The sequence below is a fragment of the Pinus tabuliformis genome, chromosome Q, assembly GCF_031772625.1.
Source record: "Pinus tabuliformis cultivar Carrire ecotype Pingquan chromosome Q, CPIR1, whole genome shotgun sequence".
NCBI lineage: Eukaryota > Viridiplantae > Streptophyta > Pinopsida > Pinales > Pinaceae > Pinus > Pinus tabuliformis.
Window position 1 is genome coordinate 262348069 of NC_142296.1, and position 144179 is coordinate 262492247.

The following is a 144179-nucleotide window of genomic DNA, read 5'->3' on the forward strand; positions in this document are numbered from 1 at the left end:
ACATATGCTCTCAACAAATGGGCAAGGGGACATATGACTAGTTCAAAGAGCAAAGATCAAATGACACAATACATCGACTACATCGGTGGCTGTCAAGGTTTGCTGGCTGTCGACTGAAGAGATGTCTAAGAGAAAAAATTCTTATATGGGGTCACCCAAATTTCATGGGTAACATCTAGCTCCGACTGTGACATGAGCTCTGTGTAGAGTGCACAATCAATGTACTCGAACACGGAGGTCATGAGAACTCCAATAATCCCCTGGGACTGCAAACCTGTATCCTGCACATCACAAACAATGTTGGAAGCATGTGTTCAGGGCATACTTTTTTGCCCATGTTTTCATCAAATAATAAACCATATAGAAAAGAAAATATATTCTATGATGCAACTCTAATCTAAGTGCATCTATTATAGCATGAGAACATGGTATGATGATTAGCAAAATAAACATGCAATGCATCCTACTCTAATATATATAGTATACAATGTCAAGTATCCAAGAAAGGGGTGAGGTGAATGGCCTTAACTAGGAAAACTGAACTAGTTTAATTTTCACCAAGATGCATAATGTCTTAACAACTTATAAGCAACAAAATAGACACTCAGAGATAAAAATACAACACACAAATTTACACAATTATTTTTTTCAAGAAACCAAACAGGAAAAACCTGTCTCCTTGATGTGGTCTTTTATTGATGTTGAACAATTGAATAAAAGATAAGGCAATCTGTTCAACTGAGAACACACTTATTCTCTGTTATACTAGCCCGAACCACCTTGCAATTACGCTGACCCTTCTCTTGCTTCCTTGTACTCTGTAACACAATCCTTTACTAATCTAATCAAAGTGAGGTGGTTACTAGGTTTCTAACTCTCATGTTACGGTTACAAGAATGGGGAAATTATTTATTTATTTATTTTTGTTTTTGCTCTATCAATGGCATGATTTAGTGCAGAGTTTGTTACCATTGTATGTTTGACCTTCTAACACATACAAGTTAACATTGGATCATCATATGATATATTATTCATCGACTACTCCATGAACATTCCAATTACTGTAATTCTCTTGTCCTTGTCTTTCCAAGCCATTACATCAAGGGCAGTAGTGTCTACTTCTATTCAAACTTTCAGAGTTTGAAACATCACAATCTGAAAAGTAAAGCTCATGTTGACCAATAGACTGTTAATGAAAGCACTTTTTTTTAGCTGGGTTATTCCTAGCAAATATTGCTCTTTCCACAACATCTTGAGAAAAGGTAATTTCTCCTTTGTAATGGTTTCAAGCAAGTCTCCGTGAACGATTTCTCTGTGTATGATGCATCTCTTTGTTCAATGAAGGCTGCATGTGGCGTTTCTACTTTGATAAGGTTTATTTTGACAACCCTCTAACCATGGAATCAATAAAAAAGAGTGTCATCCACATTTCTTACTAAGAAGCAACTACCACTAGCCATTAGAAGAAGAAAATCCCACTGGCTGAACATACTCCCTCAACTCATACACAAATAGCAAGTTGGTGAGATTCAGATTGCTAAATGGTCTCTTTGACACCAGTGATGGGTGCAACACATTGAGATGGTACATACACATACATGCAAATATAGATATTAGGGTCTTAATAGTAGAGACATGTGGAGCCAGAATATTGAGCCCCCTCTGATGAAGAGTTTACCATTTTGAGGGCTCATGTTTACCATGCCTTATCCTTAAATAGTTTCCTTAATAAATACTAAGCAGTGACAATAACATGCTCCATCGATGGTATCACTAAAGGCGTAAGACTGCAGGTACTTTCTTCCTGGACCAAGAATGGCTATAGGTTATGTATCAAAGTCCTTCCTATTTGTCATGTACAATCATGAGAAAGAACCCAAGATGGGTGTTGAAAGTTTCCATGCATATCCTCCTTAGACATCAGTAACACGGGGGAGATAGCCATAATTTGATGAGAGAAGGTAAGAATAGGTCTCTTCTACTGAGCATGCATTTGCTCTTGAAAATAGAACAAAATCATGCCCGAAATACCAAAATATCTTGGATAAGCAAGCTGAAAAACTCTATGGAAAGTGCCATATCCTAGCCATTTAATATGCTATAATCATTTATCAAAACAACCCTTGAAATCTTGGAAAAGTAAACCAGAAAACAACTTTACAAAAGTTATGATAGATATAAACATTTTTGGTAGTAATGACATAGGAAAAAGCTTTGCCGGCGCGTTTCGAACCATCTAGTGTGGTTCATTATCTAGACAAGTTGGATGGTTTGAAACGCGTCGGCAAAAATTTTTACTATGTGATTACTACTGAAAGTATTTTCTTAATTATTCAATATGGATCACATAACCGTGAATTCAGATATAAACATGTAAAGTGTTTAAAAAAAACCACATGTAAAGTGAGACTTGAAGGGTGATCATCAAACATGTAAAGTGTTAAAAAAAACCACATGTAAAGTGAGACTTGAAGGGTGATCATCATCGACCACTGAATCCATGACTTTATACAAGACTAACAAACAATAATTTTCATGAAAAAGTTTGTTCTTATATAATATGCATTGCATTTAGAAAAATGATGTCTATAATATAATGTAATGGTAATAAATTAAAATAAAATAAAAATTACAAAGATTAAAAAGAAACCATAATAATAATAATATATAAAATAGAAAAATAAACCAATATAACTCTATTTTAATTTATATTTTTTTTTAATCATTTAAAATTTATTCCTTAATTACTAAACCCTAAACAAATTTCATTTAAGAAAAAATAATAAACCCTAAAGAAATCTTAAATGAAATTAAATTTAAGAAAAAGCTATAATAGTAAGAAATATGTAAAATGAGATTTGAAAAGAAATCAACATGGACAATTATAAACCAACGAATCCTTAATTTTTTTTAATTAAATTATATTGAATATAATTTTTTTTACAATAAAAAAATAAATAAATTAACATATATCATTTAAGAAAAAATAATAAATCCTAAAGAAATCTTAAATGAAATTAAATTTAAGAAAAAGCTATAATAGTAAGAAATATGTAAAATGAGATTTGAAAAGAAATCAACATGGACAATTATAAACCAACGAATCCTTAATTTTTTTTAATTAAATTATATTGAATATAATTTTTTTTACAATAAAAAAATAAATAAATTAACATATACCATTAAATCTAGTACTTTATTGGAGATCAATGAACATAAATTTTCATAATATTTTTTTTATATAATATACTTTACATTTAAAGAAATGATATCTAATATATATTAATAATAAACTAATAATAAATCTTAAATCAAAATAGATAATTTGTTTTTTTAGGTCAGATACCATTATTTGATCTCAACGTTAACCATCATCATCATCATCATAAAACAAAATAAAAAATAAACATTATAATATAATTTAGAAAAAAATATTAAAAAAAATAAACTAACACAACTATATTGATATCATAATTTTATAATCATTTTAGTTTTTTACACTAATACATTCACACACAATGAACTACCACCAAAACGTCTTAACAACACTGTATTCATCATTGATTTAAAATTGTATTTAATTCTCTTTTAAAATTAATTCAATAAATAAGTAATTTCAATTTTAAAATATTATTTGTTTATTTTTACTTTATTTTTTTAAAAATATTTAATAATATAATTTTCATTTTAATATAAAGTTATAAAAGTAATATTTTATAAATTACTTTAAAAATTTTAACACATTTTTATTAATTTTATTTAATAAATAATTAAATTATTTAAAGTTAACTAATAACTAATTTATGTAAAATTAATATTTTATAAATAATTTAAAGTTTTATATCATTTAACAAATCTATATTAAATTTAAAAAATACTTTGCAATTATAAAATAAAATTTTTAAGTTTTTCGTTAATTTAGGAAACTGTGTTCAACAGAATCCAATTAATTAAAAAAAATTCATTCATCATCACATTTCAAATTTGTTTGTTATCAGTCATTTTCACATTTCAAATTTGTTCGTTAGCCGTCATTTTCATTCTGTTATCAGTCGTTTTCATTCATTTAATTTAAAAATATTATAATAAGATCGTAGGGGCGCGGCTGATTCAGTTGCCATGGGCGCGTCCCGATTCAGTATCGGGATTTAAAAATCGAGGCAACGATTCCACTTATGGCAGAGAGTGGACTGTCTAATAATTTTTTTTTTTTTTTTGAAATATTAAAAACTTCGGTGCCTGGATTTAAAAATCGAGGCAACGATTCCACATATGGCAGAGAGTGGGCTGTCTAATAATTTGATTTTTTTTTGAAATATTAAAAACTTCAAAAAAATCTTATCAAACTATAATGCGACTCCAGAAAAATTCGATAGGGGCGCGACTGATTCGGTATTGGATGTCGGGCTTTAAAGATCGAGCCACGTTTCCACTTATGGCAGAGAGTGGGCTGTTGTGGCAGCCAAAGATACTATTTCTGACAGGGTGGGCCGATTAGAGGTGCCAGCCAACTCGTCCATTTATGGGAGAGGGTTTTTCGGGGTTTTTAGACGGTTTTCAACACATGCAGGTGCTTGCTGTCTGAAGTACCAGTTTGCACAGGAGCTTCCACGAAAGAACACAACTGCATTTGGTCATTGACGATTTTCGACGTATGCAGGTGCTTGCTGTCTGAAGAACCAGTTTGCACAGGAGCTTTCACAAAAGAACATAACGGCAAGGGAGGATTGACGATTTTCGCCATTCTTGCTTGCTTTGTGGTGCCTAATAGCCGATCGGTCCTATCTCACCTGCGACCATCTCCACTGCTTGTTCTGCTTTGAATTTAATCTATTTCAGTCGTCTGCGTCAAGGATAAGATTCTGTGTAAAAAGCGCAGGAGCTTCCACGAAAGAACACAACGGCATTTGGAGGATTGACGATTTTCGCCCTATGGAGGTGCTTGCTGTCTGAAGTACCAGTTTGCCCAGGAGCTTTCACAAAAGAACATAACGGCAAGGGAGGATTGATGATTTTCGCCCTATTCAGGTGCTTGCTGTGTGAAGTACCAGTTTGCACAGGAGCTTTCACAAAAGAACATAACGGCAAGGGAGGATTGACGATTTTCGCCCTTCTTGCTTGCCTTCTGTTGTCTTCTAGCCTTGTGGTGCCTTCTAGCCGATCGGTCCTATCTCACCTGCGACCATCTCCACTGCTTGTTCTGCTTTGAATTCAATCTATTTCAGTCGTCTGCGTCAAGGATGCGTCAAGGATTCTGTGTAAAAAGCCTTTAGGCCTCATTGGTATTCACTTGGAGCGCTTTTCTTCAACTTTCAATTGGCAATCAAAGTGAGCGGACCATGAAAGAGAGCGGACCATGAAGGTGACGGTCTTTTGTCTCCGGAAGGAGGGTACATAGCAGGGTATTTGGTATTTTTTTTTGGGGTGTTTTGTGCGTTTTGGGAACATGATTTGGAATGAATGTTGAGTATGCCTGTTTTTGGCTGGTTGTTCATTGCAGGCTTTGTGAGTGTTGCAGCTGGTTGCAAATATGTAACACAAGGGATTGTAGGCTTTGTGAGAGTTGCAGCTGGTTGCAGATATGTAACACAAGGGAAGAAAATATCTGCAACACAACGGAAAAATTCCGTAGAACATTGTTAGCTGGGAACGTCTCCTTTCTTTTCTTTTTCTTGTACACGTGGGCACGGATGGAACCGAAAGCGTGTATGCGGGCGGTAAAGAAAAGCGGGTATGCTGCGGGCGTGCAACTAATTAACCATTGCCTGTTCTACGGAGGCCAAAGTAATAATAACGTAGATAATATAAATTGCTCTGTGTGGGGAATATAGGTAATCAAATATGTGTTATTTTAGCGGCTCTATGTGACCTACCTAACTACTTATCTGTGTCTCGTTGCAGTGCAATCTGTGTGATGGCGGGAATTAGATATCGTTCCTTCCAAATGGCTTGGTGTAAATAGAGTAGTCGCACAGCTGGGGTTTTATACATCCTTCCTGAAGTGTTTGAGTACCAACGCGGCCAATGTATCACCTAACAAGACCTACCAGCGATTTTTTTTTTTGGTTTATTTGTTCTTTCTTCTTTGCAGCCTTATCAGCTATTAAATTGACTAGCTAGCAAAGGTAACAGGAGAGAATGATGAGAGCCATAATATCTATTTTGGACTATTTGGAGATGTGCTGAGGTCAACCCAGGTATAATCAGACTTTTTCCACTGTTTAAAATGCCTGCAACATTATTGCAATTACTGGATCAGCTGATTTCAAAATTAGTGTGTTGTCATAAAATGTGTGCTTATTTATTCGGTTCTCATGACAATATGATATGTGTTTCAGGAGGCCTTCATTCGTCCACCATGGGTTGTTATTGCGGTGCGGCCAAGGCCAAGTGTGTGGGGATATTGTGGGGATATGTTCGCTTAGATGTTGATGAACTTGCTGTTGGACCGCCCTCTGTAGCTGAATGACCTTATGAATGGAGGTACTAATTTACACGGTGGAACCATCAAATTTAGATGTAGATATTAAAATTCTGATGATATGATGGACAACCAATGCAGAAGACTATATACCTTAGTGAGTTTCCATAAATTGGTTTAAATTTATTTAGCTCAGTTATAAAATGCGTGCTTATTTATTTGGTTCTCATGACAATATGATGTGTTTCAGGAGGCCTTCATACGTCCACCATGGGTTGTTCTTGCGGTGCGGCCAAGGCCTGGTGTGTGGGGATATGTTCGCTTAGATGTTGATGAACTTGCTGTTGCACAACTCTCTGTAGCTGAATGACCTTATAAATGGAGGTACTAATTTACACATTGGACCCATCAAATTTAGATGTAGATGTTAAAATTCTAATTATAGATGATGAACAACCAATGCAGAAGACTATATACCTTACTGCCTTTCCATAAATTGGTATAAATTTATTTACCTTAGTCATAGGATTTGCGCAATGAGGATAGTTACCAGTTACCATGGAAACAAACATCAACAATCCCCAACCATTTTCATGAAATTCTTCTTATATCTTCTCCAACTATTCTCATGAAATTCTTCTTATATGTTTGCTTTCGCTTTCTTTCATATACGACATTAGTTATGATCGCCAACTAATGCTATTATGGTTTGAAGTTGTGTTGAATATTCAGAACCACACTAAGTACCAACCAGAACGAGTATAATATAAACTAGTTTGTAGTGACCTCTGATTATTTAGTCCTTAGCTCTTAATTTGTTGGTCTGTCTAATTCATTTTGTAGGAAATTTAAGGCAAGGTGATAAAACAAATTGGTCTATTTTGCAGGAAATTTAAGGCAAGGTGATAAAACAAATTGGTCTCTGTTCAATAAACAGACTCTGCTAGCTTTCTCTTTCTCTCTCAGGCAGTCTCCTCTTTCTCTCTTAGGTAGTCTGTGTAAAGTTTTGTGGTGGAGCGCTCCATCAATGTGCTGTGTGCTACATAGTGTTGTGTGTTTGTCTGCGTTGTTTTATGCTTGTCATGTGTGCTCCGTCGTTATGTGTGTATATGTTTCTGTTATGTGTCTGTGGATCTGTATTAACTGAGATTGAGAGAGAGAGCAATGCCACAAAGGAGAAAGTTGCAGAGGAGAATATGGAGCAGAATATGGAGCGGTGGTTGGTGGCCAACTTTATCAACAAACAATGCTTTCACAGTGAGTTGGTATTTTTGTCAGTCCTGTCTTTAGTTATTTTTAAATTCATTACCCTTTTTCTGATTGGTTGGATTTTTATATACAGGAGTTACCAGAGTTTCCAGCTCTTTTGCAGCCACGAATGAGGAGTTTCCAGCGCTTTTGCAGCCACCATTTTCCAGAATTTCCGCATCTAAACATTCCTGTGTAGCAAGGTTAGTATTCCAGATTTTGTAAGCTATTTTACAATTTAAGAGAATGTGGTCATATAGTTGGACTTCTTATTAGTCATCAACGACACGTATATATTATGTTGATTGAAATTGATGGTTGGGTGCTTTTCGACTTGTTTTCCATGATCTAGACTCATTACCTTTTGTTGATTGTCGTTAAACAATCCTTAATGCAAATTCTCCCAATACTATTAGGGCAGGGCAAAATTATAAGGCTTGCCTCATTCACTGCCTTAGTCTACAATAGGAGATTCACAATCAATTTACATTTCCCCTCATAAAGTCTCAAATCATATTTTGTGACTTATCAGATCGATTTAGATTTCTCCTTATAAACTCTCCAATATACTGTTCCTTTACTTATAACAGAAATTGAGATTCCCCTAACTCTGAGAGCATATAAATCCTCTCATAAAGGCTCCTAGTGTCCGTGATCCCTTCAAGGCTCTGAGTGTTCGTGATCCCTTTCATGGGAGAATAACTACTGGGAAGGTCACTGTCCTAATCCTATTCTTTTACTTATAACAGAAATTGAGATTCCCCTAGATTCGAGAGAATGTGAATTCCTCTCATACAGGCTCAAGTGTTTGTGATCCCTTCCATGGGAGAATAACTCATGGCTATCCAAGGGTTGCTTGTAAGGTAAGGGGATTTGAACTGTTATTCCTTTAAATGTCCTTTTTTTGTCTCCCCCTAAAATAAGAAAATCTCTTTAATCATTTCCTGATCCCCTAATTTATCCTAGAATAAATAATAAAATAAGTTAACAAGGCCACAACTCTTCCTCTAGGCTGGGAGCTTTTCTCTTTGGGATCTTCCATGAACTTGAATGATGTGCTAGCTGTCTCCTTGACATAGCTACCTTCTTGGAATCGTGGATCTCATATGGATTAGTGCAAAGATAGGTCAAGGGTTGTTAAAACAACATTATCAAACTAGGGTGCTTCCCCAACAAGGCAACCTGATGACAAATTTTAAAGACATAGCTCAGGCGCATGAAATCGGATGAGTGCCCTTGTAATGTGTGGTAACAACAATAGCTACTTTCTAACTGCTCCAGCAGAGTTAGTAGGTGCTTCATCTATGTTGTGCGCTTCAATGGTCTTTGGAGAGTGGGTTGGCTGGTCGGTCTTCAAAATAACACCCTCCATTAATAATGGTTCTGACTTTAAAGATGTGCAATTTAACAACCCCACAACCATACTCATAGAGGCGTGTTTCTCTTTTAAGGTGGTTTGACCATGTCAACTGTATCTTTGGACAATGTTTCCCCCCTTCTTTAAGAGTGTCACCATCCTTATCCATAAAAAACTTCATGAAAGTGGTAAGTTGGCTTATCTTTAATTGTGTCAAGGGGTTCAAACAAAAGGTAATAGAGCATCCTAATAGACAATGACTTGGCTTCTTCTTTAACTACCTTTTACCAACAACTGTCGAAAATTAGCATTAAAATGATGAGGTCCACTTGTGATTTTGAAATCATCCCTTAAACATCTTCATTTATCCTTTATCATGCTGGGCGTTTATATATGTTCAAGTTCCTATATCATCCTTTTTGGAGCGCTCTTCAGATTTGGCTTTAGTTCTTCAATCTACCAAGCATTTCAAACTTGTTGGAGATACCCCTCTATCATATCTACAAAGTCTGTCTGGTGCATGCTGCGATTTGAGAGTTTTATTGCTGTGTGAGTGCGTTTTTGGACTGTATATTAGCACCATAGCTGCTAGAGAATGCTCCCATTGTTGAGAATCAGAAACCAATGAATGTGATCTGAGACCTTTCCATTATAATCATAGATCAGGGAAAGCAAATTTCTTTCAAAGACTGCATCTCCACGCCAAAAACATTCTTTCCAGAAATAAGAAGAGCTCACTCTTACAAATAATTACAATCAGTTGCTTCCTTTTAAGCTTGGAATATGGCTCCTCTTTGAATTGTTGACTGTTACAAACCTCCACGTCATGCTATACAAGATACTCTCAAAGAGTCATTTACTTCCAATGTATCCCTTCTTTATCAAATCTGGAAGTATACACTTTTATTGTTGTATGGTAATGAAACATTCTGAAGAAATTCATCTTCCTCCGTACAAGCTTACATTGTATGTGACTGGCTGCAAATTGGAAGTGTATGCATTAATTTAAGCTAAACAACATCTTCCTAAAGGAGTTATCCTTTTCCATGGCTTTGCTTGGACTAAAATTATTGACTGCTGAAATCCTTATATTTTTCCTTGTGGCTAAAACCTTCTCAAATATGAACTGGTGTTGACCACGGTTCCACCAAAAGCCCCAAAACAAAGTTTACTGCTATTGGTAATTCTGTCTCAAGTCTGTTACAGAATTTATTTATTGCTGCTACAAGTACGCCTTGAAATAGGGTCAAATATAGTTTCCAATCTTTCTTTTTTCACATGATGCCTCGTAAAGTCCAATAATTACTAAACAAGGAACACCCTTTCTGCTGCTAACAAGACTGAATATAAGTTTTCGATGTGTGCCACCCCCACATTCTAGAGAACACGTGCAAGATGAGATTAGCAATATGAGCAATAGGGGAAGTGGTTAGCATGCCAAGTGAAAATAATGCCTTAGTGTAGGGGATATGCTTCATTCTGATCTGATTTAAGCAACACATGCATTGATTTTGTTTCCTGAAAACAAGGCCATTCATTACTGATGCAAACAACAACAGAGTACTCTACTTATCTGGGTAATCAGCTCATACTTTTTGCCATTACCAATGTATTCACCAGACCACACATAGACTTAGTCAATTGATCCATTTCCTCTTACTTCACATATCTATGTGTAGGTCAAATTAACCCTTGAAACTGTATAGTGTTGATCTGACCTCAGAAACATAAAACTAAAGCACATTACCTATGGTTGTGGGTTCTCCTACATCTATTGTTCATGAGAACAACATGCTGTGCATCACATCAATCATCTTTGCTTAGTTGTTAGAGCTTTCTCACATTGACCTTTTAATGATGGGAGTTATTTGCCCTTCTATTGTTGAGCAAGAAATCCTTCCTTCTTTGAATGAATCTTTTGAAATTTCTCTCAATAGGAATGACCAATCAGATCTGTAATACTACCTCCTAAAAGAATCATTTTTTTTTTTGTCTAAAGCTAGATATTGACAAGATCAAAGATCTTGTGTTTGATGGCATTGTTGAGTTGGAGTTTTATATATGTGAATACAATGTAGTATACATTTTCACTAGATGTTTTACAAAGGCAAAGTTTGTGAAGTTGAGATCTATGCTTGGGATGAAGGAAGTTTACGTAAAGTCAGGATTTGATGTGATGTTATGTCACCTTCTTCATCTTCTACTTGATACACATATATGTATTTTGCAAGGTGCTCCTAGTCAATATTGATGAGGGGATATTAGTATGTGAAATATTGCCTAATGGCAATTTAGGTGGTGTAATTTTGGATCTAAGCTTTAATGGCACCTTTTGGGACTTGTTTAAGTAACTACCCCCATAGTGGTTGCATGTTAAGGAGTTAGATAAGTTGGTCCAAGATATTTTATTATATTTCAAGGTGGGCCCATTAGTTTTATTGATATTTAGTTGATGCTTTTAGAAGGCTAGAAGGCTAGTTAGGTATAAAATTGAAATAAATGGCTCATATTTTGGATATATAAAGTGAGTGCACCTGGGGGTTATGACTTACCAACATAGTGTTGGAGCTTGATTTTAAGTCTTGGAGCATGTGTTGGAGCTTGATTTTAAATCTTGGAGCATAGGCTCCATTGTGAATCCCTTGTGTCAATTACGGTAGCTTATAAGGTAAGGGGATTGAATTGTTATTCTCGATAAGGTTATGAATTGAATTTTTGTGTTAAAGCTAAGGTGGATGACATCACAATGGTGGAATGCCTCATGAGTTGTTGTGTGAAAGCTAAGGTAGATAATCATGGGCCAAGCATGAATAATGATTTCCATTTCAATTACACTCATAAAGGTTACAATAGAATGTAAATTCCCCTCATAAAGGATCTGATAACTATTTATTAGCAATTGCAATTACCCTAATAAAGGTTCCTAGATCCTATGCGCATTGTGTCAAAATGAATACGATATTACTAACCAAATGCATAAAGAACACTACAATCAAATTTTGGAATTAATTTAGTAGCATTTACTATAAAGGGATTGTTGTAGTAGCTACAACAACCCCAAATTTTTGATATTTCTAAAATTTGGAGTCCCCCCTTGTATTTTCAAGAAATGAGCATCCCTATTTCTCTAAGTCAACAAAGTCAGATAACTGCACTGACACATTTTGGAAAAAGAGCTTAGTGCCCCTCACCTCCCTAGCACAACACTTGTCTTACTAGTAGCCTAGTGCAATCTATTATCTTAGCATTGTACAATGCTATTTGACAACGCATCACAATGCTATTCCTTAGCGTGGCACATCGCAAAGCAATTCTCTAGCATGGCGCATCACAAAGCAATTCTTTAGCGCACCACCTTAAGTCTTAGTGCACATCTCTTACCTAATCAATCATGGAGTTAGTGGAAATATATTCGTTAAGGAGGATCTCCCATCACAAACTGGACTTGAAAATGAAATTCCAAAGAGATCGAGTAACAAGTGACTGTCCAAAAAGATGGGCATTCTTTAGGCCCCATCCTACCCATTCTTTTGGAAGGCCAATCCTTTTCGAGCTGGCCAAATGCAACCCTCTATACTCCCCACTACCTCTCCAAATATAATTAAAACATAACTTCCTTCTCTATACTCCCCACTACCTCTCCAAATATAATTAAAACATAACTTCCTTCTCTATACTCCCCACTACCTCTCCAAATATAATTAAAACATAACTTCCTTATCTTTTCTAAGATAACTCTTGGTATGTACACTAGGAGGTGCTAAGGGTGCAATGAAGGTTCCCATGGCATGAAGTGATGCTCTAATACATGATGGAGTCCCATGGCTCTTAACGCTTCCTCTGGGGTGTCAATATGATTCTCTGGTGGGCTTGGGCCCTAATTAAGTTGCCCAACCCATGATGAAACCACTTGCAGTTACATATAAGATCCAATGTGCTTCCACACCATCAGGTATAATATTTCATTAGTGAATCTACGTGAACCAAGCTTGTTAATCAAGGGCACATTGTGATTTCTTAGTGGGCTTCTCTTCCAAATTTGTGGCTTGAAGCTCGTAATAGTGTTACCTCCCTAGGAAGTGGCTAATAAACAACCCTATTAGGTGTTCCCAACCCCTAAGGGGAAAGACATGACCCTTACACCCTTCAATTGATAGGTTCCATGTGAATGATGATGAATGGATGGAGACACGCGAGTCTGAAGGCCAAATGCCATGGGTTCAAGGATGGTAATGATGAGTGATGTCCACATATTTGGGTGTATAGATGTAGGAGGGAGCAATCATGGATACATGAGTTACCTTGACCTTTGTTATTTTCCACCCTTCTTCATTAGCCTTTTGCCTTTTCTTGATTTTTCTTTGTATTATTGCTCGTGGCTCCAAGAGATGAGAGCACACTGTGTATGATGTAAGCAATTATTACCCCCTTAGGGTGGGGCAGTTCATCGCCCACTAGGGGTTGGGACATGCATGGGTTCCTTAATGATGTGGGGGCACTCATGGGGCCCTAGGAACCAGGGTGATGGCCATAATGATAAGGGGTAGAGCTCATGTTTGGCTTTTGCCCATGTGTTATTTTCATGTCTCGACCATCTTTTGCATTTTATAATATTATTTTCTTTTGTTTCTTGCTTGTGGCCATGATATGCTTTTAACGTTCTTTTAGTTGCATCAATCTACAGGGCAACATTTCCAGGCCCGACCCAAAAATGTGGACAAGGGGAAGGGGGTGTACTAGTGTTGCGTGGACCCAGTGGTCATGTGGAGCCAGAGAGGGAAGATGATGAAATAGGGCTTGTAATGTATGGAAGGGAGTGAAAATTGTGGAACGAGAAAACAAGACCGTGCTACCAAAATTAGGGTTTCCCAAGTATTGCTCTTCCTAAATCTATAGGCCAATAGGGGAGACCCCACATGACTAGGATTGAGGATTAACCCCCCATTTAAGGTGAGGGAACAAAGTTACAAAACGACTGTCAAAACCCTTTCTTCTTCCAAGTCACCCAATAATCCATGCCCAAGATGCCCAAGGAAAAACAAGCATAAGCAACCGTTTGCACAATGAAAAACATACCTTTAGGATTGGATTGCTCACCTTCAAACATATGCTTTCGACAAATGGGCAAGGAGACATATGACTAGTTCAAGGAGCGGAGATCAAATGGCACAATACATTGACTACATCGGTGGCTTTTAGGGCTTGTTGGTTGTCGGCTGAAGAGATGTCTAAGAGAAAAATTCTTCTATGGGGTCACCCAGTTTTGGTGGGTAACATCTGGCTCCGACTGGGACATGAGCTTTGTGTAGAGTGCACGATTAGTGTACTCGAATGGGGAGGTCATGAGAACACCAACAATCCCCTAGGACTGCAAACCTGTATCCTGCACATCACAAACAATGTTGGAAGCATGTGTTATGGGCATACTTTTATCGCCCATGTTTTCATCAAATAATAAACCATATAGAAAAGAAAATCTATTCTATGATGCAACTCTAATCTAAGTGCATCTATTCTAGCATGAAAACATGATATGATGATAGTAGCTATGCAAAATAAACATGCAATGCATCCTACTCTAATATGCATAGTATACAGTGTCAAGTATCCAAGAAAGGGGTGAGGTGACTGGCGGGGAAAACTGAACTAGTTTACTTTTCACCAAGATACATAATTTCTTAACAACTTATAAGCAACGGATTAGGCACACAGATATAAAAGCACAACACACAAATTTACACAATTATTTTTCTCAAGAAACCCAACAGGGAAAAACCTGTTTCCTTGATGTGGTCTTTTATTGATCTTGAACTATTGAATCAAATATAAGGCAATCTGTTCAACTGAGAACACACTTGTTCTCTGCTATACTAGCCCGAACCACCCTGCAATTACGCTGACCCAGCTGCTGCTTCCTTGCGCTCTGTAACACAACCCTTTACCAATCTAATCAAAGGGAGGTGGTTACTAGGTTTCCGACTCTCATGTTACGGTTACAAGAATGGGGAAATTAGTTATTTATTTATTATTATTTTTGCTCTATCTATGGCATGATTTAGTGCAAAGTTGGTTACCATCGTATGTTTGACTTTCTACCACATACAAGTCAACATTGGATCATCATATGATATATTATTCATCGACTACTCCATGGACATTTCCATTACTGTAATCCTCTTGTCCTGGTCTGTCCCAAGCCATTACATCAAGGGCACTAGTGTCTACTTCTATGAAATAGATGAACTATTCTCAGCATTTGAAACATCACAATCTGAAAAGTAAAGCTCATGTTGGTCAGTAGACTGTCAATGAAAGCACATAAAATTTTGAGTTGGGTTATTCCTAGCAAATATTGGTCTTTCCATAACATCTTGAGAAAAGGTAATTTCTCCTTTGTAATGGTTTCAAGCAAGTCAGTTGTTCTTATGGTCTCCATGAATGATTTCTGTGTGTATGATACATCTCTTTGTTCAATGAAGGCTGCATGTGGCGTTTCTACTTTGTTATGATAAGGTTTATTTTGGCAACCCTCTGACCATGGAATCAATCAAAAGGAGTGTCATCCACATTTCTTACTAAGAAGCAACTACCACTGGTTATTAGAAGAAGACAGTCCCACTGGCTGAACATACTCCCTCAACTCATACACAGATAGCAAGTTGGTGAGAGTCAGATTGCTGAATGGTCTCTTTGACACCAGTCATGGGTGCAACACATTGAGGTGCTACATACACATACATGCAGATATAGATATCAGGGTCTTAATAGTGGAGACGTGGAGCAGAATACTGAGCCCCCTCTGATGAAGAGTTTACCATTTTGAGGGCTCATGTTTACATGCCTTATCCTTCAGTAGTTTCCTTAGTAGATACTGAGCAGTGACAATAACATGCTCCATCGATGGTATCACTAAAAGCAAAAGACTGCGGGTACTTTCTTCCTGGACCAAGAATAGCTATAGGTTATGTATCAAAGTCCTTGCTATTTGTCAGGTACAATCATGAGAAAGAACCCAAGATGGGTGTTGAAAGTTTCCATGTATATCCTCCTCAGACATCAGTAACATGGGAGAGATAGCCATAATTTGATGAGAGAAGGTAAGAATAGGTCTCTTATACTGAGCATGCATTTGCTCTCGAAAACAGAACAAAATCATGCCTGAAATACCAAAATATATTGGATAAGCAAGCTGAAAAACTCTATGGAAAGTGCCATATCCTAGCCATTTAATATGCTATAATCATTCATCAAAACATCCCTTCAAATCTTGGAAATGTAAACTGAAATCAACTCTAAAGAAGGTACCATTTCCCAGCCATGCAATCATTCATCATGATTACACTTGAATGAGGTTAGCGTTAGATTCTCTAATTGGTAAAATATCCCTCAAGAAAGCACTTAGCACGAGGCCAAGTTCTATGTATATGTGTAACCATATATCATAGTCAGATTTCAGGTGTACCTTACATTACAGAGCAGAAATAGCAACTCTGCCATTACAACCAGCTATTTGAAGTAACATATCATACTCAGATTTGAGGTAAAACCCGTGTAAAGATGCATGACAGGGTAGCACAGAGTAGGGAATAATTCTAATCAAAGTAAACATCCCCATTGTCATCCAATAAACTGGTATGTTGCCAATACTATGCACAATTCTCTTTAGTACAAGCATGGTGAGGTAAATGCAGAAAACAAGTGAGAACAATCAGATTGCCATGGGGCAGGCTTGCATGCTACCCCTAGCATACAGAATACATGCAACATCCTCTATACCAGGTATATGAGAACTTTAAGAATGACTAAGTAGAAAACAACTGAAATCACTCCAGATTCCCACTGCCAAATGCATTGGAATGAGGTGCCTACATTAACTGTACTTATGCATGGAAAAGTACTCATAATAGACAAAGGATCATGGGATTGCTATGCTGAGCTCTGTATGAACCCTACAAATTTGGCATTATCTTTTATTTTTTTCTACAATTGAGAATCTTGGGCATTCCAAAGAGGATAAGTAGGAATTATCGAATTTAGAAATAGTCCATAAATACAACCATGAAGGCCATTATTAAAATAAGGACAATTAAGAATTGTTTGCATCGCTCCTTTTTAAAAGGAAGCAGCGGCAGTTGCTAAGAAGTGGGTATGATTGATAAAACACATACGCCCAGACTGAAGCAGGGGCCTTTTGTAATTTATCAAATAAAGGTACATGAATAAAGCCTTCACTCACACTTGGAAGAGTGTGACCCTAGTATTGTTTAACGCTGTTAGCAATCTAGAAAAACTTGTACGCAATTATGTCAACAACACCTACTAATAGAACTAACAATTGCGCAGTCATTAGCAAGGCACACATTACCGAACTGATCCAAAGTAAATACAAAAGACAGAGTTACAGTAAGCCACAGTCAACATGCTAAGTTTGTCAATGTCACTCCAGATGTCATCGAAAGGGAAGTTCCACCCTTGAAGTTCCATGCTATGTTTGTCAATGTCACTCCAGATGTCACCAGCTTGAAGTGAGTAACCAAGGATGCCATGAGGTCCTTTAAGTATGAGACCTTCATAGAGCTTGCATCACAACAAGGAGATCTGTATGCTGTTTGACTGGGGCATGCATAGCTATCAACTCGTGGAGTACATTTATTTAACGTGAGTGTCTAACATACAACATTCTATTTTGAATTTTAGTGTAATATCCCTTATGCCACCCCTTCTACCACGCAGATTAGTAACTATTCATAACACTAAAATATTGTAACTGTGCACAGACAAGCATGTGGTGTATAGGGAAAACACACCGTGTGCTGTAATCTTGCAATGTAAAAATGGTTTCATCCTTTCTCGTGACAGAATCAGACTTGGCAAGGTGTGAAAATCATTGATTGACAAACCTGTAAGAAGTTCCTGCTGAAATGACACGAATGAGGTTTTGGAGGGATGGAAATCTCTCCAATGAACAAGCCAAATGCTGCCCAGAGAAGGGAATTCGACTTTTGGATGAGAGAGGACACAACCAGCAAGTTAATTTAGTTGTGGGAGTGAGACAGACCAGCATTCGAGCAACATTTATACCCAAGTGCAGAGCAAGGTCCCAACGCTGTGTCTACAGGCTGAGAGTGTTGTTGCTCTTGTGCAACGTTCCATCATGCCCAACACAATCAAGAATGTTTAGATAATCTTCGGCAAAATCACATAAACCATCTTTTGTCGACGCGTTTCGAACCAACTAGTGTGGTTCATCGTCAGGACAAGTTGAACCACACTGGTTGGTTCGAAATGCGTCGACAAAAGATGGTTTATGTGATTTTGCCGAAGATTATCTAAACAATGTTATGGATCACAGAAGTCTAAATTCCTTAACAATCAAGAATTGCAACATCCATGGCGCAGAGAGCTGGAGTACATCAGAATTTAATGAGCCCACACAAGAGCTGCAGAAATTGAAACAATTGCACATAGATTTCAAGTGTAAAAGATATGACTCCAGAAAATCAACACAAGTACGCAGATACAATGCCACCAGCACGCACAAAACCAATCTTTGACTTCCCAAGCTTGAAACTAAATGTTGCTGAACTAAAAATGCATAATTGGAAAAGGGATCAACATGGCTACACATAAATCAACGTTCCTATCATCTATACCTATAACTTCAGTATACACATCGTACTCCTGCAGGTTTGCTAGTGATCCACACATAATGTGGTTAAATCTTGTAGAGTCTTACTGCACATAGGCTTCATCTGCTTTAAATGCAGCAGGGAAATCAAGTTTGGGACAATACTAACCTCCCAACCTTAGACAAGTTGCCATTGACTCCTTATGCAGCTGTCACCCCGGAGCTGACTTCCAAGACTTGAGAAGACAGGACTCTAAGGAGCAACCTCGACCCTGGCAGCTAAGGGACTCCAGAGGTTTGCCATCCTCACTTGAAGGAATTTCCACCAATCTCCAGTGCTCAACCATGATACGCTTCTCCCCTGAATACTTGCTTCAGTGATTATATACGCACTTCCAGATTTGTGACTAGCAACGAAAAAAAAATATCACATCCTCTCCCAAGCATTACACTGATTCTTGCTAATGGCTCCCTTCCAGCGATAGATCCCAACTTCCCGAGAAAGAAACTCGAAGCACCCACCCAAGAGAACTCTGCTCTCCCCCTTATCCCTGTTTGAACTATGTTTCCTGGTTTTTATTGTCCAGCCTGGTCCAAATTCTCTGGACCAATAAAAAATCTTTCACCTATCCTTGTACTCAGATTTTTGTGATGGCGGGCCCTGTCATTACTTGGTCAGTCTTTGCAGGCCAAACACCGTTGTGCCATTTGGCCTTTTGTCCCTTTGTCTGCCATTTGTCAGCCTCCAGGCCTATTCTAAACAACAAAATCTGTTTATGTAGAAATATCCTCTCAAGTCTTGGAATCACTGACCCTTTTGCCCTTGGCCCATGTGCCTATAAGATTGTGATATTTATAAAGGTGAACAATGACCGCAGTGTTACACGCTCTGCTTGGCCCTATTTTTGTGTGCACTAGGCCTCCTATTTCCTAGCGCACAAGACCTCCTATTCTTTAGGACACAACTCCTAAATCCTAGAGCAATTCTGCTATAAGGCAGTCTCCTCACTACTGCGCATTAGCTCCTCCGAGATACAAACTCTAGAACCAAAGAGATCTCACTCAAACTTGTGCACTCAATAATGATTAATCTTTGTGCCTTCGTCCTTCCTTTATAGATTCGGTCCATGTTAAAATTGGCAAGTACAAACTTATAACTTGTGGTTGACAAGTTAATTGAGTTCGAACTAGTTCTCTCTCCAATTATAATTGGAGTCACAACTTGTCTTTGCTTCAATCAATGGCTGAAGCTCCAACTCATTCTATTTGCACTCATAACTACTAGTTGATCTTGTAGTCAAACTAAAGAAGGATCCACTTAACTGATTCGCCAACTCTACACATGAACTTGTGAGTATTATTCTTGCAATTTGGAAATAAACTCGACATGTCCATGAACTTGCTCCATGGTCAAAGGAAAGACAAATCGTGGTATTTCTGGCTACGACACAAGCCAGAGAAGTCCTTCCACTCACTACACTTTTCAACACTCCCTCTTAGCAAGGAAGGGATTTTTTACAACTCCCAACTTGTCTCTGAAATAGATTGGTTCTTGCCAATGCCTTGGTCAAGATATCTGTTGTTTGCTCTTCTGTTGGAATGTACGATAGCTTCATTATCCCTCTTTGCACACAATATTTGAGATGATGATACCTAATCTTGATATGCTTGGAGCGATCATGAAACATTAGATTCTCAAAGAGCTTAATGTAACTCTCATTGTCACAATGTATCAGAATGGGTTCCATCCCCTATCTAAAAAGTCCCACAAGCAGCTTCCTCATCCAGATAACTTCGTACACTGCCAAACCGGCAGACATGTACTCAACCTCTGCTGAACTAAGTGCATCTGATCTCTGCTTCCTGTAAAACCAGGAAACAACTACTGACCAAATGCTGAAGACGCAACTTGACGTACTCTTTCGATCTGTGGAGCACCCTACCCAATTGCATATGTGAAGCCCTCAAGCCTCACTCCATCAACCCGTCTGTACCACAATCCATAATCTGTTGTGCCTTCGAGATTCCTCAAAACATGCTTCACAGCAACCCGGTGAACTTTGGTCAGTTCCATAATGCACTGACTCAACTAGTTTACTGAAAAACAAATATTAGGCTATGTGTTGACCAAATACATCAACGACCTGATGAGCTTTTTGTATAATGTAGCGTCTACTTGCTCTGCTTTGCTAGCATCCACCTTCCTCCAATTTGTGACTAGAGGTGTGGTCGTGGGCCTGCAATCCTGCATATGAAACCTCCTGAGAATCTCCTGCGTGTACTTGCCCTGCCCCAAGGAGATGTCACCATCACCTTGCCAAACCTCCAACCCAAGGAAATAGTGCATAAGCCCTATATCCTTAATCTCAAACTCCCTTGCAAGGTCTACCTTGCAATCATGAATCAGGCTGCTCCAGTCAGTATAAGATTGTCAATGTAGAGTGCTAGAATGAGCGGAAGCACTCCAGCCATGATGTAGTATAGGTTGGGATCCGCCTCCCTCTTAGTGAAGCCCAATCCTTGAAGGTAGCTGTCAATATTAGTGTACCATGCTCTCAGAGTCTGCTTGAGCCCATAAAGAGCTCTCTTAAGCTTGTACACGAGTGTGTCTATGCCGAACTGCTCAAAACCCTCTGGCTGCTCTATATAGATCTCCTCCTCAAGCACTTCATTGAGGAATGTTGTCTTCACGTCCATTTGGTTAATCTTCCACCCCATTTGTGCTGTAAGTGCCAGAATCGTCCTAATGGATGAATGCCGTGCTACTGGGGCAAACATCTCATCATAGTCTATGCCCTCAATTTTTGAGAAGCCCTTGGCCACAAACCTGTCCTTGTACTTCATACTCCCATTTGCTCCATGCTTCACCTTGTACACCCAAACACGAGCCTGCTGTTCATTTTCCCTATGGTCGTGGCAGAATCTCCCAAACATCGTTCTTCATGATGGAGGGATATTCCTCCATCATGGCATCTTGCTAAACCTACTAAAAGGATGCCTCATAACCAAAAGGCGCTGCGGCCAACAACTCTATCATCAGTTCCATATAAACGATGTACCTCTGTGGCTGCTTGCTTTGCCTAAACATAGAGCTAGGAGCTTCAACATGCTCCTAGCCTCTTGAATCAACATGTCAACCCACTTGGCTCTCTTCCTCCCCATGCCAGGAGTCTTTAACTAAGTAGCTGTTTGCTCTCATCCTAGTCTCTCCTCCTCATCATTTTGCCGTGCGACCCCTTGTCACCTGGCTGAGACTCAATCTGTGATCCTGGCTAAGGCTCCTCCTCAGGTACTCCAACCTGCTCTCGCTCTAAGGACTCCCTCAGAGCTCTATCCTCCTTAATCGTCATGTCCCGCCTGATAACTGTCTTTGTGAGTGATGGAATATACACCATGTATGCCTAAGATGTCTCATTGTAACCCATGAAAATACCCTTTTTTGTTGTGGGCTCCAACTTCTTCTAGCTATCTTTGGACATATGGTAGTAAAATTTTGTGCCAAAGATACGAAAGTGTGGAACATCAAGCTTCTTGCTTGTGAAAGCCTCCTCTAGTGTAACTCGTCCAAGCACCCTATGTGGACTCTTGTTCTGCAGAAATACTATAGCGTTTCATGCCTCTGCCCACAATAGCATAGGCGGTCCTTGATCATGCAACATGACCTTGGCCGCTCCAACTATGTTGCAGTTCTTCCTCTTGGCGGCTCCAACTATGTTGCAGTTCTTCCTCTTAGCCACCCTATTTTGTTGAGGGGTATGGGGTGCTGTCAGCTCTCTCATAATGCCCTCCTCCGCACACAAGTCCTTGAAGGCATTGGAGATATATTCCCCACCATTGTCACTCCTCATTGCTTTGATCTTCTTCCCGGTCTGGTTTTCTACCAAGGCCTTGAACTCCATGAACTTGGTTAAGACCTCATCCTTCATAAAAAATATCCAAGTTTTCTGAGAATAATTATCTATGAAAGTAGCATAATACTTATCTCTCATAAGTGACGGAGAAGAGAAGGGCTCACACACATCTGAATGCACCAGTTCCAAAATCCCTTTGGCTCAGCGGTCTCGACCTAGAAAGATGACTTGGGATACTTGCCAAGCGTGCATCCCCTGCACACTCCAATCTTGTCAAGGCTGTATTGTGATAGCCCTATGGTTATCTGCTGTAGGATCTTTAGCGCCTCATGATGCAAGTGTTCCATGCGTATGTGCCAAAGTTCTCCTACATCTTTGCTCTGCCCACTTGTTGCCTTGTTGCTCAAAGTTGCACATGTCTCAACCTGCAACTTGTAGAGATTCTTCATCATTAGAGCATTGTTGAGGTAAAAAATGGGCCTTGAAACAAAAATGTGCAACCAAAATCAACTTTATAAGAACCAATAGGATTCAATATGATGATGTCAACCATGGGGGATGATTCACCATTTTTTGAGTAAAAACGTAAAAAAGATAAAAAATAAAAAAAATAGAAAAACTACTTTTTCAACTTGTATTTTCAATTTATCTCCCTACGATTTTACTCAAATTTCAAGCGGGAGCATTCGTTGGATGTGGAATTTAATTTTGCATCCAAGGAGTACCCATGTTGCATACTTTCGATGGACCCTACTACACGAAAAATGTGAAACACATGAAAAAATGTGATTATATGTGGTGCATACACTGATTGTGTGGTTGACAAGTTAGCTGAGTTAGAATTTTTGAGGTAAAAAATGGGCCTCGAAACGAAAATGTGCAACAAAAATCAACTTTATAAGAACCAGTAGGATTCAATATGATGATGTCAACCATGGGGGATGATTCACCATTTTTTGAGTAAAAAGGTAAAAAAGATAATTTAAAAAAAAGAAGATAGAAAAACTACTTTTTCAACTCATATTTTCAACTTATCTCCCTACGATTTTACTTAAATTTAGAGCGGGAGCACTCGTTGGATGCGGAATTTAATTTTTCATCCAAGGAGTACCCATGTTTCATACTTTCGATGGACCCTATTACACAAAAAATGTGAAACACATGAAAAAACGTGATTATATGTGATGCATGCATTGATTGTGTGGTTGACAAGTTAAGTGAGTTAGAATTGGTTCTCTTTCCAATCATAATTGGAGTCACAACTTGCCCTTACTTCAACCAATGATTGAAGCTCCAACTCGTTCTATCTGCACTCATAACTGCCACTCGATCCTCTAGTCAAACTAAAGAAAGATCCACTTAACTGATCCTCCAACACTATGCATGAACTTGTGAGTATTATTCCCACGAACTGGAAATAGACTCACCATCTCCATGAACTCGCTCTATGGTCAAAGGAAAGACAAATCATGGGCTTTCTTGCTAAGGGACGAACTAGACAAGACCTTCCACTCGCTACACTTTTCAACAAAACACATACATGCGAGCACACCGTTCCCAACACATAGACACAAATACACACGGGTGCACTGCCCCAGAAACAACTCTTGGTTCACTTGCCTAATTAATTATGTCCTGGCTCATCAGCCTAATAATCATGGTCCTCAGACCCATTACATAGGTACACCGACCTTAATCATATTCATAACTTGGCCCACGGGCCTAACATGTACATACACATAGAGGCATACCAGCCTCATGAGTCCTATGTTCACCAACCAACACATATTATACATGGTTATTGCATTAATCATTTAGGGGTGGAACTAGGGGTGTTGCATTCGCTTCCCCCTTAGAATAACACTGTCGCCGATGTTCCTTTGTCTTTAGCAATAAACACATACTACTAGGTCACTGGTCTTCACTGCATCCACAATTTAATTCTCTTCATGTCCCATATTATTCCTTCAGCTTCCTTGAGTTGCACTTAAGGTCTTCATTGTTCAATATACGCTTACAACATTCAACAAATAAACAGGCATGTTATAATCATGTCTATACAACAAGTAATATATCCATAAGAATTTCAATTCATAATTGAAGCACATATATTCATAACACAAGAGAAGGCAACCAAATACTTATTGTATAAGTATTTTTCCTATTCCCAGTACCCTCAACCAGCCAAGGGATCAACCCCAACAGCCTCCAACCTACGGACTCACACCCCCCATCAGCCTGCGTTCAAGTGGTGCAGTCCTTCTCTGCACCTAGCAGTCCCTTAGGTCTTGTGCCACAACCTCCAGGATGGCTTATTGCCGGACAGGGATGTTCCTAGAGTTTGTGGATCCAGGAGTTCCTGCTACTCTTTTGGGGCATCTAGGTACCCTTTGAGCCCTCGAGCGATTCATCTTGCCTTCTTTCTTCCTCTGTTCTCTGTGTGTTGATGGTCTTGGGTAGTTGCATCATCAGAAAAATAACAACCATGATTAGTCCTCATGTTAGACACAATACCTATACCACAACATATCACTATCAGTCTGCATGCACATCACACACATGCTCCAAGTACACTTAAACTTTATGCATACACATTACATATTTTCCAATATGCCTACTAGTGCATGCATCACATATAACATTTCATAACAGTTAGGAAGGGAAGGTTTTAAGATGTTCTCCTATTCATGCCCTCGCATATCACAAAATTTAACAGTATGGCTATCGTGTTTCACGACATTTCCCTTACTCAGACCTGAGCATTAATCAGCTACCACTTTAAATCTTGTACGTGCTGGTATACATCTAATGTTGTTGTTGGAAGCAGTGATTTTCATACCTTATTCTCCACACCATATACCTGTTGTCGTCAACCTTTTGTAACCTTTTGTAATGTCCCCTAGGAATTAATTAACCCAAAGGACAAAGTAGCTTATAGATTCTCATATGCTATAGTCCTCGATAAAAAGGGAAAACTCCAAAATACCTAAGGTTGGTCAAGTTTTGGGGTAGTTGGGGCAAAAAAGCCCAAAGTTGAGGTTTGGTATGAACATAACTCAATTAATTAAAGAGAAACCCGCTCTCATGAAAATCTATAAATACAAGAGGCTTAGAAGCATTTGAGGCAAGACTTGGATTGATTTATTTCATCTCTGTTTTGTTGAGCCTGAGGCTTCGAGGGTTTAAGACCTCATTTTTCTCTTTTGGACTAGTTTCATTGGAGGTGATCCCACCCTACCTAGTCGCTCTCCCTTGTTCTGGCACAAGAATCATCTATCTGAGGAGGCAGCAGAATCTTTCTACTTTTTGGTCTTTGTTTCTTGTTCTAGCCACAGGAAATTATACATCTAAGGAAGCAGTGAGACCTTGTGGGAATCCTAAGGTAGATTGACCTAATTTTGTAGCTCTGTTAGTCTGTTTGAAAACTAATAGGAACAGATTACTAAACTTCTGAAGCAAGACAGTCATTTTTGGAGGTTTGTAATAGGGTTTTCTACAACCATGGGCTAAGGCAAAGTTTTGAAGATAAGATAAGTTAATTAAGGTGGAATAGAGGAAGAATCTAGAAGCAAAACAAATTCATTTGAGTTTAGGATTCATGCAGGTTTCATCCCTGAGGTAGCTGTAGTGGTACCTATTACTGCTCAAACTAGCAGGAGTCCTAAGAATGGTTCTTATAGAGCAACTACTAGGTCAAGTGGCAACAATGGAGCAATAACCCACTGTCACCTTGGTTAAATATCCATGCTCTTTCCGGACTTTCACCGATGGGAAGGAGTCCCAATATTGGGGAAATCACTAGGAGAAATATATCAATGATGTGTAGGTAGTGATTCCAAGAGCCTATTCAAAGGAGAGACTCTAATGATAGGGATTGCTTGCTTTAGAAGCAAGATGAATGGCTCTCCAAGAAGGGCTAGAAGGAGACCTAGACCTAGGGTTGAGGAGTATTTCTCCATTTGAAGTGCCCTAGACCAAAGAATCCTAGAAGAATAGGGTTTCCAAGCAATCCTTGTAAAATTGGAGTGACAAGGTTGCGGGACCATAAAGAAGCCCTAGTAGACCCAAACGAGGTTAAGGATTAAGAGTGAAGCTTCAAATAAAGGGTCTTTCGAGTTAAGGAGAAGGAAAGGATCAAAGAGATAAGATTTGATTTTAATGTTTAATGTAATGATCCTTGAAGGAGCCACTAACAAAGTGAGACCTAGGGAGAATGGCCTTTGAACTAGGGCTTGGCAAAACTTGAGATTCAATTGTCGGAAGGGCTTCAAATTTGGACGACTTTTCAAGGACACACCAGTGTAGTTCTAGACCGAGTTTCATCAATTTTGGATGGCTAAAATTGATTTTATGTGATGCCCTAGGAGACACTAGGGTTAAGGCTCTTTGAAAAAGGAAAAAGAGGTACGAAAGATTTTCGTTTTGGTGATCACCTAGGACTAGACTAGTGACTAGCCTGTTGGAAGAATGGAGTCAAGAATGAGATTGATTCAAGGTCTTGGCTCTATCAAGGAGCCTAATCGCAGCTTCGCATGCCCTAATGAAGCAACTACCCAACTACAACTAGGATTTATACTTCGACTTGCCAAGAGAATGGAGTTTCAGGGTTAGGTTTCAAAGACAACTCCTAGGAACATTCGCTTTTCCTTGCCCAATGAGAAACACATGCAATAGATCGAGACTACAAAGTGATTTAAGAATTTCCCATAATTTAGAGCACAAGTAGCTTCATGATGTAATATTCCATACATTAAACATTTAATGAAAATTTCACATAAAAGAGAAACTTACATGGCAGTAAAAGTATATCCATTCATTACATTTGTGAAGAGAAGCTCCAAAATATGATAGCATCAACCGAAACATCAAAATGCATTAAAGAATCTCTAATTCATCCTCCAAGAACTATAATGAAAATTTCACGAAGAGATACGAATCCAAATCCTAGTGATGACCAATTGAAATGATCATCACATCAATATATATCCTTCTTAAGGGTTTCCATTTGCCTAATAAGGCCTAATAATGCCCCAAATAGGTGACAAGCCCACCAAGATAGCTTCATAATACAAAAAGAAGCCTCTCAAGAGGGAAAAATAATAGATACAATAGGTCGAAAGGCCATTAAGGAGGCCCAGTGGAGTCCAATGTGTGCCAAGATGAAGGAATGAACTCCAAACATAGTGATAAAGGGGGTGGCTCCTTGATATCCAAGCAAACAACTTGCAGTGTCCCCAAGTGGCTATGGGGGCACAAAGCATCTTCATGGGTCTGCAAATGGATCGAACAAGCCTGTATCCCATCTGTAAGGGTCGAAAGAACGATGCAAGCCCTCCCATTGTCTCCCATGATGAGACACATCCTCATCTAGGCCCTGGATCAGCTGCCAAGTGTGTGGTGCAGGAGTGGAGCTGATTGGGCAAGGTGGCCTAGGTGCATCATCATCGTCCAATAGGTGGAACACGAGCAAGCCATGAGTGAAATTGAAGGAACCCATGGAGTGCAATCTGCTCTTTACTATAGTGGAGACCCGTGGCTCTCAACTCTCACACTGCAAATGCCAAGATGACCCTTTGGAGGGCTTGGACCCCATATAAGGAAGACCAAACCCCAAACGAAGACCCACCTACAATCATGCATAAGATCCAATACGTCCCCTCACCTTTCAATACAACCAAACATTAGTGCATTTGAGCTTACAAATCATGGAACCAAGTGGACACTTCATAGTGGCATGCCCTTCCACAACGGGCTTCAGAATGTACAAGTGTCTCCAAGTTCAAGAAGAAGGTTAACCAAGGACCCTATTAGGTGGTTTCAGCCTCTATGGGGGTGACATGTCCATGCCACATGGTACATCCATCAAATGGCAGGGGGCATGTGAAATAATGATGGAATGGAGTGGGGCATTAGGGGAAGGCTCCAAGCCAGATGCCATAGTACAAGGGTAACTAAAATAAGGGAAGCCCACACTTGGGTACATGAGTGTAGGAGGGAGTAATCATGGTACATGATTTACCTCAGCCATTGTTTTTCCACCCTTTTTCATATGCCTTTTTCTTTTTATAAATGTTTCTTTGTAACTGCTCGGGGCTCCAGGGGATGAGAGCATGATATGTAGGGTATAATAGTGAATACCCCCTTAAGGTGGGGTAGTTCATCGCCCACTAGGGGTTGGGACAATCATGGGTTCCCTAATGATGTAAGGGGCCAATATGAGGGGTCATAGGTACCAAGATGATGGCCATGATGATAGGGGTAGAGCCCATGTTTGTATTTTGTGCATGTGCTAAACTTGTATGTCCCGACCATCTTTTGCATTTTATGGTACATTTCCTGTTGAGAGTGGCCAAATTATGCTTTTCCTTTTCTTTTATTTGTATCAACCTTCGAGGCATTGTTCCAGGCCGAATCCAAAGTGTTGACAAGGGGAAGGGGAGGCTAACTCCTTGTGGACCCAATGGACAAATGTGGGCCCGCATGGGGAATATGGTGAATGGGGTTATAATGAGCGGATGGGAGTGATGTGTATGGTGTCGAGCAACGGGACCACACAACCACAATCGAGGTTTCCCATGTAGTGCCACCCCTAAAGCTAGTAGCCAATAAAGGAGATCCCTCTGGACTAAGATACAATGTTAACCATCAAATCAGACAGACTCTTTCTGCCGAATGCCCCCACTAATCCATGCCCAAAAGTGTCCATGGTAAGTAAGCAAAATTACTCAACTACACAATGAAAACCCATACCTTCGGAGTTGGAAGGCCCACCTTCAAACATGTGATCATAACAGATAGGCGAGGGAGCATATGGCTAGCTTAGCTGGCAGAGATAGTGGCACATCGAGCTATTTGGTGGTTGGAAAGGGTTGTCGGCTGAGGACCATATAGGAGAAATATTTTCTCCTATGGATACTACACATGGGTGGTGGGTGAAATCTGGCTCCAACTAGGACATGATCTCTTAGAAGAGGGCATGAACATACTTGAACGGGGAGGTCATGAGAATACCGACAATCTCTTGGGAACACAGACCTGTTACTTGCACATATCAAAGACCAAGCACACAGGGCAACTTGTTTTTGTGGTGTCTTATGATCACCCATGTTCAATATTAGGCCATAAAAATCAACAAGAAACAAAATTTATTCTAATCTAAATTTCCATACTCTATCATGATAAAAGAATATGATGTTAGTTCTAATGTGAAAATCAACATGCGATGCATCCTACTCTAACATGCATGTTACATCATACAAGTATTAAGTGTAATTATCTAGCCAGTGCAACCAGGACATCACCAAATCAATATAAAAATAGTTTTCCTAATGATTACTTATGCAACAAATCCTAGAGCAAGGATAGGATCAATCATATGGATGGTCACCAAGGCGAGAGGTGGGAAAATAGAATGTCCACACATGGAGCATCACGGTGAAGAGGGAACAAAGGAATGCAATCTACTCCACGAGATCCTTTCTTCTAACCAAAAGATAGAGATGTCAACAATCAAGCTTATAAACCTTCGATGGATGGCAACCTCAGGCATATCATCCCCATCATGGTCTTTATCATTTGTATCGTGCTTTATGGCCACCATAGGGTCATGATTAGAAGGAAAGTGAGATTGACGACATGGGGAGACACAAGTAGGTTGCTCATGATGATCATACCCAGGTGAGAAAAGATTCATTATTACAAGAAGGGTTGAGGAAAGGGTCCACGCGCAACTCAAATACAACCCTAGGATTGTGAGGAGGGACAAGGGTCCTATCGATATCATCGTCATCGGTGTCATAGATAGGGTCCTCTTCAAAACTATTCCCATGAACCTCCCATTTTCGTTCTTCAATATGCAAGTAATCACTGATATCAAAGTTTAAAGGGGTTATAGGGTCACCTTTTCCAAGGTCTTCAAAGAGTGGATTATCGGGAATGTTAACCTCAACTTCACTTTCCATAGACTCATCCTCCCTATCACACATGTTCTTAAAATTATCTTCATCACCTTTTTCGTCATGTGGATCCAGGGAAGACCCTCCTTCCTCACATCATCTAGATTCCCAAGGTCACGATGATGCTCAATGAAGGCTTCCTCTTGAATGTTTAATGTAAGGCATACTTGAAAATGTCTAAGAAATCCATCAAAAAAACCCATCAATAGATGAGATGCTCCTAGGTTTGTGACCATGGAGAGATCTCATGAACAACTGTATAAGGACATCTTGGTGGACCACTTTCTCCTTTGAAGTATGTGAAATAAATTTTAGTGGATCACCATAAAACATGGGCACCCCACGTACCATCCTCCTTGACATGATTTGGGTGCCCAGGGATGCTAGTGATGTTCAAAGTGGGAAAATCATCAAAGAAAGACATCTTATTGAGATATACATGTAAATTATGTAGAAGTCGCCATAGTGTATTTAAAGATGCCTAGAGAAATGCTTGCTCCACCCTACAAGCATTGACCTTAAAATTCAATGAAGAAGCAGGGTTTCGTTCTTCCAATGGAGTCACTAGAATGAGATATCAATATTGTCATATGGGGAATAAGACACACGTCTTGTGTCCCTGACAACGGTGCCAAAAATGTTACCACTCAAACTAGCAAGGGTCCTAGGAGGGGTTCCTATAGAGCAACTACTAGGCCAAGTGGCAACAATGGAGCAATAGCCCACTGTCACCAAGAATGATATATCAATATTGTCATATCGGGAATAAGACACATGTCTCGTGTCCCCAACAACGGTGCCAAAAATGTTACCACTCAAACTAGCAGGGGTCTAAGAGGGGTTCCTATAGAGAAACTACTAGGTCAAGTGGCAACAATGGAGCATTAGTCCGCTGTCACCTCAGTGAAAGCTCCGTGCTCTTTACAGAGTTTCATCGATGGGAGGAGTCCTGATATTGGGGAAATCACTAGGAGAAATATATCGATGATGTGTAGGTAGTGATTCCAAGAGCCTATTCAAAGGAGAGACTCTAATGATAGGGATTGTTTGCTTTAGAAGCAAGATGAATGGCTCTCCAAGAAGGGTTAGAAGGAGACATATTCCTAGAGTTGAGGAGTATTTCTTGATTTGAAGTGTCCTAGACCAAAGAATCCTAGAAGAACAGGGTTTCCAAGCAATCCTTGTGAAATTGGAGTGACAAGGTTGCAGGGCCACAAAGAAGCCCTAGTGAACCCAAACAAGGTCTAGGATCCAGAGTGAAGCTTCAAACAAAGGATCTTGACCGAGTTAGGGAGAAAGAAAGGATCAAAGAGAAAAGATTTGATTTTAATGCTTAACGCATTGATCCTTGAAGAAGCCACTAACAAAGTGAGACCTAGGGAGAATGGCCATTGAACTAGGGCTTGGCAAAACTTGAGATTCAATTGTCGGAATGGCTTCAAATTTGGAGGACTTCTCAAGGAAACACCAGTGCATTTCTAGACAAGTTTCATCGATTTTGGATGGCTACAATTGATTTTATGTGATGCCCTCTGAGACACTAGGGTTAGGGCTCTTTGAGAAAGGAAAAAGAGGTGAGAAAGATTTTTGTTTTAGTGATCACCTAGGACTAGACCAATGCCTAGCCTATTGGGAGAAGACCAGTGCCTAGCCTGTTGGGAGAATAGAGTCAAGAATGAGATTGATTTAAGGTCTTCGCTCTATCAAGGAGCCTAATCGTAGCTTCGCATGCCTTAATGAAGCAACTACCCAACTACAACTAGGATTTATACATCAACTTGCCAAGAGAATGGAGTTTCAGGGTTAGGTTTCAAGGACGACCCCAAGGAACATTTGCTTTTCCTTGCCCAATGAGAAACACATGCAATAGATAAAGGCTACAAAGTGATTTAAGAGTTTCTCATAATTTAGAGCACAAGCAACTTCATGATATAATATTCCATACATTAAACATTTAATGAAAATTTCGCATAAAAGAGAAGCTTACATGGTAGAAAAAGTATATCCATCCATTACATTTGGAAGAGAAAAGGTCCAAAATAGGATAGCATCAACCTAAACATCAAAATGCATTCAAGAATTTCCAATTTTTCCACCAAGAGCTATAGCGAAAATATCAATAAGAGATACCAGTCCAAATCCTAGTGATGATGATTAAATGAAATGATCATCACATTAATATATATCCTCCCTGAGGGTTTCGATTTGCCTAATAAGGCCTAATAATGCCTCAACTAATAAAATCATGTGCCAAAATAACATTCCTTGGTGACAAGCCCACCAAGATAGCTCCATAATACAAAAATAAGCCTTTCAAGAGGGAAACATAATAGATACAATAGGTTGAAAGACTATTGAGGAGGCCTAGTGGAGTCCAATGTGTGCTAAGATGAATGAATGATCTCCAAATATAGTGATAAAGGGGGTGGCCCCTTGATATCCATGTAAACAACCTGTGGTGTCCCCAAGTGGCTATGGGGGCAAAAATCACCTTCATGGGTCTCCAAATGGATCGAACAAGCTTGTATCCCACCTGTAAGGAGTGAAAGAACAATGCAAGCCCTCCCATTGTCTCCCATGACGAGACACTCCTCATCTGGGCCCTGGATCAACTGTCAAGTGTGTGGTGCAGGAGTGGAGCCGATTGGGCAAGGTGGTCCAGGTGCATCATCATCGTCCAGTTGGTGGAACCCGAGCAAGCCATGAGTGAAATTGAAGGATCCCACTCCAATTTGCTCTCTGCTATGGTGGAGATCAATGGCTCCCAAATCTCACCCTACAAATGCCAATATGACACTCGAGAGGTCTTGTACCCCATGTAGGGCGACCGACCAAAAACCCCAAATGAAGACCCACATGCAATCTTGTATAAGAGCCAATACGTCCCCTCACCTTCCAGTACAAACAAACATTAGTGCAATTGAGTAAATAAGCTTACAAATCATGGAACCAAGTGGACACTTCATAGTGACATGCCCTTCCATAATGGGCTTTAGAATGTACAAGTGTCTCCAAGTTCAAGAAGAAGGTTAACTAAGGACCCTATTAGGTGGTTTGAAACTTTAAAGGGGTGACATATCTATGTTACATCCATGAAATGGCAAGTGGCATGTGAAATAATAATGGAATGGAGTGGAGCATTAGGGGACGGCTCCAAGTCACATACCATAGTACAAGGGTAGCTAAAATAAGGGAAGCCCACACTTGGGTACATGAGTGTAGGAGGGAGTAATCGTGGTACATGAGTTACCTCGACCATTATTTTTCCATCCTTATTCATATGCCTTTCACCTTTTTTAGATTTTTCTTTGTAACTGCTTGGGGCTCTAGGGGATGAGAGCATGATATGTAGGATATAATAGTGAATACCCCCTTAATATGGGGCAGTTATTTGCCCACCAAGGGTTGGGACAATCATGTGTTCCCTAATGATGTAAGTGGCCAATATGAGGGGCCCTATGAACCAGGGTGATGGCCATGATGATAGGGGTAGAGCTCAAGTTTGGCTTTTTTCCATGTGCTAAATTTGTATGTCCCAACCATCTTTTGCATTTTATGGTACATTTCCTGTTCAAAGTGGCCAAATTATGCTTTTTATTTTATTTTCCTACATCAACCTCCGGGGCATCATTCCAGGCCCAACTCAAAGTGTGGACAAGGGGAAGGGGAGGCTAACTCCTTGTGGACCCAATGGACAAATGTGGACCCCGATGGAAATATGGTGAATGGGGTTATAATGAGTAGAGGGGAGTGATGTGTATGGTGTCGGGAAGTGGGACCACACAATCACAATCGGGGTTTCCCATGTAGTGCCACCCCTAAAGCTAGTAGCCAATAAAGGAGATCCCACAGGAATAAGATACAATGTTAAACATCAAATTGAACAGAGGAGACAAGAGTACAAACCAAACTTACTCTTTCCGCTGAATCCCCCCACTAATCCATGCCCAAAAGTGTCCATGATAAGTAAACAAAAATACCCAACTACGCAATGAAAAGTCATACCTTCGGGGTTGGAAGGCCCACCTTTAAACATACGATCATAACAAATGGGCGAGGGAGCATATGGCTAGCTCACGTGGCGGAGATAGTGGCACATCGAGCTATCTAGTGGATACTGCTGGCTGCCGGCTGAGGACCATATAGTAGAAAGATTTTCTCCTATGGATACTACCCACGCGTGGTGGGTAACAATACCTAATGCCAGTAGTGATTGGGAACGCGTGAGATCACCTAGGGAAAGCCAACATGAGGCTTTGTCGCAGATTAACGAAGTATAGCATACTAGTGTTTTAAGATTCGGTCGGCTCGGAATTGACTCGGCCGAGTTGGTCCGAGTCAAGGCCTCACAGGGTCGACTAGGCTTGTGAATTAGTTAGGCCGGCCGGGTTATTACCGAGCCTACTCGGCCGGGTTGGAGACAGCAGTATAAAAGTGATATTTAAATTTTATGTTTATGACAATATGGCTTGACATCAATATAAAAGTGATGCATGGTTATGATGCAGGGTCTGTGATCCATAGAAGTGATGCTTGGGCAGTGACTGTAATGCAAATGTTGAGGTATGACAGTCATGTTTCTCTTTTGAGGTATGATACAAATTGATATGGCATTGACCTTGTTGACATATCAATGACCTTGACACATGATTGAGTGTCCTTGAAAGTTGAAACTTAGTAGTAGGTCAGTCATCCATGACTTGGCCTGACAATGATACATAGGGCAGTAATCTTGTATGTAACAGAAATCTTGTGATATAGCAATGATACATAGGGCAGTAATCTTGTATGTAACAGAAATCTTGTGATATAGCAGCAACCTTGTGATATAGCAGTAATCTTGGCAGTAATTTGTATGATATGTAATGATAAGTATGACAGGATTGTGTGATTAGACTTGACAATGAAATGTAATGGCAGTCACCTTGATATATGACAGTGCCCTTTATATTTGATAGCGCTCTTGATATGACAGTGCCCTAGACATATAGCAGTGACCTAGTATATGACAGTCATCTCTATGTAACCTTGAAATGATATGACAGCAATGAATGGCTTGTCCCTTTGACTTGATAGTGATAACAGTAACCCCATATATGATGGTCACCTTGTTATACGACAGTCACCTTAGTGTATCTAATTAGACTGTTGAAATTTTCTGACTATAGCAACTTGGTAGCTGATTGCACATTTAGGGATACATCAACAATGGTTGGATACTTAGATTGTCTTGAAGTTTGCTGCTTTCATTGAAGGATATGCCAGTGAAGGTGTATTATATTTATGCTACGGCTAGGGTTTGAGTATGGTTTGTTCTACAGGTTGAGATGATTAGGCAAAACAGCAGAATTGTTGAAACTTGAAACTTGATACTTGATAGCAGTATTTGAGCATTGATAACAAGATGCCAGGGTTCACATGTTGATCCAATGATAACAAGATGCCAGGGTTCACATGTTGATCCAAGCTAATGCTGTGTGTTTGGAAACATGAATGAAAATCTTTAGAATTATGTTTTTTAATAAAATAAATAAATATTAAATGTATTTTTTACAATGATCAAGTCATTGAAATCGAGCTGGCCGAGTCGATACTGAGTCGGAGTCGGAGTGAGTTTTAAAACATTGTAGCATACTCCTGGTCGGATCAAAGTTTGCTATGAATTTAATCCATGCAAAGTCACCTTAGTGCAGAGAAGAAGCCCTTATGAGGAGGAACAAATTATTTTGGTTGAATTACATGGCTGAGATTGCGGGCAGATCCAGTGAAGTTATACCACTAAGAAGCGAGGCCCTTCAAGCCAGATCGACCATCATAGAGTGTTGAAGTTTTTGTGGAAAAGTTCTGAACTGAGACCAGACGTTGATTATCCTTCTATCTCACTACCCACCTGAGGTATCACACATCCCTTTCCGGAGTTAGGAAAGCATTGTGGACAGTTACCAGTAGTAGGTCGATGGTTATGTCCTGAAGCATCTTTGACCATAATCACATAAGCACAGAATAGTGTAATTGGGGTCAGTTAATAGGGCTCTGTGTTTAGAAGTCAAGCTCTATCAAACTCTGTATTACATTTGTTTGGAATTACAGGGACCAGTGGAATTGATCTGAACGGTTGGATCCTGTTTATGATTTTATGGTTGAATTATTGAATGGTTAAATTTGCACTATATTGTTTGGTCATATCAACATTATATATTAAAGGCTGTGCATTGCTGAATTATATGGATGCCTAGGTTGATAGGAGAATAGTATCAAGTTCTGAAGGATATATTTGCTCTGGGACAAATCTGTGTTTTTTCCTCTAAACAGAAAGGGCTCCAAAGAAAGCCTAGGCAGAAAATTACCCTAGTATAATACACCTTTGCACAAACTCACATTCGAAACTCAGTCTGTTGCCATTCCCAACTCATAACAATAACCTTTGCTTTATTCTTTTTTGACTATTTTCATCTGTGACCATTCCCTGCCAATTAAATAGCTTGGCAGTGATTACTCCATTGAAGTGAATGTTTCAAGGGGAAGTAACACCATCTATCTAAATCATTTGCAACCTTTTACCAAACCAATCCTGCAACAAGAGCAGGCCTTGCTCGATAATGTATATACTAATATGGCAACATGTAAAATTGGGTTTTAATATGTAACAAGTTATTTGTTGCTAAAGCTGCATGCTTATCACTATGAGGCATTCCCAACAAATGCACATTTATATTCTGGACAGGTCGAGGTACCTTTATGAGCACTTTTCTCCATGTGAATGTCAAGATGCAAGGGATTTTCTACTCAACCAAATTAGCATAGGAATCTTGATTCAAGGAAATCTTGACATGGACAATAAGTCAGCTCGGGTTTTGGCCTTATACTAATAGAGGAGAAGGGCATATTAGTTCCTTTTTGGGCTTGATACCATCTCATCTGGAAATAACAAGGTTGTCTACATTTAAATCATTGTTTAATCAGTTCTCCAAAATGACTCTTCTAACTTTCTCCATCCCATGCTAAAATTTTGCATATTTCCAAAATCCTTTCCTGAAATTGTTGTTGGAATTGATACTCTATAATTTGCTGATGTCTAACATGCGATTACTTGTTTGCTAGGATATAAGCTCAGAATATACACATGAATTCTCCCTAAGCAATGAATTCAAATGGATGTTGAAAATAATACCTCTTACAAATCTTGTTGCCAAAGTTGTTGGTTGCTGTTGAAAAAAGATTATGTTTCTAAAAATAGAAATTGTGGAAAATAGCGAATCAGTATTCAGAAGTGCCTATCTGACTGACTTCAACCTTCCACACATCCTCAAAATTGTGAATGTCAATCCAATGCATGGGGAAATCCTTCTAAAAGTAGACTTAGAAACCTGCAAAATATAGCACATGCTGCCCATGTACTGTTGAGTGGACCATTCAAGCAGATGTCTGAGAAGTGATTGAACTTAATAGTAGAATCTAGCATTCCTTTGGTATGCCTCAGAATCCATTTTGCAATATTCTAGTGAACAATTCTTGGTGAAGTATGAACTTGGATGCAAGACTTACTGTGAAATTGATTTATGGCCCTGTGAAAGTTAATTAAATTTCCTAGCAGTTGTCAGCACAAGATTTCATCTACATTGCTGGAAATGCTGCTGAATGCTTGAACACTGTTTCAACTGATATAGTGATTGTCCTACAGTTAATACTTTATCATTCTTAATATATATATATATATATATATATATATAGCAATTCTTTCACATACTTTGCTTGCAAGATGAAAATGGTTTCCTTATCCTGCCGTACTTCCAAACTTTGACAATAATGAACAAAAGCTAAATTTATCATCTTTCATTTTATCTTCGAAATATAAAATTTCAGACCTTTCTCAATTGTTATGTTACTTAAAAGTCTGATCCTTATTTTGCCCAGACAAGATCTCTGCAATCATATTTCCAAGGAGGTCAACAACCCACTCACATCTTTTGCTCACTTGAATATCTTGATGTAATTTCAACCTAATAGTTTTGAGAATACCGATGCCACTTTAAACTTGTTGTATGGGCTCTTGTCCATGAGAAATTCCCTAGGGAGATATAGCCTTTGGCATGATACATGAAAATAGTGAACAGTCCTCAAACCCCCACTTCCTTTGTAGAGACATCAAAAGAATAATATAGCGCTTCCAGCTATGCTTATTTTACTTAGACCTCAGTGTAAATCCATTAAAAAGTATAGTTGAGGAAATAATGAAGTGGATAAAATCACTCAGTAGGGTTTCCTGCATAGTGACCTCATTTATGAACTTGGCAGAATTGTGGCAATTACAACACATGCACTTCTTGTGCTTTTGATGCTTCAGTGGTCTTTAAAACTCACTGACAAGCACAGAAAAAATGTATGCTTCTTCCTCTTCTAAAATAATGCAGATTCCCACCACTCCTACCGCACATCATGTGATGATCACTTCCACTTGCTCCTGTTTCTTATCATGCAGCATAAAGTGCGCATCAGGTACATGCCCTGCTTCCTTCATCAACCCTGTCAGTCACAGCAATTCTGCATAGATCTCCTCTGTCTGTGGGTGTGATCTATTTCCTACCACAAATGTATGCACTTTGTTCTTAACCTCAATTGAACTATACCAAAGCTTCTTTTTCAACCCCACATCTTTCATCGTTCTCTTCATTTTGTTTACATCATCCCACCTGTCAGATGCATCATAAATGTTTGACAGTTAAAAATATGTTGTGACATCTTGTGGTTCCAATGCAAGAATGTAGTTTGCAGCTTGTTCTGCTAACTCTATATTGCCATATCACTGCACTAAGTTTTAAAGACTTTTCATGGATATAGTTATGTGCCTCATTTAGGTGCCCTGCACGACCTAGAAGGTCAACAATACATGAATGGAGCTACACTCTTGGTATAATGCCATAAGCATGACTAATTAAGTCAAGTATTTGAAAGCTTCATCCAATAGGCTTGCGTGGCCACATGCAAAGAGAAGGGCAATGAAGGTAATATGGTTCAGTTGCATGCCAACATTCTCCATCTGTTGGAATAATTGGAAAACATTCTTCACAAGCCCATGGTTGGCATATCGTTTGATCATTGCATTCAATAAGATCAGGTATCTATTAATCATTTTGTTAAAAACTTTTTTGGCATCCTCTATGCACCCACATTTCGGATACATGTCAAGCAATGCACTTCCCAAAATTACATCTGACTCAAATCCTGTTTTGATGATCTGACAATGGAAATATTTGCCCTGTTCCATTGCTGCTAGACCTGTACATACTGTGGTAACATTGTCAAAGGTGGACTGGTTTTGATTTTATACCTGCCCATAGCATATCAATAGAGGGTTCTAGTGCCCCCTAACAACCTTTACAGTGACAAAACCCCCCCATCATTGCATTCCATGAAACCAGATCATGTTTAGGCATTATTTCAAATAGCTTGATCACATCTTCAGTGTTATTGCATTTAGCATACATATCAACAAGGGCACTACCCACGAAAATATTTATTTCCAAACCCATTTTAATAATGTATACATGGACCTTCTTACCATTTTCCTTTGGCTGCAGTCTGGCATATGCCTTATGAATACTGGTGAGAGTCACCTGGTTTGGATTTATGCCAAACCAAAGCGTTTCTGCCACAAGTTGGAAAACATCCACGCCACAGCTATTGCCAGCATATCTTGCTATCATTGAGTTCCATGAGACCATGTCTAGTTCAGGCATATTGCCAAACAATGAGTTTGCATCTGCCATGCCAACCAATGTTGCATACATATCAGCAAGAGCATTCCCCACAAAAAGATATGAATTAAAGCCAATTTTGATTATCTATCCATGAACATGCTTGCCTTGTTCTAAAGAATCTAGCATTGAACCCACACTAAGAATGTTGGAAAAAGTGAAGCGGTTTGGCTTCACTCTTGCAAGGAGAAATACTTCAAATAATTTGAAGACCTCTTCCCCATATCCATGCTTAGCATATTTTGAAATTATCACAATCCATGAGAACACGTTTTCCTTAGGTATTTTGTGAAACTCTTGGCATGCATCTTCGCTGGCCCCAATTTTAGCGTACATATCAACAAGGGTTTGACTGAAAGTTAGTTTTTATTACATTGGCATGAACAACATACCTTCTTCTTGTTTCATTTGGGAAAAGAGTTTAGGGCTTCTTCATAATACCCTTGGTGAACATATTAACTGATCATTTAGTGTCCTAGAATAGACATTTCGCTCATGCATTTTATCGAACACTTTGCGTGCACTCTCAACACTGCCACCTTTGCCTTACATGTGAATAGGATATCATTTTGGAAAAAACACGTCTTCTTCAAAATAGCTTTTGACAATGTGGGAATGAACCCTCATGCCCTGAGAGATAGATTTCTTGATGATGCACTCTTAGAGGAAAAAGTTACATAAATGAAAGCCATATGATTCCTCGTTGGTTTTCTTGTTACCTTCTGGTTTTGATATTGACTTTCCTCGTGAGGATCGGCTTTAAGGGTTATTTGATGTCGAAACAAGAAATGAAAAAATAGCTTGCAACTTTGTTACCCCGCTGTAACAAAATGGTTTTGTTATAGGTTTCAAATGCCTTAGGGACTGTGAAGGGATGCATGTATCTGTATTGTTGGCCTGTGCAATAGAATGGGAAGAGGCGTTGAACTTGAACAATTGAATCCAAAGCGTGGGATTGTTGCTTTGAATATGAGGTAGAAATGAAATGAAATTTTATTAATGCCTCGGGTGACCACAAAAGTAGGTCAATGGGACTAAAGGATATATCTAGTGTAAATACAAGACATGTGGGAGTGCAAATGCAACTCCATTCTAACTCCAAACCTAATAGGACTAAGATATGACTAAAATAGGGCTAACATGAATCAAAGGTACAAATAGAGAATGTATCAAATCATATGAGATGATCAAAAAAGAGAATTGCGAAGTATGTTTGCTGCCAGACTATGCAACATCAAAGAAGGGAGGGGGGAGTTGAAGATGAAGCCAATTGGGTTAGCTTCTCCGGAGGTTGATGGCCAATGGCGAGGGAGGCGAGTAGGGTAATCTCTCCATGTCTGGGTCCTCCAGAACCATCAGGGAATCCAGCTGCATCATCCTAGGGGGAGTAGATGAATGCGTGCTACTCCTAATATTTGAGGGCGAAAGGAAGATGTTGCCGATCATTCTCTGTCTATTGTGTTGTGTTTAGGAGGAGGTTTGGCGGGTAGGAGGCGCCCTGCACTGTCTTTGCCTCGGGCCATTCCCTTTGACTCTCTGAGGGTAGGTCAACTGAAGCATGGAATTGCATCTGCGGGTCAGTCTCAAATGTACATGTCTATCTCGAATCAGGGTGAGGGGGTTACAAAAAACCTCGAGGTCTCACCATTCTCCCATCTGCTACAAATTGAGACTCTACCTGTCGTTTGTTGTTTCAACCAGACGAAGCATCCTGGAAGTGCGAGGTAATAGTTCTAGAAACCTCAGAATGAGTCGAAGTGTGCAAGAGTTGAGATTTGTATGTAAAGATCTCCTTACTAAAAAGGGCTAGGCATCTCTGGTTTCGACATCGGAAAAATGTAGAGAGGGAAGTTGGATAAGTTTGTCATTGATGTCAAGTTCTAGCATTGTTGAAGCAAGACCTAATTGAAGCAAGCTCTAATATGCTCTAAGTGAGAAAGTATATGCTTATGGTGATGAAACCCTAGGTGCATGGAAAAAGCCCTATGCATCAAGCCCTATCAATTAGTGGCATGATCATAAGGTTTTCATGGTGAAAATGGAAAAGGGATCTATGCTATGATCAAGGATGAAGCTTTAGGGCTAATCACCCTGTATGTTGAACCAAATTTGGTTCATCTCACCAAAGACAACAAAAAGTGCAAAGGAAATTTTGTATACCTTCAAGACACACTTTGGGCTTGTGTTTTTGATATTCATCCCACGCTTCTATAGTTCATTAGGTCCTCTATGCTTATTGTATATGATGTTTTAGAACGAATTGAATGGGATTTGTCTACGCAATTTACCTTGGTCTACACATGTAGGAATTTCTATGGTGTCATTAATTCTACGCAAGCAGGTTTGTGGCAGAAAAAATCTGATTATTGTAGAGAAAGGGAAAATCAAGGAAGATCAAAGGATACAAGTTGGAAACGACATTATAGATGTTAATCTGAAGGTGAAACTAAGGCAGGGTGGTGAGCATGACAATGGGATGATTACTATCAAGTTAAAAAGAGAAAAGACCCGCCTTTGTTGTTTATAAGGGTAGCCTATACTACATCAAAAATTGTTCTCTGTAGGCTTATGGATTTACAACTCAAAATAGAAATGATCGACTTGTACCAATAAGAAGATCTAGGTCCCTATAAATGAATCAAGGACCAATATCAGTGTCTTATTGTTAAATTTAGGTATGTTCTATGCTAGAGCAATTTATTTCAATTTTCACAGTTAGCTCAATATCTTTTCCAGATTAGAAATCACATTAAAGTAAACTGCAGATAGAACATACATATAAATCGCAGAAGACAAGCCAAGACAAGAGGACACAAGATGTGGTGCTAGCGAGGGACAAACCCCAATGTGGGGAAACCCTTCGTCAATTCTTCTTATATGATCTTCAATAGTTCAGCAGAGAGAGAGAGATATAGAGATAGTACATTTAAAACATAAGTCAACACTTTGACTTATCTAGATAAGAGCATAGATCATCTCCTAGGATGATGATACATGAGATCAGTTGAAGACATGCTGCTTCAATTGATTCTCCAAGGTGACTCCTTCACCTATCATAGTGTTGCATCTCGTCATCATGCTACACCTCACTGTGCTGCACCATGCTGCACCCATCGTCACAATGCTGGACCTCATGCTGCTGCTGTCCCAATGTTTAGCATTGCTGTACATAGTGCCACTACTGGACCATGCTTATTGCTGTCCCAATGTACTTGCTGCTGTCCATGCTTTACCATGTTGCTGCTGTCCATGATTCTTCATGCTTGTAGCTGTCCCATGTGTCACCAAGCTTGCAGCTGTCCCACTTGTAGCTGTCCTAGTGCCATTGCAACTGACCCATGTATAAGCTTGTTGTATTTAACTGCTGCATGAAGACATGTAGCATCCAACCATGCAGCTGCATCATACATAGTGCTGTACTATGCATCATACCATGCTGCACCCTTTTTACATTATGCTGCATTGCTACCCATCACTGTATGTTGATAACACTATGCTGTACTATGTATATAGCTGTCATATACTATGCTGTCTATGTCACAACATTCATCACATCAGGCTGCACTCCTTTGGGGTATTCAACACTCCATGTTGACCCAACATGTGGCTCCCATAGGCTGTTCCAAGTCTGATCCAAATCTGGTCAATATCCTTGACCCAATGCACCTCTAACACTGCTTCAAATCTGCTTGACACTTTGTTGTTCCTGACTGTTCTGTTTAGGGCACTTGGGCATACTGTTGCAGCCCTAAGTTCCTCTCAACATTCCTCGAACAACCCTTCAAAAACTGCGGACTAGGCAAGGAGAGATGCTCCTCCTCCACGCTGAAGGTAAGGGCTCAAGATAGCCCTCAAATTTGCCCACGCTAGGTTTGCTGTAGTGGTATGGCATGTGGCCTACCACACAACACTACTGCTGCTCACGACACCCTCCAACAATGATACAAACCATCTGTTAGCCTTTAAACAAGCTAGCGTTCAGCTCCCAAGGCCTTGACCTAGCACAACAAGCATCACGGCTTCCTACAACAAACTTCAGACTTTGTTCAATCCATGAAACAGTCCTCCAACCCATGCTGCCCTACCCTCTCATGCTGTGGCCTCAAAACAGAGATCTCCCTTTAGACCTGCGGCTAGGGCTAGGGCTTGAACGCATAGCAGTTTAGGGCATATAGTAAACCCTTATAGGACAACGAGGGAGCCTACTTCAATCTCCTTCATGACAACGGTGAGTGTCTCCCTTTGACTGCGTAGAGCCTTCTTTGATTAACTGTGTTAGGGATTTTTCATTAGGGCAACGTAGAGCCTTTCTCCATTAGGGCAGCATTATCCCTTAGGATCTCTTCTCCTACCTACTAAAACCCAAAGACAAGTAGAGAGGAAGAGATCCCAAGTGTGTGTAGAAATGATTTGAATGCCACCTATATTTATACTAAAACGTTGAATACAAGTGGGGTTTACTTGGTTGCTGGCCGACCTTGACGAATTGTCCCATAACACTAATAAATTCATATCTCCATGAATACTTATCGGAATTGGATGATCTTTAGATCAATCCTACACCTCTCGATGAGAGGGATCCAAGAAAAATATCAGCTGCCATTAATAAGATGACCCACATGGAGTTTGGCCCTAGTTGCCAATTTTAACACTTATATTCCTTTGAAGAATGTTGTCTCGGAATGATCAGATGTCGACAAAGGATAGTATTAGCAGAAGTATTGCTACAAAGGAAACAAAGAGGGGATTTGGAGGATCTATTGTCTTTGCAATATTTAATTAAAATTTATAAACCTGGTTAGGTCGGCTCAAATGGTCATGTCATCCCCTTAAACCAAGAGACGTGTCTCTTCATATAGGGAAAATCAACTATAAATATAAATTGGACTTCTTCATTTTAGCCATTGAACTTCTCTGAGAAGATAAGAAGCAACTTGCATCGGAGGATAAGATTCACAACTCAAAGAAGTTAAGGAGCTAAATCACGAGCTTCAGAGTAGAAGATCTCTCAGTTTTCATGTTTTTTTTGGAACAAAAATTATGTATTTTTCAGATTTCGTCCCTGTAGCATTTGTTGCATAACTCAGACCCTCATATAGCAGCTCAGACCCACTTGTACCTACTTGGATCAACCCTGTAACATCACAGAACAGAGCCTCGACCTTGAAGCATTTGAACTTGTTAGTTAGTCATCTTGGGCAATCTTTAGTCATCCTTGGAGCAGCATTTGAAGGAAATCCTATAACAATACTTGCGAAGTAAAATTGGAGCAATTAGTAAGCATTTGTATTGAGAGTTGTTGAAAGCATTCTTTGAAGATCTACTGGCTTGTTGGGACATTCATTGAAGAGCTTTTGCAATTGAGAGCAGTTTTTGAAGCATTGTTCAAGTTTTGTTTGGAGCATCTTGAAGACCTTTTGAAAACAGATCTTGTAACCTCCTTAAAGTTGGTTTCCAAGGCTTTCCTTGGAGTTGTTTGAAAGATTGATTGGAGAAGATTTTTTTAAACGTGAATCTTATTGTGATTATTGCAGAGTTTGGGATTCGTTCTTGAGTTGAAGTTGAGGACAATAATTGGAACATATTTAAGCCTTGGAAGCATATTTGAGACTCTTGTTGAAGACTATCGAAAACATTCCTTGGGGCAACTTTTGTTGAAGCATTCTTGAAAACTTATTGAGACAACTTGCAAAATATTCTTTTGTAGCATTTTTGAAGCTTGTTGAGAACATATTTGGAGCAACTTTGTTGTAGCAATCATTGAGGATTTTTTTGAAGTATTTCTTGTAAAGTCATGAAGAGCCTTGGAGATACTTTCTATGAACCATGAAGGCTTGCAAGAGTTGACCTTCATCTTTGGAGCAAAATTGGAGGGGATGTTGAAGATCCTTTGAAGCAGCAATTGGAGATTTGAAATATTGTTGAAGCAAATCTTGGAGTTATTTTGAGGACTTGTTGAAGAAGATATTGGAAGCCCTAAAGTAGTGCTAAAATCATTTTGAAGAATTGAAGCGGAGGCTTGGAGCCCTAGAGGATTGAAGTCCTCACACAAGGTTGGTGCCTTGTGTCGGAGCTTGAATTTGTTGAGAGGATTGGAGTCCTCATTTTGACCAAGTTGGAACTTGGTATAGGTTGGAGCCTGGTTTGAAATCGAAGATTAGAGCCCTAAAGGAATTACAAGTGTGATTGTACAAATAATTGTTGTAAAAGACGATTGGAGTCCTTGTTATTCTTCTTAATAAAATTATTATTTTGTTGTGCATCTTGTGTTTTGGTTTTTCTAAGTGATCTTAACTCGTATAGATAACAATTGTAAAAGAACTATTGATTCACCCCCCTTCTTAGTATTCCAACAATTGGTATTAGAGCAAGTGCCTTCACACACACCCTAACAATTGGAAGGTAGATCCTTAGAACACAAATGGCAGAGTCAAGGAAGAAAGCCTCCAAGCCTTCTGAAGATGTAAATCAGGTTAGCAAAGCCCCCTCATTCGATGGGACAAATTATGTATAATGGAGCACAAGAATGGGGTTCTTTTTGATGACCCTTGGCAGTGAAGTATGGGAATCGATGACTACAGGAAGTTCAAAAGAGTCAAATGAATTCAATACAAAAGTTATGAAGGTGATTATGAGCAGTTTATCAGATCTAGTAAAAGATAAGATATGTCAATGCTCCTCAACCAAAAGTCTTTGGGAAAGGCTACACAGACTTTATATAGAAGAATTTGCTTTTGTGTCAGCTATACCAAACCCAGAGAACGAAGATAATCAAGATTGAAAGAAGGTAGATGAAGGCACCAATTGCATAAAAGAGGATGACGATGAAGAGAATTTTGAAGTAGTAGTTGATGTAGACCTCAAGGCAAAACTTGTGGGTGCTCTAGAAGAGATAAGGAGTTTGGAGAAGGAAACACGAGGAACGAAAAGTACTAGAACAAGACTTTGTCCTAAATTGTTAATCTATCCTCGAGAATGAATATTCCAAGGGCAGTTGTTATAAGCGATCATCTTGCAAATATCTTCATTCAAAGACTATTGCTGATAGTGTTGGTAGATGGTCCAATAAAGGTAATGAAGGGACAAAAAACAGAGAAGATATAACAAAAACTTTTTGTGGCACAGATGGTTTTGGTTTTGTAAAAGAGACAGGGATTTTTTCACCTAACAAATTGCATAACCAACATTACATGCAGTACTTCAGAAAGGAAAGGAGCCATGGCCTCGATAGACTTAATGATAGATTCTTTCATCTAGATGACACTTGTAACAATGATAGTGGAAGAGACAGAGAAAGACATGAGAAAAAATCCAATATAACTGAACTTTTTTTGGCGAATCTCTATTGCAATAGAGATGGAAAAGAAAAATTGAGGCAAAGAAAATCCATGGTTGATCAATGCATACTTCAAGAGTGTGTACAGGCTTTTAGTCTGCACAAGAAAGAGGCTTTCAACAATTTTCACCTTAGCTCATCCTTTGACAATTTGGTGTCAGAGATGGGATTGATGAATTGTACAATCCACACCCAACGCAGGAATGGACAATGATGGAATGTGCTTTAGCATCAAGATCAAACAATATAGGTTCGACTAATTCTCATAGATGGAAGATATTGGTAGGGATCATCTTTTGGTCATAAAAAAAATAATAATGATTTATCAGAAATGATGGGCAATGCAAGGTCAAGTATTATGAGTTGAAGCTTCTTAACTGCTCTTGTACAAAATAAACACAATCCTGCAACTGCTAACTATTTCCAGTGAAATATTGGGTATAAGTTTATCTGAAAAAGTAACAGTTCACATCATCGGCTAAACAATGGCACATCATTTAGTCATGAACATAGAGGCCGCAAAGTTATAGGTGCAAAGGAGAAGGTGATCTCCATGGTTGGCTATGTTGAGATGTATTCCACACAAATGCACTAGAAAGCAATGATATTTGTCTTGGTAAAATGAGAGCAAGAAGAATCAATACATAAAAAGAGAAGCATGCAGATAGGGAGAGTAGCATGATGAAAGGGGGAGAAGCATGATGAAAGTGGGAGCAACATATGAGGAAATTGTTGCCATTGATGTCAAAGGGGGAGAGAATACTGAAAGGGGGATATTATTGCCATCAATGAAAAAGTGGGAGATTGTTGGATAAGGTTGTCATTGATGTCAAGCTCTAGCGTTGTTGAAGCAGGCCCTAGTTGAAGCAAGCTCTAATATGCTCTAAATGAAGAAGTATATGCTGATGGTGATGAAACCCTAGGTGCATGGAAAAATCCTGATGCATCAAGCCCTAGCAATTAGTGGCATGATCATAAGGTTGTAATGGTGAAAATGGCAAAGGGATCTATGCTATGATCAAGGATGAAGCTTTAGGGCTAATCACCTTGTATGTTGAACCGAATTTGTTCATCCCACCAAAGACAACAAAAAGTGCAAAGGAAATCTGGTATACCTTCAAGACACACTTTGGGCTTGTGTTTTTGATATGCATCCCATGCATCTATAGTTCATTAGATCCTCTATGCTTATTGTATGTGATGTTTTAGAATGAATTGAATGGGATTTGTCTATGTAATTTAGCTTGGTCTATACATGTAGGAGAATTCCTAAGGTGTCATTAATTCTACACAAGCAGGTCTGTGGTAGAAATCTAATTATTGCAAAGAAAGGGAAAATCTAGGAAGATCAGAGGATACAATTTGGAAATGACATTATAGATGCTAATCTAAAGGTGAAATTGAGGCAGGGTGGTGAGCATGACAGTGGGATGATTATTTTCAAGTTAAAAAGAGAAAAGACTTACCTTTGTTGTTTATAAGGGTAGCCTATACTACATCTAAAATCATTCTTTACAGGCTTATGGATTTACAACTCAAAAAAAAGGCTCAATATCAGTTTCTTACAGTCGTTTGAAGAATGTTGTTCTGGAATGATCAAATGTTGACAAAGGTATTAGCAGAAGTATTGCTACACAGGAAACAAAGAGAGGATTTGGAGGATCTGTTGTGTTTGCAATTTTTAATTAAAATTTATAAACCTGGTTAGGTCGACTCAAATGGTCATGTCGGTCCCTTAAACCGAGAGACATCTCCCTTCATATAGGGCAAAACAAGTATACATATAAGTTGGACTTCTTCATTTCAGCCATTGAAATTGTCCAAGAAGATAAGAAGCAACTCACGTCCGAGGATACGATTCACAGTTCAAAGAAGCTAAAGGAGCTAAAGGACGAGCTTTGGAGTAGAAGAATTTTTGGTTTTCGTGGTTTTTTTGGATTTTCTTTTGTATTTTCAGATTTCGGACCTATAGTATTTGTTGCATAGCACAGACCCATATATAGCAAGCTCAGATCCACCTGTACCTGCTTGGATCAACCCTGTAACATCATAGAACAAAGCCTCGACCTTGAGGCATTTGGACCTGTGATTTAATGACTGTTTAGACCTAAAATTGGCCTACCTTGGGCATTATTTAGTCATCCCTCGAGCAGTCTTTGAAGGCAATCCTGTAGCAATATTTGTGAAGTAAAATTGGAGCAGTTCGTAAGCATTTGTATTGAGATTTGTTGAAAGCATTCTTTGAAGACCTGTTGACTTGTTGGGACATTCATTGAAGAGTTGTTGCAACTGAGAGGAGTTTTTGAACCATTGTTCAAGTTTTGTTTGGAGCAATTTGAAGATCTTTTGAAAGCAGATCTTGTAAACTCCTTAAAGTTAATTTCCAAGGCAGTCATTGGAGTTGTTTGAAAGATTGATTGGAGCAGATTTTTTGTATGTGAATCTTATTGCGACTATAGTAGAGTTTGGGATTTGTTCTTGAGTTGTAGTTGAGGACAACAATTGGAACATCTTTAAGCCTTGGAAGCAAATTTGAGATTCTTGTTGAAGACTGTTGAAAACATTCCTTGGAGCAACTTTTGTTGAAGCATTCTTGAAGACTTATTGAGACAACATTGCAGAATATTCTTCTGTAGCCTTGTTGAGCAATGAGAACATATCCGGAGCAGTTTTATTGTAGAAATCATTGAAATTTTTTTGAAGAATTCCTTGTAAAGTCATGAAGAGCCTTGGAGATACTTTTTATGAACCATGGAGCCTTGCAAGAGTTGACCTTCATCTTTGGAGCATAATTGGAGAGGATGTTGAAGATCCTTTGAAGCAACAATTGAAGATTTGAAATATTGTTGAAGCAAATCTTGGATTTATTTTCAAGGCTTGTTGAAGAAGATATTTGATGTCCTGAAGCAGTGCTAAAATCATTTTGAAGAATTGAAGCAGAGGGTTGGAGCCCTAGAGGATTGGAGTCCGCCCACAAGGTTGGAGCCTTATGTCAGAGCTTGAATTTGGTGAGAGGATTAGAGTGCTCAAGTAGACTGAGTTGGAGCTTGGTATGGTAAAGGTTGGAGCCTGGTTTGAAATTGAAGATTGGAGTCTTCGTTTAGGGTTGGAGCCCTGAAGGAATTATAAGTGTGATTGTACAAATTATTGTTGTAAAAGAGGATTGGAGCCCTTGTTATTATTGTTAATAAAATTATTATTTTGTTGTGCATATTGTGTTCTGGTTTTACTAAGTGATCTTAACCGGTATAAGATAATTGTAAAAGAAATATTGATTCACCCTCCCCTAAGTATTTCCAACAAGGGAGCCCACGGAGTCCCTGTTGAGATAGTAGAAACGACCTCTGATCTCATAGTAAATAGGGCGCCCGAAGATGAGGTGCCACTCAGTCTCAGGTTCCAGAAGATGACACACTTGGCAAATTTTGTCCGATCAGAGAATATGATGGTCTGTATCAACTCAAAGACGATGCGGGCCAACACGAAGATGCCCTAGGGGTATCGTGAGAGAGTGCATCTAATGTCAGCGCAAGTAGGGGGCTGGATAATGAGGCCATCCTACAACTCTAAGAAATGCTCCAAATAGGACCAATGCCTGCAGGCGGTGAAATCCATGTGACCTGAGTGTATAGCTGATCGATATCTTCTCTAATGCACTAGTTCAACACCTGTTTAGTTGGTCAAAGATGACTCGGCGCATCAAGAGAGAATCTGAATGGGGGGAGGCGCTATGGAGAAATGGCCATATACTAGAGGAGTAGGGATGCCTATGAGAACCACCCATGTGCACAATTTGTAGACTAGTCTGAAACGAGGGCCTTTGAGGAGCAAAGTGCTAGGTAGACGTAATGCTCTCTCCCTGCCACTATGTCCTAGAGAGATCTAGCTCTGTGGAGGAAATAAATGAGGTGGAAGATAATCTCGAGGCGGAATGGATGGGTACTGTGTAATAATTTCAACTTTTGCAACAATTGGAATTAATTCTTCAAACTGTAAAATTAATTATGCAGTTTATTGCTACGACAACAATGAATTAATCACGCTGCAATCCTCACAAATAAAATATTGCGGAAAATAAAAGTGCTAGAAACTGAGATATGCTAGCACTCACAAAAATTGTGACACAATTATTTTTGGACAAAAGTCCTCGGAAAAACCTAATGTGGGAAAACTGATGCAATAGCTAAGGGTTTTTATTATTAAGCAGCAGTGAGAAATTTTGAGTATAACTGGATGCCGAAAATTGGCAATCTTATAGAGAAAATATTGGCAAAAATTTTGTGAGGAAATTTCCTTACCCAACAAGCAATCTTGGCTCAATCAAGCCACTCGAACTGGCTCTCCAACTGCCTCTATGTAGGACTTGCATCACCTCTACTCAGGCTTGAAACTTGCTGGCCCGGATTTGCCTTGAACCAGCTACTGACTGACTGTCGCTGGTCTAGAAGCCTCTGGCTTGGCCTTTTGGAATTTCTCACGGCCACTAGCACCTGAAATGACCCTTCCTCCAGCTAAATCAAATTTCCCTTTGGAGGCTACTGCGCAACCCTTGCGTAGCCGCTGTGTTGCTATCTTTGCCTCTCTGCAAGCTACTCTCCAAAACTAGAAAACTTCCTCTAGACTCACTGTCTTGGCCCCTCTTTGTCTCTACGTCCCCTCTCTGGCTCGAACTCTTCTTGAAGAATGCTGCTCACTGGACAATCGAACTGCCCAAGGAAACTCGCTCTCCAAGTGTATTTCGCCATCTACCCATTTACCTCTTTTTATAATCTCTAGTTGGGACTCCAACGACCAAGATTAAAATTTAATCGATGGCTGAGATCATTTCCTAGTTGATCCGTGTGAGTTTCTAGATGATGCACATCTTTCTCAATTAATTCCTATTAATTAACCACTTTTCCTAAGTTAGACTTAGGACATTTTTAATTATGGTCAATTAATTTAATTGAACCATGTCTAGGTGGAATTTCCAAAAATGTTTTATGGGTTTTGGAAAACTCTTGTGTTTTAGCCTCTCCACAAAGTTTTGAGACTAGAACAACTCCGATATTACAAAAACTAACGCTCCCTCTTAGCGAGGAAGGTGTTCTCTCCAACTAGTGTTGCACAATCAGCCACAACACCCTGCCTCTATAACATCCTTCATACACACTACTGATGTCTGGCCACTGTGACTGGCTACCATTGCCCATCAACTATAGCGCAACTTTGATGCTGCTCAACTATTGTTGCTGCTACTGCAATCATAGCAACTAAGAAACGTCCTAAATACTGAATCAACTATGTCTTTATGCTGCAACTGTGTCCTAAGTATTTGGATTCTACTAGCCTCTACACTATCCATTGGGGATTCTGCGTTGTCGCTGACTCTGCACTGTGCCTTCTACACTGTCGTTGACTCTGCACTGCGCCTCCTACAATGCTATCAACTCTGTATTGCGCTCCTTAGCTTATGACTACAACTAGTATGACTAGTATGCAAGTGTCACTCTGGAACTGATTGTAGCAACTGACACTGATCCTATTGCTATTGAATACTGTGGGCCACTGTAGCAAGGTAATGATCCATGAGAAAACACCATCCTTTTCTCACGTTAATGGACCCTGCCCAAATCTCTGTGCAACTTTGGGACTATAGCTCTGTATTGCCCCACCTCATTCCTGGAGGTATAGCTGCAAACATGGCGAAATCTTCCTCTAACATGGAGGACGACTTGTCTATCCCTGCGGATGCTTCCGCCTGATCCTGCTTCTCCTGCTTGACCTACTTCCTTTGACGACACTAGGTACTATAGTGGCCAAACTCGCCAAACCTGAAGCCTTGACCTTAGATAGATCCTTTTTTTTCTTTTTCTCCTTCTGTGAACCCTGTCCATGACATGGACCCTTTGATGCAAGGGCCATATTATCCTCCTCCTTCACACCTTTTGATCCCTTGCTACTATTGTCGCTACTGGAGGTCTTCACTAGTGCTCGCCTCATCTCCTCCCATTGCAGGTCTGGCCACACCCTGTCCCACCTTGGTAATGTATCTCGTCCCAAAGTACCTTGGACAAAGATTTCCCAATACTTTGAGACACTGTTCAGGGCCAAACACACAAGCTCTGTATCTTGAGGCGCTTCTGTATGGGTCAAACACACAAGCTCTGTATCTTGAGGTGCTTCTGTATGGGCCAAACACACAAGCAAGCTGATCCCAGATTTCCTAAATTATGGCGAGAAAGTGATCAATGCCTTCACCCTTATGCATAGTGATGTTTCTCAACTTCTCCTTCAAGAACATCTTCCATTGCTCGGAAGGATTCTGATACAACCCTGAGAGAGCATCCCACATTTCTTTGGCAGTGTTCTTGCTAGATACATGTGAGACTATATGGTCCCAGACCCCATTGAGGCTCATCCTCTTTGCCTTGGCCATCTCTTTCTTGAATTCCTTTTGTTGATCTGCATCAATAGGTTTTTGCCACAACTTTTTCTGCATAGACTTTCAAGCCATATTCATCTAGTAGGAATAACATTCGAGCCTTCCAGATGACGTATTGGAAGCTCCCACCAACTTGTCCTGATCTCTAAGCTCGGCTGTGGCCATCTTTGCAGAAACTCGAAACTGGGACTGAAATCTCCCTCTTTCTATTGCTCGGCTGCTGACTCTGCTATTTGCACTCCCTTCTAGAGTGAGAATATTTGCTTGCAGCTACTGCCGTCTGCAACTGGAAATTTGGATCTCTAAAATAGAAACCCCCTGAGAGAAATCTCCCACTGTGTGTGCACTTTCTCTTCCACCCGGCACGAATTCTGCTCTAGCAAATTGCTGCAAAACCCTCTGTGCCCAGACAAGAAATCTGCTTTGCGAAAATTTGAGCTACTGGTGCTCCCTCTGCCTACTGGAATCACTCTCTTTGCCAAGTGAATTTTTCTGCAACCCTGCACTAAAAAATCGAACTGCCCAACAATTCTCATTGCCTGGCTAGGCACTGTGTAGCCCCAAAAAATTCGATTTGTTGCTCCCTCTGAACAACGAATTTTGTTTTTTCTGCCTCTGAGCTTTTCGTCTGTCAAACTCACTCTAATACCATGTGAAAATTTCAACTATTGCAACAACTAGAATTAATTCTTCTAACTATAAAATTAATTATGCAGTTTATTGCTACAACAACAACGAATTAATCACACTGCAATTTTCACAAATAAAATACTGTGGAAAATAAAAGCGTTGGAAATTGAGAAATTCTAGCACACACAAAATTTGTGAGAATTATTTTTGGACAAAAGTCCCCAGAAAAACCCAATGTGGGAAAACCGGTACAACAACTGAGGGTCTTTATTTTTAAGCAACAATTATAAATTATGAGTACAATTGGATGTCAAAAACTGGTAATCTTACAGAGAAAATATTGGCAAAAATTTTGTGAGAAAATTTCCTCACCCCATAAGCAACCCTAGCTTAATCAAGCCACTCGAACTAGCTCTTCAACAGCCTCTGCGTAGGCCTGCGTCACCTCTGCACAGGCCTGAAACTCGCTGGCTCGGAACTACCTCAAATAAGCTATTGACTGACTGCCGCTGGTCTGGAAGCCTCTGGCGTGGCCTTCTGAAATTTCTCCCCGTCACTAGCACTTGAAATGACCTTCCTCTAGCTAAATCGAACTGCCCTTTGGAGGCTATTGCGCAACCTCTCTGTGGCTATCTCTGTCTCTCTGCAAGCTACTCTCTAGAATTGGAAAACTTCCTCCAAACACACTGTCTCTACCCCTCTATCTTTGTGTCCTCTCTCTGGCTCGAACTCTTCTGGCAGAATGCTGCTCTCTGGAAAATCAAACTGCCAAAGGAAACTCGCCCTCCAAGTGTATCTCTCCATCTAACCATTGACCTCTTCTTATAATCTCTAGTTGGGACTCCAATGACCAAGATTAAAACTTAATCGATGGCTGAGATCATTTCCTAGTCGATCCGTGTGAGTTTCTAGATGATTCACACTTTTCTCAATTAATTCCTATTAATTAACCACTTTTCTTAAGTTAAACTTAGGAATTTTTTAATTATGATCAATTAATGTAATTGAGCCATATCTATGTGGAATTTCCAGAAACGATTTCTGGGTTTCATACAACTCTTGTGTTCTAGCCTCTCCACAAAGTTTTGAGACTAGAACACCTTTGATGCTACAAAAACTAACATACCGAACTCTTCCTAGATAATTGGCTATGGAACTGTACGTTTGCATCTTATGATGCGCTTGAGAAGCAAGGCTTAGACTCTCTCCATCTGAAGCCCAATCCGTCTGTACCAAGTTTGGCCGCTAGACCTCAAAGCCATAAAGAATCGTAGGTCGAATAATCATGTCCATTAGATGAAGTTTGGACAGGATGTCCTGGAATTGACTCTGGAAGCACTGTCTTTGGCTAAGGGCAAGGGAGACACACCCTTTGTTGAGTCGGGTTTGGAGGGCTTGTCTCATGCCAAAACGAGGCCCTGTGAACTGTTCCCATAGGTAAATGTAAGATGTGATGATCTCATTCTTCTCTTCCTGAAAATAAAAATGTAAGTTTGTAAGGGATCTCTTTGATGCATTGAAGTTCATAACCTTGGTTTTGCTTAGGTTGACCTTCAATTGTTGAAGGTCACGAGGCCACAAAAATCGGCTAGGGCATCCAGTTGTCTTTATAGGCCCTTAGGGGTAGAGGCCAATAAAACCAAGTTGCCAGCAAAAAGGAGTAGAGAGATCAACACCTAATGGAGAAGGGAATTGCCCCCCTCCTGAATGTGCTCCTAGAGGGAAGACTCCAACTCATCAATATAAATCCTAAAAAGGGTAGGCGAGAGAGGGAAACCCTGCTTAACACGAATGGTACTCTAAATGAAATCTGAAAAGCCGTGAGCCAACTTTAAGCGTATAATAACAGACTCATACAATCTCATGATGGTTGCCAAGAGAGTCCCAAAAATCTCAACGTCATGGAGTCTCTAAAAAAGTGCCTCCATCGCACTGTCTCGAATGCTTTCAAAGAACGACGAGGGGCCTCCTCAATTACGGCTCGGAGTGTAAATATGTGGTCAACTGTCTGGTGGTTTGGATAGAAACTCACTTGCCTCTCGGATCTAAGATTTCGTCGCTCTAGTTTTCCGACAACCATTGGTGTAGAATTGTGGCATAAAATTTGGAGAATGTATGACCCACCATAATAGTTCGATAGTTATTTGAATTAGAAATACTCCCCAACTTGTGGATAGGATGGATGATGTGTCTATTCCAAGTAGGTGGAAAGCTTGAGCAAACCACATGGTTAAAGAGATCGGCAAGATAAGACTCAAGGGGCTTACTGCCATGCTTTAGGAATTCCGCCTGAAGGCCTTCTTCATTAGCAACTCTGTTGGAATTTAGAGCTCTGGTTGCTCTCCTGACATCTAGTTCTGTAAAAGATGGCATGAAGGGTGGGAGAAGAGACGTCGATTGGGGGTTGTTTGGGAATGTCATAGAGAGAGGTAGTATGTGAGAATAAGGCCTTGGAGTCCAATTCAGGTGTGATGGTTTGATGCATGGGGAAGAGGGTACGCTAAAAGGACTTGGGGGAGCAGCAAAGGGCCACACGAAGCTCTCGTATCCTTTGAAAGAGAATATACGTTTTTTATGGCGAAGGAGTTTATGATAAGATGTTTGGAGAGAAGGGGAGGCACAGGGATCATGTGTGAGGGCAAAGCGAAGTTGCTTGTGGAGAGCTTTGCAATCCTCATCATACCGTTGATTCATGGGGTAGGTGCCAGGAGTGGGCTTACGAGTGTTCTTGTGAGTCGAGTGGGGATAGGAGTCCAATGCGACTTTCGCGATGGCCTTCGAGAGTAACTCATGTTTGGCTGTGGCAATATCCAAGGCTCTAAAGTGGGAGATGGGAGAGAGCAATTCCTCAACATGGGTAGCATACAAAGGGCACAATCTCTATTGAGAAGGAAGGTGATAAAGGGGTAGTGAGGTGTTTTGGGAGATGGTAGAGGTAGCAGGAAGAGGGGGAGTAAAGAGGAGGAAAGTGATGAGGGCATGATCTCCCAGAGGGAAGCCAGAAATGGAGATATGCTGGATATGTTGGAGAAGATCATATGTGGTCAAGAAATAATCCACTACACTCGACCCTCCATTGTGGGGAAAGTAGGTCAACTTTCTTGAGGCAGGGAAGTAGGGGAACCTGTTCAAGATCAGTAACCCATGAGATTCGCCCAGTTCTAGGAGATGTCTCCAACAACCTGTGAGGGGCCCAAACTCATCCTGTGAGCACCTATGAAGACCAACTAACTTTGGTTCTATCTCTTGGAGGTAGAGAGCATCCTTAACTTTGTCATGAAGGGAAACTTGTGTACTCTTGGTTTAGGCGTTGAAGTCACCCAAAATAATGACATACTCCTGAGAAGAGTAATGAGATATGTCCTTGTAGAAATCGAGGAACGAGTCTCCCTCAAACTCCCTATGAGTCGCAAAGGGTGATGAGACAGAGGGGAGGTAATAGACTGCAAAGTAAATGTCGTGAAACCAATGGTGATCCTATTGTAGTTGAACCCATAAAAATATAGTGTGCTTGTCCGAAGACACCATGGAACCTCGACTACGAAGGGAATCCTGTACAAGGAAGGCCACTCACGCAGATCCTCTCACATTGTCAGAACTATCTGTCTCCTGTATGCATGCTCAAATCCAATGGTACCTCGAGATTGGGGGTGGGATCCACATGGGGCTCTCATGTGTCATGGGGCTTGGTGAGGACCAAAAGGCACCATTACAGTTCCAACAACCTATGGAGATAGTGGGCCAGCCCTCCTTGCCCTGCCCTCGCTTTGAACGTGACTTCCATTCGGCCCAAGGCCGAGAGTAACTCGAGGGGGGGGTGGGGGGAATCACGAATGACAACTTTAAGATCCCAAATAACTGCCCATTTTCTTGCTTTCCGTGTAACCGCTACTTGATCTCTGGCTTGCTTGAGTTCCTCATGTTGTGCTTTGGTAAGGTCAAGGTCCAGGAAGATCCTCTGATTAGGAGGGAGAGTGGCCAATTTTTTCTTGTCTTAGAGGGCTTTGACCCAGTCGTAAGGTGTTTGAAAGCAGAGGCCCATCCACGCACATTCTAAAGGGATGTCTTGTAGGTTCAATGTGTCACTGAGGAAGGAGGTGCTGGCTGTAGGCGCTTATTGGGGCCACAGGAATTGGAAGCCCACATACTCTATGATTTAGCTATTGAAACCGGTGGAGATGCTCCTCATGTAACTTGGCTTGTACCACCCCCTCGACCATTGAGAGTGGGGGAGGTTGGGGATGCTCATTCTTCTTGACAACTTCCACCCAAGAGTTGAGCATCTATTGATGCGTTGTTGCACTCTTGTTTAAAGAGTGCATGTCGTGAACTCATCCCTGAGAACAACATGCATAGGTGAATCTCGGGGAAAAACCTCTTTCATCCATTGGGCACAACAATAACCCCCTAACCACAACGAATAGTGACAATAAGAACCAGTACCCACAATGATAATAGTTACAACATAGTTGTTATTTGGAAATTTTAATGTACCTGATGATGTAATGAAATTGAATTTCAAAAGCGCAACTAGGATTATGGAGTGATAATCCCTCTTGTAAAAGTAAGGTGAAAATATTAAGACCAGAAAATCGCTGTCATGAGAAATTGTTTGCAACAAAAGATTTGTTCTACTAAAGCGCACTCAACAAATATGTCAAATTCAAATCCTCTCCTGCATATTTCATCTTTTATTGTGGATATTTTCATCTTGTTCCAGGGCAGCCAAATTGACACACGTCGTGATGATACTGATAAATGTCTTTAGGTTTGGTTTGACCCCAACATGGCACAGTTGTTGAAAAAGCTTTAGGGTTTCTTCGTGCAACCCATTCTGCACATACTTGATGATCATGGCTGTTTGGGAGACCATGTCTCACACAGACATTTTGAGTATGCCCGAACATCACTGTCTCCCAAGACATCACATCTCGTGCATACGTTTTTTCAAATTGTTTGTAGTACCACTTTGCATTTTCACTTCTATGCTCATAATGGCTAGCTCATGTGGCCTCAGTGTTGAAACCGAGGCTCTGATACCAATTGTAATGTTTCCGTATTGAAACTGAGGCTCTGATACCACTTGTACGCTGTAACATCCCCATGTTGAAACTGAGGCTTTGATAGCACTTGTAACGTCTCCAGACACCACTGGGCGATGTCACTCACACAAACCTTAGAATTTACAATTTCACTCAAAATCCTAAGGGAAATTGAATTAGGAATATATACACAAATTAACTAGATTCATTTAATTTCAAGCATATCACAAATACATACATAATTTAACCATAACATGCAATTGAGCGTAAGCATAACCATATATATATATATATGGCTAAAGAGGCGAGTCATGCATCATATTTTTCCCTCTGGTTACATATCTTAGCTTCAATTCAAAGGCTCGACTCTCAGGTTACTCCTAAGCAGTATGGGACTTGATAGAACTTTATTGAAGCTGGAAAAACGTATAAAAACATATAAGGAAGATATGTAAGCCTTTGAATTGAAGCTATATATATATATATATATATATATATGCAGTAAAATAAACATCAAGTTTTCAAATGTTGGAAATACTGAGAAGGGGGTGAATTGGTATTTCTTGGCAATTAGCAACTTATTAACATTTTTAGAGTGTTAGTTAATCTTCAACAGTATTTAACATTAATCAATATCAGATAGCATAAATAGTGAACAACACCATTCAACAATGCACAATAATCAAGACAGTAAACAAATATTTTTTAGGTGGAAAACTCCTCTGGGTCAAAATCCATCGAATGCTTCTTAATATTCGTCTTCTTTAAAAAGAATAATCACATCAAGTTTTTAGCTCCAACTGAAGGAGGCTCCAACCCCTTGTTTTACAGGCTCCAACCTGTAGGATGCTCCAACACCCTATTTACCAACTTCAATTGGGAAGACGCTCCAATGCCTTAGATCTCATGCTCCAACCTAACGAATGCTCCAACACCCTGTTTACCAGCTACTACCGCACGAACGCTCTAACGCCCTGTGCTTTATCATCTCCCACTGAAAGGATGCTCCAACACCCTATGCAAGCTTCGACCCGCCCTAGCACCACCTTGCCGCCCTAAAGTGTTCTTAGGCTCCACCCTGAAGGTGACTCCAATCACCTGCCTTGCACCACCCTACCACCTCGAAGTGTTGGCAGACCACATTTCACAATTTTCACACTGTCCCCCTGCGCTCAAGAAACAATGTAAAGAAACTGTAATGAAAGTTATGCTGCTATGCTCGGTATGCACGTCAAGTCCTGGTAGCCTCACTTCTTAACTCTGCTCAAACCGACCACCGCACAATCATACCTCAAACAATATTCACTGTCAAACTTGCCTTTGCTCAATCATAATGGAAAACCAAACCACTGCACAACAAACCCTAGAATCTGCTTATGCATCAATTGTACTACAAACCTTAATTGTCACATCAATTGACTATTGCCGCACTTACAGTGTCACTGCTGCTGTTATAGGTAATCAATTTGATCTCTGTATTAGTCCTATATTTATGCACCTGCAATGGTCAATGTCATTGTATTGCAACCACTGATGTCCTTGACACCAACACTGCAATGCTCACAAATGGATATGCATGAAGAAGCTCATGGATAAGTTGCCCAAACCAACTGTGCCAAGCTGCTTTTTCCCTTATGTTGTTGCACTAGTGCCGAAGGATGTATCAATCAATATGCTGTTGGCACTGATGTCCAATGATGGCTCAGGACCCTTGAATAGTCCTAACTGTTGCAACAAAAACATGTAACCCTTCTTTGCTGTCTCAAACCTTGACTGCTCAGACAAAACCACAATTATCCCTGTAATGTCACTGTTTTTTTTTTTTCTATGTAAATACTATGCTACTGTATTAAGAAAGAAAGAAAATATTTACAGAGAGGTACTAGCCTTTGAGGATGAATAAAGTCACCCTCCGTCTGAAAAGCATAACAGGTGCGCAAGGCTACCTGAATTACAAAGATAGATGCAATAGAAATAAGCATGGACAAAACAGCAGCGTGTAGTCCTCTGACTTACAAGAGAGATTACTCCAAAAAGAACAACAGCAGCATAATTGTAGAACCAAAGAACCTTTACATGCCTCTCGCACCTTGCTGCTGATATCATTGTGACATTTGAGGGTAGGATGACAGGTGAATCCAGAGATCTGGAAACACTGCTAAATCTGGGCATTCCTCTACCCCAAAAGCAAAAACTGGGCCTCTCGGAAAGAAAAGAGACCCCTTCAAAACTTCGTAACTTGACCATTGTGCAGCAACAAAAACAGTAATTTGGCCTTCGAAGGCTCACCTTAGGCTTTGTTGTCAAATTCTGGTGTAGTTGCATCTTCGTTCATTGACTGGCGGGAACCCGGTGGGAGTGCTGGCGGCTGAAGCGGACCCAGAACACGAGCTTGCTCCTCATGATTGACAGCTTCTGGAGGAGGATTAACCGCATTGCCAATTTCCGCCCTTGCTTGGGGCATACCAGTCTGAGCCAGCTCCACAACATCTTCCTCCAGGCTATCGGAATCCTCATCATCTTCCTCTGTTGCAATTACAGTGATCAGCATAGACACCTTAGATCGATTTCCCCGGCATCTGAAAGTAAAACGGGATGTATGCACTTGACTTTCTAACTGGTCCGACTCCTCTGAAGGAGAAGACGGAGGCGCTACCATAGCCAATGGCTGAATTTCCCTTGCTTGAACCTCCTCCCTTCGCCGAATACCCCAGACTCCTCCTCTTCGTGGGACTCCACGTTGTCTCGGCGCCATGAGCCAGGTGGCTTGAGGGCTATTGACAGTGGGAGGCCGAATCTCCAAACGCAAAGCTTGAACTCCCTGAACCACCCTATTAGAATCCGGAACCAGCGTGGGAGTTCTCACTGCTATTTTCTCCGGCGTGGATCGACAGAGCACACACTGAGCACACACACAGAGCTCGCCTCCTCTCCACTTTGCTCTGAGCACAGCATAATAAAACAACAAGCATACCTAATCTGGAGCAGATACGCCTTTATGTAATTCCTTTTGCCGAATTCTCTGGACGCCTCCATAACGAAACCCAACAAAATTGCGTACACAGCCGTTAATTCTCCTCGCGCGAACCCATCTCCCCTCTGCACTATCATCTCCTCGGCCTTTAATGGCATTAATGCCTGACAGAGCCACCTGGTATGGCCGTCCTGGCAGGCTATATTGTCATGCCAGCTGCCCATTGCTGGTGATCAAATTGCCACCCGCATCCGGGTCCCTGTAATGTCACTGTTACAACTAGCAAAACACTATCATTAACTTCAACAAGATTTGTCTCCGACCTCTTATCTCAGTACTTTTCTTGGTTTTCAATTTGAAACAATAATGCTATATTAAACCATATAGTAGGCTAAACATTCTACAAATTGTCACTTTTTGGCACTGTTCTACAAATTGCTCAAATGATGATGCCTGTGCTACAAATTGCTATTTTCAATCTTCAGTTTGTCTCAAACAAGTGCAATAACTTGCAAAGCCCGTCGAATTAATTTTCATACAAAATCTACTTTTTATTTGGATATGCGACAGAATGAGCTCAACTTTATTTTTAATTAATCTTCATACAAACTGAACATTTCCTTGGCTCTGCAACAGAATAATCTCAGTGATATATGATGCCATATCAATTACAAGTGTAGGCCCATACCAATAAAGAACGACCAATTCTATTTTGGATCTTAGACATGAGATTCTACCACCATGCTTATATAAAGGAAATCTGCTATATCAAAATACCATATGGCAGCTCCTATTCCTATTTTTATCGCATAATATAATAAATGGAGAATCCACGTGTTAGATTGACTTACCAATACATAGCCAGGTCTAGAGTAATGTTCCCATATACTACAGTTTACAGTGTTTTATCACAATAACGATACCTGAAGCGCTTGCTTAGTTCCTCTAATGTAATGCCACATTCAATCTACATCCCAATTTCTGGGTGCTCTGTAACATCTACGTATCAAATTATCAAAATTTCAATGATATAATGGCTGAATGCACATACATATGTCCACTGCATTTTATGCCCAGTTGTAGAATTCCATCATAACCCAGCTTTTTGAATTTTGACTACAATCAGAACAAGAGTTTGTTCTTTTCTTTTGGCAGATACTGAAGCAACTAGATAATAGCAGTTGCAATAACCAAATTCTTTGCCCTAGAAAGCCCTTTACACTTAACAAGAAAATGATACAACGAAGCCCTATAAGGGCAGCAAAAACCAGGACCCAGAAAGTAATAAAAACTTCTCCCAAACGAAAGAAAAACTTTGTTGTTTCACAACACCAAGAAGAATAGAAAGATTTCATGCCTTTCTTACAGGGCAATTCCACTAGACCAAAATACAGAGCTCAACATTGCAAGTCTGCAATTTTTCAGAGATCAATAATGCCCACAGATTCAAGCCATGAGATATAAAGGAACAAACTTCGTTCCTTTTGTAGTCCCTCGTTGAATTTCTAGAATCTGTAATAGACAGATGCCAAAGAGACCTCTCAAAACCCTCGGTCTGCTGCAATATTTAGCCCCAACAAATCACCAAAGCACCAATTAAAAAAAATAAAAACAAAGACCCTTATCTTCAGATTTTTGTTGCCTCCCCAGGAGCGGAGCTCATTTCAGAAGGATATTATTAGATCATGCGTTAAAATTATGCATTGGATAGTGACATTAGATCTCCTTTTATAGACAACTTCTTAGTTTAAGAGGGGTTTAAGAGATGCCGTAGTTCCAACTTTTGGGGGAGGAATTGAAATTCAAATTTAATTTAGTGGAGGAAATACTTTCCAAGGGTTTTAAAATTTTGAAAAGGCAGATCCAAATGAGACAGACCAAGACCTTTCTCCTCCACCATGTCAGCCTTCCAATATGATTCAGCACACTTTAGTAGTCTCTTCTTCTCCAACAGCTTCATCCCAACAACAATCCAGAAATTTCGGCTTTCCAGCAACAAAACTTCTACCCCAACTATAGAATTTTGGCCCAGTTTCAGCTCTGCAAATATCTGCCCCTCCAGCAGCTTCACAACTTCACACGTGTGAGAGAAAGATAGTGAATTTCGACTTCTTATGCATTTCCTCCTTCGCTATCCTTTTCTTCTTCCCTTGATTTCCACACTTTTTATAGCCTTAGAAGTTGTAGATCGAACTTGTTGTGAGTGTCAAATGAGGTCTAGTTGTTGCCTTTATATAGGCGTTTCTGCCCCTCAAATTAGGCCGACCTGTCCAATTTGAGCCCGACTTGGTGGAGGAGGTCTAATTGACATTTTGCAGTAAAATAATTTCTTTCTTGACAAATAAATTTTAGGAAGGGTTCTTTATGTTGAGAAATCAATGCTAGTAGAGTTAGGATTAGATTTCTCTTTCTTGATAATTACTTGTGAATTATGTTGGCTTCTTTTACTTTGTTATATTATCTTTCATCAAGCAATTACCAAATTATGTGTGTATGAAGATAACAAAAATGCAAGACATAAGACGTAGGCACTCTGCCAGGGCAAAACCCCTATCTGAAGGAAAACCCAGTCAAAATATCTTCCTTCAATACTTTTCTTGAGACTCTTCAACCTAGACACAGACCTCCTCAAACCACCAAGTCAGCCCCTCCTAACAAATCTGACCTAGATCTTCGACCCCAAGACAACTTGCCCTAGAGAGGAGGATGGTAAGGTCGAACAAGTAAGCATATCGAGCCTTCAACCAATCAGCCATTGTGTTAGTAGACAACACTAGGATTTTGGGTGTTCAATATTTTTAAATATTCTTAGATCCCTCTTACAAAATGGATTGTTTCTCTTACGATAACATTGATTGCATTATTCCAAGTAGAATTACTTCTAGTTTAGAAAACTTATATATTTTGAGATTTAACATGGAATATAAATGGACTGAAATTAAGTTGGTTCACAAGTTCATGTCTTCAATTCTCTAGCTTAACTTTTATTAGAATTCTAATATTTTGTTTTCTCTCTGGATGGTTGATTCTAGTGAGCACAAATACGTAAAATACAAAATGGATTATCCCCCTTTATATAAAAAAGTTCAGGTATGTTTCACATTATGATTGATTTTTGCATTCAACTATCCAACGTAGCTTGTATAATAATTCTAATATCTTATTATGTATCTTTTGTAGATGGCTTGTTCTAGTGAGCATGAGTAAGTGGAATACAAAATGGAATGTCTATCTTTATATAACAAACTCTAGATGAGGTATATTTTCTATTATGAATAATTATTTGTTCTGAATTATGCTAGCCGTTACTATCTATGTCTTTATTTTAACCTTATTCACACCTCTTTTTTTCCTTTCAGTGGAGGAGAGGACACTACAGTAGAGATAATGTGCAAAGGGGTAGTTTGCAATTTTTTGTTTGTTGTCTACATGATTTGTTTTTGTTGAAGTTCATGCCTTCAAACTCTCTAGTTTGAATTTTATTAGAAATCTAATATTTTATTGTGTATCTATTGCAGATGGCTTCTTCCAATGGGCATGAATACATGAAATACAAAATATATTGTCCCCTTTCATATAACAATCTCAAAGAAAGGTGCGTTTCTTATTACGATTAATTATTGCGTACTCTCTAGTTTGAATTTTATTAGAAATCTAATATTTTATTGTGTATCTATTGCAGATGGCTTTTTCCAATGCGCATGAATACATAAATACAAAATATATTGTCCCATTTTATATAACAATCTCAGAGAAAGGTGCGTTTCTTATTACGATTAATTATTGCGTACTCTCTAGTTTAACTTATATAACGATTCTAATATCTTATTGTGTATCTTCTGTAGATGGTTTGTTTTGATGAGCACGAGCAAGTGGAATACAAATAGTGTCCATTGCTATAAACCAAACTCTAGGGGAGTTGTGTTTCCTATTATGAATAATTATTAGTTTTGAATTATGTTTATCATTTACTAATTATGTGTGTATTTTAAGCTTATTCAGCCCACTTTTTTCCCTTTCAGCGGAGGACAATACATTGCAGAAGAGATGATGTACAGAGGGGATATTTGCAATTTTTTCTTTGTTCTTCGTTTGCATTTTTTGTTTTGTTGAGTTTGAGCATGGCCATGCTGTCTTGTACTCTTTTTCCTTTGTTTTGCATTTTTTTCTCACTTTTTGTAGTTTGGTCTTGGTCTCGTTCGTTGGGTGTGTTGTACTCTTCCTTTGTTTTGTTTTTTTGTTCTTTTAATGTTTTTTGTAGTTTAGTCTTGGCTTCATTTATTGGGTGCAAAACGGAAATGAAGGAAGCAAACAAAGAAAATTGAGGTTATTGTTCATAAAGGAAGGTGAGTCAACATTTCTATATGCAATGCACTTCACTTAAAAGTTATATTTCACTAATTTGTGGCTAAATTTGTTTGCTAGGATTCTTGGTCCACATTACACGCACACCCTCACACAATGTGCCCTAGAGAGTGTTGAGAAATCTAGGGGCATCAAGTGTAGGTGGTTTCTCTTACTTTGATAATTGCTTGTGATGTATTTTTACTTTACTTGATTAACTTTTTCTTCTCTTTATTATTATTAGAGTTCTCTATCATCAAACAACTACCAAATCATAAAGAACAATGAGACAACAAGACACAAGATGTAGGCGATCATCCAGGGCCAAAACCTCTCCAACTGAGAGGAAAACCCACCAGAATTCTTCTCTTCTTATAGAACTTCAATTGACGAATTCCAAGGCCCTATGACCCTTGACCTAGACCCTCCAAGACTAAGTCAATCTTCCTTCTTGATGAGATTTCCTTACACAGCTTCCAACAACAAACATTGACCTTGCAGGAACTGCAACCCCAACAACAATTTATGCAACTTCGACCTAGAAGCTTCAACAACTTCGACCTACCAGCTTCATAGCTTTGACCTTGATGCGGCTTCAACAACTTCGACCTAGCAGCTTCACAACTTCGACCTAGAAGCCGCTTCACAACTTCGACCTTGCAGCTTCACAGCTTCAATGCAACTTCATAATTTCGTCTAGCCCAGTAATTGTAGAAACCCTAACAAAAGAGAGAGAGAGAGCGGCCCAAAACTTTGTTTCTTCTTCTTCTTTGTCCTTTTGCAGCTACTTCCTTGAGGAGATCGAACTTGCGTGAGTGTGTGTCCAAATGAGGTTGAGTTCCTTCTTATATATAGCCTTTTGAGGGGTATGAATTGCTACCCTGAGGTTGACTTATCCCTTCATGTAGGCCGACTTGATCTTTGTGCCATGATGAGTTCTTGGAGGGTCTTTTGACTCTATTTTGTCTCAATAAATTTTTCTTTACAATATGTAACATGCCCAAATGGGTCTTCAATACATGACAATGACTCAATTGACTTTATGACAAACCTAGAAGCACTCAATGGGTGCTTGACCTACAAATAAATTTCCCTTGAGCGTGAAACCCACGCCTCAAGAACAACAATAATAAATTTATTTTTCTCTTTACATTAAATACATAAAATCATGATTACATATGTCATTATGTAGACCGAACCTAGTTACATATTTCAACACTCCCTCTTAACTAGGGAGGTATTCATAATCCATACAAGGTACTTTGGACATTTTCAATCTAAAGAATTCTCATAAAAAGAGTCAGATTGGTAACCCATTTGTTTAGCATCATATCATCCAACATTGTCACATAGCAAGGCCTTGACTAACAACTCATTCTCTCCACAAGATTTGAGCTCAGTGTTGGCGAGACCAATGATTTATAGACACCTTCATCATTGTCTCTCAAGGAACATACCCCACCCGGGTTCTTTCAGGGTATATGTCCTTCCAGGACTATTCTTATCTTGGATTCCCAATCCTCAAAGAATATCGGTCCTCTACGACTACTCTTATCTTGGATGCCCTACCATATCCTCAAAGAGTATCGGATGCCAGTTGCTTACTCAACCCTCCTTTCTTTCTTCCCATAGTGAAGACAAGAATGATGTGTCTATCTTTCCCTCTCAACCAGGGAGGATATACCCATTCCGATGGAGGAATGTACCCAAGCTCCCTCTTAACCAGGGAGTTGACCAAGATCCCTCTTAACGAGGGACTTGCTCCCAACAACTTTTTTCTCTAGGTGGAGTTTGCTTCCAGTAGCTTTCTGCTCTAGGTGGAGATCATGGGACTGTCAGCTGCTTGTAGAGCTCCTTTCGATGTCATGAAATTCATCTTTATCATTATGGAGCCTTCATATTTTGGGACTTCTTCGTAGGGCATAAACTATTCATCACTTTCATTCATGAATCATGTCAGTCATGTCATCCTTTCTTTCATCGGAAAGTGATCCACTACTCCATTTCTGGCTTTCCTTCATACAACTACCTTCTCCACTTCATATTTTCTTTAGGATCTTATCATCCCACCACATGAGTATCAGTTGTAGGTGATATCCACAACTCTTCCTTAGGTAGCCTTGTATTAACCCATCCAGATATTGTTCAAAAATAAAAATGAACATCAATTTAAGATTACCTTTGTGATGGCCTTACATCATGACATTTGCTTGTAGCCACATCAACGTCTTGCGTCCATATTGACACATCTCCAAGATATATTGCACCAGAGTCTTCATACATTTTCCATGGAGATATCATGGTCAATTCTTCTAAACATCGGATGTTGATTTCATTTTCTATGTGACCAAGGTTGCATCATTCATGATCCCTCCTTACTTTCTTCACATATTGCTCCTCAAGAACATCCATCCATAGTTCCTTCGTCTTTGTCAACCACCTCATATTCCATATGAGGACATATTATTTTGATTTCATCTTGTCAATATGTGAACCATGCCTTCACGCATCTTTCCAACGAAAGAGATCCCTCTTCTTCGATCATGCTCATGAGGTAGAGCATCCATCCATGCTATCTGCAACTATATGATGACATGACTCAATCTTATCAAATACATGCATACATACATCATTTCTTATTTTTGGTTATTTAGACTTCCTTGAGAAAGTACTTCAACCATCTTGACCTGCTGCACTTCTTTGTCATCATACCATCATCCCATGAATCCCATACAAGATGGAATTCTCAGTGAGACACTTGCTTCTTCCAAGAGAGGTGAACCTTCTAATGAAGATTCCAACGAAGGATCTTGCTTATCCTCATCCTGCAAATGCTCTTGCCTAATGTTGACGATATGCTAAATGGCTTTTCTTTTCCCACAAGTACTACTTATGCTTTCAATAAAGTTACCAAGAGCTACTTCCTTTCTATGATGACTGCTACAATCATGTAGACTTCTACATCATCTATCCTTTCAATCTTTTCTAATGAGCTCTTTTTTTAACAGTATGCTTCTAATATGATGCCATCTTCTACTAAGATGCATCTAGTCATAATGCTTCTCATCTTGACTGCCATGTTAGAGGTCTTTTCACCTCCTATTTCTCCTTGCTATGCATTAGAGGAACCCTAATAGTGAAGATCTATCCCTTTGGATTTCTTCTCATCGAGTTCTTCCACTTTTTCGGTGATATGGGCTTCATTTCTTTCTTTCCTCTTGTTGTTGTTCTTGAATTTTAGACACACTTTTGTTGTGATGCCCATATTCCTGACAACCATAGCATTCGATTTTCAACATATCCTTCTTCTTTTTCTAAGGACCAAAATTTCCAACCCTTCCTTTTCTCTTAGTCATGGCAGCAAATGCTTGAACTTGTTCCCTTGGTACCACATCGCTCTTTGCTTTCAACCTGGTTTCTTCAATAATGACCAGAGTTCACTGAATGAGGTGGTTTCCTTCTTTCCAAAAATACTTGATACGAAGTTGGCCCATTCATTAGGTAGTGCATTGAGTACCACGGTGGTCATTTCTCTATGATTTCCCCAACTCTTTCAGTTGGTCTTGTATTTCTGACATCCTCATAATTCATGAGGCTATTCCTTTTTCCTTTGATATCTTCAGCTTGTAGAGCTTGAGCTTCTTATTTTGGCGGTTTGACAATTAAACCCTTAACATGACCAATGACTTCATTTTTTATAAGGATTAAATGTGTCCTCTTTTTCCATGCAAGATAGTTTGTTGAGCCAACCAATTTGTTGCTCTCTGTTGGGTTGGGGTCCCTAGTGTTAGTTTTGGGGTTAATTTAACCCAATTTTGTAAAAAATGTAAAGCCTCCATGCAGAGTGCGCAGATAGATAGGAGTCAAAGGGGTCTTAGCCCCTTGTTTGGGTTGGTTTTAAGATTCTCCCGTGGTCCGCGGACCATGGTATTGTATGAAGGAAAGCTATAAGTAGTTGAGTCATAGCAAGTCTTAGAGATAACTTTGGATGGAGAATTGGGTATGCTAAAGGGTTTTTGTTGTCTTGGGAAAGTGTTAATGCTTGAAGGCTCTACTTCCTGTGCTTAGGTGAAGAAGGGAATGATCATGCAGCTGAGTGTGCAGGAGACTTGGATAGAGTCCACAACTGAGTTCGCGGACCCCTGCAGCTGAGTGCACAGGGTAGAAGAGTCTGTAATTTGAACATTGAAGATCAATAAAGACAACTTTTGAAGAATTACTGTGTATTTCTGTTGAATCTGTTTATCTTACATTCTGTCGCTTAATGATATGCTTTTATGAAATAATGAATGAATGTTGCGTGAAGTCATTGAATCTGTCTTATTAATGCATGATTTAAGTAGTTACCCTGTTTCGCGAAGATAATAGTTAAATATGCTATGCTTTCTGACGAATTGAATAGATCTGCGCGAAATCAGATCTAGCACTGTTTATTGATGCGTGAAATTAGATAAATTGTCTAGTTAAGGTCCGCGAAGGCTGATCGTAGACCTTCGCGAAGGTTTAGAAGCTATTTTGACTTAGATACAGTGGCAGTCCCTAGGAAGATATCGATCTGCACAAAGGCAGATCTGAAGTTGTGTAGACTTGGAAACCACTTATCACATATCCCTAGATGCAAAAACTTGGTTCTAGCATCCCCCAATACTTCTTCGGGTGAGACTGTAGCCTGCGCTACGCAGCTGTTGTCGAAAGGGCCAATAGTTAAGGGTTTTGTTGGTTGGCATGAACAACTCTGAACCTATGTCAGGCCCCCTTAAGCCAACAAATGGTTTCGTTGTCGGGATCGAGATTTGTCTAAGAGATGTGTGGTAAATGGTTCCCGATGAAGAAAGAACTTGATAAGTGGATTGATCGGAAATTGCACGCATTTGCGGCTCAGGAAAACATGAGCCCTATATTATCCAAGGAACAATGGCTGCAGAGATTTTTGTATACAGAGAAGACCGACACGTTCTTCTGCTTCTTCCCTGAAGAACTATATGAGTGGCTGTCTAAATTCACTGATAGTCAAGGGGCGCAAAGACTCGAAGGTCCTATAGTGTGGACCCTTGAATTGGTGCGACGTCTGGAGGCATCAGGGAGCAATGTTGTGCGGGCTGTGGATTGATCACACATTGGGAAGCTTTGTGACTTATTTCGCGATTGACAGGAACATTAGCTATAGTGAAGCCGAACGAAGAATCTTTAAAGGATCGCGAGGTAAGTATTTGAACTCATTGAAGACTTGGATTAAAACATTGTTGTGTGAAAAGAGGGTTATGCAGCTACCTTGATGATTGGGGCTACATGAAGTGGGAGATTCTTTAGAAGAAACGGAGGATCTAGCCCAGAATATAGTCCGCTCATTGAATCCCCTTCAAGCGACGACGAAGAGACGGCGCTGACCACGCCACGAAGTACAGTTCAGTTAATAACTCAGGGTATTCTGAGGATATCTCATCCATCCACCCAACCTCCACCTCCACCTCTGCCTCATACACCTACGCCTTAACCACCTTCACCTCCACTTTCACCATTCAACATGGCGAACACGATGAAGATGCCGATTTTTAAGGGAATTGGCGATGAAGATCCAAAACAATTTTAGTTTGTTGCAGGAGCTGTGTGGATAGCGCAACATATTACTGATGACAATATTAAGAAAGCATAGTTGGTTACAGCCTTACAGGACCACACATTGACATGGTATATCAAGTATTGTACTGATAACCCCAGCGCGTCGTTGGCAGATACCCAACTAGCTTTGAATAAGGAGTTTAGTAGGCCTAAGTCAGAGGCGCAGTCAGTAATTGAATTTAAGGAGATCCGAATGAGAGTCAATGAGATGCCTTGGGACTTTGATCAAAGGTTGAAGTGCCAGATCAGGCAGGCTAATATGCAAATCTCAAATACCCAGCATCATGACTGGTTTATAGCTTCGCTTTTGCCGCATTTAAGAATACCTCTGTCACAGCAGAAGATAGCAACACAAGCAGAAGCTTTGGAGATCGCGATGAGGCTGCACACATCACCTATTCCGAATACAAACCTTGGGGTGCAACAGATTCATTCGCAGCTGGAGAGCCTGCACTTGGAGTTGCAGAGCTTGAAAAAAGGAAGGGAAGCTTAGTTGGAGGTGCGCGCTGAGATCTGGTGTCTAAAATGTAAAAGCCATGGACATGATAAGGATCATTGCCCAGTCTTTAAGAACTATATCATAGGGGGAGGACCTGTTCCCCTGAAACCAGAGAGCAATGTTGGAACGAGCACGAGAGTTGTGCTATTTGTCAGGTTATAGGACAACATTCTACAGATAACTGTCATCTATTGCAGAAGTTTGTACAAACCCCTCAATAGTTATTTTGCAATTTCTATAAGTCAGTAGGGCACAATGAACGCCATTGTAGAAGTTATGAGTTGATGATGGACAGGACCCCTACCTACAGAATGCAGGGAGAAAGCCGGCCTCAGGATCAAAGCGCGAGAGCAGTGCGTGGAGGATTCCAAGGCCGAGGACAAGGAAGAGGCGCTAGACCAGGACGAGGGTGTGGGCATGTAATTTGCTATAATTGTGGTGAAGCAGGACACTTCACATGTGATTGTCCAAATCCCACACATCCCTCATGTCAGTATTGTCGACAGTTTGATCATGTCATAGAGGAATGTCCGGTCCTTATGGCAAAGATGCAAGAAAAGAAGGCACAACCCCAGCAGCCTACACAGAACATTTAGATGATGAGGGTTGAGCCCCGCGAAGAGGATCAGAACATAAATATTGTATTGAGAAGTGGTATAACAACTGGGACAGATAAAGGTAAGCAACTGAGGAGGAGGGATGGGTACGCAACGCTGCTGAGAAGGAAGTCGACTTTGATCTGAATCGCTTTAAAGAAACGTTCTTGGAAGCAAAGAAGAACTTCACTGAGGTCTCCACCTCAGGAAGTCAGGAGAACATGCTTGAGACTAATACGACTCAAGAAGTAGATCCTTCAATACTAGCTACCTTTCTGAAGACTTGTATGAAGCTCCTGCGTGATCAAAATGCAGTCGAATGGTTTGCAAGACTTAATAGACAAGTGTGCCAATAAGGAAAAGACTCCTACGGAGCAACGCACAATTAGAAAGATTGGTAAGCATAAGGCATGAATGGGGCGCGAGATGAGGTTAACCACGCAGATCGGTGAATATGAAATGGACCAGGTAATCTTGGATCTAGGGTCTGATGCGAATGTCTTGCCTAAGCAAACATGGGAGAGGATGGGGAGACCTGCACTACAGTGGTCTCCTATTCAGTTGTGCATGGCAAATCAGCAGAAGATTATTCCGATGGGGCGCTTATATGGTGTAACAGTGGACATTGAGGGTGCGAGTGCGTTGGCTGATTTTGAGGTCATTGAGATAGTGGATGACAGTAACCCATACCCCGCGCTGCTAGGAATTGACTGGGCTATTGATATGAACGGGGTAATCAACTTGAAGAAGCGAAAGATGTCCTTTGAGAAGAAGTCGCTCAGGGTAATAGTGCCATTAGACCCTGTAGAAGGAGCGCGGTATACTGGACCTGTCCACGACTATGTAGAAAGTGACGATGATCTAGATCAGATATACAAGATAACAACGCACGATGAGGATTGGATCAATCCTACAACCGATGGACGACTCGCGTGGGACAGGGATAACTCCTGTGCCTCAGATTCAGATGAAGAACTTGAAAACTGACAAAATAGGTTGCATGAAGTATCTACGCTCCGCTGCAACATGATGACCAAGTCGCTGAGGTGTGTCTCGGCTGAGGTAAGGAATCTTCTGCATTACGATGGTTTGACTGGTGTGGAACTATTTCTGGATGAATTTTGAAAAGGAAGTACCGGAAGAACATCGATTACAAGCACTAGAATTGGCGCTACGCCTGCCCGTTGGTGGGGTATGCACAAGGAGAACTTTAGTGGATGGAAAAAATATTGAAGGATGATGAAGTTAAGATTTGGCTATGCTAATACCTGGATGACAGAAAAATACAGCGGAAAGGATGATCCGCGTGATCATTTAGCACGATGGACTAAGGCCTGGGGAACAAAACCACAAGCAGAGTGGGTGCATATATTCTGTCATACGTTAGATACAATCCTGATGAATTGGTATTTGGAGTTGGAGCTTTGCCATGGAGCGGTTGAATGGGACATTTTAAGGGAAAGTTTTCTACTAACATTCAGCTTCGAGGGTGGTGGGTTTGAGAGCATTGATGAAGTGCTACAAGAAATTAAAGCAAATATATTTAGAACGCCAAAGGAACCTGTCGAATGGACTCAGCCAGATTGGAGTACACAGCTGCACCATGCACTAGAATGCTATAATGTGACTGCTGAAAAAGAAGATGATCCGTGGAATATTACCAGTTTTGAAATTGAAGGACAACACGAAGTCAAAGGACCAAAGGTGGTGAACCCGGATATATCAAAACCTTTGAAAACTCGACAGGTAAACATCGGATTTGAAGAAGAACCTAAGTTCGCGAAGATACGGTTGATAAGGTAGCCGAGTTTTTGCGCGAGTACCAGGACTTGTTTCCAACGAAGTTTTTACATTTCAAAGGGATTGTCAGAGATTTAGGCGTTATGAGGATTACATTGAAACCAGATGCAAAGCCTATTAAGCAACGACTTTATCGATTGAATCCAAAGTATAAGGAGAAGGTGCGCCTAGAATTGGATAAGATGCTGGAAGCTGGCATTATTGAGCGTGTAGAAGAATCCGATTGGGTAAGCCCAATGGTAGTCCAAGAAAAGAAACAGAAGGGTGAAATCCGCATATGCGTAGATCTGCGGAAGCTGAATGACGCTTGTGTACATGATCCGTTTCCGACACCGTTTACTGACGAAGTATTAGAAAATGTTGGCAGACAAGAGGCATATTCGTTCACTGATGGTTTTTCGGGTTATCATCAAATAAAGATTGCTTTAGAGGATCGAAGCAAAACAACCTTCGCGACAGAATGGGGTTGCTTCTAGTATATAGTTATGCCATTGGGATTGAAGAACGCGCCTGCAATTTTTTCCTGGGTAGTGATCGCAACGTTCAAGGAATTTATTCACAAGTTCCTGGAGGTATATTTCGATGATTGGACCGTGTTCGGATTATTGAAGCGACATGTTGCGAGTTTGCACCTCATGTTGGATGCCTGTCGAAGGTATGAGATCGCGCTGAACTTGAAGAAGTGTATATTTTGTGTACCTTTTGGGATTTTGCTCGACCACGTTGTATATAAGCAGGGATTGATGGTGGACCCTGTGAAGATCACCGTTATTGTGAATTTGGAACCCCTTAGGAACGTGAAATAGTTGCGCGCACATTGGGACACACTGGGTACTACAGGAAGTTTATCAAGGCGTATGCCTAGATCACCGCGTCGATGGAAAAATTGTTAAAAAAGGATGTGATTATAAGAAGAGCTTCGGCGTAAATCACATATAGAAAGACCTTTGTCGACGCGTTTCGAACCAACAAGTGTGGTTCATCGTCAGGACAAGTTGAAGAAACAGATCCAGCTTAGCATGTTAAATATTCTGAGCAGAGACTCCAACGGCTAAATCGAACAATGGCTACTTTTGACCTTAGGACCCAGGTCAAATTATTATTCATTAATTTAATATTATTATTATTTATAATATTAATACAAAAAATATTTTAATGGTTAGTTTTAAAAAATTAATTAATAATTATTAATATATATATATATAAAGTTATAAAATTAGGTTAAAAAAAAACTATATGTGATGTTATATATATTAAAGTTATAGTTATAATATATATATATGTGATGTTTTGCTGGGATGAAGATTGTCAGCGCAACTTGGATGTTTTGAAATAGAAAATGGTGATAGTGCCTATCTTGGTGTTCCGGATTGGAAAAATGAGTTTCATGTGCATGTTGATGCCTCATGTATTGCATTGGGATCAATATTAACACAAGCATGAGAAGGAGAGATTGATCATCCGATAGCTTTTGCGAGTCGAAAGTTATCCAAAGCTGAGAAAAACTATTCCACTACAGAACGCGAAGGGCTGGGATGGTCTAAGCGCTACAGAAATTTAGACATTATTTGTTGGGAGGACACTTCAAGATGTATACGAATCACTCCGCGCTGAAATACCTAGTTAATAAGCCTGTGTTGGGGGGGAAGCTCTACTGATGGTTACTGTTGTTCCAGGAGTACGACTTTGAAGTGATTGTGAAGCCGGGTAGGTTGAATGCTGGACCAAACCATCTGTTACGGATTGAAACAGGGGAAGAGCCAAGTAATTTGGAAGAAGGGTTGCCAGATGCGCAGCTCTTTGCGATGAGCGTCGCGACAATCCCAAAGGATATTCCACAAAACAAAAGTAGTTAGTAGTTCGCGTTGCAGATTTTTCGGTAATTGCAAATAATTTATATAAGATGGGGTCGGATGAGATATTGCGAAGGTATGTTCCGGAGTTTGAACGCGCTAGTATACTAGCGGAAGCCCATGGGGGAGTGGCAGGAGGCCACTATGCTGGTCAAGCGACCGCATAGAAGATTTTGTGCACTAGGCTATGGTGGCCTACATTACATAAGGATTCTAAGGAGTACTGCAAGGCGTTCGATGCTTGCCAACGAACGGGGAAACCTTCGCGAAGAGATGAGATGCCATTACATCCCCAGGTTTCGCTGCAGGTCTTTGATAAGTGGGCCATTGATTTCATAGGTCCTATCCAGCCACCAGGAAAGAAGACAGGGGCGCGATATATCATCACTGCTACAAAATACTTGACCAGATGGGCAGAAGCGTAGCCGGTGAAAGATTGTACAACAGCCACTACTGCGAAGTTTTTATTTGAATATGTTTTGACTAGGTTTGGTTGTCCTAAGATATTGATGAGTGATAGGGGTACCCATTTCTTGAATGAGACTATGAGCGCGATGCTTGAGGAATTCCAGGTTTATCATCGGAAGAGTATGCCCCATCACCCGCAGGTGAATGGAACAGTGGAAGCTTTTAACAAGATTTTGGAGAATGCACTGATGAAGGGTTTCAACACGCAGATAACTGATTGGGACATGTGCGTCCCTGCTATGTTATGGGCTTATAGGATGACTTGTAAGAAGCTGGCAGGCCAAACTCCGTTCAGGTTGGTCTATGGGATTGAAGCAATCATGCCGAGGGAGTATATTGTGCCAAGTTTACAGATTGCAACCCTGACCGAGATGGCAGACCGCGATACCTTGGAGGAACGACTCTCGTAGTTGATGGAGTTGGAAGAAGACCGCTTTCTTGCAGGTTTTCATTAGCAAGTGCAAAAGGAGCGCGAGAAAGCATGGCACGATAGGCATATTAAGTTGCGCACGTTCAAGGTGGATGACTTAGTGTTGTTATATGATAGCAAGTTTACAAAATTTCCGGGAAAGTTTCAAATGCATTGGTTGGGTCCGTATGTTATCAAGGAGATCACGGATGGCGACGCAGTTCAGCTTGCGAAGCTGAATGGGGAACCATTCCCTGGGCGAGTGAATTGAAGTAGGCTGACGCTGTACACAAGGGATCTTGCCCTTGTACAATGACTATATGGCAGTAGGATAGTCATAGTAATCCAGGCAGCTGAAAGGGATTGTGAGACTATAAACTACGCTGCCCGATGAGGTGAAGAATGTGGTAGAAAAGCTGTGCGATGGATGACAGGGGTGCGCCATGAACCTGCGCCATGGAGGATGGTGCCGTGCAGAAGAGTCAAAAAGTAGCCGTTGAGGTTACTATTCATGAGTTGATGGTTGAAAATTAGTTAAGAGGAGCGGGTAGGCGCTATTTATGGCTAAAATCTTTGAAGATCTGCCACTAAAGAGGCCTTTATTATCAGAAATTGGGGGGAACGGTCGGATTTGAATTCAAAAATCCCTATAAATCTCGCATGATGGACCACTGAAGAACACTTTGCATTCTAAAACTTGTCTGCGCGATCTTCAAGGAGAATATGAGCACTTTGGATGCCATGGTCAATGACTGCACAACGATGTTCGATGCAACGATGGAATTATGGACAAATCTGCAGGAGGACTTGAACTTGTAGAAGCTGAACACCGATGTACGAGAGACGCAACAGAAGTATGATGAGGTCCAAGCAACTGCACGCACTTTGGCGCCTCAGTAAGGCCTCACGAAGTTACAAGAGGGAAAGCAACTGTAAGCATAGGTGGAAGAATTGCAATGGAAAGAGGCACCGCTAAAGATCAGATTACAGCCGTGGCTAGAGGAAGCTTGTCAACTTACTCTGTCACTGGAGGAAAAGCTAAAGGTGCTACAGCAGACACAGCGGACGATGTGCCTCGCAGTAAAAGGCCCGACAACGGAGAAATTGGTGGAAGAAGTCAAGCAGGCAGTGGCACAGAACACTGCCAAAGTAGCAGTGTTGCAGGTTGAGCTGGGTAGTCTTAGCAGCAAGATCGAGGCATCAACTAAGTGACTCGAGGGCGAGCCACGATCTTTGTGTTGGGGGTTTGTTGGGTTAGGGTCCCTAGGGTTAGTTTTGGGGTTAATTTAACCCAATTTCGTAAAAGTTTTTGTAAAAGATGTAAAGCCTCCATGCGGAGCACACAGATAAATAGGAGTCAAAGGGGTCTTAGCCACTTGTTTGGGTCGGTTTTAAGATTCTCCTATGGTCCATGGACCATGGTTTTGTGTGAAGGAAAGCTATAAATAGTTGAGTCATAGCAAGTCTCAGAGATAACTTTGGATGGAGAATTGGGTACGTTGAAGGGTTTTTGTTGTCTTGGGCAAGTGCTAAGGCATGAAGGCTCTGCTTCCCGTGCTTAGGTGAAGAAGGGAAGGATCCTGCAGCTGAGTGCACATGAGCCCTGGATAGAGTCCGCAGCTGAGTGCGCGGACCCCTGCAGTTGAGTACGCATGGTAGAAGAGTCTGCAACCTGAACATTGAAGATCAATAAAGACAACTTTTGAAGAATTACTGTTTATTTCTATTGAATCTGTTTATATTACATTCTGTCGCTTAATGGTATGCTTTTATGAAATAATGAATGAATGCTGTGCGAAGTCATTGAATCTATCCTATTAATGCATGATTTAAGTAGTTAGCCTGTTCCGCGAAGATAATAGTTAATTCTGCTATGCTTTATGATGAATTGAATAGATCTGCACAAAATTAGATCTAGGATTGGTTATTGGTGCGCGAAATTAGATAAATCGTCTAGTTAAGGTCCGAGAAGACTGATCATAGACCTTTGCGAAGGTCTAGAAGCCATTTTGACTTAGATACAATGACAGGCTCTAGGAAGATATCGATCTGCCCGAAGGCAGATCTGAAGCTGTGCAGACTTGGAAACCACTTATCACCCTGGATGCAAAAACTTGGTTCTAGCATCCTCCAATACTGCTTCGGGTGAGACTGCAGCCTGCGCTACGCAGGCTGTTTTCGAAAGGGCCAGCAGTTGAGGGTTTTGTTGGTTGGTGCAAACAACTCTGAACCTTGGTCATGACAATAACTTCATTTTGATGCCTTCTTGATTTTTGATGATGATGTTGATAATAGAATATGTCTTCTTGATGAAGATGTCTTCCTTCAAAAGTTATCCTTGAATCAAAGAGAGGGAAATCACCTTGAATCCTTGATGTTGATGATAACGCCGCCTTCTCGCTTCCTTGAATTGGAGACTTTAAGATGCTTCAATGTGTAATCCTTCTTTGAGTTGATGTAGGGTCTTTAAGGTCTTCTTTTCCTTGTAATGGAGATTTTAAGCTTCCCAAGAACCCTATATTTGAGTGAGCTAGGGTTTTGAGGTCTTCTCCTTGTTGTTGCTTTGAGTAGTCCTTCGTAATGCTTCTTAGTTTGTTCGGCCCTTATGAATCCTTTCTTAATGATTCGATATCCTTGATGTTGAATGATCTTCTTGTGCTTCGGCCCTTGAGTATCCTTCTTTAAGTTGCCCTTGCTTGATGTAGTCACCTTAGCTTTGATTCCATGTTGAGAAATATAAGGGCAACAAGTGTAGGTGATTTCTCTTACTTTGATAAGTGCTTGTGATGTATTTTTACTTTACTTGTTTAACTTCTTCTTTCCTTTATTACTATTAGAGTTCTCTATCATCAAACAACTACCAAATCATAAAGAAGAATAAGACAACAAGATAATGTAGGCGGTCAACCAGGCCAAAACCTCTCCAACTAAGAGGAAAACCCACCATAATTATTCTCTTCTTATAGAACTTCAATTGAAAAATTCCAAGAATTATGACCCTTAACCAAGACCCTTCAAGACCAAGTCAACCTTCCTTCTTGATGAGCTTTCCTTACACAACTTCCAACAACAAACATCGACCTTCCAACAACTTCGACCCCAACAACAATTTCTGCAACTTCGACCTACCAAGTTCAACAACTTCGACCTACCAGTTTCACAACTTCAACCTTGATGCAACTTCAGCAGCTTTGACCTAGAAACTTCACAACTTCGACCTAGAAGCAACTTCATAATTTCGACCTAGAAGCAACTTCACAACTTCGACCTTGATGGTTGATTTCAGTGACGACATATACGTAAAATACAAAATGGATTATCCTCCTTTATATAACAAAGCTCAAAGACAAGCATGTTTGACATTATGATTGATTGTTGCATTCAACTCTCCAATTTAACTTGTATAATGATTCTAATATGTTATTTTGTATTTGTTGTAGATGGCTTGTTTTGGTGAGCGCGAGTAAGTGAAATCACAAAATGGAATGTCTATGTTTATATAGCAAACTCTAGACGAGGTATGTTTGGTATAATGAATAATTATTCGTTTTGAATTATGCTTGCCATTCCTATCTGTGTCTTTGTTTTAAAATTATTCACCCCACCTTTTTTTCTTTCAACACAGGAGAGGACACTAGAGCAGAGAAAATGTGCAAAGTGGAAATTTGCAATTTTTTGTTTGTTGTTGTCTACAAGTTTTTTTTTGAAGTTCATGCCTTCAAAGTCTCTAGTTTGAATTTTATTAGAAATCTAATATTTTATTGTGTATCTATTGCAGATGGCTTGTTCCAGGGAGCAAGAATTCGTGAAATACAAAATGGACTCACCCCTTTTTTATAACATTCTCAAAGAAAGGTATGTTTCTTATTACGATTAATTATTGTGTACTATCTAGTTTAACTACGATTAATTATTGCGTACAATCTAGTTTAACTTATATAACGATTCTAATATGTTATTGGTTATCTTCTTTAGATGGATTGTTTTAATGAGCACAAGCAAGTGGAATACAAACAATGTTCATCGTTTTAAAACAAACTCTAGGGGAGTTGTGTTTCTTATTATGAATAATTATTGGTATATTGGTATTGTATTTGAAATATGTTTCACACACACACCCACACAACGTGCCCTAGAGAGGAGGATAGAAAGGTCGAGCAAGCAAGCATCTTGAGCTTTCGACCAATCAACCATTGTGCTAGTAGACAATGCTAGGATTCTGGGTGTTCAATATGTTTAAATATGTTAAGATCACTCTTACAAAATGGATTATTTTTCTTACGATAACATTGATTGCATTATTCCTGGTAGAATTAAGTTGGATCACAAGTTCATGCCTTCAACTCTCTAGTTTAGATTTTATGAGATTTCTAATATTTTATTTTGCATCTGATGGTTGACTTCAGTGACCACATATACGTAAACTACAAAATTAATTATGCTCTTTTATATAACAAAGCTCAAAGACAAGTATGTTTCTCATTATGATTGATTGTTGCATTCAACTCTCCAATTTGACTTTTATAATGTTTCTAATATCTTATTATGTATCCCCTGTAGATGGCATGTTTTGGTGAGCACGAGTTAGTGGAATACAAAATGGAATGTCTATCTTTATATAGAAAACTCTAGACGAGGTATGTTTGGTATAATGAAGAATTATTCGTTTTGAAGATGCTTTCCATTACTATCTGTTTCTTTATTTTAACCTTATTCATCCCACCTTTTTTCCTTTCAGCGCAGAAGACGACACTACAGTAGAGATAATGTGCAAAGGGGAGGTTTGCAAATTTTTGTTTGTTTGATGTCTCCATGTTTTTTTTTTTTTTTAAAGTTCATGCCTTCAAAATCTCTAGTTTGAGTTTTATTAGAAATCTAATATTTTATTGGTTAACTATTGTAGATGGCCTGTTCCAGTGAGAAAGAATACATGAAATACAAAATGTCCTCTCCCTTTTCACATAACCATCTCAAAGAAATGTGCATTTCTTATTACGATTAATTATTGCGTACTCTCTAGTTTAACTTTTATAACGATTCTAATATCCTATTGTGTATCTTCTGTAGATGGTTTGTTTTGATGAGCACGAGCAAGGGGAATACAAAGTGTCCATCGTTATAAAACAAACTGTAGGGGAGTTGTGTTTCCTATTATGAATAGTTACTGGTTTTGAAATATGTTTAACATTACTAATTGTGTGTGTATTTTAAGCTTATTCAACCCACTGTTTCTCCCTTTCAGCGGAGGACAACACATTGCAGGAGAGTGCGGAGGGGGTGTTTGCAGTTTTTCCTTTGTTTTATCTACATGTTTTGTTTTGTTGAGGTTGAGCATGGCCATGCTGTGTTGTACTCGTTTTCCTTTCTTTTGCATTTTTTTCTCGTTTTTTGTAGTTTGGTCTTGGTTTCGTTTGTTGTGTGTGTTGTACTTTTCCTTTGTTTTGTTTTTTTGTTCTTTTAATGTTTTTTGTAATTTGGTCTTGGTTTTGTTTGTTGGGTGCGAAAATGGAAACGAAAGAAGCAGACAAAGAAAATTGAGGTTCACCTGCATAAATGAAGGTGAGTCAACATTTCTATATGCAAAGCACTTCACTTAAAAGTAATTTTTGCTAGTTTGTGGCTCGATTTGTTTTCAATTCAAATTTTATATGTTTTATATATGCTCTCATAGTCAACTACATATATCTTTTTTATGTAGTGAACAATTACAATTGTATGGTCGACACAGGTTAAGTGGTGAAGATGCACTAGACATTCTACAAAAATGGCACAGAGGATGGGTGAGGCATACTTTTATCCTACACAATACTATTGTCCTTTAATGCAATGGAATATTTGTTAGTTACAAAATGATTTATCAGTTTGTCATGGTTTCGAGGTAGTATGATCTTGTTCATGGATGTGAGATTCAAGAGTTTTCCTAGAACATTGATATGAAAGAAATGGAAATGTTACACTGGGGTTTACATGTTCAGTGATTATTGTTTATGATTGTTGTTGCTATAATATTAGCCAAGGGAAGGTAGGTATGTGTATGGTTAATTCATCACTCTGTGTATTTATTCTTTAACCTCTCGTGGTTTATTCATGATCTCATATATAATATTACTTTGTGCAGCGAACAACTAGAATTGTAGTGTCTGGGAGGGTCGAGTGGAGATGATATCTTATGAAATGTAGATGCAACGCAGAGGATGGGTGAGTAATGTTGTTTTCCAACAAAATAGTGTTATTATTATTTATGTGGTCAATGTTTTCTCCTAGCATGGTTCTCAAATAGTACCACTCAGATGATATACATAAAATGGTATGTTTAAATTTATATGCTTTTTTGATCCACATCACACGCAGACCCCCACACAACGTGCCCTAGAGAGGAGGATGGTAAGGTCGAGCAAGCAAGTGTTTTGAGCTTTTGACCAATCAACCATTGTGCTAATAATAGACAACGATATGATTTTGGGTGCTCAATATGTTTAAATATGCTTAGATCCCTCATATAAAATGGATTATTTCTCTTACGATAACATTGATTATATTATTCCTAGTAGAATTATGTCTAGTTAGGAAACTTATATATTTTGAGATTTAGCATGGAATGTAAATGGACTGCAATCAAGTTTGATCACAAGTTTATGCCTTCAAATCTCTAGTTTAGGTTTTATTAGAATTCTAATATTTTATATTGTATCTACTGCAGATGGTTGATTTCAATGACCACATATACGTAAAATACAAAATGGATTATCCTCCTTTAAGTAACAAAGCTCAAAGAAGAGTATGTTTCACATTATGATTGATTGTTGCATTCAACTCTCCAATTTAACCTGTATAATGATTCTAATATCTTGTTATGTATCTGTTGTAGATGGCTTGTTTTGGTGAGCACAAGTAAGTGGAATACAAAATGGAATGGCTATCTTTATATAGCAAACTCTAGACGAGGTATGTTTGGTATAATGAATAATTATTCATTTTGAATTATGCTTGCCATTATTATCTGTGTCTTTATTTTAACCTTATTCACCCCAACCTTTTTCATTTTAGCAGAGGAGAGGACACTACAATAAAGATAATGTGAAAAGGGGAAGTTTTCAAAGAAGAGTATGTTTCACATTATGATTGATTGTTGCATTCAACTCTCCAATTTAACTTGTATAATGATTCTAATATCTTGTTATGTATCTGTTGTAGATGGCTTGTTCTGGTGAGCACACGTGAGTGGAATACAAAATGGAATGGCTATCTTTATATAGCAAACTCTAGACAAGGTATGTTTGGTATAACAAATAATTATTCATTTTGAATTATGCTTGCCATTACTATCTGTTTTTATTTTAACCTTATTCACCCCACCCTTTTTCATTTTAGCAAAGGAGAGGACACTACAATAAAGATAATGTGAAAGGGGGAAGTTTTCAAAAAAGAGTATCTTTCACATTATGATTGATTGTTGCATTTAACTCTGCAATTTAACTGGTATAATAATTCTAATATCATGTTATGTATCTGTTGTAGATGGCTTGTTTTGGTGAGCACAAGTGGAGTACAAAGTGGAATGGCTATCTTTATATAGCAAATTCTAGACGAGGTATGTTTAGTATAACGAATAATTATTCATTTTGAATTATGCTTGCCATTACTATCTCTATCTTTATTTTAACTTTATTCACCCCACCCTTTTTCATTTCAGCAGAGGAGAGGACACTACAATAAAGATAATGTGAAAAGGGGAAGTTTTCAATATTTTATTTGTTGTTTTCTACATGTTTTTTTTGAAGTTCATGCCTTCAAACTCTCTAGTTTGACTTTGGTTAGAAATCTAATATTTTATTGGTTAACTATTGTAGATGGCTTGTTCCAGTGAGAAAGAATACGTGAAATACAAAATGTCCTCTCCCCTTTTATATAGCTATCTCAAAGAAACGTGTGTTTCTTATTACGATTAATTACTGCATATGCTCTAGTTTAATTTTTATAATGATACTAATATCCTATTGTGTATCTTCTGTAGATGGTTTGTTTTGATGAGCATGAGCAAGTGGAATACAAAGTGTCCATCATTATAAAACAAACTCTAGGGGAGTTGTGCTTCCTATTATGAATAATTATTGGTTTTGAAATATGTTTAACATTACTAATTATGTGTGTATTTTAAGCTTATTCAACACACTTTTTCTCACTTTCAGCAGAGGACAACACATTGCAGGAGAGATGATGTGCGGGGGGAGGGGGGGTGTTTGCAAATTTTTGTTGTTTTGTCTACATGTTTTGTTGAGGTTGAGGTTGAGCATGGCCATGCTGTGTTGTACTCGTTTTCCTTTCTTTTGCATTTTTTTTTCTCGTTTTTTGTAGTTTGGTCTTTGTTTCGTTTGTTGTGTGTGTTGTACTTTTCCTTTGTTTTGTTTTTTTGTTCTTTTAATGTTTTTTGTAGTTTGGTCTTGGTTTCGTTTGTTGGGTGCGGAAATGGAAATGAAAGAAGCAGACAAAGAAAATTGAGGTTCACCTTCTTAAATGAAGGTGAGTCAACATTTCTATATGCAAATCACTTCACTTAAAAGTATATTTTGCTAATTTGTGGCTCGATTTGTTTTCTATTCAAATTATTATATGTTTTATATATGATCTCATAGTCAACTATATATATCTTTTTTATGTAGTGAACAACTACAATTGTATGGTCGACACAATTTAAGTGGTGAAGATGCACTAGACATTCTACAAACATGGCACAGAGGATGGGTGAGGCATACTTTTATCCTACACAATACTATTGTCGTTTACTGCAATGGAATATTTGTTAGTCACACAATGATTTATCATTTTGTCATGGTTTCGAGGTAGTATGATCTTGTTCATGGGTGTGAGATTCAAGAGTTTTCCTAGAACATTTATATGAAAGAAATGGAAATGTTACATTGGGGTTCACATGTTCAGTGATTATTGTTTATGATTGTTGCTGCTATAATATTAGCAAAGGGAAGGTAGGTATGTGTTTGGTTAATTCATCACTCTGTATATTTTTTCTTTAACCTCTCGTGGTTTATTTGTGATCTCATATATAATATTACTTTGTGCAGCGAACAACTAGAATTGCAGTGTTTGGAGGGTCGAGTGGAGATGATATCTTAGGAAATGTAGATGCAACGCAGAGGATGAGTGAGTAATGTTGTTTTCCAACAAAATAGTGTTATTATTATTAGTGTGCTCAATGTTTTCTCCTAGCATGGTTCTCGAATAGTACCGCTCAGATGATATACATAAAATGGTATGTTTAAATTTATATGCTTTTTTGGTCGACATCATAGGTAGACCCCCACACAACGTGCCCTAGAGAAGAGGATGGTAAGGTCGAGCAAGCAAGCGTTTTGAGCTTTTGACCAATCAACCATTGTGCTAATAGACAACGATATGATTTTGGGTGCTCAATATGTTTACATATGCTTAGATCCCTCTTACAAAATGGATTATTTCTCTTACGATAACATTGATTGTATTATTCCTAGTAGAATTACGTCTAGTTAGGAAACTTATATATTTTGAGATTGAGCATGGAATGTAAATGGACTGAAATCAAGTTTGATCACAAGTTCATGCCTTCAAATCTCTAGTTTAGCTTTTATTAGAATTCTAATATTTTATATTGTATATACTGCAGATGGTTGATTTCAGTGACCACATATACGTAAAATACAGAATGGATTATCCTCCTTTATATAACAAAGCTCAAAGAAGAATATGTTTCACATTATGATTGATTGTTGCATTCAACTCTTCAATTTAAGTTGTATAATGGTTCTAATATCTTGTTATGTATCTGTTGTAGATGGCTTGTTCCGGTGAGCACAAGTAAGTGGAATACAAAATGGAATGGCTATCCTTATATAGCAAACTCTAGATGAGGTATGTTTGGTATAACGAATAATTATTCATTTTGAATTATGCTTGCCATTACTATCTGTGTCTTTATTTTAACCTTATTCACCCCACCCTTTTTCATTTCAGCAGAGGAGAAGACACTACGATAAAGATAATGTGAAAAGGGGAAGTTTTCAATATTTTATTTGTTGTTTTCTACATGTGTTTTTTGAAGTTAATGCCTTCAAACTCTCTAGTTTGACTTTGGTTAGAAATCTAATATTTTATTGGTTAACTATTGCAGATGGCTTGTTCTAGTGAGCAAGAATACGTGAAATACAAAATGTCCTTTCCCCTTTTATATAACCATCTCAAAGAAATGTGTGTTTCTTATTACGATTAATTATTGCGTACTCTCTAGTTTAACTTTTATAACGATTGAAATAAACTATTGTGTATCTTTTGTAGATGGTTTGTTTTGATGAGAACGAGCAAGTGGAATACAAAGTGTCCATCATTATAAAACAAACTCTAGGGGAGTTGTGTTTCCTATTAGGAATAATTATTGGTTTTGAAATATGTTTAACATTACTAATTGTGTGGGTATTTTAAGCTTATTCAACCCACTTTTCCTACCTTTCAGCAGAGGACAACACATTGCAGGAGAGATGATGTGCAGAGGGGGTGTTTGCAAATTTTCCTTTGTTTTGTCTACATGTTTGGTTTTGTTGAGGTTGAGCATGGCCATGTTGTGTTGTACTCATTTTCCTTTCTTTTGCATTTTTTTCTCATTTTTTGTAGTTTGGTCTTGGTTTCGTTTGTTGTGTGTGTTGTACTTTTCCTTTGTTTTGTTTTTTTGTTCTTTTAATGTTTTTTGTAATTTGGTCTTGGTTTCGTTTGTTGGGCGCGGAAATGGAAATGAAAGAAGCAGACAAAGAAAATTGAGGTTCACCTGCATAAATGAAGGTGAGTCAACATTTCTATATGCAAAGCACTTCACTTAAAAGTGTATTTTGCTAATTTGTGGCTCGATTTGTTTTCTATTCAAATGATTATATGTTTTATATATGCTCTCATAGTCAACTATATATATCTTTTTTATGTAGTGAACAACTACAATTGTATGGTCGACACAACTTAAGTGGTGAAGATGCATTAGACATTCTACAAACATGGCACATAGGATGGGTGATGCATACTTTTATCCTACACAATACTATTGTCCTTTAATGCAACGAAATATTTGTTAGTTACAGAATGATTTATCATTTTGTCATGGTTTCGAGGTAGTATGATCTTGTTCATGGGTGTGAGATTCAAGAGTTTTCCTAGAACATTGATATGATAGAAATGGAAATGTTACATTGGGGTTCACATGTTCAGTGATTATTGTTTATGATTGTGGCTGCTATAATATTAGCCAAGGGAATGCAGGAATGTGTATGGTTAATTCATCACTCGGTATATTTATTCTTTAACCTCTCGTGGTTTATTCGTGATCTCATATATAATATTACTTTGTGCAGTGAACAACTAGAATTGTAGTGTCTAGGAGGGTCGAGTGGAGATGATATCTTATGAAATGTAGATGCAACATAGAGGATGGGTGAGTAATGTTGTTTTCCAACAAAATAGTGTTATTATTCTTTGTGTGCTCAATGTTTTCTCCTAGCATAGTTCTCGAATAGTACCACTCAGGTGATATACATAAAATGGTATGTTTAAATTTATATGCTTTTTTGGTACACATCACACGCACAACCCCACACAACGTGCCCTAGAGAGGAGGATGGTAAGGTCGAGCAAGCAAGCGTTTTGTGCTTTTGACCAATCAACCATTGTGCTAATAGACAACGATATGATTTTGGGTGCTCAATATGTTTAAATATGCTTAGATCCCTCTTACAAAATGGATTATTTCTCTTACGATAACATTGATTGTATTATTCCTAGTAGAATTAATTCTAGTTAGGAAACTTATATATTTTGAGATTTAGCATGGAATGTAAATGGACTGAAATCAAGTTTGATCACAAGTTCATGTCTTCAAATCTCTAGTTTAGCTTTTATTAGAATTCTAATATTTTATATTGTATCTACTGCAGATGGTTGATTTCAGTGACCACCACATATACGTAAAATAAAGAATGGATTATCCTCCTTTATATAACAAAGCTCAAAGAAGAGTATGTTTCACATTCTGATTGATTGTTGCATTCAACTCTCCAATTTAACTTGTATAATGATTCTAATATCTTGTTATGTATCTGTTGTAGATGGCTTGTTTTGGTGAGCACAAGTGAGTGGAATACAAAATGGAATGGCTATCTTTATATAGCAAACTCTAGACGAGGTATGTTTGGTATAACGAATAATTATTCATTTTGAATTATGCTTGCCATTACTATATGTGTCTTTATTTTAACCTTATTCACCCCACCCTTTTTCATTTCAGCAGAGGAGAGGACACTACAATAAAGATAATGTGAAAAGGGGAAGTTTTCAATATTTTATTTGTTGTTTTCTACATGTTTTTTTTGAAGTTCATGCCTTCAAACTCTCTAGTTTGACTTTGGTTAGAAATCTAATATTTTATTGGTTAACTATTGCAGATGGCTTGTTCCAGTGAGCAAGAATACGTGAAATACAAAATGTCCTCTCCCCTTTTATATAACCATCTCAAAGAAATGTGTGTTTCTTATTACGATTAATTATTGCGTACTCTCTAGTTTAACTTTTATAATGATTCTAATATCCTATTGTGTATCTTTTGTAGATGGTTTGTTTTGATGAGCACGAGCAAGTGGAATTCAAAAGTGTCCATCGTTATAAAACAAACTCTAGGCGAGTTGTGTTTCCTATTATGAATAGTTATTGGTTTTGAAATATGTTTAACATTACTAATTGTGTGTGTATTTTAAGCTTATTCAACCCACTTTTTCTCCCTTTCAGCAGAGGACAAGACATTACGAGAGAGATGATGTGCGGAGGGGGTGTTTGCAAAGTTTTTGTTGTTTTGTCTACATGTTTTGTTTTGTTGAGGTTGAGCATGGCCATGCTGTGTTGTACTCGTTTTCCTTTCTTTTACATTTTTTTTTTTTCGTTTTTTGTAGTTGGGTCTTTGTTTCGTTTGTTGTGTGTGTTGTACTTTTCCTTTGTTTTTTTTTTGTTCTTTTAATGTTTTTTGTAATTTGGTCCTGGTTTCGTTTGTTGGGCGCGGAAATGGAAATGATAGAAGCAGACAAAGAAAATTGAGGTTCACCTTCATAAATGAAGGTGAGTTAACATTTCTATATGCAAAGCACTTCACTTAAAAGTATATTTTGCTAATTTGTGGCTCGATTTGTTTTCTATTCAAATTATTATATGTTTTATAAATGCTCTCATAGTCAACTATATATATCTTTTTTATGTAGTGAACAACTACAATTGTATGGTCGACACAGGTTAAGTGGTGAAGATGCACTAGACATTCTACAAACATTGCACATAGGATGGGTGAGGCATACTTTTATCCTACACAATACTATTGTCCTTTAATGCAATGGAATATTTGTTAGTTACACAATGATTTATCATTTTGTCATGGTTTCGAGGTAGTATGATCTTGTTCATGGGTGTGGGATTCAAGATTTTTCCTAGAACATTGATATGTAAGAAATGGAAATGTTACACTGGGGTTCACATGTTCAGTGATTATTGTTTATGATTGTTGCTGCTATAATATTAGCCAAGGGAAGATAGGTATGTGTATGGTTAATTCATCACTCTGTATATTTATTCTTTAACCTCTCGTGGCTTATTCGTGATCTCATATATAATATTACTTTGTGCAGCGAAAAACTAGAACTGTAGTGTCTGGGAGGGTCGAGTGGAGATGATACCTTATGAAATGTAGATGCAACGTAGAGGATGGGTGAGTAATATTGTTTTCCAACAAAATAGTGTTATTATTATATGTGTGGTCAATGTTTTCTCCTAACATGGTTCTCGAATAGTAGCACTCAACTGATATACATAAAATGGTATGTTTAGATTTATATGCTTTTTTGGTCCACATCACGCGGAGACCCCCACGCAACGTGCCCTAGAGGGGAGGAGCGTTTTGAGCTTTTGACCAATCAACCATTGTGCTAATAGACAACGATATGATTTTGGCTGCTCAATATGTTTAAATAAGCTTAGATCCCTCTTACAAATTGGATTATTTCTCTTACGATAACATTCATTATATTATTCCTAGTAGAATTAATTCTAGTTAGGAAACTTATATATTTTGAGATTTAGCATGGAATGTAAATGGACTGAAATCAAGTTTGATCACAAGTTCATGCCTTCAAATCTCTAGTTTAGCTTTTATTAGAATTCTGATATTTTATACTGTATCCACTGCAGATGGTTGATTTCAGTGACCACATATACGTAAAATACAAAATGGATTATCCTCCTTTATATAACAAAGCTCAGAGAAGAGTATGTTTCACATTATTATTGATTGTTGCATTCAACTCTCCAATTTAACTTGTATAATGATTCTAATATCTTGTTATGTATCTGTTGTAGATGGCTTGTTCTGGTGAGCACAAGTAAGTGGAATAAAAAATGGAATGGCTATCTTTATATAGAAAACTCTAGATGAGGTATGTTTGGTATAACGAATAATTATTCATTTTGAATTTTGCTTGTCATTACTATTTGTGTTTTTATTTAAACCTTATTCACCCCATCCTTTTTCATTTCAACATAGGAGAGGACACTACAATAAAGATAATGTGAAAAGGGGAAGTTTTCAATATTTTATTTGTTGTTTTCTACATGTTTTTTTGAAGTTCATGCCTTCAAACTCTCTAGTTTGACTTTGGTTAGAAATCTAATAATTTATTGGTTAACTATTGCAGGTGGCTTGTTCCAGTGAGGAAGAATACGTGAAATACAAAATGTCCTCTCCCCTTTTATATAACCATCTCAAAGAAATGTGTGTTTCTTATTACGATTAATTATTGTGTACTCTCTAGTTTAACTTTTATAACTATTCTAATATCTTATTGTGTATCTTTTGTAGATGGTTTGTTTTGATGAGCACAAGCAAGTGGAATACAATGAGTGTCCATCGTTATAAAACAGACTCTAGGCGAGTTTTGTTTCGTTTATGAATAATTATTGGTTTTGAAATATGTTTAACATTACTAATTGTGTGTATTTTAAGCTTATTCAACCCACTTTTTCTCCCTTTCAGCAGAGGACAACACATTGCAGGAGAGATGGTGTGCGGAGGGGGTGTTTGCAAATTTTCCTTTGTTTTGTCTACATGTTTTGTTTTGTTGAGGTGGAGCATGGCCATGCTGTGTTGTACTCGTTTTCGTTTCTTTTGCATTTTTTTCTCATTTTTTGTAGTTTGGTCTTGGTTTCGTTTGTTGTGTGTGTTGTACTTTTCTTTTGATTTGTTTTTTTGTTCTTTTAATGTTTTTTGTAATTTGGTCTTGGTTTCATTTGTTGGGCGCGGAAATGGAAATGAAAGAAGAAGACAAAGAAAATTGAGGTTCACCTTCATAAATGAAGGTGAGTCAACATTTCTATATGCAAAGCACTTCACTTAAAAGTATATTTTGTTAATTTTTGGCTCGATTTGTTTTCTATTCACATTATTATATGTTTTATAAATGCTCTCATAGTCAACTATATATATCTTTTTTATGTAGTGAACAATTACAATTGTATGGTCGACACAGGTTAAGTGGTGAAGATGCACTAGACTTTCTACAAACATGGCACATAGGATGGGTGAGGCATACTTTTATCCTACACAATACTATTGTCCTTTAATGCAATGGAATATAGTTACACACTGATTTATCATTTTGTCATGATTTCGAGGTAGTATGATCGTGTTCATGGGTGTGAAATTCAAGAGTTTTCCTAGAACATTGATATGAAAGAAATGGAAATGTTACATTGGGGTTCACATGTTCAATGATTATTGTTTATGATTGTTGCTGCTATAATATTAGCCAAGGGAAGGCAGGTATGTGTATGGTTAATTCATCACTTTGTATATTTATTCTTTAACTTCTAGTGGTTTATTCGTGATCTCATGTATAATATTACTTTGTGTAACGAATAACTAGAATTGTAGTGTCTCGGAGGGTCGAGTGGAGATGATGTCTTATGAAATGTAGATGCAACGCAGAGGATGGGTGAGTAATGTTTTTTTCCAACAAAATACTGTTATTATTATTTGTGTGCTCAATGTTTTCTCCCAGCATGGTTCTCGAATAGTAACATTCGGATGATATACATTTAATGGTATGCTTAAATTTATATGCTTTTTTGCTCTACATCACACGCAGACCCCCACACAACGTGCCCTAGAGAGGAGGATGGTAAGGTCGAGCAAGCAATCGTTTTGAGCTTTTGACCAATCAACCATTGTGCTAATAGACAACGATATGATTTTGGGTGCTCAATATGTTTAAATATGCTTAGATCCCTCTTACAAAATGGATTATTTCTCTTACGATAACATTGATTGTAGTATTCCTAGTAGAATTAATTCTAGTTAGGAAACTTATATATTTTGAGATTTAGTATGGAATGTAAATGGACTGAAATAAAGTTTGATCACGAGTTTATGTGTTCAAATCTCTAGTTTAGCGTTTATTAGAATTCTAATATTTTATATTGTATCTACTGCAGATGGTTGATTTCAGTGACCACCACATATGCGTAAAATACAGAATGGATTATCCTCCTTTATATAACAAAGCTCAAAGAAGAGTATGTTTCACATTATGATTGATTGTCGCATTCAACTCTCCAATTTAACTTGTATAATGATTGTAATATCTTGTTATGTATCTGTTGTAGATGGCTTGTTTTGGTGAGCACAAGTAAGTGGAATACAAAATGGAATGGCTATCTTTATATAGCAAACTCTAGACGAGGTATGTTTGTTTTGATGAGCATGAGCATGTGGAATACAAAAAGTGTCCATCGTTATAAAACAGACTCTAGGTGAGTTGTGTTTCGTTTATGAATAATTATTGGTTTTGAAATATGTTTAACATTACTAATTGTGTGTATTTTAAGCTTATTCAACCCACTTTTTCTCCCTTTCAGCAGAGGACAACACATTGCAGGAGAGATGGTGTGCGGAGGGGGTGTTTGCAAAGTTTCCTTTGTTTTGTCTACATGTTTTGTTTTGTTGAGGTGGAGCATGGCCATGCTGTGTTGTACTCGTTTTCGTTTCTTTTGCATTTTTTTCTCATTTTTTGTAGTTTGGTCTTGGTTTCGTTTGTTGTGTGTGTTGTACTTTTCCTTTGTTTTGTTTTTTTGTTCTTTTAATTTTTTTGTAATTTGGTCTTGGTTTCTTTTGTTGGGCGCGGAAATGGAAATGAAAGAAGAAGACAAAGAAAATTGAGGTTCACCTTCATAAATGAAGGTGAGTCAACATTTCTATATGCAAAGCACTTCACTTAAAAGTATATTTTGTTAATTTTTGGCTCGATTTGTTTTCTATTCAAATTTTTTTTTTTCATAAATGCTCTCATAGTCAACTATATATATCTTTTATGTAGTGAACAATTACAATTGTATGGTCGACACGGGTTAAGTGGTGAAGATGCACTAGACTTTCTACAAACATGGCACATAGGATGGGTGAGGCATACTTTTATCCTACACAATACTATTGTCCTTTAATGCAATGGAATATAGTTACACACTGATTTATCATTTTGTCATGATTTCGAGGTAGTATGATCGTGTTCATGGGTGTGAAATTCAAGAGTTTTCCTAGAACATTGATATGAAATAAATGGAAATGTTACATTGGGGTTCACATGTTCAATGATTATTGTTTATGATTGTTGCTGCTATAATATTAGCCAAGGGAAGGCAGGTATGTGTATGGTTAATTCATCACTTTGTATATTTATTCTTTAACTTCTAGTGGTTTATTCGTGATCTCATATATAATATTACTTTGTGCAACGAATAACTAGAATTGTAGTGTCTCGGAGGGTCAAGTGGAGATGATGTCTTATGAAATGTAGATGCAACGCAGAGGATGGGTGAGTAATGTTTTTTTCCAACAAAATAGTGTTATTATTATTTGTGTGCTCAATGTTTTCTTCTAGCATGGTTCTCGAATAGTAACATTCAGATGATATACATTTAATGGTATGTTTAAATTTATATGCTTTTTTGGTCCACATCACATGCAGACCCCCACACAACGTGCCCTAGAGAGGAGGATGGTAAGGTCGAGCAATCAACCATTGTGCTAATAGACAACGATATGATTTTGGGTGCTCAATATGTTTAAATATGCTTAGATCCCTCTTACAAAATGGATTATTTCTCTTACGATAATATTGATTGTAGTATCCCTAGTAGAATTAATTCTAGTTAGGAAACTTATATATTTTGAGATTTAGTATGGAGTGTAAATGGACTGAAATAAAGTTTGATCACAAGTTTATGTGTTCAAATCTCTAATTTAGCTTTTATTAGAATTCTAATATTTTATATTGTATCTACTGCAGATGGTTGATTTCAATGACCACCACATATACGTAAAATACTAATGGATTATCCTCCTTTATATAACAAAGCTCAAAGAAGAGTATGTTTCACATTATGATTGATTGTCGCATTCAACTCTCCAATTTAACTTGTATAATGATTGTAATATCTTGTTATGTATCTGTTGTAGATGGCTTGTTTTGGTGAGCACAAGTAAGTGGAATACAAAATGGAATGGCTATCTTTATATAGCAAACTCTAGACGAGGTATGTTTGGTATAATGAATAATTATTCATTTTGAATTATGCTTGCCATTACTATATGTCTCTTTATTTTAACCTTATTCACCGCACCATTTTTCATTTCAGCAGAGGAGAGGACACTACAATAAAGATAATGTGAAAAGGGGGAAGTTTTCAATATTTTATTTGTTGTTTTCTACATGTATTTTTTGAAGTTCATGCCTTCAAACTCTCTAGTTTGACTTTGGTTAAAAATCTAATATTTTATTGGTTAACTGTTGCAGATGGCTTGTTCCAGTGAGCAAGAATACATGAAATACAAAATGTCCTCTCCCCTTTTATATAACCATCTCAAAGAAATGTGTGTTTCTTATTACGATTAATTGTTGCGTACCCTCTAGTTTAACTTTTATAATGATTCTAATAACCTATTGTGTATTTTCTGTAGATGATTTGTTTTGATAAGCACGAGCATGTGGAATACAAAAAGTGTCCATCGTTATAAAACAAACTCTAGGGGAGTTGTGTTTCCTATTATGAATAATTATTGGTTTTGAAATATGTTTAACATTACTCATTGTGTGTGTATTTTAAGCTTATTCAACCCACTTTTTCTCCCTTTCAGCAGAGGACAACACATTGCAGGAGAGATGATGTGCGGAGGTGGTGTTTGCAAATTTTCCGTCGTTTTGTCTACATGGTTTGTTTTGTTGAGGTTGAGCATGGCCATGCTCTGTTGTACTTGTTTTCCTTTCTTTTGCATTTTTTTCTCGATTGGTCTTGGTTTCGTTTGTTGTGTGTGTTGTACTTTTCCTTTGTTTTGTTTTTTTGTTCTTTTAATGTTTTTTGTAATTTGATCTTGGTTTCATTTGTTGGGCGCGGAAATGGAAATGAAAGAAGCAGACAAAGAAAATTGAGGTTCACCTTCATAAATGAAGGTGAGTCAATATTTCTATATGCAAAGCACTTCACTTAAAAGTATATTTTGCTAATTTGTGGCTTGATTTGTTTTCTATTCAAATTACTATATGTTTTATATATGCTCTCATAGTCAACTATATATATCTTTATTATGTAGTGAACAACTACAATTGTATGGTCGACACAGGTTAAGTGGTGAAGATGCACTAGATATTCTACAAACATGGCACATAGGATGGGTGAGGCATACTTTTATCCTACACAATACTATTGTCCTTTAATGCAATGGAATATTTGTTAGTTACACAATGATTTATCATTTTGTCATGGTTTCGAGGTATTATGATCTTGTTCATGGGTGTGAGATTCAAGAGTATTCCTAGAACATTGATATGAAAGAAATGGAAATGTTACACTGGGGTTCACATGTTCAGTGATTATTGTTTATGATTGTTGCTTCTATAATATTAGCCAAGGGAAGGTAGGTATGTGTTTGGTTAATTCATCACTCTGTATATTTATTCTTTAACCTCTCGTGGTTTATTCGTGATCTCATATATAATATTACTTTGTGCAGCGAACAACTAGAATTGTAGTGTTTGGGAGGGTCGAGTGGACATGATATCTTATGAAATGTAGATGCAACCCAGAGGATGGGTGAGTAGTGTTGTTTTCCAACAAAATAGTGTTATTATTATTTGTGTGCTCAATGTTTTCTCCTAGCATAGTTCTCGAATAGTACCACTCAGATGATATACATAAAATGGTATGTTTAAATTTATATGATTTTTTGGTCGACATCACACGCAGACCCTCACACAGATTGCCCTAGAGAGGATGATGGTAAGGTCGAACAAGCAAGCTTTTTGAGCTTTTGACCAATCAACCATTGTGCTAATAGACAACGATATGATTTTGGTTGCTCAATATGTTTAGATATGCTTAGATCCCTCTCACAAAATGGATTATTTCTCTTACGATAACATTGATTGTATTATTCCTAGTAGAATTACGTCTAGTTAGGAAACTTATATATTTTGAGATTTAGCATGGAATGTAAATGGACTGAAATCAAGTTTGATCACAAGTTCATGCCTTCAAATCTCTTGTTTAGCTTTTATTAGAATTCTAATATGTTATATTGTATCTACTGCAGATGGTTGCATTCAACTCTCCAATTTAACTTGTATAATGATTCTAATATCTTGTTACGTATCTATTGTAGATGGCTTGTTCTGGTGAGCACAAGTAAGTGGAATACAAAATGGAATGGCTATCTTTATATAGCAAACTCTAGACGAGGTATGTTTGGTATAACAAATAATTATTCATTTTGAATTATGTTTGCCATTAATATCTCTGTCTTTATTTTAACCTTATTCACCCCACCCTTTTTCATTTCAACAGAGGAGAGGACACTACAATAAAGATAATGTGAAAAGGGGAAGTTTTCAATATTTTATTTGTTGTTTTCTACATGTTTTTTTTGAAGTTCATGCCTTCAAACTCTCTAGTTTGACTTTTATTAGAAATTTAATATTTTATCATGTATCTATTGCAGATGGCTTGTTCTAGTGAGCAAGAATACGTGAAATACAAAATGGACTATCTCCTTTTATACAACAATCTCAAAGAAATGTGTGTTTCTTATTACGATTAATTATTGTGTACTCTCTAGTTTTATTTATATAACGATTTGAATATCTTATTGTGTATCTTTTGTAGATGGCTTTTTTTATGAGCATGAGCAAGTGGAATACAAACAATGCCCATCATTATAAAACAAACTCTAGGGGAGTTGTGTTTCCTATTATGAATAATTATTGGTTTTAAAATATGTTTAACATTACTAATTGTGTGTGTATTTTAAGCTTTTTCAACCCACTTTTTTTCCCTTTCAGTGGAGGACAACACATTGCAGGAGAGATGATGTGCAAAGGGGATGTTTGCAATTTTTTCTTTGTTGTTTTCATGTTTTGTTTTGTTGAGTTTGAGCATGGCCATGCTGTGTTGTACTCGTTCTCCTTTGTGTTGCATTTTTTTTCTTGTTTTTTGTTGTTTGGTCTTCGTTTCATTTGTTGGGTGTGTTGTATGTTTCCTTTGTTTTGTTTTTTTAATGTTTTTTTATAGTTTGGTCTTGGTTTCGTTTGTTGGGTATGGAAATGGAAATGAAGGAAGCAGACAGAAAATTGAGGTTATTGTTCATAAATGAAGGTGAGTCAACATTTCTATATGCAATGCACTTCACTTAAAATTATCTTTCACTAATTTGTAGTTCCATTTGTTTGCTATTCAAATTATTATATGCTTTATTTCAGCCCTCATAGTCAACTATATTGATCTATTTTATGTAGTGAACAACTACAATTGTATGGGCTACATAGGTCAAGTGGTGAAGATGCAGTAGACATTCTACAAACATGGCACAGAGGATGGGTGAGGCATACTTTTATCCTACACAATACTATTGTCTTTTTTATACACTGAAATATTTGTTAGTTGCACAATGATTTATCATTTTGTCACTGTTACGAGGTAGTATGATCTTGTTCATGGGCGTGAGATTCGATCCTAGAAATTTGATATGAAAGAAATGGAAATGTTACACTGGGGTTCACATGTTCAGGGATTATTGTTCATGATTGTCGTCGTTATAATATTAGCCAAGGGAAGGTAGTTATGTGTGGTTAATTCATCACTCTCTATATTAATTCTTTAACCTCTCACGGTTTATTCGTGATCTCATATATAATATTACTTTGTGCAGCAAACAACTACAATTGTAGTGTCTGGGAGGGTCGAGAGGAGATGATATCTTAGGAAATGTAGATGCAGTGCAGAGGATGGGCGAGTCATGCTTTTTTTCCAACAAAATAGTGTTATTATTATTTGTGTGCTCAATGTTCTCTCCTTCTAGCAAGGTTCTTAGGTAGTACCACTCAGATGATATACATAAAATGGTATGTTTAAATTTATATGTTTTTTTGGTCCACATCACATGCACAACCCCACACAACGTGCCCTAGAGAGGAGGATGGTAAGGTCGAGCAAGCAAGCATCCTGAGCTTTCAACCAATCAACCATTGTGCTTGTAGACAACGCTAGGATTCTTGGTGTTCAATATGTTTAAATATGCTTAGATCCCTTTTACAAAATGGATTATTTCTCTTATGATAACATTGATTGCGTTATTCCTAGTAGAATTATGTCTAGTTTAGAAAATTTATATATTTTGAGATTATCCTCCTTTATATAACAAAGCACAAAGACGAGTATGTGATGTTTCACATTATGATTGATTGTTGCATTCAACTATCCAATTTAACTTGTATAATGATTCTAATATCTTATTATGTATATGTTGTAGATGACTTGTTCCAGTGATCACAAGCAAGTGGAATATAAAAGGGAATGTCTATATTTATATGGCAAACTCTAGACGAGGTATGTTTGGTATAATAAATAATTATTTGTTTTGAATTATGCTTGCCATTACTATTTGTGTTTGTATTTTAACCTTATTCACCCCACCTTTTTTTCCTTTTAGTGGAGGAGAGGACACTACAGTAAAGATCATGTGAAAAGGGAAGTTTGCAATTTTTTGTTTTTTGTTGTCTACATGGTTTTTTTGAAGTTCACGCCTTCAAACTCTCTAGTTCGACTTTTATTAGAAATCTAATATTTTATTGTGTATCTATTGCAGATGGCTTGTTCTAGTGAGCAAGAATACGTGAAATACAAAATGGACTATCCCCTTTTATATAACAATCTCAAAGAAAGGTGTGTTTCACATTACGATTAATTATTGTGTACTCTCTAGTTTAACCTATATAACGATTCTAATATCTTATGGTGTATCTTTTGTAGATGGTTTGTTTTGATGAGCACATGCAAGTGGAATACAAATTGTCTCCATCGTTATAAAACAAACTCTGGGGAGTTGTGTTTTCTATTATGAATAATTATTGGTTTTTAAATATGTTTAGTATTACTGTGTGTGTATTTTAAGCTTATTCAACCCATTTTTTCCCTTTCAGTGGAGGAAAACACATTGCAAGAGAGAAGATGTGCAAAGGGGATTTTTGCAATTTTTTCTTTGTTCTTGTCTGCATGTTTTGTTTTGTTTTTGAATGTTTTTTGTAGTTTGGTATTGGTTTTGTTTGTTGGATACAAAACGGAAATGAAGGAAGCAGACAAAGAAAATTGAGGTTATTGTTCATAAATGAAGGTGAGTCAACATTTTTATATGCAATGCAATTCACTTGAAAGTATCTTTCACTAATTTGTAGCTCCATTTGTTTGCCATTCAAATTATTATATGTTTTATATATGCTCTCATAGTGAACTATATTGATCTTTTTTATGTAGTGAACAACTACAATTGTATGGTCTATATAGGTCAAGTGTTGAAGATGCACTAGACATTCTACAAACATGGCACAGAGGATGGGTGAGACATTTTTTTCTCCTACCCAATACTATTGTCCTTTAATACACTGAAATATTTGTTAGTTGGACATTGATTTATCATTTTGCCATGTTTTCGGGGTAGTATGATCTTGTTCATGGGTGTGAGATTCGAGCTTTTTCCTAGAACTTTGATATGAAAGAAATGGAAATGTTACACTGGGGTTCACATGTTTAGGGATTATTGTTCATGATCGTCGTTGTTATAATATTAGGCAAGGGAAGGTAGTTATTTGTATGGTTAATTCATCACTCTTTTTTATTTATTCTTTAACCTCTCGTGGTTTATTTGTGATCTCATATATAACAATACTTTGTGCAGTGAACGATACAATTGTAGTGTCTAGGAGGGTTGAGTGGAGATGATATCTTAGGAAATGTAGATGCATCGCAGAGGATGGGTGAGTCATGTTTTTTTCCAACAAAAAAGTGTTATTATTATTTGTGTGCTCAATGTTTTCTCCTTCTAGCATGGTTCTCAGGTAGTACCGCTCATATGATATACATAAAATGGTATGCTTAAATTTATATGTGTTTTGGGTCCACATCACACGCACACCCACACAATGTGCCCTAGAGAGGAGGATGGTAAGGTCGAGCAAGCAAGCATCTTGAGCTTTCGACCAATCAACCATTGTGCTAGTAGACAATGCTAGGATTCTTGTTGTTCAATATGTTTAAATATGCTTAGATCCCTCTTACAAAATGGATTATTTCTCTTACAATAACATTGATTGATTGCATTATTCTTAATAGAATAATGTCTAGTATAGAAAAATTATATATTTGAGATTTAGCATAGAATATAAATGGACTGGAATTATGTTGGATCACAATTTCATGCCTTCAACTCTCTAGTTTAGCTTTTATTAGAATTCTAATATTTTATTTTGTATCTACTATAGATGGTTGATTTCAGTGACCACATATATGTAAAATACAAAATGGATTATCCTCCTTTACATAACAAAGCTCAAAGACGAGTATGTTTGACATTATGATTGATTGTTGCATTCAAATCTCCACTTTAACTTTTATAATGATTCTAATATCTTATTATGTATATGTTGTAGATGTATTGTTCTGGTGAGCACAAGTAAGTGGAATACAAAAAGGAATGTCTATCTTTATATGGCAAACTCTAGAAAAGGTATGTTTGGTATAATAAATAATTATTCATTTTGAATTTTGCTTGCCATTACTATCTGTGTCTGTATTTTAACCTTATTCACCCCACCTTTTTTTCCTTAGCGGAGGAGGACACTAAAGTAAAGCTAATGTGAAAAGGGGAAGTTTGTAATTTTTGTTTGTTGTTGTCTACATGTTTTTTTTTTAAGTTCACGCCTTCAAACTCTCTAGTTTGACTTTTATTAGAAATCTAATATTTTATTGTGTATCTATTGCAGATGGCTTGTTCTAGTGAGCAAGAATATGTGAAATACATTATTATGTACTCTTTAGTTTAACTTATATGTTGTCTCATGTTTTTTTATTCTAAGTTCTATCGCTTTCTTATGCTAGTTTGACTTTTATTAGAAATCTAATATTTTATTGTGTATCTATTGCAGATGGCTTGTTCTAGTGAGCAAGAATATGTGAAATACATTATTATGTACTCTTTAGTTTAACTTATATAATGATTCTAATATCTTATGGTGTATCTTTTGTAGATGGTTTGTTTTTATGAGCATGGGCAAGTGGAATACAAACAGTGTCCATCATTATACAACAAACTCTAGGGGAGTTGTGTTTTCTATTATGAATAATTATTGGTTTTGAAATATGTTTAGCACTACTAATTGTGTGTGTATTTTAAGCTTATTCAACCCACTTTTTTTTCCCTTTCAGTGGAGGACAACACATTGCAGGAGAGATGATGTGCAGAGGGGATGTTTGCAATTTTTTCTTTGTTCTTGTTTGCATCTTTTGTCTTGTTGAGCTTGAGCATGGCCATGCTGTGTTGTACTTGTTTTCTTTTGGTTGCATTTTTTTCTCGTTTTTTGTAGTTTGGTCTTGGTTTCGTTTGTTGGGTGTGTTGTACTCTTCCTTTGTTTTGTTTTGTTTTTGAATGTTTTTTGTAGTTTGGTCTTGGTTTTGTTTGTTGGGTGCAGAAACGGAAATGAAGGAAGCCGACAAAGAAAATAGAGGTTATTATTCATAAATGAAGGTGAGTCAACATTTTTATATGCAATGCACTTCACTTGAAAGTATCTTTCACTAATTTGTAGCTCCATTTGTTTGCTATTCAAATTATTATATGTTTTATATATGCTCTCATAGTCAACTATATTGATCTTTTTTATGTAGTGAACAACTACAATTGTATGGTCTACAAGGGTCAAGTGGTGAAGATGCACTAGACATTCTACAAACATGGCACAGAGGATGGGTGAGGCATACTTTTCTCCTACACAATATTGTTGTCCTTTAATACACTAAAATATTTGTGAGTTGCACAATGATTTATCATTTTGTTAGGGTACTGCTTTAAAAGTTGTGATGACAGAGTGATGCCTTGAGATTAATGTTTCCATTGTTATGTATGATGCCACTGTGGACTTATGAGAGCCACAGGACATGTGTATGGGCCACACAGAGATCACATCATGGGTAGCGAGATTTAGGAACAAAGAGCCATTGTACAATAGAATAGCGAACCATAACACGAATGATCCAACCTAGTGTATGTTTGCCACAAAAAATATGCTTGTGATAAAGAAGCGAGCCACCTCAGATATTTGTGAACCATAGAGTTACTGTGCGAGTCATAGAACACTTAGTGAGCCATAGAGTATATAGAGAGGACCATAGGAAAATATGTGAGTCACGTAGTTTCTATGCGATGTCGCAATCCTAGAGATGTAATCGATCCATAGAAAAATTATAATGTGAGCCATTTGAAGTGCAGATCATAGTTAATACGAACCATAAAAAAAGGTGCAAGCCATAGTCAATATGAACCATAATAAAAATGGGAGCATGAGTGCGAGCTTTAGAATAGAGATACAAAATTGCACCAAACTTTGAAAATGGATCAATCTTCAATTTATAGACCAAATAGATGCCTTCAAAGGTCAAGCTGACTGTGTTAGTTTTTGTAGCATCGGACATGTGTTCTAGTCTTAACTTGTGTTAGAGAGGCTAAGAACACGAGATTTTCGAAACCCAAAAAAGGTTTTGTGAGATAAGCTCATGAAACACTTTAATTAAATAAATTAACAGTCATTTAAATTTTTCTTAAGTGTAACTTAAGAAAACTGGTTAATTAATAGGAATTAATTAAGGAAATGTGGGAATGCTGTAGAAAATTATACTGATTGAGTTTGAGATGATTTTAGTCGTTGATGGAGATCTAATCATGGTTGTTGGTTCACCAAGGAGAGATTATAAGAGCAGGATGATGGGGATGGAGATAGACACATTGAGTGAGAAGGTGATCTAGGCAAATTGAATTTCCCAGAGAGTAGAGACTTAGTGTCGAGAAGAATTCGAGGCAGTTCGATTCAGCTAGAGGAGAGATCGATTCAGTAGTTGAGTGCCTGGAAAATTCTTCCAGAGGGCCAGCGAATCCTTTTCAGTGGTAGAGACAACCAATAGAGGCAGATAACAGTTATTCCAAGTAGTGTGATTTTCAGCCTGCACAGAGGTTGACACAAAGGCAGATTGGGAGTTGATTGTGGGGCCAGGTCAGGTCAGGCTTGCTTGTGGAGAGAAAGAAAATTCACTCTAATATTTTTCCAGAGATTTCTCAGGAGAGGATTGCCAATTTGGGCATCCAAATATTGTACTCAGATTTTGCTGCTGAATAATAATAATAAAAACCTCATCTACTGCTCCGGTTTTCCCACATTGGGTTTTTTAGGGGACTTTTGTCCAAAAACAACGGTGTTATTTTTATTTTGTGTGTGCATTATTTTCTCAGGTCCAGTTTTATATCCACAACGCATTTTATCTCAGTGAAAAATAAAATGGCAGACCCCAAGCTATAGCAACACTCGGATGTGCTTTTCTTGCCAACAACAATTTCAGTCTCATCCAGGAAATCATGGCAGACCCCAAGCTATAGCAGCATCCGGATGTGCTTTTCTTGTCAACGACTTTTTTAGTCTCTGTTAGCATCGGTGTATCCATCAAGTTTCCGATAGTGTGTCTCAATCCATGATTAATTATATCATGTAGATATCTCAGCACATGGTTAGCATCAACCCAATATACATATCCAAGCTCTATCTAGTTCACACTACAGGGCAAGAATTCATTTGACTTCTAGCTCATCATGGGATCGATCAAATCTGAATCTGAAGAGGAGTCTCTCTCAACTGCTTTAGTGTAAATCATCATGCCAAAGTCTCTGACAGCGTACTTCCCTTAACAAGGAAGTCCTCATCATCTCTCTATTACACTTATAATCCATTAGGGCTCATAGATCAATCCCTCTGGTATTGAACACAGAGATGATTTGATCTTGTAAGAAATACATTGTTAGGATATATCAAACCAAACATTAAGGACATACCTTCAACCTTGAAGAGAGGTCAGAGTCTGCATTAGATGTTTATCAAACTAGACATGCCATGTCCAAGGGATTTGCTTGAGTCCATATGGGACTTGCTTCAGTCTGAAATCATGAGTCTCTTATTATGTGCGGAGGGAGCTCCAAGAATGCTTCTTTTTAAATGTCATAGAGAAAGAAAACTTTTCATAAATCTGATAATAGTGCATCCAATAAGGGTGCTAGGATCTCATTGTAGTCCCCACTAGCACAATGGAAGAGATGGGAGGTCAATGTCTACATACAAATATAAAACGGAATGATATTTATAGCCATGGAACTATCTTCCTTATTACTATTGAGCTTGATATCACAGAAGCATCTAACATTACTGTGTGACTTTATACATGGTTGGATGTTTGAATCAATTGTCCCCACTAGCACAATGGAAGAGATGGGAGGTCAATGTCTACACACAAATATAAAACAGAATGATATTTATAGCCATGGAACAAACAAAGGAAGAAGTCACGACAGGTATGAAAATACCACCATTGTATTGGAGTTCTTTAAGCTAAAAATAATCTCTAGCCAAAAATAATCACTGATCCAAAGTTTGTATAAGTGACATCAGCTTCGGGGAAAAACCTGTGTGGGAGATAACCATTTTCTTGTATGGAAACTCATTGACCAAAACTATGCACCAAAGTCCTATTTTATGAGATTCATTTTGTCGGATTTGGTAACTGGAAAGGTGTACAAGAGTTATATTGTCCACAAACATAAAGAAACCAACATTTTTTGTAGTGATTCTCCTCACATGCATGGGTGGCCTAATCTTGTTGCAGGTTCCAAATATTTCTGAAATCATCACCCAACATGTGCATTGCGCCGTGGCCCTTTTGTTTTCATCAGATGCAACAAATCGTAAGCTACCATGGTTGTATTAAATTTCCATGAAACTCTGTAACTACTTAGATGAATAACTGAAAACTGAAACTAGTTAACTTTCACTAAGATACAAAGCCTCTTAACAACTTATAAGCAACGAAATAAAAACACAGATAAAAACACATCACACAAATTGACACACTTATTTTTCTCAAGAAACCCAACAGGGAAAACCTGCTTGCTTGATGTAGCTATTTTATTAATTGTTCTTGGAGCAATTGAATCTATTACAAAGCAATTTGTCTCTCTTGAGAAAGTGTTATGCTTCTCACACATTTCTCAGCTGATACAACTGATCTTGGCTCGCCTTGATCACCACTTGATCTTGATTCTTGCACACAATTCTTCCTCTGCTACCTCCTTGATTTGCTCTGCAAACCATGTTGTCTTGCTTCAATTCTGCTCCTTCCTTGCGCACTTGAGCCCCTTACTCCTTGACACAATTCTTCCTCTACTACCTCCTTGACTTGCTCTGCAAACCCTGTTGTCTTGCTTCAATTCTGCTCCTCCTTCCTTGCACACTTGAGCCCCTTATTCCTTGTGTTGATCTCCTATTTCATAGCTCAGTTCTAGCCCTATTTCTTAGCGCACTTGAGCTCCTATTTTTTTAGGACCTTGCAGCTCCATACAACCTGCACAACCAATTCCCCTAAATTCTAGCAACCAATTCTCCTAAATTCTAGCTCACTTGTGCCTCCTATTCTTTAGGACGCAATTCGTGCGCTCCACAATCAAGGCTCTCTCACACTAACTCGTGAGCTCTACCTTGTCACAAACTTTTGTGCACAAAACAATGTGATTTATTTGTGCCTTTGTCCTCTCTTTATAAGTGAACTTCGATCCATGCAAGGAGGCCCAGTCTAATTTAGAATTCGAGCTCTGATGATGAGTTCAGTGAGAGTGTTACTTGCTCTCCTTCCAATCATCACTGGAGTTGTTAACTCGTGCTCTCTCCAATCAACAATGTGTGAAAATTCCCACACTGAAGGAACCTTACTGTAGTAGATCTAAATCTACTTCACCTACTTGATTTTTAAATTACATTCATAGCAAATTACTTTTGCAACCTACACTAATTAAATATTTGATCTCATGAAACAGAAAACAGAGCAAAGAACAAGATACATAGGACACAATTATTTTTGGACACAATAGTCCCCGGAAAAACCCAATGCGGGAAAACCGGTGCAACGACTCTGAGGGTTTTATTATTATACAGGAGAAATATCTGAATACAAATCTAGGATGCTCATATAGCAATCATTTATAGAGAAAATACTGGCGGAAAATCTGAGTGAGTTTTACCTCACTTTGCCAGACAGAATTCTCGCTGATCTGGCACAAGACTCGCTAACCCTGATTATTTCTGCGTTGGCTTTGTGTCACCTTCTCTACCCTCTACGTCAGCTCTCTCGGCTGTTCCGACAGTTCCGATTTCTGCATAACATGCGACTTTTTTGCGTCAGCTCTCCCGGCTACTGCGTTGCCTCTGCGTCAGCTCTCCCAGCTACTACGCTGCCTTTGCGTCAGCGCTCCCGACTGTTTTGGCAATTCTGGATTCTGCGTGATAGACAACTTTTTTGCGTCAACTCTCCTGGCTACTACGCTGCCCCTCTGCAAGCTCTCTCCGCCTCTCTGTCATTATTCTCCGGAAAGTCTTTCCGGATTCTCATTGCCCCTCAGCTGCAAGATCTCCCCAATTGATTTTCCTCCTAAGAACTTTCCACCTCAGAAAATCGATTTCCTCAATCTCTCTGTGTGTGTTTCCAAATGAACCCCTAGCCTCCATTTTATATTTTTCGTGTTGAGTCTTCAATGGCCAAGATTAAGTCTCTAATCAACGGCTAAGATTAAAACATGACTTGATCCTCCTTCTAGATCATTCTCACCCATATTTTGATTAATACCCATTAATATTTTATTTTCGCAAAGTTTAGACTTAGGAACCCCATTAAAAATATTAATTATTTTAATAAAATACAATCCGGGTGGAATTTCACCAAACGATTTCTGGGTTCGTGTGTGTTTCCAAATGAACCCCAAGCCTCCATTTTATATTTTTCTTGTTGAGTCTTCAACGGCCGAGATTAAGTCTCTAATCAACGGCTAAGATTAAAACATGACTTTATCCTCCTTCTAGATCATTCGCACCCATATTTTGATTAATACCCATTAATATTTTAATTTCGCTAAGTTTAGACTTAGGAACCCCATTAAAACATTAATTATTTTAATAAAATACAATCCGGGTGGAATGTCACCAAATGGTTTTTGGGTTCTTTAGAACTCATGTGCATTAGCCTCTCCACCAATTTTCATGGCTAGAGCAAATCCGATGCTAACAAAAACTCGCGCTCTCTCCAATCAACACTGGAGATCTAACTCACGCTTCCTTCAATCAAGATTGAAGACTAGCCCTAGCTTGTTGCAACTGAACTGCTAACTACCACCTCGTTCTGTAGTTAAACTGATAAAGACTCCTCTTTAATTGAAGCTCCAACTCTATGCATGCTAACTTGATGATCATTGTAGTAAATTGGAAATAATACATCCTAACTGAAGTCTAACTCTGCCTTGTTCTGTAGTTAAACTGATAAAGACTCCTCTTTAATTGAAGCTCCAACTCTATGCATGCTAACTTGATGATTATTCTAGTAAATTGGAAATAATTCATCCTAACTGAAGTCTAACTCATGAGGACAATTTAAGGTCTTCTCTGGCTAAGGCACACGCTGGAAGACCTTGCTTGCTACATTTTCAACAGATTGGCAAAGCTATTGTATATAACGGCTAACCTGTGTGACGTTGCAAAAATATGCATTGAATCCGTAGACAGAAACTTGGGAAGACTAATAACTTTCATGCCCAACAAAATCTCTTTCTTATCAGATAATTTCCCAAGCTATCTCAGCTAACCCCTATCACCAGTTCTCAGAGTAAGTCTACTTGATTTTCTATTTCAAAATCTCTCTAGAGAGGGGGCTCCCACCATGGGAATTCAATATGTTCTTGTCTAAATTCTGACTGAAATAATTAATGGGCATTTGTTGGTGTGTAATAAGTTATATTTACTACAATCCATCTTGATTGTCTGCAGTTTGCAGTAGCAATGCTTTGATCTCCTTGGCTGTAACATCTTCCTGCGTGGATTGCTCTACTCGAAATACATCTAGTGCAAATCCATTGAGAAGCTTATGATTGTAACATCTTCTTTGATCTCCTTGGCTGTAACATCTTCCTGCGTGGATTGCTCTACTCGTAATACATCTAGTCCAAATCCATTGAGAAGCTTATGATTGTAACATCTTCCTACGTGGATTGCTTTGCTCGGAATACCCTTTCCATCCTATTGTCCATCTATTTTATGCTTTGCTCGAAGTACCCTTTCCATCCTATTGTCCATCTATTTTATGCTTGATTTAATCTGTTAGCAATTGGTGGTGGATGCTGAGAGTAGCTGCATTTTCTTCAATTTTTGAGTTTTAGCGAAGTCAATAGTGTTAAATGTCGGTTTCTTTAATGGCTTCTTTCAACTTATTAAATTCCCTTGTAGTACTCTCTAATTCTATATTAGCATCCCAAGTAGACTCATAGATCTTCCACAACTCCCGAGTCTTGAGGTTTTGGACATCCTCCTAAAGGAGGGCTAAATGTGCTGATAGCCTTTTTGGAGGCGTAAGTGTTGAAGTGGAAATAAAAATTTTCAAAGCTGGACTAGAGAATGTTGTCAAAGGCATTTGTGGTGGGAAGTGTCCCTTTATTCATGTAGAATCAAAGGAAAACTTCTAATACATACTAGCAAGATAAAAAGAAAAGAGAAAAGAATTGAAGGTAAAATTAGCAAATATATGATATAGGGTCATCCCTTATCAAAGTTAAAAGGTGATTGAAGATATTTCGTTGTGTGTGATACATGGAAAACATCTTGAATGAACTTTGAAGGCCATCATCCTTTATGGTGGCCAAGATCATCCAAACTAGTCAATTTATTGCTCATGTCTTGTTATGAGTGCTCAGATGCCCTAAGCAATTAAGTTTAAGATGATGTCTTGTTATGAGTGCTCAGACGCCCTAAGTAGTTAAGTCTGATCATCTCATAATTAGTAATTGATATTTTACATCTCCTGATAGTACAAAGTAATTTGCTAATTTCCCTTATCAAGGTTAAAAGGTGCTTGAAGATATTTCGTTGTGTGATACATGGAAAACATCTTGGATGAAGGCCATCATCCTTCATGGTGGCCATGATAATAGTCCAAACTAGTCAATTTATTGCTCATGTCTTGTTATGGGTGCTCAGATGCGTGAAACAATTAAGTTTAATCATCTCATAATTAGTAATTGATACTTTTCCATCTCCTAATAATACAGAGTAATTTGCCATTTTATTAACCTCCAACATTATAACCTTGGGCCACTTGAATAAATGTTATATGATGAATGAGAATTAACAAGGCCTTATATCTTTGAGTAACTGGGAATGTTTAATGTTTTTAGGTATCGCATTGTTATTCATTAGTTGGCATTGTTACATATTGCCCTCGTTTTTAGGTATCACATTGTGATTCACTAGTTGGCATTGTTACATATTGCCCTCTTCATTTTCGAACGAGGCAAGAACTCTCAATTAGGGTTCAAATGTTATGAGTATGGATTTCCATCCTCAGCAGCAAACAATTCTGATAGGTGATTTCAAGTTCCATTCAATACAGTTCTTCATTTAAATAAATTCCTTAAGTCAATTTGGAAGATGTACTTTATCGATCAGTTGGAACAAATGTTGGTGACGTTGCAATTTGGGAAGTGGAATCTCGAAAAAAAATTAGCTTGCAGGAACTTTAAGGTTTGCAGGTAGATGATTTTTTCATAAATTAGTTTTGTAATTTAAATTGGGAAAATGTACCTGTATGAATTGATCTTGGAAAGGTTTTAGAGTTCTTTACTGGAGTTGATCATGAGCGCTGGCCTTAGGTAAACTCTTATACATGTTTTGTTATGTTTTCTTAGGCTGCTCTTTTGAAAAATCCAACGCTGGCCTTAGGTAAACTCTTATACATGTTTTTTTATGTTTTTTAGGCTGCTCTTTTCAAAAATCCAACTGTATCAGTGAATCGTTGTATCTGAACCCAGATGGGGCAGTCCTTGGTAACTTAATATATACTCTTATTCATTAATAAGTTGCTTTGATATCATTTTCTTCTTTATACATCAATGTGAGTTATTTGTAATAATGCCATCTACAAATGCCTCTGATCTCCTTTTGGTTGGTTGCGCACCAATATAATGGTGTGCTACGCCCTCTATTCAGATACTGACATGCCTGCATTTGTGTTATAGGAGTTGTGTTTTTCAAGCGTATAGTTCACATATATTCTTACACTGAGGCATGTAATTTGAGACAACATCTAGAGGTTTGCTTACATGCTTAAAGGGCAATCTGTACATTCTTAAATATAATGGTGTGCTACGCCCTCTATTCAGATACTGACATGCCTCCATTTGTGTTATAGGAGTTGTGTTTTCCAAGCGTATCGTTCACATATATTCTTACACTGAGGCATGTGATTTGAGACAACATCTAGAGGTTGGCTTACATGCCTAAAGGGCAATCTGTACATTCTTGTAGGTCTGTAGAATTAAGTTTGTATTGAAAATATAATTTATTAACATTGATATAATTTAAACAGATTGACGCAAAATGTTGGTGGTGCGAATGATATTGCTTTTTCACACCCTAGCTACTATCTCTTCATAATAATTACATGTGGGGATGATAAGACCATCAAGGTAATCTTCTTTATCATGTGTCAAGACTCATTCTAATATTGCTTTTTCACACCCTAGCTACTATCTCTTCATAATAATTACATGTGGGGATGATAAGACCATCAAGGTAATCTACTTTATCATGTGTCAAGACTCATTCTAATAGTCGTCGTTTATGCAGTCACTAGTCGAAAGCAGTACACATTTGAAGGTCATGAAGCATCGGTATGTTCTGTTTGTCCTTACCAGTAATAAAATATTCAGGGACTTTGTTCCTTGAGTCCTGAAGAATTTATGTGAATATATTGCTTTTTCACACCCTAGCTACTATCTCTTCATAATAATTACGTGTGGGGAAGATAAGACCATCAAGGTAATCTGCTTTATCATGTGTCAAGACTCATTCTAATAGTTGTCGTTTACTTATCTGTATAAGAAAATTTAAAAAAAAAAAATATTGTCTGTGCTTGTAGGTGTGGGATGCAGTCACTAGTCGAAAGCAGTACACATTTGAAGGTCATGAAGCAGCGGTATGTTCTGTTTGTCCTTACCAGTAAAAATATTCAGGTACTTTGTTCCTTGAGTCCTGAAGAATTTATGTGAATTGCAGTTGAGGACTAGCTGTTTTGAAGTTATATTGCATATTCTATCTTTGTTTGATGTTTGGATTTCTGTGAATTTTTGGCCATATGACAAATACTTTATTGCACTAAAGATAGATGGATTATGATTCTTTGTTTGTATGCAGTGTATTTTTTCTACAGCTATTTATGGAAAGATCAAAGCCTGGTAGTATGATCTTGCGGGATTTAGGGTGGACTATAATGCTACGGGCCTTATTGTGCTGATGGAACAAGGTAAAATGTTAACTTGGAATGGCGTCTAGTTTGTAAAGTGTCGTCATGTGGATCTGAGTTTTACTTTCTCCAATTTTCTATATTTGTTGTGTCAAACCCATGTCCTTTCTGAAGTATATAATCATTTGTATTTTTTATTAGGCTCTTCTCCTGTGGAACAAGTAAAGATGGTGATTCGTACCTGATTGAGTGGAATGAAAGTGAGGGAACAATCAAGCGGACATATTCTGCAATTTGAGACAACCTCTTGGCAGCTGGTGATGAATTTCAAATAAAGTTATGGGACATGGATAACACCAACATCCTGACAACAACAATTGATGTTGATGATAGTTCGGTAAGAAGTTATTTTTGGAAATGAGGATGGTTTATTTTTAGAGTTTCAAAACATTATTTCAAGTTTTCTTGATCACATCTCAATGTATAATCCTCGCTTTATTTGCAGAAAAAAGCTAGTCCTCGCCTTCGCTGAAGGTTCCCTGTTGGCAGTCACAACGAATGACAATGGCATAAAGATCTTACCCAACGCAGCTTAATTCGCATGCTGGAGAGTAGATCCTTTGAAGGAACGAGGGTGCCATCAGAGACAATGGGAACAAAGGTAAATTGCTTCCTCGATGCACATTTACTGTGTACATGCACTACTAATTAATGGTAAAGTTTAAACTCTAACTAGTTCATTTTTACTATGCAGTCTTCAATTGTGAATGTCATGCCTCCTGCAATCACTGCTCCTGATTCACTTCACACTACTAATTAATAGTAAAGTTTAAACTCTAACTAGTTCATTTTTACTACGCAGACTTCAATTGTGAATGCCATGCCTCCTGCAATCATTGCCCTTGGTTCCCTTCCCTTCGCAGTGCTGTAGAACGTTCGGACAGACTTCCACCTGCATTGTCAATGACCAATTTTGTAAGAGCTTTCTCCTAGAATGATTTTTTTAGAATCTAGCATATTTGTCCAGCATTATTCAGTTTAGTTTGTTACATATATCTTATCATTTTCTAAACTTCCACTCAGAGTCCAGATATTGTTGCTTTCGAGTTTCCATATAGCATAGGATTTTGTTCTTTTCCGCGTTCACATGCTCTATTAGCCATTATTTTGGCATATCTTTTATAGGAATAGGATGATATTATCAATGATGTCTAACAATTATCTGACACTCGAGACAACATATGTGCAGAGTAGTATAGATAGACAGTGGGACCCCAGATGTTAAACGAAGGCTTCTAGATGAGGTCACAGACAAGAGCAAGAACTGGAAATTGACTGAGATCACTGATTTGGGTCAGTGTAGGTCTCTCAGGTTGCCAGACAGAATGCATGCTAGCAAGGTATGCAATCATCCCTCTATTACAGAAAACACTTAAGGTTGACATACTCTACAATTTTATGTGCTACAAATTCTGTCGATATTGATCCAAACAAGTAATGTGCTATTTCTTGCAGGTGGTAAAACTGATATACACCAATTCCCGTGTTGTTGTCGTAGCACTGACATCCAATGCTCTCCATAAGCTATGGAAATGACCGCGAAGTGAACGAAATCCATCCAGAAAGGTGGAAAGGTGGGGTTCTTTAGTAGTTGTTGTTTGCCTTTTTTAAGCTTGTTTTATTTATTTATTTTTTTGTTATACTTTTGGATATATAATTTGCAGCTAGTAATAATTGACGAGTAACTAAGAGTTCGTATTTTGTTCCACCGTCTGCAGCGAGCATTCCAACACAGATGTGGCAGCCAGCTAGTGGAATTGTTACGAATAATGTCGTTGGTGATACAAATCCATAAGTCTAAGAATGATTCCTATGTAATATCTGCTTCCAGTGGCAAGGTCTCCTTATTCAATATGATGACATTTACGCTAAGAGAGCCTTTTACCTAAAGACCAGTTTCATTTTAATGTTTCCGATGATATATATAATTTCAGTTTTGTACCTCAGTTTTGGTACATTGGTCTGCTAGGGTTTAGTCTCTGATGTCTCACCTTCAACTTTCAAATTCAACCTTCAACTTGCAAATTATGTGGGTAATGAGGTTTAGTTACTCTAGAAGGTTCTTGTGTAATGTTCCTTATCTAATTCAAAGGCTCCCAATTTATCCAAATCACTGGTTTCATGGGATGCTAATTAGTGATTCATTGCCAGGTTGCCACCTTCTCAGCCATTTTTCTGGCTTTCCACCTTCTCAGGCAGCCACTTTACTGGCTTTCCACCTTCAGGACAAGGCACGGAGAATTCATCAATTCAAATATACAACCACATCTTTTGGCAGTTATGTCCCTGGGCCATAAATGGGTGGGACAAGCGAAAGTCAAAAGTGGTTTCATGGGATGCTAATTAGTGATTCATTGCCAGGTCATGACAACTTTTCGTGCCACCTTCTCAGGCAGCCACTTTTCTGGCTTTCCACCTTCTCAGGCAGCCTCTTTTCTGGCTTTTCACCTTCAGGACAATAACATCATTGCAATTGGCACAGAGAATTCATCAATTCAAATATACAACCATGTCTTTTGGCAGTTATGTCCCTGGGGCATAGATGGGTGGGACAAGCGAAAGTCAAAAACTGTACCAGTACAACCAGGAAGACCGTCACCACCAGTGGGAGATACAAGAGTACAGTTTCACAGTGATCAAATTCACCTGTTGGTTGTGCATGAGACCCAGTTTTGCTATATATGATGCTTCCAAGGTCTTGACCACCAATGGCGATACAAGAGTACAGTTTCATAATGATCAAATTCACTTCTTGGTTGTGCATGAGAGCCAGCTTTACTATATATGATGCTTCCAAAGTTGGAGGGCTGGTTTCTATGTAAGTTCTTGTAAGCACTGTTGAATTAAAACATAGACAATAATATAATGTCACTTACCTTCTGTATCTGATTGGATGACCTTGTTACATGGTTGCATTGCAGTGGTCTCCTCATGATTCCCTATCTGCTCCTATTTCAAGTGCCATATCTGCTCCTATTTCAAGTGCCATATACTCATGTGACAGCGTCCTAGTTTATGCGAGCTTCTGTGCTTCTGTTATAGTGCAGCTGGAGTGTTTGATGTAGAAAGCTTGAGGCCTCAATGTCGCATTGCTCCTGCATATTTACAATCAGGAATGAACAGGTAAATGGGCTCTTTCATTCTGTCATGGTTGATACATCAATTTTTTAGATTTGGATTTTGACCAGGCATATTATAATATTATTTTATTGTTTGGTTATTTATTCAGCAGTAATGCCTATTCTCTAGTCGTTGCATCAAATTTGCTCGTGGAAGAACAGATGGAATTCATGATATCGAGTCTTCAGAGTAAGAAGGGAAATGGGGTGTTGGACCTCCCCCAGATAATGGAACTGTCGGATCGAATCCGACATTAAGTAACCAATGTTGGGAACCACCCTCAAGGTGAAACCTAGGAACACGCTGAAGTGCACTCTTGATTTGCAAGAATACCATGAATAATGGTAGCGTCTTGTCAGTGAAGTGCCTCGCTTGTGTTGGCATTTTATCAAGATTTGTAATTTTCATCAGATATTGTTCAGCCAATGTAAATGAAAATGAGTCACTAATTTTTCTGGGTCATGTAAAAATTGAAATGTAATTTTCATAAGATATTGTTCAGCCAATGTAAATGAAAATGAGTATCTAGGTGCAATCCTGGTCACTAATTTTTCTGGGTCATGTAAAAATTGAAATTTTGGAGCATAGGTCGTGTAAAAATTGAAAGTCGGCCATAGGAGCATAATTTATGAATGTTCATTCCGAGGGTTTCTCAGTGTCTATTTTTGAAACCGTTCTTTTTACGACGAGTGTTTTTTCATATGTTCATGTGCAATCAAGCAAACCTGGTTAAAACGGAAGCTTTGTCAGACTTGGGAATATTATATTTATTAACTGAATCAACATTTTTGGGTTGAATACTGATATTGAAGTAATTCAAGTGTGTAAATGAAAATGAGTATCTAGGTGCAATCCTGGTCACTAATTTTTCTGGGTCATGTAAAAATTGAAATTTTGGAGCATAGGTCGTGTAAAAATTGAAAGTCGGCCATAGGAGCATAATTTATGAATGTTCATTCCGAGGGTTTCTCAGTGTCTATTTTTGAAACCGTTCTTTTTACGACGAGTGTTTTTTCATATGTTCATGTGCAATCAAGCAAACCTGGTTAAAACGGAAGCTTTGTCAGACTTGGGAATATTATATTTATTAACTGAATCAACATTTTTGGGTTGAATACTATTGGAGCTGATATTGAAGTAATTCAAGTGAGAAAACAAATTATACATGAGTTTCTACAATTGACTCAACGATGGCATGTGTTGTGTTTTAATTTTTGGGGCTAAATCAAGTAATTCAATTGAGAAAACATTAATTATACATGAGTTTCTGCAATTGACTCAAACATTAATTATACATGAGTTTCTACAATTGACTCAACAATGGCTTTTTTAGTATTTGTTTTAATTTTTGTCTCTAAATCATCACTTTTTATAGTAAACATATTGTTTCTGCAATAGACTCGACGAACTTTCTTGTTTGATGACACTATTGGTTTGTTTCTGCAATTGACTCCAACATTAATTATACATGAGTTTCTACAATTGACTCAACGATGGCTTTTTTAGTATTTTTTAGTATTTGTTTTAATTTTTGTCTCTAAATCATCACTTTTTATAGTAAACATATTGTTTCTGCAATAGACTCGACGAACTTTCTTGTTTGATGACACTATTGGTTTAAACATATTGATACAAATATTTACAGAAAACAAAAACAAAAACAACTTTCCGTTATAAACGTTAATGTTATAATGCACATATTAAAAAAAAAAAACCTTTCAGTTAATGTGATAACGCTCATATTGCTGCAACGTAAACTTTCAGTTAATTTGATAATGCTCATATTGCTGCAACGTTTGTGTTTTGTTTTTGATCGCCTCCAAAATTTCGTAATATGAATTTTGGATATCACCTTAATAATAGGAGGCTTCGTTTATGCCAAGATCATAAGATCTTTTGCTTGTGAAGTTGTAATATCATTGCATATGTTTTTATGCTATTTACAAGTTACAAGTTAATCATAACTTTCACTTTATATGATAATGCTCAATTGTCCTTCCCTTGCGGAGGGGAGAGATAAGATCATAAGATCTTTTCCTTGTGAAGTTATAATATCACTGCATATGTTTTTATGCTATTTACAAGTTAAACATAATGATACAGATATTTACAGAAAGCAAAAAAATATTTAAAAATATTTAAATTTAAACTTTTTAGTTGCACAAATGTTTTTATGCTATTTACAAGTTAAACATGTTGATACAGATATTTATAAAACTTTGAGTTGATGTGATAATGTTTATATTGTTGCAGTGTTTGTGATTTGTTTTTGATCCCCTTGCTGAGGGGAGAGATGAGATCTTTACCTTTTGAAGTTGTAATATTTGAATTGTAATATCACAAATATTGGATATCAGCTTCATAGGAGGCTTTGTGATTTGTTTTTGATCCCCTTGCTGAGGGGAGAGATGAGATCCTTACCTTCTGAAGTTGTAATATCACAACTATTTTTAGATAGCTTGAAGTTGTAATATTTGAATTGTAATATCACAAATATTGGATATCAGCTTCATAGGAGGCTTTGTGATTTGTTTTTATCCCCTTGCTGAGGGGAGAGATGAGATCCTTACCTTCTGAAGTTGTAATATCACAAATATTAGATATCAGCTTCATAGGAGGCTTTGGTAGTTGCAGAGGTTTTTATGCTATTTACAAGTTGTAGAGCTTTTATGTAATTTCAAAATATTTGGAATAGTGTTTGTATTGATAATAATGTCATTATTATTTTTAATAATATCAAAATAATGTTGTTGTGTTGATACCATCTACATAAATAATGTCATTGATATTTTTAATATTAAAAATATCAAAATAATGTTGTTATTGATACCATCTACATAAATAGTGTCATTTCTATTTTTAATAATATCAAAATAATGTTGTTGATACCATCTACATGTCATGTGTATTTTTAATAATATCAAAATAATGCTGTTGTTGATATCATCTACTAATGTTGTTGATACCATCAACATAAATAATGTCGTGTATTTTTAATAATATCAAAATAATGTTGTTGTTGATACCATCTACACGTCCACAATGTGACATTTTAATTTACTAGGGAAATTATGTCCAGTGTTTATGAATATTATTGTATTGAATTTGTGCCTGGTAAACATAAATATATTCTCAAACAATACAACAGTCTCATTTTAGTTCTCAAACAATACACATATATTCTCAAAATAATGTTGTTGTGTTGATACAATCTACATGTCTGCAATAAGCCTAGACGATATTGCCGAGAAGAGTTTCTCATCAGTGTAAGGCACACTGCACATAGTTTATATAATAAAAAGAGAGTACATAGTTTATATAGTAAAAGTTTCTAATCGCCTAGATGAGATTGCCGAGAAGAGTTTCTCATCACTGTAAGGCACACTGCACATAGTTTATATAATAAAAGAGAGTACATAGTTTATATAGTAAAAGTTTCTAATCTTTGGTGACTAATATATATCTACATGTCCAAATGGGACATTTTAATTTACTAGGGAAACAATGTCCAGTGTTTTATTAATATTATTGTATTGAATTTGTACCTTAAACATAAATATATTTTCAAACAATACAGTTCTCATCTCGAATAATACAAATATATTCTCAAGCAACACAACAACTTTATTTTAGTTCTCAAACAAATATATTCTACAATACAAAACCTTATTTTAGTTCTCAAACAAATATATTCTACAATACAAAACCTTATTTTAGTTCTCAAAGTTCTCAAAATACAAATGAAGTTTGATAATTGGGGTTAATTAAGGTTTGGGTGGTTGAGGAAAATTGTTGTAATTTTTATATTCAAAATTCAAATTCAATAACATGATGAGCATTTATTGTAATGGCCTTGTGTTTATGAATATTATTATATTGGATTTATGCCTTGTATAAAATATTTATAAGTTGGTCTAGTATCGACAACCTAACTACCTAACTATTGATTTCCGAATTGATTTCTCTACTTAGAGATTGATAATAGAATGAAATATCATGAAGTTTAATAATATATAAGGTCCTTTTTTTCATATTTTAAATAATAAAATTATCTCCAAAAATTACAAATAAAAAATAAAAGTCATACCAAACAAATACAAATTGAATGAATTCGGTTAATTGGGGGAATGAAGTTTGAAAGTTTAATAAGTGGTTGAGGGAAATGGTTGTGATTTTCTCAATCCAAAATTCAAATCCTCGCTCGTAACATGATGAGCATTTGTTGTATCGGATTTGTGCATTGTGAATATAAATATATTTGTGGGTTGGTAGTATGAGCAACACCACTTTAGTTCTCGAACAATACAATACAAATGAATGAAGTTTGAAAATTTAATAATTGGGGTTAATTAGGGTTTGGTTGATTGAGAAAAATGGTTGTAATTTTCTTCACCCAAAATTCAAATCCTCGCTTGTAACACCTTTTGGCGCCTATCTTCTCCCCACTACTATTTCCCTTTGTCAAACTCTTTTTTCACACGATTTCCTATTCATTTAGGGTGATGAACAGTTGTTGTAATGGCTTTGTGCTTATGAATATTATTGTATTGGATTTGTGCCTTCTGAACATAAATATATTTGTGGGTTGGTCTACTATCAACGTCGTCACTGTAGTTCTCAAACAATACCAATGGAATGAAGTTTAAAAGTTTAATAATTGGGTTTAATTAGGTTTTGGGTGGTTGAGGAAAATAGTTGTAAATTTTTCCATCCAAAATTCAAATCATCGTTGGTAATATGACGAGCATTTGTTGTAATGGTCGACTTTTTGGAGTTTCTGATGCCAGAATCTAGTGGAAAAATTTGAGGTGAAATTTTGATTTGTTTTAATTAAACTAGTTTTCGACTGTATATATGGATTCAACGCCATGGAAAACCCTACGGCACTTCTATTGTAGGGTTTTACCCAACACGTTGTGATTTCAATGCATTCTTGCTAGATTTTAGAGAAATTAGACCGAAAAAGCTTCCAAAAAGTCACACTAACAACCAACTCCTTATTGTATTGGATTTGTGCCTTGTGAATATAAATATATTTGTGAATTGGTCTAATATCAACAATCTCACTTTAGTTCTAAAGGTAGGAGATTGATTTATTTCCTAAAGAAAAAGATATATATATATATATATATATATATATATATATATATATATATTAACTTTTATTATAATTTAATCTTAATTTTTTTTAATTTATAAATCAATATAAAATAAAATAAAGTAATATTAATTTTTTTAAATAATATAACTCTTTTTTATAATAAAAAAATGTTGATTAATGCCCAAAAATTTATTTAAAAAACAAAATAATAATTATCACACAACATGTATCAATTATTATATTCCAATCTTTTATTTTTATAATTATCACACAACATGTATCAATTATTATATTCCAATTTTTTATTTTTAAATAAGTACTCAGTGCTCATCCTAAAATTGTAATTGAGACATGGTATTAGTTCCGTTTATCTTCTTTTATTACTTAGTGTCGTGAAATTAAGTTTGTAATTGAGCCATGGTATTAGTTCCTTTTATCTTCTTTTATTACTTAGTGTCGTGAAATTAAGTAATATTGTAATTGAGACATGATATTAGTTCGTTTTATCTTCTTTTGTATTTGTTATAATATTTGGTATATAATGAAAAACGAAATTAAGCGTTCAATTAATACCATGTTTTTATTTGTTATAATATTTGGTATATAATGAAAAACCTCTTATGTGAATTAAAATATGATTTAAGATGAATGATTAAGTGAATATTAGTCCTTAAATTACAGCAATTTTATAGATTTTTATAATTGGTTTGGTTTGGGTTGCATAGTCCATAATAATATTGTATCTTGCAATAGATTAAAATGCTTGTTGAATTGGACTACATTGCACATTATTATTATTTTTATTATACTTAAATTGAAATAGAGTTAGATAAAGAAAAATAAAATAAAATAAAAATAGACATTTCATTTCTTTAAAGGAAAACTGAAGTTAATATTTTGATAGTAAGTATGCATATTAATGTTTTGTAATCAACATTTTAAATTTATAAATGCATTTCAAAAATGTCATTTCAACTTTAATCATAAATGGAAAAACTAAAATTTATCACTAATTGGAAAATGTTTGATATCACCAAATGAAAAGTATTTATTAATAACACATTTAAATGACATTATTGAAAATAATTGTGTCAAATAGATAAATATCAAAATTATGATGTTTTTTAGTATTATATGGTTTTTTATTTATTAAAATATTGAAAATGCAAATATTTCATTTCTCCCTAGTATTAGTTTATCCTCAAGATCCATTGCCATTTTTTATTTTAAATAAATTTAGTCTTTTGATTCATTGTCTTTTTTTATTTTAAATAAGTTTAGTCTTTAGCTTGGTCACATTATTGCACTGTGTTATTTTCAAAATGATTGTGTTTAGCCAACCACAACCTCTCAATTTTTTTGTTGGGTCACTATTGTAATGCCTTACCATGTTGGAATTGATAACATGCATATATTTTTGTCATACAAGTATAGCCTCAACAACATTTGGGAATGAGATTATTTATTAAGAATGACTAACGCACCTTCTTTAGCACAAAATGACAAGATGGTGTAGCATTATGACATAAATATTGGGAAACATGTTCTTTTAGGTATCATTGTTAGACCATTAATCAACTAGATTTTCAACGTGGATTGATAATAGTGACAAAGTATTGACCAAATTAATGCTATTGATAATAGTGACAAAGTATTGACAAAATTAATGTTGTATCGGTGCCTGTGTAAATAGCATGTCAATGTTAGCAATACATCTCTCAATTTGTTTGTTGGGTCACTATTGTAATGCCTTACCATGTTGGAATTGATAACATGTATATGTTTTTGTCATATAGCCTAAACAACATTTGGGAATGAGATTATTTATTAAGAATGACTAACACACCTTCTTTAGCACAAAAGGACAAGATGGTGTAGCATTATGACATAAATATTGGGAAACATGTTCTTTTAGGTGTCATTGTTAGACCATTAATCAACTAGATTTTCAACGTGGATTGATAATAGTGACAAAGTATTGACCAAATTAATGCTATTGATAATAGTGACAAAGTATTGACCAAATTAATGTTGTATCGGTGCCTGTGTAAATAGCATGTCCATGTTAGCAATACATTATAACTTCACTATGAGTATTTCATTGTTCCTCTAAACTTCATCTTAATTATAATAATAAAATAGTAATAAAAACCTTAATTATATAATAAAATAATAAAAAAAAAAAACAAAGAGCATAAAATGTATGTTTATTTCTAATAATGAATAATAGGTTGAAAAATGTGATTAGCATGTGATCTCATTGTAAATACCATGTCCATTTTGGCTTTGCCAAATCGCACCTTGTGGAGCTTAGAATTGTCTCTAGGAAGCAGAAGCAAATTGTAACTTCATTTTGTTTCAAGTAATTACTCTCATGCACTTTGTACTATAAAACTCACTTAAATATGTGATTCCAAACTTCTAATCGAAATGTACTAATAAACCATGAAAATATTGTTTCAATTTACTTTATTTTTAATATTAAAATTAATTTTGGTTAATAAGTAATCATTTTAATATTAAAGATGTTAATATTGTTATAGAAATTTCAAATTAAAGTTGAAAGTGAATGTGTAGGGTGGAAGATTATGATTATATATAAATTATATATTGTTTCAATTCACTTTTTTTTTTTAATATTAAAATTAATCTTGGTTAATAAGTAATCATGGTTATTGTAAAAGTTTTATGGTTATTGTAAAGTTTTAATATTAAAGATGTTAATATTGTTATAAAAATTTCAAATTAAAGTTAAAAGTGAATGTGTAGGGTGGAAGGATTTGGTGTAGAGGTTTGCAGATATTTATGATTATATAAATTATAATTTCACTTTTTTATTTTAATAATTTTAATATAAAAAATTAATTTTGATTAATAAATAATCATTGTTATTGTAATATGATTATATAAATTATTGATTCACTTTTTTATTTTAATAATTTTTATACTAAATTAATTTTGATTAATTAGTAATCATTGTTATGAGTAATATTAGGATAGGAAAGGGAAATAAGCCATTTGACATAGCCAATAAGAAAATAAATAACATACAGTAACATTAACATTAGGATAGGAAAGAGAAATAAGCTATTTGAAATACTGAAATATCGAATATGGAAGGCCAGACACAGCCACAGAATTCATGTCTTCCCAGCAATTGAAAATCACATGCCTGCCTCCCTACCTTCCATATTCCATATTTCTGTATGATTATAAGGAGATTTGAAAGAGAAATAAGCTATTTGAAATACCCATCTAGGAAACAGAAGTAAGTTATTTGAGAAAATTCAAATTTGTATTATAAAAAAAATTTCTGGATCAAACAGTGCTGAAGGAGATTTCTGGATCAAACCACATCTCCATTGCATCCCGGAAGGATCAAAGGTTAAGGTCCATGCGAGGGTTTTTAACAATATTGGAAGCCATTGCTTTCGGTCTTGAATAGTCGACTTTTCAGGGAAGTTAGGCGCACCGCGCAGACTTGCTCTGCGGGGTATACTCTGACCAGCATGACCTAGCATTATGATGAACTGGTGTGCTTTGACCTGGTAAACAATAGACACATTCCCTTTGCCCTTTTGCAGTCATCTAACTTTTAATTTTAATTTCTAAGTGGTAACAATGCACGTGTGAATATCCTCTATTTTTGTACGTGGGCGCCCGTTCTGCCCCGCCGAGGGTATGGAAAGTGTTGAGACGCTCCCTCCCCTCAGTTTTTTTCCAGAGCAGGATACATAGTAGCCCATAAATTCGTTTCTCAGTCAAAAAATTATGCCCCATCTGATATTTGCGACATGCTTATCTGGTTGCGCTGACCAACACCCACCGGAATCGATCTGAAATGCGCGCTCACGAACTGGAACAGATTTGAGATGCGCCACACGCTACTGCAATGTCGCACGGTTTTACATACGCCTCGACCAGATCTGACGGTCTAGATTTAGCGAGAGCCGACGGTCAAGATTTGGAGATTCGACGGCCCAGATCTGCTGAATCCGACGGCTCTGATCTGTTGAAATCCGACAGCTCCGATCGCCCGAGATCCGACGGTCTAGATCTTCCTAGATCCGACGGCCCATATTTACTTAGATCTGACGGTCCAGGTCTGGGCAGATCCGACGGTCCATATTTCCTTAAATCCGACGGCCCAGATCTTCCAGATCTAAGGGTCCAGATTGAGCAAGATCCAACGGTTCAGATTGAGCGAGATCCAACGGCCCAGAATTGGCAGATCCAACGGCCGAGAAATATAAAATCCGACGGCCCAGATCTGGCCTGATTCAACGATTCAGATCTGAAAGATCTAAGGGTCCATATTTTCTTAAATCTGACGGTTGAGAGAGATCCAACGGTTAAGATTGAGCCAGTTTGGGCCGTTCAGATTGAGGCAGATCCGACGGCCCAGATTTGGCAGATCCGACGGGCCGGATCTGGCAGATCTAACGGTCCATATTTTCTTAAATCCGACGGTCCAGATATGGCTAGATCTGACGACCCAGATCTACCAGATCTAACGGTCCAGATTGAGAAAGATCGAACGGTTCAGATTGAGCGAGATCCAACGGTCCACATTGAGCCAGATCCAACGGCCCAGATTGAGCGAGATCCGACGGCCCAGATCGAGCGAGATCCGACGGCCCAGATCGAGCGATCCGACGGCCCAGATCGAGCGAGATCCGACGGCCCAGATCGAGCGAGATCCGACGGCCCAGATCTGGTGGGAGACTGAGGCAGATCCGACGGCCCAGATCTGGTGGGAGATTGAGGCAGATCCGACGGCCCAGATCTGGCAGATCTAACGGTCCATATTTCCTTAAATCCGACGGTCCAGATATGGCTAGATCTGACAACCCAGATCTGCCAGATCTAACGGTCCATATTGAGAAAGATCGAACGGTTCAGATTGAGCGTGATCCAACGGTCCACATTGAGCCAGATCCAACGGCCCAGATATTCCAGATCCGACGGCCCAGATAGCGTTTTTTATACCCTATCACTTTTAGATAGGTTATCCGCAGAAGCTATCGTTTTTTACATACCTATCGTTTTTTTATACCCTATCATTTTTAGATAGGTTATTCGCGTAAGCTATCGTTTTTTATACCCTATCATTTTTAAAGAGGTTATCCGCATAAGCTATCTTTTTTTAACATACCCTATCATTTTTAGATAGGTTATCCTCATAAGCTATCGTTTTTTAACATACCCTATCATTTTTAGAGTGGTTATCCGCATAAGCTATCGTTTCTAACATACCCTATCCTTTTTAGATAGGTTATCCGCATAAGCTATCGTTTTTTATATACCCTATCGTTTTTAGATAGGCTATCCGCATAACCTATCGTTTTTTTATATACCTATCCGCATAACCTATCGTTTTTTTATATACCCTATCGTTTTTAGATAGGCTTCCGCATAAGCTATCGTCTTTTATATACCCTATCGTTTTTAGATAGGCTATCCGTATAAGCTATTGTTTTTTACATACCGTATCGATTTTAGATAGGCTATCCGCATAAGCTATAGTCCTTTATATACCCTATCGTTTTTAGATGGGCCATCCGTATAAGCTATCGTTTTTTATATACCCTATCGTTTTTAGATGGGCTATCGGCATAAGCTATCGTTTTTTATCTACCCTATCGTTTTTAGATGGGCTATCGGCATAAGCTATCGTTTTTTAAGCTACACTATCGTTTTTAGATAGGTTATTCGCATAAGCTATCTTTGTTTGGATAGGTTATCTGCAAAGCTATCTTTGTTTAGATAGGTTCTCCGAATAAGCCATCGTTTTTATATAGGTTCTCCGCGTATTTAGATAGGTTATCCACATTTTTAGATAGGTTCTCCACATAAGCTATCGGTTTTAGATTGTTTTCTGCATAACCTATCGTTTTTAGATAGGTTATCTGCACATAACTTATCTGTTATAATAGATAAGATATCAGACATAAGCTATAATTTTTAGAGAGCTAATCGAAAGAAACTTATCAATTTTAGATATGTTCTCCGCAATTTGCTATCAATTTTAATCGTTTCAGAGGTTATCATTTTTAAATAGGCTCTTCAGAGATTCTAATTGTAATTTGTGAGAACAAGGATATCAGCAATAGATGACTTCTGTCAATAAAGTTTCTGTGAGAACAAGTTGCAGATACATTCCCATAAACTACCATGATGCTTCTGGCAGCGCGTTGTATAGTCTCCGTAATGCTCTTCCTCAAAGTGCGAGGTGCCTCATCTCAGAGCAATGAAAGCCGAGAGAACGACAACCAGATACGAAAGCGGATCCACGTGGGCATATGTAATGTATGGCCTAATGTGCGGAGTGATTTCATACGAGTTTTCCTGTGCAAACTGCCATGAAGCACTGGAAACCCTAACTCTGAGCAACCCTACCTCCGACTTTCCCCTACCTCTGCGAAACCATTGCTCTATGATGACAATCCCTAACTCAGTCACGAAACCCTAGATCCGAGCAACCTTAGCACCTTGTTTTCTCTGCCTCTGCGAAACCATTGCTCTATGATGACGATCCCTAGCTCAGCGATAGTGAACCATTTGCTCGGAGTCGGTGATCCCTACTTCTGTTGGTGCCAGAGTTTTTTAGGTTTTGGCGTCTGGGTTTTTGACCGATGCAGGTTTGTAAAAATCTTACCTCAAATCCGCTACCGGCTTGTAGGAACCCTAGTTCAGTGTTTTGGCATGGAGAGCTTCGTCGAAAACCAAGGTGATGGCCGCTGACCAACCCTAGCTCTGGGTATCCTAACTCTGAGAAAACCTCGCTCTGTGATGGCACTCCTTAGTTCAGGGGTCGTGAATCACTTCCTCGGAGACGGTGAACCCTAGCTCTGTTGGTGCCAGAATTTTTGGGATTTTAGCGCACTTGGGTTTTTGGCAGATACAGGTTTAACAGCTCTGCAGCTGATTGATATGCTGTGATAATTAAAAAAAAATAAACCATCTACCCTGCGGCCTTGCGTACCGTTTGGGAAATTTAGGAAATTCATGGGGGACTTTCTAAATTTCAGAGAAGTTCCAAACAGAGTTAACGGGTGTGTTTTTGACAAATTTAAAAGATTTCCTAGGCAGATTTCAAAGATAATCCGGAATATTGATGATCATTATTTTTATAATACATTTCAATCTCTTTTTTTATAACTCAAAACGTAGATTTTGGATGATGGGTTTCAATTTGAAATTTTTGTGATTTAGATAGTTTTGACAATTATGAATATTGATGATCCATCCACTATTTTTATAATACATTTCAGTGATTTAGATAGTTTTGACAATCATGAATATTGATGGTCCAAGATGCTCATGTCAAATTACAAGATGCTTATGTCAAAACCACAAAAAACACAACTAATCCTGGTTTATTGCTCTTGTTCTTTCAAAATACAACATTTTAAAATGCTAATCTTTGTGTTTATTTCTCTTGTTATTTCAAAATACAACATTTTAAAACACTAACCCTGTGTTTATTGCTCTTGTTCTTTCTCATTTTTTGATCATGTTAGCATTTATATATTGTACTTGGGTTTCAAGGTATCATTCAAGTTTAGTGTTTCCACCATCCCACCTTGTTAGAGAGTAATGACTAGATTGGGTATTAAATGTTTAAACAAATTCTTATTAAATCCCCTTCTTAATTTGAAATGCTTACAAGCTTGAAACAACTACAAATGTTAATATTGAATATGTCATCCCCTGAAAAATTTGTTGTTGTGCTCGAGCCGTTCCATAAACGCGTCCCCGCAACCCCCTGTCATCCCCCCATCCCCAAAATCAATGCAACATATCTTTTAGCAATCTGTCAAAAACCCATTTTGGACATTGATAAAAATGTGTTCCAAAGCTTAGGGCTCCTGTAACATTCTCTAGTCATGTGGTTTCCACACCGGTCGAGGGCCCTGATTCTACATTCTTCGGGGAATGTCATCTCTTTCATGACTGATTCCAAGATTCAAGGGGTTACAGCGAGAGTGAAGAGACAAGACAAAATCATTGACGGCTCGCATCGAGAAAACTACTCTTACGTTGGGGGTCGATGTGGATTTGGATCATGTGCATGGTCTCTCCAAAAAGGCCTTGGTTGGTATGTTTATCTCCTTAGGTAAGGACTAGCTCATGCGCTGGATTACACAGTCCCGGAAACCCTTACTTTACACCCTGGCTAATGCAATTGGAAAATTCGTTTTCTTTGACGACTTCGCCTTGGTAGGGTTTGAAAAGTGGATTCTCCAAGTTTTGGAGGAGTATGATGTCACATTCGGCCTGCCGAGCGAGATTGAAATTACACATGGGAAGAAGACCTTTTATCAACTCTAGAGAATCTTGTTCAGACCATCTTAAGGCAACTTGCCCTAATTATTCATGATTCTTCTCTATGGTGGACCTTCCTCCATTATTCATGATTCTTTTGGTCTTGGGGACACATTTTTATTTTGTCGGATTTTAAGATGGAAATGTTCTAACAAAGTCAAAGGAAGGAATACTAGCACAAATTCAAGGGGATGTTACTTTTGAAGATCTGACTAGCACAAAGCAGTTAGCTCATGGCTCTCATCATGTTGTTGGTGTGGATGATATTTAAGATCCCCTTGTGATTAGTGGAGCTTCCCTATAGTTTCAGTGCTCTAATGTTGAGGGTTCTCATTTTCGTCCATTCATTTATCAGTGAAATTATTTTCATCCTAGGCCTGGTGATTTGAAAGGGGTTGATCATAGTGATTGCTTGAAGGATGATGATTTACTTTGGGAAGAAATCGCAAGCATGTTGTCAAAGCCTCTTTCCTCTAAGGAATTATTATTGGTAGAAAAGTTTGAAATGGGTGCTTCACAGTTTTCTTATTGTCCTTCCACTGCTCCTTATGTTGTTAATAACATATAATTTTTTAATCTTACCCATCATAATAGCTTAAATCCTTATCATCTGCCTCCTTTACCTAACCTGGTGGTGGCACCTGAGACCTATCCAAAATTCGTTGGTCCTGAAATATTGTTGATTTTTAATGTACCTTGGACAAGTGGTTTCTCATGGGTTAGTCTCTACCTAGGGAAAAGTGTCCAAAATAATTCTTTAGTGTGACTTTATAAAGTGAAAATGACTTTAAAGTTGTAAAGTCAATGTTAAATTATAAAGTGAAAAATGATTTTAGACATAAAGTACAATGTGGGTAATGGGTGAGTTAAAAAATAGAAAGTGAGAATTAAATGCACATTTATTTTCATCCCTTGATCTAAACGAATCTGAACTATTAGATCTTAGGATTGCCTAAAAGTCATTTAGGGAAACAAAAGGGGGAAAAAAGAGAGACTGCATTCATTCTTTATGAGCAGACCGGAGAAAGGAGGTTGAGAGCTTGAGAAAAGTTTTGAAAGAGATATTTGTTGCAGCAAGTTGAATGAGTGATTTTTGGACAAAGATGGGCACGGAAAACGAGGCATAAAAGATAGCAAAAGGTATAGTCCGTAGGAATTTGTACAATACAATTTGTACAGTTTGTATCCGTGCAATACATATTTTCAGCTTCAAGTGGGCACGAAAATAGAGGCAAAGTTGGCACAAAAATCGAGGCAAAGTCGGCACGGTTTTCAAGGAGTTCTGGGCTAAAGAGATAAGTTGTATTTTATTGTTTTGTTTTGCCTACAAGTGTATTTTTCCTTAACTTGAAAGATAAATAAATTTGAAGAGCTCTCTAACAAGTTTTCCTCAGAGAAGATTGAAGGGGTTTTGCCTGGGTCTAAGTTGACCAAAAGTCTATGTGTATTTTTATGTGCGTTGTTGGTCTGTTTATGTCCATATTTATTTTCAGCATGTGTTGACAGTCCCATGTGTTTTAATCTAAAAATTTCATTTCGAGAATTCTACATGTTGAATGTATGTTTATGGGAAATGACATTTATTTGAATGGGAGTAATAAGGTGAAATTAAAATCGGGTTGGGATTGTGGGGAACTTTTTAGTCATCAAATTTTAACAAATATTTGTTGACCCTGTGCTGAGGAAGTCAGATGTTCCATTGTCCTCTCTTTTCATCAGCAGTTTCACTAATTCTTCATCTGGTTTGCCTTTTTCGAACTCTAACTTGATTGGTGACTAGCATGTTCATCTGGGGTCTGGTTCTACTCCCTCAGACTCCTCCTCCCCTGGTGTTGGCATGTGGTTCTCTTCAAACTCTGCTCGACTTCCTCAATCCATCTCCTTTAAAGAAAGTTTAAACCTCATTCCTCTCATTGTTCACTCAAATATGGAGCCTAAACAAACGAAGGGTCAAAATCTAAACTCTTCCTTTAGCAATGTGACCATTAGGTAGAAAAAACATAAGAAGAAAGGCTTGGCCTGGGAGGGTGTTATCAAAGGAGGTTTGTATTCCAGAAATATATTTGTCTCTAAGGAAATAGTGTTGAGATTCCCTCTCGGGGAGGTCTCGAGTGATAGTGATGTCGCTCAATATTATGGGAGTGGGAGGATACCATAAGAAAAACTCCCTCAAAATATTTCTAGAGATTCATAAGTCATTTATCCTCCTTATTCAGGAAACAATGGTGGTAGGGGCCAAAGCTTGTGATTATTTTTTTAAGCTTTGTCCAGACTAGAATGCTTATGTTATTGATGTTGTGGGTTTATCTGTTGACTACATGGAATCCTAATGTTGTTGATCGTAAGTCTTACTTTTCGTGGGTTAATGTCTTGGCTTCAAAATTTTGGGGAGCTAGGCCCTAGGTTGACCCCTTAGCTCCTTATTTCTCTCAACTAATTCAAGATTCTAACCTTATTGATGTCAAGCCTTCCCCTATGAGACTAACCTGGACAAATGGCAGGGTGGATGAGAGTGGATAGATAAAAGATTGGACATATTCCCTGTAGTTGATTGGACATATTCCCTGTAGTTGAGTCCCTCTCGAAAGGTCTTCATAGGGCTCGATCTTGGACCTGTCCAACAAACAAATTTGATCACTCCCCAATCTTCCTCCAATTAGACTTTGATACTTATAAGATACATTATCCTTTCAAATCCAATCCCACATGGCAAGAAGATGAGTCTTTGGTTGCCCCGATTAGAAAGAGTTGGCAAGAGATTTCAAACAAAGCTTTCGACTCAGCAATGGAAAGTTGGGTGTATAAGATGAAATTTTTAAAACTTAGGGTGAAGGAATGGGATAAGCTTAAAAAACAAGATCAGAAAGCAGATCTTATACATAATGAATCTTAATTTGAAAGAATTTTTCAGGCTTATGTGAATACATTTTTTCCTGAAGAGGCAAAACAATACCTCTGCAATTTGGAAGAGAAAAAATCACAAATCTTAAAATAGGGAGAAGAGGAATGGAGGATGAAAAGCAGAGCTATTTGGATTAAGGCAGGGGATGAAAACACAATATTTTTCCACAAGTTTGCAAAATATGGAAGAAATCACAACTCTATTTGGGACATTAAGAACGGGAAGGGGATAATTAGAAGCTCCTAAAAAGATTTAGAGAAGGCAACAAAGGAGCATTTCATGGATCTTTTTACAAATCCTAAGATTAATAATATTTTTGCCCACTTGCAAGTACTTCAAAATTTTATGAAGCTCTTTTCAGAGGATGATTTCGCTAGAGTTCACAAGTATTTAACTTTGGAAGAAGTCAAGTGGGTGTTAAAATAGTTTGCAAAAGATAAAGTCACAGACCAGATGGGTGGGCAGTAGAGCTATACCTAGCTTTCTTTGCTCTAATGGGGAATGAGATTTTACAGATGGTGGAGGAGGCTAGAAGGAAAGGATCAATTAAAGGTGCTATTAATGCCACATTTATTACTCTAATTCCAAAATGTTCAAAACCTGAGAATTTTAATAACTTTAGGCCGATTTCATTGTGTAACTTAATATATAATATTATTACAAATATCTTATACATTTGACTTAGAGAAAAACTTGCTAAGATGATTTCTTCGAAACAGTTTTGTTTCTTTCCAAACAGGAAAATCCATGATGTTATTGGAGTTGCTCAAGAAACCCTCCACTCTATTAAATTTAAAAAACTGGATGCACTGATTTTGAAAATGGATCTGGTCAAAGCACATTGATCCTTCAAGCCAAATGTGTTGGGCATTTAAAAGGGGTCAAATTGACTAGATCAATGCACATAACTCATCTCTTTTTTGTTGATAACCATTAGAATGTGCCTCATATTTGTATGCCACATACCCAAATTGTCTTCAATAGAAGAGACTTGAATTGATTGCCAAAGATGGAGAATATATGCCAATATATAGTTGTTTGTTCCATAGTTATAAAAATCAGTCGATCTGAACCAGAAACTGGTCAAACCAACCGATTCACTAGGTAAATCATCCAAACTGCCAAAAAAACCCGTTCAAACCCCCTCTTTCACCTTTTTAAAGAAAAAACAGGGTTAATCTGCCGGTCGACTTTCCCATAAACCGATTGGTTCCATCATAAACCGATCGGTTTATTGCCACTGTACTCAAAAGAAAGGTTTATTGCCATTGATTTGTGGTTGTCCAACATTTTTTGGAGAACACTTATCCATATGATCAAAGATCATTTGAGTGTGCAGTAATGATCACCTCACTGTCAAGTTCATTTCTTAAATAAGAGTCATTCTAGCCTCTAGGAGAAGGCAACAACATCAGTTATCTCAGAAATGAACTTTTTGTTGGGAATTTTGGCAGAACTTATCCCAAGGAAAACTTGAAGGCAACATAAATCCTATCCTTCTAGAGCTTGAAATGCCAAGTGCTCTTCTTTCCTTGCATGGTGTTTTTAATGGTTTAATAACTTTCACAAGCCTAAAGTCTTAAAATTATTTGAGGTAGAATGAATTCAAGTGATAAATTCTCCCATGTTGAAGTCATGAAGCATAAATAATCACAATGGTACAAAGTAGAAATTAACGTCCTCAAGAGTCATCTAATTGATTTATGGGTTAGTATACATAATGCATAAAAGAGCATTAAAATGGCAATCCTTTCTTTTGAGTTCCATTTGTTGTTGTTGTTGCTACAATGTTTTGAAGAAGTCGAACTACTTAGTTTGGTAGAGACAAATTATTGGACAAAATTTCTTGATTGATTGATGACAATGATGTATTTCATCTCTTGTACGAAAGGGCATTGTGATTCGAGGGTTTTGGACACTTGCATGTCTATGGTTTGTAAACCCTAATGGGCAAAAAGAGATATTGGATGTCTAAGGGTTGGATATCTAGCTTTATTGCTACTGGTACTACTAGTGAGGTTGCAGATGAGGCCAATGCATCCTCAAACTCCGATCCAAATTATGTTTATGTAGCTTTTGTTGATGATCTCGTGTCTAGTAGTTTTATCATGATGAGGAGTGATCATGTTGATCATTGATATGTAGACTTGTAGTCTTGTAGTAGGCCAATGGCCCCATAGCTTATAGCATTGTTTTTTAACTTTATAGGTCATTTAGAGCCTCATTGATTATGTATTTTGTCGTTGATATTTATTGCACTTAGTGCCATTTCGATATATTCATATTTACATGGTATATAGATGAGCAAACTTTGCATATTTTGTCCCTATTGGTATGGAATCATGGTTTTAAATATTAAAAAAGGTTTTTCATTAAAAATTAATTATTTCATGCATTTTTTTAAAAACCGGTTCATTGAGATATGACCAGTCCTAGTTTGCCCGATTCTGGTTTGAAACCCGGTTTATTAGGTGGATCGGTCCAATCACTGGTTCCAGTTTTTAAAACTATGGTTTGTTCATGTGAAGAGACGGGTCCTTTGGGCAGGCCGACTTGTCTTTCTGGAGGGTCGAGTTGGCAAAATGGAGGGACAAATGACACTTTTCAAAAATTCAAATTTGCTTCTTTTACAAGGGTCACGAAGAACATGCCCTTTTTCATTTTCTTTTGACCAAAACAAAGCATGAAGAACATGCTAGAAAATAACAATATTTTTATTCTTTTGTTTTTACATAAAATACATATTGATATAAGTACAATGACAATTATCAAGACTAAACCGAATTACAATTTCAACACTCCCTCTTAACTAAGGAGGTATTCATAATGACTCATCGGGATATTCTCAAGTTGAAAACTTTTATAAGAAAGGATAAGGATTGATAAGCATCAATGACGATGACATCATCATAACAACATTGTCAAAATACCAAGGTCTTGACAAGTAAGCTTTATCTCTCCACTAGAATAGAGCACAATGGTGGGAGGCATTCAAATAGGACACCACCACCTCTCAAGGCACATACTCCACCTAGGTTTACCAAAGTATGTCCTCACAGGATCATTTCCTAATCCACTGTCACAATACTTGACACAAGGACAAACTGACCCCCATACCATTCTTATATCAGATTAATGTACTCGACTTATGGATGTTAGTCCTAGTCATAGTACATATCTCAAGAATGTCGGTTCATGATGCTTATCCAATCCATGATTCTCCCTATCCATGTTCCTGTACTAGACTTATGGTTGTTAGTCTTGGCCATAGTACATGACACATGGAGAACAAAGGTGTCCATCCTCACTCCCTCTCAACCTGAGAGGAGTAATCCACAAGCCCAAGCTTGTCTTGGAAGTATTCATACTTCCCTTACATCAACTACTTGTTTATCTGTGGAGATCTGTTGTAGCTTTTTTGCTCCTATCTGCACCATACGCTTGAATCATGAAGTGCTTCAACCTTCCATGAAAAACCAAGTTCTCTAACAATCTCTATAGGGTATTACAATCGAATCCAACACATCGTCAAATAGTCCATCAAACATTTTACGAAGCCAAACTGCTTCAAAGCTAATTGTACAAACTGCCATATCTTCTACCCTTGTGCAACAAAATCTTGCTTCATGTTTTTCCAAGAAACCATACTAGATCTAAACCATCAGTGGAATATGTATTTATCAGCACTGCTAACCCAATCGATGTATCCTCAAGTCCCAAGTTGTAGCATAAGATCCTTCATGTCAAATTATGCTTCTAGCTCTAAGTCCATATTTCTTCCTTTGACTCTTGAATCCTTCTTTCCCAAAATACAAAATCTTTTTTAGTTATGAGGCTCCTATTTCAAGATCCTGGGATAATTTTTCTAACTAGAGGAAATCATCCTAACATGATCCGCTCCCTCTTAATGGGAGAACCTTCTTGCTTCCATGTTGTCATCTATTTCATCTACAATCAATCAAGGCATACTTTAAGTTCTTCTTCGTATCCACCTCTAGAAAGTCCTCTTTGCTTCAACTCTTTCATTTGCTACCAATAATTGGGCAGCTCTTATCATTAACCTGTAAGCCTTATTAGGAGGTTAAGAAAGAACAAATACAATTAAGCAAAATGACAATATCAACAGTAGAGACACATGCATTGTAGCATAAATCCATGCAATATGATAGTCTTATAGATATTTGAGATCATTCTTTGGATGAACTTAGGAGTCATTAGTTGCAAGAGAACTTAATCTAGGTCTATGCATAGTTCTTGAGATAAGATAACAAGAAATTATATGTACCTCTTCAACCTTAACTATTCTCCTTTTTGCCTTCGAGTGTGGTACCATATTATAACTTCCTTGGGCTACTTCAAAGAGATATGCTCACAACAAACCCAGACTTCTCATCATGATAGCTCAAATCTTCAATACTTTGCGTAAGTGTCACATTCCTTCATATGAGCCAAGGGTACATACATCAGGTATTCATTTGTCAACAAGAACAAGATAGTTTTCTACGAATCAGATCCTCAATTATACTTCTCTTTGTTATAGACATTTGACTTCAAATCTTTGTGAAAAAGAAATGCCTTTATGGTTATTTGCACATAGCATATCTTGTGTCATAATTCGGATTTCATGGATGTTATGTCATAGGACATGTTATTGTTTTATAATTTGGATAGAGTTCTCGGACTTGACCATTCTATAGGATGAGAGAGCTCGAACCTTTTTAGTAAGAAGGAGACTTGTCCTTGTACAATACCAAGATGCAACATTGCCATTTTAGCTATATACCTTTGATCTACCATAGGGACTTGTCTTTACACAGGGATCATAAACATGTAGACTTGGCTTTGATTCAAGGAGAAATTTAGTCATGTCAGTGTTCCAAAGAAGTTCGAGTCAATGTAGTCAATTAGGAGGCTCTATCTAATTTTTTTTGCTTAGACAGAAGACTCGGATCATTTACAAAGCTCGGACCACTTCTTCCTTAGTTCGGATTAAATTAGATATAGTTCCACATAGTTGACAAACTCAGATGCCATTAGACTACCATACCATAGAGATGATGCTCAGATTTTCATAGATCAGATTGACTAACACTTGATTTGAATAGTATAGATTGTAATGTGGATTCAGACTTAGTTTCAATCTTAAGAACTTCATAAAACCTTAGAGAGTTCGGAGCTCGGATTCCTTAATGCTCAAATCACATTCTTCAAGATAGGACTAACACAAATTTATCCCTTTGTACCAACCACATAATTTTGCGTCAACATCAAAAACTTCGCATAAGATAACTACCTCAAACATTGCATAGCTCCCTTAGATTCATATCACAGATAGATGCCTCTGATTCGTATGGTTTTTGTAGAGAATTAGATACCTCGCATATCTTTCCAAGTCAGCATATTTCCACAGAAGGTAAACACCATAGGTCCACAAAGAATATATGGGAAATGTGCCACAGAAAAACTCACATTGAAATCGGTGACGATTTCTTTAATTCGGTCTTCCATATCTTCAATCCTAGCTCTAATACTATGTTGAAATTCGATTGAAAGATGAATTTCTAATCATGACAATTATTTGTGACTTGTTTATATATGTTTTTCCTTTAGCATTTACTTCATTTACTTGTGTCATCAAGCAATTATATTGTAGGTTTTTACCCTATACAGAAATTACCTGCAAACGAATTCTTAAAACGTAAAAAATACATATAGATTTTCCCCTAGATCCCAAAACCAGGACTACCAGATTGATTTTTCATTATATTCCTTTCAATGTTACAATACATATATATACATGTCGAAGCATTCATAAACCCCAATCCATTAACCTTGGATTAGAACATAACCATAGTTCCCTTCACCGGATCTACAAAATACCATGGGCAGAAAACCATCATGCCCAAAACCATGTACAAAACCATGGATAGGTTTGTCCATCATCATTGGGTCTGTCCCTCATCCTTGGGTCCGCCCAACTATTATTTGGTTTGCATAAGAGACAAGAAACACCAGAGAAATCCAAGTTAAACTAACCAATGATCCAAATGCCAAGTCAACCCTCCATTTGTCCATAATATTGTTCACGAGATTGTTCCACAAATTTGCCCTTAAAATGCTTTCTTATGTGCCCCAATATCTGCCACATGAAGCTCCATTATGTGCCTCGAGATATGCCACAGGAAGCTCAGTTATGTGCCTCAAGATCTGGTACAGGAAGCTCAGTTATGTGCCTCAAGATCTGCCACAAAAGCTCGATTATGTACATCAGACTCTGCCACAAAAGCTCAGTGATATGCCTCAGGATCTGCTACAGAAGCTCAGTTATGTGCCTCAAGATCTGCCATAAGAAGCTCGGATCATCATAGAGAGAAGGTGCCATAAAAGACTTGCATTAACCAAAAGAATGTGCCTTAGATTTGTATTCCATGGACTTGAATTGTCTTCCACAGTAAAGACCCAAATTGATTGCCAAAAGATGGAGAATAGATGCTAATATATAGTTGTTCGTTCATGTGAAGAGACAGTTCCTTTGGGCAAGCCAACTTGTCTTTCTAGAGGGTTGACTTGGCAAAATGGAGGGACAAATGACACTTTCAAAAATTCAAATTTGCTTCTTTTACAAGGGTCACGAAGAAAAAGCCCTTTTTCATTTTCTTTTGACCAAAACAAAGCATGAAGAACATGATAGAAAATAATAATAATTTTTTTTCCATAAAATACATATTGATATAAGTACAACGACAATTATGAAGACGAGTCTATGTTTATATTTGTATTTTGTTTCATTCCTGCATAAGTTTGGATCAGTGCCATCAGAGTGGTTTGCTCTTTCTTTGTTTTTCTTTGCATGTCCCAATGAGGTCGACGTATAAGGAGTTAGGGCTCGAACTAGTTGAACCTTTGCAGGACCGGCCTCACAAACCCCGACAGCCACCCATGGCGGGAGAAAAGAAAGATGAGGGAGTTGGAGATCCTTTCAAAATATTGCTCAAAGAAACCCTCTCATGACAAAGAAATGCGATGATGGACAACTTTTCCTAGATCCTTCAAGGGATGCCCACAAGCGACGCATCTTCCTCTAGAAGCCACTCTGGAGGCGCCACTCCCTTCAAGGTACAAGTCAACTTTGACATTCCCATATTTGAAGGTCGGATAGACGCAAAAGTCGTAGATAGATGGTTAAATATGTTGGAAGAATATTTTTCAGTTCATGATTTTTCCAATAGGGAAAAGATTACTTTTGCACTCCTCAAAGTCGCCCCCCATGTCAAGGACGGGAAGGAAACCTACTGTGAACAATGGGACGAGAGAGAACCCTCACTATTTTCAGCCACAACCACTTGGAATTCTTTCTGAGACACCATCAAGGAACAATATTACCCTGTAAGGAGCGTCACTGCTCAAACTAGCAGGGGTCCTAGGAGGGGATCCTATAGAGCAACTACTAGGTCAAGGGGAAATGATGGAGCGATAACCCACTATCACTTCAGCTAAGGCTCCCTACTCTTTACGGACTTTCACCGATGGGAGGAGACTTGGTATAAGAGGAATCACAAGGAGTAAATCAATGAATGGACAGAGGGTGATTCCTAGAGCCTATTCGCAAGAGAGACTCAATTATGTGGCTTACTTGCTTAAGAAGCAAGGTGATGGGCTCTCTAGGAAGGGCTAAGAGGATACTTAAACCTAGGGTTTGAGAATATCTCTTGACAAGAGGCCTCCTATGTCTAAGGATCCTTGTGGAGAAATGGCTTTAATGTAATACTTGTAGAATATGAGTTACGAAGTTGTGGGACCATAGAGAAGCTAAGTGGACCCAAACTAGGTCAAGGGTATGGAGTTGATCACTGAAAGAGGGGCTTGACCTAATTGGGGAAGAGAATAGGATCAAAGGGCTAATTTTCTTGAGATTTGAATGCAATGATCCTAATGAGGACACTAACCCAAATCAACCTAGGGCAAGAGTTGGTCTTGTAGCTAGGGCTTGCTATAACTCAAGATTCCACTGTCGGAATTGCTTGAAATTTGCAAGACCTTTAGAAAAAGGCCCAATGCAGTAGTGGAACAAAAATCAAGGATTTTGGATGGCTACAATGAAATTTATGTGATGCCCTAGGTGACCTACTAGGGTTAGGCCTAGAATTTGGAGAGGTGAAGGAAAGGGGTAAATTCGACCACCAAAGGGATACGAGGATCAATGCCTTATTGCTTGGGTTTAATGGAGTCAAGAAACACATAGATCATGAATTTTTGTGATCTAAGGAGCCCTAATTGATCTTTGTTAGCCTCTTCAAGGGCAGCGACTAGATCAATAGAGGTTTATACTTCAAAATTGCAAAAGAGACAAAGTTTTGAGGTCTTTAACCTAATAGGTGCCTCTAGGAACATTCACCAATCCTCCAAAAGTCAACGCATGCATTTAATCACTTATTCAAGGTCCTAGAAGAATTTCGCATTACATTTAACCCATACAAGAATAGAGATAACAACATACATGTAGTTAACAAGTAAGATAACAAGAATAACATCAAAGTTTCGACTTACATGAGAGAGAGAGTATATCCATTTATCAACTTCGCATTAGAAAAGCTCCAAAGACAATAGTGAAAATCCAAACATCATAGTGCATCAAGAAAAACTCCAAAAATTCATCCCAACTAAAAGTGTGAAAATATCATAAGAGATACTAATCCAATCCAAGTGATGGTGATGAAAATGAAACATCTCACTTCTATTTATACAATCCTCTAAGGGATACGAATGGCCTAATTTGGACTAATAATGCCTCTAAAATAGCTCAATAACAAAAGAATAAACCTCTCAAGAGGGCAGAATGATCAGTACAATGAGTTGTTGGGCCTTTCAGGAGGTCTAATAAAATCCAAGGGGTGCCATGATGAAGAACTGGACTCCAAACATAGTGGGCAAAGGGTTGGCCCCTTGTTTCCCAAGCAAGAACCCGTGGTGCTCCCAATTAGGTGTGGGGGCACAAGGACATCCTCATGGGTCTCCAAGTGGATCGAAATGCCTGTGGACCATCTATTAAGGCTAGGATGATGACATAAGCCCTCCCTCTGCAACGGGAGACATCCTCTGGACCCTGGAACATCTTCCAAGTGTATGGTGCATAAATGGAGTCGGTTGGGCATGGTGAACCAAGTTCATCATCCTCATACAAAAAGTGGAACACGAGCAATCAAAGAGTGGTGTTGGGGATCCATGAAGTACTATATGTTATGGTGGAGGCCCATGGCTCTCAACGCTCACCCTACAAGTGCCAATGTGTTCCTTTGGAGGCCTAGGACCCCGTATAAGGAGATTAATCCCCAAATGGAGAGCCACCTGCAATCCTGCATAAGATCTAACGCGTCCCCTTACCCTCTAATACAACAAGTCATCAGAATAATCAAGTAAAAGAGCTTACAAGTCATGGAACCAATGGGGTATTTCATGGTGCCATGCCCTTCCATAGCGGGCTTTTGCATGTACAAATGTCTCCAAGCTCAATAAGCGAGTTAATCAAGGACCCTATTAGGTGGTTTCAACCTCTAAAGTGGGTGACATGTCCATGGTACATCCCTCAAGTGGTAGGTGGCACATAATAAAGTAATGGAACAAAGGGGGGATAAGGGGAATCATCCAGACCACATGCCATGGTACATGGATAGCTATAATAAGGGAAGCTCACACTTGGGTATATGAATGTAGGAGGGAGCAAATCGTGGTACATGAGTTACCCCGGCCTTTGTTTTTCCACCCTTCTTCATTTGCCTTTCTCCTTTGATTGGTTTTTCTTCATAATTGCTCGGGGTTCCAGGGGATGAGAGCATGTTGCATAATATATAGCAGTGGGCAGTTCATCGCCAACTAGGGGTCGGAACAATCCTGGGTTCCTTAATGATGGAGGGGGCTCATTTAGGGCCCATAAGAACCAGGGTGATGGCCATGGATAAGGGGTAGAGCTCATGTTTTGTTTTTTCCCACGTGCTAAATTTGTATGTCCCAACCATATTTTCCATTTTGTGGTACATTTCTTGTTTAGAATGGCCAAATTATGCTTTTTCTTTTTTTTAGTTGCATCAACCTCCAGGCATCGTTCCAAGCCTAACCTAGGGTGTGGACAAGGGGAGGGGGAGGCTAAACTTGTGTGGACGCACTAGACACATGTGGACCCGAATGGGAAAAGAGATGATTGGGGCTAAACTGAGTGGAAGGGTGTGATGTATATGGTGTCAGGAAGCGGACCATGCGACCAAAATCAAGATTTCCCATGTATTGTCGACCCTAAAGCTAATGGTCAGTAAGGGAGATCCTATGGGACTAGGGTACAAGGTTAACCATGAAACTAGGCAGTGGAGATGAGTTCAAACCTAACTCACTATTTCCGTTGAATCCCCCCACCAATCCATGCTCAAAAGTGCCCATGACAAGTAAGATT

At 37.9% G+C, this 144179-nt stretch overlaps 1 protein-coding gene and 4 long non-coding RNA genes across 7 annotated transcripts; all 5 read left to right on the forward strand.

Annotated features, from left to right (window-relative positions):
* Positions 1-4430: 4430 nt before the first annotated feature.
* On the forward strand, positions 4431-66966 carry LOC149219175 (uncharacterized). Its single transcript, XM_089384298.1, has 13 exons — positions 4431-5362; positions 5501-5731; positions 5902-6197; positions 6339-6483; positions 6672-6805; positions 7309-7678; positions 7764-7872; positions 65654-65711; positions 65802-65878; positions 65981-66020; positions 66140-66216; positions 66304-66379; positions 66467-66966. Exons 6-9 carry the CDS (start codon positions 7495-7497, stop codon positions 65826-65828), a joined length of 378 nt encoding a protein of 125 aa, XP_089240424.1. The 5' UTR covers positions 4431-5362; positions 5501-5731; positions 5902-6197; positions 6339-6483; positions 6672-6805; positions 7309-7494; the 3' UTR covers positions 65829-65878; positions 65981-66020; positions 66140-66216; positions 66304-66379; positions 66467-66966.
* Positions 66967-86462: 19496 nt separating this feature from the next.
* Positions 86463-93203, forward strand: LOC149219176 (uncharacterized). Of its 3 annotated transcripts, none has more exons than XR_016248683.1 (17): positions 86463-86729; positions 86870-86951; positions 87290-87368; positions 88036-88112; positions 88215-89033; positions 89174-89255; positions 89594-89673; positions 90173-90253; positions 90344-90420; positions 90523-90756; positions 90844-91343; positions 91484-91565; positions 91904-91983; positions 92463-92540; positions 92631-92707; positions 92966-93042; positions 93130-93203. It is a non-coding gene; the product is annotated as an uncharacterized LOC149219176 (long non-coding RNA). The 3 variants fall into 3 exon arrangements; XR_016248681.1 differs by having other exon boundaries at positions 88218-89033; XR_016248682.1 differs by having other exon boundaries at positions 88218-89033; positions 90526-90756.
* A 120-nt stretch (positions 93204-93323) lies between these two features.
* On the forward strand, positions 93324-103471 carry LOC149219177 (uncharacterized). The gene is made up of 22 exons (XR_016249220.1): positions 93324-93626; positions 93797-93848; positions 93946-94089; positions 94193-94261; positions 94761-94841; positions 94932-95078; positions 95184-95505; positions 95642-96136; positions 96611-96690; positions 96781-96857; positions 96960-97771; positions 97942-97993; positions 98332-98411; positions 98980-99056; positions 99162-99968; positions 100109-100190; positions 101122-101198; positions 101302-101534; positions 101622-101982; positions 102123-102204; positions 102544-102622; positions 103295-103471. It is a non-coding gene; the product is annotated as an uncharacterized LOC149219177 (long non-coding RNA).
* Positions 103472-113492: 10021 nt separating this feature from the next.
* On the forward strand, positions 113493-114624 carry LOC149219178 (uncharacterized). Its single transcript, XR_016249219.1, has 5 exons — positions 113493-113557; positions 113612-113655; positions 113904-113960; positions 114179-114287; positions 114429-114624. It is a non-coding gene; the product is annotated as an uncharacterized LOC149219178 (long non-coding RNA).
* A 1334-nt stretch (positions 114625-115958) lies between these two features.
* LOC149219179 (uncharacterized) lies at positions 115959-117888 on the forward strand. The gene is made up of 3 exons (XR_016249221.1): positions 115959-117105; positions 117209-117410; positions 117520-117888. It is a non-coding gene; the product is annotated as an uncharacterized LOC149219179 (long non-coding RNA).
* Positions 117889-144179: the final 26291 nt, after the last annotated feature.

Bases quoted from the DNA above. Each gene is read 5' to 3' on its own strand.
- LOC149219175 (XM_089384298.1), top strand. From the start codon at position 7,495: ATGCTTGTCATGTGTGCTCCGTCGTTATGTGTGTATATGTTTCTGTTA. The intron at 7,679-7,763 runs GTGAGTTGGTAT...TTTTATATACAG, and splicing joins CAACAAACAATGCTTTCACA to GAGTTACCAGAGTTTCCAGC. The intron at 7,873-65,653 runs GTTAGTATTCCA...GGTTGATTCTAG, and splicing joins AAACATTCCTGTGTAGCAAG to TGAGCACAAATACGTAAAAT.